Source organism: Bos taurus, chromosome 24, assembly GCF_002263795.3.
Source record: "Bos taurus isolate L1 Dominette 01449 registration number 42190680 breed Hereford chromosome 24, ARS-UCD2.0, whole genome shotgun sequence".
Lineage (NCBI taxonomy): Eukaryota > Metazoa > Chordata > Mammalia > Artiodactyla > Bovidae > Bos > Bos taurus.
In genome coordinates this window covers 15060637-15204815 of record NC_037351.1, presented here as the reverse complement: position 1 = coordinate 15204815, position 144179 = coordinate 15060637, and the positions used below count along the sequence as shown (strand labels likewise).

Genomic DNA, 144179 nt, shown 5'->3' with positions numbered 1-144179 from the left:
TTTGGGCTATACAAAAATAACAACAATGAATGATTTTGCCTATCAGCATTTATCTTGAAGTCAACAATAAAGTTTAATCATATTAACTCATGTAACCAATTCGTAATCTTATGAGGAAAAAGTCATCAGAATCTCAGAGGAATTTTTTTTTTCTTCTAAAAGTTAAGAGTCATTCTTAAATAGTGCAAGATATGAAAACAGAGGAGGGAGCTGAGAAGTGTTCTATCAAAGAGGTGTCCATGTGCAGAGTGTGTCCATGTGCAGATATTGATGGACAAATGGCCAAATGACAGTGCTTGTTTAATTAAAATTGAAAGGAATATAACAAGGAAAGTTATAGGATCAAAAAGTACATGGCTTCTGTAGAAACATGCAAGAGTCTACTTATGAGGAGGTGCAAAGGTTGCACTGAAGTGAATTAAAACAACACAATCTGAAAAATTATAACATCATCACATGTTTAATTTCATTTTGTAAATATCAGTTTTTTATTAGCTATTTTCAAAATGCAGTTAATAATTTTTATAAAACCCATGATACAAATTGCTAATGAAAGAATGAGAATCTAAGTGAATGACACAGAATATATTATATTTTTTTCTTTCTGAAGAGGTACCAGTTACACAGCACAAGAGGATTCTTGGGTGCTTTAATCTTGGGGTCAAGGGCAAGGAAGTGGATCTCAAGAACCTCTTGCCTCACAGTCCTACAAACCTGCAGACCTTCATTGCTCTGGTTGTACTTGTCTGAGCTTTTATTTACTCCCAAGTTTTCTCCATATCCTCACTAGCCCTGTTTTGGGTTTCCTTGGCTGGATCTTTTAATAAAATGTAAATGAAATTAGGAGGACTGTGTGTGTGTGTGTGTGTGTGTGTCTTCTAAGTGAGATACAGCCTCCAAGTCACAGATGGCACATTAGAAAAAAGAAATATAGTAAAATGAGTAAAATATATTCTCATTCACAATTTCCTAGAGGCCCTTTGGTTGTTAATTGAAACTTTTGTCTACTTTATTGAACAATAAAAGTGGCAGCAACTACTCCCAGGTGTCCTTCAGTATTAAAAAGAGGATAAAGGGTTCCTGGCAAAGGTGACAGAAATGAATGCGGTGAGCCCAGCTATCAAACATTCTGATATGTGAATTGCCTGATATTTCTATAATGCTGTCTTATGATTGGAAATGTTATCACTTCTATTGAATCAATAGAAAATGTTAAAGCTCCACAGAACCCCAATTACAAACTAATGCTGGAAGGTTAACATCTGGGAGCAGGAAAGATAGAAACAATCTCTATTGTCATACCTTCCTGACAAGTAAATGTCAGAAACATAACACCTTTGCCTGGTCTCAGCATGGAGCACGTGTAAAGGAGTGATTGTAAGGCTGCCTCAAGTCAAATCACCTGTCATCTCAGCTTTGACACGGAATTACTTTTGTTTTATGCATCTATTAACCTTGAACTATCAGCATTTGTTTTAATGTTCCAGGCTGAATGACATAAATGTTCTTCTCTCACTCAGAGGGGATATGTTAGAGGGGAAAGCAGGTGGCTGGACTTGGGGTTGATCTTTATGAGAAGGTAGAGTGAATGTGACTGGAAGGACCACCTTCCTCCCAAATGGTGATGCTTGGCTTTGATCGCAATCATTACAAGGATATTCTTGTGTGTTTTGAACAGTTGCACTTTCCCTCAGAGTCTCCTGTGAAATTGTGTATATTGCACATCACTGAGAGATCACATATGATCATTGATGGTACAATTATTACACAATTTAGAAGATGCCCTTGGCACAGCCAGTAGAGGAGGGGTAGAGGGAAAAGATGACCTTTGTTTCTTACAGTGGAAGATAAGACAAAGAGAGATTAAGTAACCTGACTTTGACTTGGATCCTGATGTCGTCACATCTCTTTTCACTCTTGTTAGACTTTGCATTTTAAGTGCTATGCATCTTCCACATTATCTTGGGTAGCATCTTTTAAAGAATATCGATTTCTGATTCCTTTCAACATTACACTAGATAAGGCAAGTTGGGCAGTTTTGTGACTGGATCCAGAACTTCGGTTCTGGTGCTTGTGTGTGTGTGTACGTGTTTGCTGAATTCAAAGGTAACTCTAGTTTCATCTAATTCATAGTCTCAAATTATGAAGTAATTTTAAAAAATCTTTATTCAGCACTAGCTGTCTGAATCTGGGAAATTTTATTTTGCCTTTGATTCACTATTTAATGTACCACAAGGGACATTTTGGCCATAATTTGTTCAAATCTTCTTGTCACAGATAAAGTTTTCTTTTTGAGATCTGATTTCTTCAGCTGGATTTCTAGGCTGGATGCAGCCCAGTTTTCCTAAAAAGGGGATAACTCAGTGGGAAGTTTCATCTAAACTGGACTCTATCTTCAGTGCAGACTCTGTACAACAATCAGAAAACTTGTGAGTTTACCTATGTGTATTCTCATGCACCTTTCCATAAATCCAATTTTCTACAAGTGTAAAGTCTTGAATGTGAACTGAGAATTTCCATATATACAAGCTGGATTTAGAAAAGGCAGAAGAACCAGAGATCAAATTGTCAAAATCTGTTGGATTACACAAAAAGCAAGGAAAATCCAAAAAACATCTACTTCTATTTCATTGACTATGTTAAAGCCTTTGACTGTGTGCATCACAACAAACTGTGGAAAATTCTTAAAGACATGGCAATCCCAGACTACTCTCCTGTCTCCTGAGAAACCTGTATGCAAGACAAGAAACAGCAGTTAGAACTGAACATGGAACAATGGTCTGGTTCAAAATTGGGAAAGGAATACATCAAGGCTGCATACTGTCAGCTTGTTTACTTAACTTATGTGCAGAATACATCACGTGAAATGCCAGTCTGGATGACTCACAAGCTGGAATCAAGATTGACAAGAGAAATATCAGCAACCTCAGATATGCAGATGATACCACTCTAATGGCAGAAAGTGAAGAGGAACTAAAGAGTCTCTTAATGAGAATGGAAGAGCAGAGTAAAAAAGCTGGCATAAAACTCAACATTCAAAAAACTAATATCATGGCATCTGATCCCATCATTTCAGGGCAAACAGATGGAGGGGATAAAGAGGAAATAGTGACAGGTTTTATTTTCCTGGGCTCCAAAATCACTGCAGATGGTGACTGCAGCCATAAAATTAAAAGATACTTGCTCCTTGGAAGAAAAGCTATGACAAACATAGACAGCATATTATAAAGCAGAGACATCACTTTGCTGACAGAAGTCCATATAGTCAAAGCTATGGTTTTTCCAGTAGTCATGTATGGATATGAAAGTTGGACCAGTGCTTTCGAATTGTGGTATTGAAGACTCCAGAGAGTTCAGTTCATTGGAGAGTAAGGAGATCAAACCAGTCGATCCTAAAGGAGCTCGACCCTGACTATTCATTGGGAGGGCTGATGCTGAAGCTGAAGCTCCAATACTTTGGCCACCTGACATGAAAAGCTTACTCACTGGAAAAAATCCTAATGCTGGGAAAGATTGAGGGCAGGAGCAGAAAAGGGTGACAGAGGATGAGATGGTTGAATGACATCACTGACAAGGGACATAAGTTTGAGCAATTCTGGGAGATAGTGAAGGACAGAGAAGCCTGGTTTGCTGCAGTCCATGTGGTCACAAAAAGACAAATACAACTTAGCAGCTAAGCAACAAGAAAAATCTTGATTTCTTAACTTATTTGCAAAAAGACATGACTACCATAACTTCCCATTCCTGGTCAGGATCCTTGTTCTATTCAGTTTCTGAAGTTACCTTCATGACTTATCTGTACATCTTACATGTTCATGGCCACTCTCCTTTTCCCATCAACCACAAACTCTGAGCATAGATACCGGGGCACAGAATCATTCTCTAAGTATTTCTTCCTCATGTACTATGTGTGAAATAACTACCATCAGAATCTAACACCTGTAACTTCATAGGTTTTCCACAAGAATCTTATAAGACAGGAAGTCTTATCTTCCCATTTTACAGATGAAAATCCTAAAGCTCAGCAATGTGAAACCTGAAATGTTAAAAGAGTTAATTGGTAGAAGCTGGGACTGAATCCAATTTGCTTTTAATCTCACAACCATCCTACAGCCACCTAAGGAGCTAAAGATTAAAACAAAGAAGAAGAGAAAGCATTCATTCGAATACCTACATAAGCTAGATACCACAAAGATTTAATATAATACTTTATTTCTTCCTCACAAAAACCCTATTTAATAAAGACTCAACAATGAGGTAAAATAACTTGTATCAGGGCACACAATTGCTAAAACTGTGATTTAAAAGTACAAGTATACATAATGCTTGATGGGGTGTGCACTATTGATGCCGTGGCATGCAAATTATGCAGCAAATGATTTAGAGTTTTCATTCTAAATACAGGAGGAATAACAAAAGCCATACATTCTTCCCCAGTGAGCCGTGTTCCAACACACAGATTCCTGCTGACTCTGCAGAAAATTTTCCTGTACACTATTCCTTTTCTAGAATATCATCTGCATCATCACTTCACTTTCATAAACCTCTTTTGACAGGAGTGACTAACTTTATAACAGGGATGAACATTGTACTATCTTATAAAGAAGTTTTATGAATGAAGTAATGAAGAAATGCCATTTGAAGCATTGCATAGATGGACCCAGAAATTATCATACTAAGTAAATTAAATCAGACAGAGAAAGACAAATACTGTATAACATCACTTATATGTAAAATATAAAAAAATAATAATAATTTAAATTGTTATTTACAAAACAGAAATAGACTCACAGACATTGAAAACAAATGGTTACCAAAAGAGAAAGATGGAGAGGGACACTGTTGGTGGGAATGCAAACTAGTACAGCCACTATGGAGGACAGTATGGAGATTCCTTAAAAAACTGGAAAAAAACTGCCATATGACCCAGCAATCCCGCTGCTGGGCATACACACTGAGGAAACCAGAATTGAAAGAGACATGTGTACCCTAATGTTCATCGCAGCACTGTTTATAATAGCCAGGACATGGAAGCAACCTAGATGTCCATCAGCAGATGAATGGATAAGAAAGCTGTGGTACCTATACACAATGGAGTATTATTCAACCATTAAAAAGAATACATTTGAATCAGTTCTAATGAGGTGGATGAAACTGGAGCCAATTATACAGAGTGAAGTAAGCTAGAAAGAAAAACACCAATACAGTATACTAACGCATATGTATGGAATTTAGAAAGATGGTAATGATAACCCTGTATGTGAGACAGCAAAAGAGACACAGATGTATAGAACAGTCTTTTGGACTCTGTGGGAGAGGGAGGTGGGGGGATGATTTGGGAGAATGGCATTGAAACATGTGTCTATTAAAAAAAATTAGGAATTTGGGGTTAACAGATGCACACTGCTATCTGTAAAATAGATAAAGAACAAAGACCTATCCTATAGCACAGGAAACTATATTCAGTATCTTATAATAACATATAATGAAAAAGAATCTGTAAAAGGATATACATATTTTGCTGTAGACCTGAAACTTACTACAGAGTCAATTTGCTGTACACTGAAATTTAACACAACATTGTAAATCAACTATACTTTGATAAAAAAGATAATAGCTTTGAAAAATATGGCATATTAAATTAGATATGTGTTTAATAAGCTCAATTTATAGAAACAGATTTCAGTATTCATGTTGCAGCCATATATTTTAGTCTTGATTGCCCTATAATCAGACCCCATATTTATATTATTTTTTTCCTTTGTGAGAACATCAGCTTTTGTGAGTTGTTTCAGATTAGCTCAATTCTGAAAGAAAGGTGGCTGACACCAACTTCTATCGAACCACAGCAACAGAAAAAATCAGATTGTAGCAAGCAATTTCATTTTTCTATAAGTAACTATAAAAATACTGCCCATCGGTTTAGAAAAGTACTGTCTTGGTGAAATAATGCCTGTGCCCAAGAAATTAATTATTATTGTAACACTCATTTGGCAAAATTCTCTTTGATGTAGCAAAAGTTTACATTGAAAGAAACTGGAGAACTAGATTTGATCATGACAATATTTCTCCATTTCAGGCTAGGGGATATTTAAAAAGATATGTACTGCAAGAATGAGTGGATGAGTGTGTCAACAGATTAGGCAATTTTAGCACAGGATGATGGGGACAAATGTAAAATGACACAGTGTTTCTTATATCACAAAGCTCTAATTCACATTTATGTCAGCAGTCCTGAGCACCAAATTGCTTATTTTCTCTGTTATATTCTGAAGCCTTAGGATCAAAGAACTCTAAGTCTTGCAGGCAAGTTTATGAAAACCCAGAATTCCAAACAGTTTGAGGGGAACGGTTTTCCTTGGAGGTTACACTGAAATAAGAGCATTACTCATTTGCTTTCTCTCTTCTGTTTTAAATCAAAAAGAGCACTGATGATTATAGGGTAAAGTGTCATCAAATGATTGAGTTCAAATTCATTGTTTGTGTTCAAGTTTTGTAAAACATATACAAGTACAGAAGTACATATATGTGTACTTGCAGATGGGTTAGACAGTAAAGAATCTGCCTGCAATACAGGAGACCTAGGTTCGATGCCTGGGTCGGGAAGATCACCTGGAAAAGGGAATGGCTTACCCACTCCCCTATTCAGGCCTGGAGAATTCCATGGACAAAGGAGCTTGGTGGGCAACAGCCCATGGGGTCGCAAAGAGTTGGACACAACTGAACGGCTAACATTTTCACTCATAAAGAGAAAGAGAGAGAAAGAAAGAGAAAGAGAAGGAGACAAACAAAGACAGACAGAGAGAAAGAATCAATCAATGGATACATTACCATATATTTAGTATTTCCTCATAACTCAGTCAGTAAAGAATCTGCCTGCAATGCAGGAATCCGCCTGTAATGCAGAAAACACTGGTTTGGTTTCTGTGTCAGGAAGGTCCCCTGGAGAAGAAAATGATAACCCACCCCAGTATTCTTGCCTGGGAAATTCCATGGCCAGAGGAGCCTGGCAGGCTACAGTCCATGGGGTCACTGAGGATCGTTCACAACTGAGCAACTTCACTTTCACTTTTCACGTTCATGCATTGGAGAAAGAGATGGCAACCCACTCCAATGTTCTTGCCTGGGGAATCCCAGGGACGGGGCATCCTGGTGGGCTGCCGTCTATGGGGTCGCACAGAGTCAGAAACGACTGAAGTGACTCAGCAAGAGCAGCATATTATATTTAGTAACATAGACTTTTTGTTTCAGGAAATCATAGAAAGTGGCTGATTTAAAGACTTGGAAAAGAGCAGAATAGTATGGAATAAAAGCCCAGCCAATTACATACAAGTAATTGGCTCATTTATGTATTAAGACGAGATTTATCAATACCTGTTTCAAAAGGACATGACTGAGAAACACGACTGAGCAAAAGGTGAAGGAGATTTAAAAATGAATACAGCACAATCTTCCTTAAAGAGCTTACAATGAGCTTACAATTTAGTGGAAGAAATGGAGAAGAAACATCCAGTTCCCAACACATTACATGGTTGTAAGCACAAATTGCTATATGTATTATTCAATTTACAAACAGATTTTGTGCCAGCTTTGTTTGCTCTACATGTGGACATTATGTTTGCACGAAAGAAGCAACAAAAACAATAAAATAGAAAAACATAGATTTTACAGTCTCACTTCTACTATTAAGACTTCTAGCCTTCATACAAAATCCTCACAGAAAAGTTTTAGGAAAGAGCTAACTTCTGTATTACAACCAACAGCAAAAGTAATTATTTAAGTAATTCCTTGCTCATCTTGGTATGACAATATAATATCTAAGAAATAAGTGATTTGTTAGATGAATAAATGATGGCTCTCTCCTTGAAAATATAGTCTCATAATAGTTACTAAGATTGATTTCTTAGTAAGTTCATTTCTTCATTTTCTTTTCAAATTCTCACACTATAATTTAAGCATTATATCTGTTTGTGCTTGCCTTCTCTGAGTAAGATTTTTGAGGATAAATTCTGCTTTATACCATTTGAAATCTTATTCATACCACAGAATAATACTATGTATGCAATAAAGATTGAGAGGAAAGATAGAGGGCAGAAGGAGAAAAGGGAATCAAAGGATGAGATGACTTGATGGCATTGCCGATGAAATGGACCTGAACTTGGGCAAACTCTGGGAGATGGTGAGGGACATTGAGGCCTGAAATGCTGCAGTCCATGGGGTCACAAAGTGTTGGATATAACTTGGCAACTGAACAACAACAAGTGTAATAATTGCAGCCCACATCCTGAGAAAACACACAGTAAATATCTTGATATATCAAGGATATAAGATGGACCTAGATATGAAACCAAAGTTCATCAAGCACAGAACTGTGATTGAGATTAAGAGATTACCTAAACCTCAACTTTTCTGTAACATAAAAAGGGATAACATATCTACCCAATAAGGATTTTGTGAAGATTACATAGAATGACATCTGTAGAAAGCTCATAAAAATTTGTTCAAGAAATGCCAGGCCTCTTTCTTTGGCATCCCACACACTCATACACACACACATGTAATGAAAGAGGTGTTGCAATCAGGGTTACTACCCACTGACACACACGGTGAGCAATACAGAGATATTGTTCACATAGAACAGAAAGTGAGTGATGCCCTTTGAAACTGGGAAAAGTAATTAAACAAATAGGGTCTAAATAATTCTAAATTATTGAAATCAGCAACAGTTATTATTCTATTCAAATGGTGCAATTGGGGCTTGGTCTAGTGATATGAATAAATATCAATCTGGTACATGAATGTATGCTATACATAATTTATATAACCTGCTGATGGTAAAATCATACATCACATGTAATATCAATGCTGTGTACTATAGTATTTATTAATAGAATAAAATATATACTTTGATGAGATGCTACTAAATGGAGGTCAATTTTTGTCATAGATTTCATTTCTATATCTTTATCTCTAGCAATTATACATAAACTACTTCTCTGTGCTTTATGTTTTACTACATTCTCATTATTTCTAAACAAGTTATATGCATGTGTGTGTATGTATATATACACATATATATTCTTTTCTCGGTATTTTTCCTTGCCATTCTCCTGACTGATATATCCTCCTACCTCTTATCTGCTATTTTGAACTGTTTCAGGTTTTCAAAGACCAACTTATTTTAAATTCCAGTCTAATTGGGGAATTTCTTCTTCATCTTTCTCTGGGCAGCATCAGAACCCAATATCCATATCTTATTCAGTTCTTGAATGACAATTAAAGGTAGCACATTTATTTTTCTATATCTGGTTATCCAACTTTATAACTGCTAGGATCTGTTTTACAACATGGAGCACAAATTCAGTTTGAGCACTTTAATATTTCTAATTGATATTTTATTTCTCTCAAGGGCTCCTAAAATGGATGTATTTTCTTTTTGAGTCTCAGCCATGCTGCATCCCCATAATTCAAGCCTGGAGCTGGAGTAGGGACTGAGTCCAATAAGATTGTTGGGAGCCGCATTAGGCATTACTGACAAAATGGAGGCATGGCCCCCAATCCCCTCTCCTTGTCCTGCAGGCATGGACCCAGGATGAAGGCATTAGCTCTTGTGATTCTGACTTGTTTCTTCCTTTCTTCGGTTGAGTTGGCTGGAAAGAATGTTAAGGTGCTTATTGTTCTTGAGAGGAGCATGAGAAAGCACAAAGCCTTTTGCAGTTGTGCCCAGAAAATAATCTATAATGTAACCATTGACATTTGTTCAAGGATCTTTACAAAGAATGTTCCAAGATGAGCACACAGGCCACAGCTTGAGGCCATGGGAAGGACTGTTATCTGAGACCTGTTTGTGAGGGGAATGTTTATGGCAAAAGAAGTTTGCTAAGCTTAGGGTTTAGGAATAATTAAGAATAGCTAGAAGTCTTTTTAGGAGATAGTGATCTTAAGATGCTAGGAACAAACAGGCTTTAGAAAGATAACAAATAAGCTGAGGAATGTAGCATGAGTTACAATGGAATCACAAGTTAAGTATAGGACACATAAGAGGAAGTAGATAATAGATAGCAAAGCTGATTCTGAGAGAATCACTGAAGCAGGAACTCTGTTTGTAGGGCAATAATGATTTCTGAAGACAATAAATTTGGGTGGGGGAAGCTAAAAATATCAAACCTCTGACCTAATGCTTTTGTCAAAGTGTAAAAGAGAACCTGAAGCTTGAAATAAACATGTAGTCCCGTACTTTGAGTCAGAGGCTACATCATTGTCCGCCGTCACCACTCACCCCTTCAGGCTGATTCCCTGGCTGCTGGAGCTGGACTCCGGCATAAGATTACTTTGCTTCTTACCGTCCCATGATGTGACCCTTAAGAGCTGAGTATTGCAGCAATGTCTCCCTGACTGGTTTAGTGTCCACGTGTAGGCAATGGGATTACCTAAGGAAAAAAGATCCTGTTCCTCCAGACAGTTTTCCATCAACAGTGCACCATTGTTGGACTCTTATGCATTAGGAGTTTAAAGACAATTGCAAAATAACAAATGAGTTTTAATTACCTTTCTTTGCTACATTTGGCCTGATTTGTCAAAGAGACTGGCTAGGAGATAACTTGCAGTCTCAGCCATTTCCCTGACTGGAACCAGCTTTCTTTCCAGTGCCTCCTACACCTTTACCTTAATTCAAGGTCCAAGATCTACTTCTTGATTTTCAAGGCAATTTACACGAGAGTTTCATTGTTCTTTCCTTCTACTAAGCTTTGCGGGAGTTCACCCTGCCCAGTGACTAGGTATACTCCAAATCTTGGGCATTAGATTTTATAAAACTTTTGAAAGTGAAAGTGTTGGTTACTGAGTCTTGTACAACTCTATGCCACCCCATGAATTGTACCTCCCCTGATTCTTCCCCAGGCAAGATGCTGGAGTGAATTGCCATCCCCTTCTCCAGGGGATCTTCCATGACCCACGGATCAAACCCAGGTCTCCTGTACTGCAGGCAGATTCTTTATCATCTGAGCCAACAGGAAAGCGACCACACTTTTAGAAATATGAAACACTTCAGGCAAAATGATTCACCTTCTTTGAAGAAACAGTTTCATATACCATAGTCTCAGAGTGGCAACTTACAGAGTCACAAAATTTTCTGCTAAAGTATTATCTTTAAACAGTAGAAACCTTCCCATTTTATAGTAAAAAGTCTGATTACTCACAAAACCCTTAAAAAAAAAAAAAAGGAAACAGGCAAATAGAAACAACAAAAGAAGAAAAACATATATCCTCTCTTACCAACTAAAGTCAAATATCTTAAGCATCTTTGTATCTACAAAAATGAAAACAGCGCTTGCACATTATACTCTATTGTTGGGATCTAAAAGCATATGAACATCAAAATTAGATATGGGAGGAAATCTAGATATAAAACTTAAAATCAGACTTGAGCTGTGACTAGCCCAAAGTCATCACATTAGTTTGTATCAATAGAGTACACCTATTTCACTGAGTATGATAATATCTAGTTTAAATATTGTTTTGATAAACTGTAAAGACCTCAAATAAGAGGACCTTGATATCAACTTCTCTTTACTTTCCTATAGTAGCTAATCAAAGTATAATATATATAAAGTGGACATACAGCATTTATTTCACCAGTTCATGTTGAAAGAATGAAGGAAAATACATGTGAACTTCTTATATGTTTTTCTATTCCTTCCCCTACAATTTCTACATGTCATCTTAAATATATAGACTGAGCTTAACATGAAACATTACAACTTGATTATACTGATCAGACTTTCTTAGATTATTTCTCTTTGAACATCTAGATAAAGTAAAATGCTAGTGGCAGGCAGAAAAATTATACATCTAAAATTCATTTTCTGTCTATTGTCATATTTATTGCCATTTTCAACGAATGTAATTATTTTGAAATAGCTTACACCATTTCCATGTGCATCATTGCTGAAATTCAAGAAAAACAGCTAGCATCATTCAAGAAGGGCCCCGGGTATAAATGAAAAAAAAAAAAAAAAGGAAAGTATATCATTAGCTATCTTTCAGTGTTTTCTTTTCATGCTCCTTTAACCCTTCCAGAAACATCCCTTTGTCCACACCTAACACCTGTTTAATGCTTATTGGCTACCTGAAAGCTGCTTTACTTGAACATAATCTTTCTACCACGAAGCAATGGAGATAAGTTTCCACAGCAGTCTCTGAGTTTATTTCAGGTCAAACAGAACCTCCTGCTCCAATGTCCTACCAAACCACCAGAATGTGGGCATTCAGAAGTTTCCTCCATCGAAAACTTATATGTATATACGCTTATTATATATATAGGCTTATTATATATATTATATAATATATATATATATATATATATATATATATATATATATCATCTGAGCCTTGGTGGCTCAGATGGTAAAGTATCTGCTCACAATGCAGGAGACGTGTGTTTGACCTGGGTCATAGAAGATCCCCTGGAGAAGGGAATGGTTACCCTCTCCAGTATTCTTGCCTGGAGAATTCCATGAACAGAGGGGCCTGGAGGGCTATAGCTTATGGGATCAAAAAGAGTTGGACATAACCAAGAGACTAATATGTATGGACGTGAGTTTGAGTGAACTCCGGGAGTTGGTGATGGACAGGGAGGCCTGGCGTGCTACAGTTCATGGGGTTGCAAAGAGTCAGACACAACTGAGTGACTGAACTGAACTGAACTGAATATATATCTATACATATAGATATAGATATCTAATATAAATATATAGATAGATATAGATATCTGAAGTGCTATATACATTTGTAGTCTTGCAGAAGATGACACAGTTCTAATTCTTAATTTGATCTATTGAGTCACCCCTTTCCTGCTCTTCACCGTATGTCTTTTCTGACTTTCTTCAGCCTGTTGCCTCCTTGCTTGCCTCCTTTACCTGCTGCATATCAGTAGAACTACTGGATGAGTCATTTATATTCTTTTTGGATGCTGTCCTAATTACCGAAGAACTAGAGCTCTGAGTCAATATCACAACTATTGTTTAGAGTGTGGACTCTAAAGTCTCATCCCTTGCTATATCAAGATGCATGTGAAGAATTACTAGTGGATAGAAGGCACCTGAAAATTCGACAGACTATAGCTACTTGAAAAAAGGATTTTTTTTATTACAAGGATAACTGAATCTATATACCAGTGATTTTAAACTTTAACAATTACCAAAACTGTGCTCACTCTGAAAACATGAATAATATTCTTATGATTGAAAGCAACCAAGGTTTATAGTAAGTTTAAGGGCTATTAAGCAAGTTCCTATATGAATCCAGGGAGTGAATTGTATAAGCATTTAGAATGTGCTGATGATAAAGGGATTCATAAAAGTTGTTATGCTGATTTTATGTTGATGGATGTTTGAATATAAGGTGAGTTATTAACCAGAGGCAAGTGAAACTAATGTTTAAGTGTTATGATATATATATGTAATTGAAAGTGAATTTTCTTGCAAAATTGGGAGCACAATGAAAGAGAAAGAATGAGTGAGTTCAAATCAAGATAATAATACAGATAAATCCGTTTGCTATGCCAATATAAGTAGCCAAGTTTTACACAAAGCCAAGAAGTTAACCCCTAAAGAAATGTAGTCCAAAGATATTTGAAGTGTTATATGTATTTGTAGTATTGCAGTAGATGACGTAGTTCTAATTCTTAATCTGATCTATTGTCACCCCTCTTCCTCCTCTTCACTGTATGTCTTTTCCAACTGTCTTCAGCCTGTTGCCTTCCTGCCTCCTTTATCTGCTGCATATCAATAGAACTACTGGATGAGTCATTTATATTCTTTCTGGATGTTGCCTTAATTACTGAAAAACTAGAGCTCTGAGTCAATATCACAACAGTGTGTTTAGAATGTGGACTCTAAGTCTTATCCCTTGGTCCCACAACATAAACTTGGACCTCTGTTCAGTTCAGTTCAGTCCCTCAGTCCTGTCTGACTCTGCAACCCCATGAATCTCAGCACGCCAGGCCTCCCTGTCTATCACCATCTCCCAGAGTTCACTCAAACTCACGTCCATCGAGTTGGTGATGCCGTCCAGCCATCTCATCCTTTGCCGTCCCCTTTTCCTCCTGCCCCCAATCCATCCCAGCATCAGAGTCTTTTCCAATGAGTCAACTCTTGCATGAGGTGGCCAAAGTACTGGAGTTTCAGCTTTAGCATCATTCCTTTCAAAGAACACCCAGGGCTGATCTCCTTTAGAATGGACTGGTTGGATCTCCTTGCAGTCCAAGGGGCTCTCAAGAGTCTTCTCCAACACCACAGTTCAAAAGCATCAATTCTTTGACGCTCAGCTTTCTTCACAGTCCAACTCTCACATCCATGCATGACCACTGGAAAAACCATAGCCTTGAAAAGACGGACCTTTGTTGGCAAAGTAATGTCTCTGCTTTTGAATATGCTATCTAGGTTGGTCATAACTTTTCTTCCAAGGAGTAAGCGTCTTTTAATTTCATAGTGGTTAAATAGTGGAGACACAGAGACCCATGGACACATTTCTGATTCTCTTTCTTCTGTTTGTTTCTTCCATGGCCCTTCTCCCTTTTCTATTAAAGTATATTTTTCTCCCTGTTTCATATTTCATGCTCAAGTAATCTGTTATGTGTATACATATGTGTGTGTGTATGTGTGCATGCATATGTATGTGTGTGTGTTAGTCCCTTTGTTGTGTCTGACTCCTGGTGACCCCATGGATGGTAGCCCATCAGGCTTTTCTGTCCATGGAATTCTCCAGGCAAGAATACTGGAGTGGGTAGCCATTTCCTTCTCCAGGGGATCTTCCTGACCCAGGGGTTGAACTCAGGTCTCCTGAATTGCAGGCAGATTATTAACCATCTAAGCCACCAGGGAAGCTTATATATATAAAGATTAAGGGATTATTTTTGACAATTTTGAACAAGCCTTAATAAGCATGGTAATGCTGAGGTGTTATTGTTTTCATGGTTTGTTGGTTGAGGCCAATAAGCCTATATTAGAGGGAAAAAGAAAATCTCTCCTAATACTTGAAGAGAAAAAAGTAACTTCAAAGCATGTTGGACCAAAAGAAGACTCATATGGATCTCTCCCACAAGACAGTTTTTATTTATATTTTACACTATAGGAAAATTTGAGACCAGGAAATGAAAAGTCATTCAGAATTCTAATCACATCAAACTCTCCAAATTAAAATAAATAAACAAAAATAACTGTTGGCAATACCATGTTATATAATTATTGACAACATTTTTTAAAATCTTTTAGATTTTAGTTTTTTTTTTCCTAAAAATGATTGTTAAATAAAGAACTGAAAATATAAAAAAATAAACAGAATTGCGTTACTTTCACTTTGCACAAATCTATTCCCTGACAAAACAAAATATAAGGAAATTTAAAAAGTGGATACTTGGATTAGAAAAACTATTTTGTTGTTTTATTATATTAAAATTCTATAGTATATCATTAATAAATAATGGATTAGTTCATTTGGCTCTGTCATGGCAGACTGACCTTGCAAACATTTTCCAAGGTATTTTGATTAAAAAAAGTGAATTCCTTAGATCTAGATTGTATTGCTTTTGTATTTGTATAACTTCTCCCAGTGCCTCACATAAAATCTTTGTTGCTAAGTGGGAAAATAAAAATTATATGATAGTACCAATATGTAGGTTCATAATTAGTGGAAAAAAATCACTCCAGCTGTTCTCTCAAAAATGCCATAGTAGGTTTTTATCAAACTAACAAAGTGGAGTTACCACAATTTGCCCTTGCCCTTGTGTAACAAAGATACGTCAAAAGTTTAAATAACAATATCAAGGTTTTATTTAGCAAAATTGTGGTTATAGAAAACCAAAAAATAAAGAATGCCATAGCTGATTCTAGGTTCAAAAATTTTAAACCATTGCAAGGAAGATATAACAGTTCTAGTTTTAACTCAAATCAGTTTTCAACAATTGAAGAGTTTGTCCTCCATATCATACAGCACAGAACTACTCAGAGAAATCTAAGATATATTATATACAAATATATGTATGTATGTATGTGCCACGTGTTGCTGTGCTAAGTCACTTCAGTCATGTCTGACTCTTTGTGACCCTATGGACTGTGGCCCACCAGGCTCCTCTGTCCTTTGGATTCTCCAGGCATGAATATTGGAGTGGGTTGCCATGCCTTTCTAGAGTATATATATCTGCATATATATGGTTTATGAGGGAATGTTGTGGTGAAAGGTTGTATGAGAAAGCATCTATTTTTTGAAAATTCAAAATATGATTCTACCTATGCATTGAACATAAATAGTGCATGCCTGTTGTGAATAAGTGCCAAATAAGTCCCTGATATCAGTAAAAATGGAAAATTGTCCTTCACTTTCAATGTTTTTGTCTCATCATTTATATACTTCCTAACACACTATGATAAACTGTGTTTAACATAAAAATAAACTTATTTATCATAAAAACAAATTTAAAGAAAATATCAAACTTCCTATTGCTATTGCTATTGCTAAGTCACTTCAGTCATGTCCGACTCTGTGTGACCCCTTAGACAGCAGTGTACCAGGCTTCCCCGTCCTTGGGATTCTCCAGGCAAGAACACTGGAGTGGGTTGCCATTTCCTTCTCCAATGCATGAAAGTGAAAAGTGTAAGTGAAGTCACTCAATCGTGTCCAACCCTCAGTGACCCCATGGACTGCAGCCTTCCAGGCTCCTCCATCCATGGGATTTTCCAGGCAAGAGTACTGGAGTGGGATGCCATTGCCTTCTCCCAAACTTCCTATGGTTAATACTAATTAATTTTAGGTAACTATCCACCAAATAAATCAATTTTACACTTATAGAAATTGTGTTGACAGAGTTAGTATTCTTTTCTTCTTTAAAAAGTGACCTCTATCTTCATTTATTACTTAAAAATGTTAAATTAATGTAATGGAACATTATCATTAGCATCACCTACGTAAAGAGTAATAACAGTACACACAAATGCACACACATCCCATATACACATAGTAGAAGAGAGACTGACTGTTAAAGATTTGTATTAAGGTCCATCCTTTCGATTGGTTTGTCACTGTAGAAATGATGATCAAATTGACAGCTCAGAATTGGTGCAGCCTTGTTTTTGCCTGGAAAACTTTCAAGCAAATGAAAAATTTCAGAAGAAACAGAAAAAGGAACATCATCAACCCACTATGATCTGGCACAACATGCATGCTGATAAATTTGAATTCTGTGGTGCACAACTTTGCATATTCAAATAAATGCAAGTGGCTTACTAGGTATTTGGAATTGTATACGCTCAACACTTTCTAGTTGTAAGGGACTGAAAAAGAACCACTACTGGCTTTTATAAATCATGAAAGAATGATTAAAATGCAGTTGGATTTGTGAGATGTTTGAAAGCAAACACCCTGTGTCTCATGGAGGCTGAGGGGCAGCATGAGCTATAGGACAGGCAGGAATTTTAACAGAAGGACCAATGAGATGTTCCAGCTGAATCACTTAATATTTATGAATTTTTGAAAGGGCCCTCTATGAATCTTGGTTTCCTCTCTCTAAAGTCTCAGAATAGCTTTTATCCCTTACCTATCTCCCAGAGTTGTTTTGAGGGTCAAAAAAACATTTTGGGGTAGCTTACTAAAAGACAGAACAGAGTAAGACATTATTATCCTCAATGTACATATGCTTTGTTTCATAACATCTTAGATTTATGTGTATGTCTTTTGGTCTCTTAAAAGTTCAGAATATAATTTCAAGTTTACAATGGCTCAGAAATTGCTCATTTTCCAGAATTAGAAAAGGCATAACCCTAAGAAGCCACAAGAAAGTAGTAAAGGATGTTCCCAAACTCTTCTGGCTCCTGGAGAAAAACTGCCTGTGTTTGTACTGTGTGAACGTGGTAAATCAGTAAATGTAAAGAGAAGCTGCTTCATGCTTAAGATACAGTTTGAGTTAATTAGTGAGATTAAAGCTTGGTCCAAATTGACATAAACTTTCAAAATCTCATCCGGAGTCTTTTCTAATCAACCCAACAACCTCTTTAAATAGCTTATTTCTAGAGTTTAATACTCACTTGCTGTGAAATTATCTGGTCAAGAATGGAACCTATGATGACTACATCTGGCCTAGAGTAAATAAAATCTAATAATATGTACTTTACAAAAACAACTAACAGAAAAGGTGAAAGGGATTCAATAACCCACAGCCTTTTCCTTTAAATAACATTAAGTGGTGACTTTAGCAGGTTTAATTTTTTTCTGAATTGGTATTTGTAAAGTAGGTGTCATGAAAAGTCTCAGACTTAAGAATGCCCTCTGAAAGCTGTACTATTGCTTTAACTTAACCTAGTTAACAACTATTTGTGAGTAAGAGCGCTGTGACATAATGAGTGGTAGACTGATGGAGTGATGAGGAAGGTATAGAATACTTTTCAATAGATGCTGACTGTAAAAAAACCTGATTGCTCTGGCACATTTCAGTTAAGAAGTCTTCGCAAATTTTCTTTATTTCCTGATCTATCATTATTTATTTTTATTCTTTGCAAGGCAGTATGACTTTAAATAGAGTATGAAAAATACCATATTTTGCTAATAAAACTGAGAGTAAAAGCCCTTTAATTGAAAGAACTGGCTATGCTGGTAATAAAGTTAGTTCAGACCAGTTATTGTTCTCCCTGGAGATCACTAGACTGTTTATAAGGTTGTATAGGCACATTTGCAGGCCTGAGAGTCACGCCAAAGCTGGTATCCATCAGAGACCTTGGTTTAAGAACTCTTCAGCATGAGACTGAGAAACAAATTTAAGGTCAATTGCTACTGTTAATAGTTACAACAAATTCCGATGTGTATCATACGGTTTTGTTTGGAAATAATAGAACAGAGCCAGTCATGGTTTGAAGCAAGTGAGCAGTTGACAGTAGAATTGAATTATTTTCACTGCAGATGTTTTATTGTTGCTATTGTTCAGTCACTAAGTCATGTTGAACTTTTTGCAACCTCATGGACTGCAGCATGCAAGGCTTCCCTGTCTTTCACTATCTAATTAGTTTCATCACCACCATTATCATCAAAATCATCAAGTTCTTGCTACATACTGGGCTAGTAGAAAAAAAAAAAAAAGAGTAAGTCACAATCTCTGCCTCTGAAGAGTCATTTTCAGGGTATAGCACAAATGCATAGAAGACTCAGTAATGATCCTGCATAGGATGGTATCAAGAAAAAATACACAGGGGTTTATGGAAGAAATATCACTGGGAGTTAAAGCAAGCAATGGACAAGCCTACAATCACTCATTTATTTATCTGCTTAATAATATGTTTGGATTATTTTACCAGTTTGAAATATATTTGACTGAAACTAATGGACAATTTTGGCTTCCCTGGTGGCATAGGTGGTAAAGACTACATCTGCAATGCAGGAGATGTGGGTTGTGAAAATCCCCTGGAGGAGGGCTTGGCAACCCACTACAGTATTCTTGCCTAGAAAATCCCTATGGACAGAGGAGCCTGGCAGGCTACAGTCCATAGGGTTGCAAAGAGTTGGAACGACTGAGTGACTAAGCATGATGGATAATTTAAGATTGACTAAAATAAATATTTTGTTGTTATTTTTCTCCCATAATAAGAACTATGCTGCCAAGATCATTTGTATCAGTCATCACATCCTTAGTGGGTTGTTTTCTGCTCTATGAGTACTACTTCTTGTTTACTATATATTGCTATAGCTCTGAGTGGTGTATTTGCAACTAAGGTAGAGTGAGGTAAAAGAGGCATGAAATTGTCAATCTCCAAAAGTGATGGAGGAGAATGGAATAAACAGGAAGATGGGAAAGAAAAGATAAAAAGAGAAGGCAAGGAAGCTATATGAAAAGTGAAAGTGAAACTCACTCAGTCCTGTCTGACTCTTTGCGACCCCATGGACTATACAGTCCATGAAATTCACCAGAATACTGGAGTGAATAGCCTTTCCCTTCTCTAGGGGATCTTCCCAACCCAAGAACCAAACCCAAGTCTCCCACATTGCAGTCAGATTCTTCACTAACTGAGCTATGAGGGAATCCCCCAAAGGAGTTATATAAAGGGAGTTAAAAGAGAATTATTTCAGGCAGGTGGAACAGTGTAAACAAAAGATTAGATGGAGAATGATAATGCTTTGTATTGAATAAAAGTTAGCAACACAACAGAAATGTCTATTATATGATATTGACTTAGGTAAAATTATTTATATATTCCACTTTTTAAAAGTGGCACATTTGTGATCTCAAATTACCAGCTGAAGATTGCCAGGCAAAGACGAAAAAAAAATGAAAGGACATATCATGAGAATAAACCACATCCAAGGAGTTCTCAGAATTTGTTTTAAAAACAGAATCAGAAGCTGCAGGCAGACAGACAGTAGTTACAAAACTTTCAAGATTCAAAATAAATAATCATGTCAGAATATATTCTTATTGATTAGAAATACTAAAGTCCCAGAGATCGAGCCAAGGCAAGTGGATAAATAGTGGTTAGGAAACTGACTGAAGTTTGCCACAAGATAAAGTGTTTATTTTTACTTACTCTCTCTCTCTCTCTCTCTCTCTATATATATATATATATATATATATTTAAACCCCCAATGCATAGGTAAAGGTAAGAGCAACATATTGACCTGACTGGAATTATACTATATGCAGTTGTGACATGGACAGACTCTAATGTCACTTATAGACTGGTATCAGCAAAACAGCACTCTCCAAACTTTTAGTTCTTTGTTTTTTTTTTTTTTTCTTTTTTTTTTTTTTGTAATTTGGAACCAGATGATATATGCTGGATCTAAATTCACTTTCAAAAGGATCCAGTTATTATCTACCCTGTACCATGTCTTATTTTGGACAGATCTTGGCTCACTTTATGAATTACATTTATAGAATATGCTAGAAATCCTGTGACATAGGAATACATATTAAGGGCTGTATAAAATCAGTTCTACTCAACCGTACCTAATAATTCACTAGGGCCTAGTATTGCTTTTCTCTATTCTTTAGAGATGCACTGACTTCTCATCCAGTCATTTCTTGCAATTTGTTAGAAATTAAGGATGATAAAAATATGTATTAATTTTGTTCAGTGTTTGCGTTAGTCATTCTACTTCTTTTCTGGCCCCAAAGACAAGACACACACACACACACACAAACAAACATATCTTTTTGCTACTCTTGCAGTGTAAGCAGGCCATTTTTCATTATCTATGCAGTCTGAGACAACTTAACTTGTAAAAGACTACTTCAGGTCATCTTCTGAACTTCAAAAGAAAAATACTTCATTGTCTATATAAAAGGACTTTCCTATACCTTGTAATTGGAGAAGGAAATGGCAACCCACTCCAGTATTCTTGCCTGGTAAATCCCATGGACGCAGGAGCCTGGTGGCCTATAGTCCACGGGGTCACAGAGAGTTGGACACAACTGAGCGACTTCACTTTCACTTTCACTTTCTATACCTTATAATATCCTTCAAGGTGGTTTGCCTGATCTGAGATTCAAATCTGTCAATAAGTACCATTTTATACTGACATATACAGTGGAGGTTACAATTTTTCAATACTCAATAGGAATGATCCTAAAGATAGGAAAAAAAAAAAAAAAACACTACTTTTTCTCTTTTATTAGAACTATGTTCATTTTACTACTGTAATTATATTTGTTAATTACTGTAGCCTATGTTTATGTGTTTATTATGAATCCAGACACCTCAAGAAAATCTGTAAGAAAAAAAAATTTAATAAAAGCATGAGGCTGTCAAGTGTGTCTATGTTTCCCTTTCTGTTGATTACCTACATATGGGTGACAAACATTAGCACTCTTGCTGGAAATTAGCTTGTCTTCACATGATAAATTAAACTAGAGAAAAAAAAAAAAGACATATAAGGGAACAAAGAGCTAGGTGAAAATTAAAGATAAGCACGCCCTCCACTCAGTTCTAGAAAACTGGGGATTCAGCACTGTCCATTCAACATTCAATTTAATATGTTTACTGAAGGCCAATTCAGTCTAAAATTTCTAGTTAGATTTTAATTTAAATTAGATTTTAATTTGGGTTACAGAGGGGAAAGTTTAGAAAGGTCCTTTTTTTTTTTCCCTTCTTAGAAAAATTTTGATTCTTGAAAAATACTGTCCTTGAAGCCAAAATAACATGCAGATAGAATATTTCTCTAAGTAACCGCTTCTGTAGTTTCACAGAACTCCTTTGGGGTTATCTGCCATTTCTGTCTTGGCCAAGGACATTGACAAATGCGTGAGGCTAAGATCTACCTTCTGCTTCTTCCTGCCCCTTTTTATATGCATGTAAAGTTAATCCAGATAGAGATAAGATTTGAGTATTCTGCTTTATTGTCATGTCATCTACCGGTTTGAACTTGCCAGCCAAAAAGTTTTCTTGTATGAGAATTGACCCACCAAAGTGGTATAAGTATTTTCCTCATAGCTTTTTTTTTTTTTTTTTTTTCACTTAATCCCTCTCTCTAAAAAAAAAGTGTTTTTGTCTTTCTGTTGTTTTATCTCAATGCTCCTAAAGAGACAACTCATTTGTAAAACTTGTTCTCCCTGATGATGTGACAGTAGTACATGGACAGCCGAAGATGGCAGCACGGGTTTTCTGAAAGTGCACATCATGTTAGGTAAATTGTTCAGAAATTTTTCAATACATTAATTAATTACCTCTCTATCTTGAGACATCTAAAAACAATCTACAACAGAAATAATTAGGTGAAATGAAAAATTCCTCAAGACTAATAGAAATTAGGTCCTGCTTTCAGCCAGCCCAACAAAAATTGTCTTAGTGAGTCATTTTTGACTTGAAATAGTTCCCTTTTCTAGGACTATAAAGCCATGCATGCAGATTTGTATTTCTTACGGTTGCCATGAACCTGGAAGCTGTCACTGCATCTGGGAGGACCAATTTGCCATTGCTTTCTCCAAACATCAGGCTACAATTTGGCTAATGTGCAATCCTATATATCACTTAAGCACTTTTCCTATGCACTATACAGTCCATCGGAGAAGGCGATGGTACCCCACTCCAGTACTCTTGCCTGGAGAATCCCATGGACGGAGGAGTCTGGTGGGCTGCAATCCATGGGGTCGCAAAGAGTCGGACACGACTGAGCCACTTCCCTTTCACTTTTCACTTTCGTGCATTAGAGAAGGAAATGGCAACACACTCCAGTGCTCTTGCCTGGAGAATCCCAGGGATGGGGGAACCTGGTGGGGTCACACAGAGTCGGACACGACTGAAGTGACTTAGCAGCAGCAGCATACGGTCCATAGAATTCTCCAGGCCAGAATATTGGAGTGGGTAGCCTTTCCCTTCTCCAGGGGATCTTCCCAACCGAGGGATCAAACCCAGGTCTCCCACATTGCTGGCAGATTCTTTACCAGCTCAGCCACCGGAGAAGCCCAAGAATACTGGAATGGGTAGCCTACCCCTTCTCCAGCAGATCTTCCTGACCCAGGGATCGAACCAGGATCTCCTGCATCGAAGGCAGATTCTTTACCAGCTGAACAGCAGGGAAGACCACTATATCACTTAAGCAGTTTTCTTACTCCGTAGTATCATATTTACTGTGTGCTTCAGCTCACACCAAGCCTCAATTGCAAAGTATCCTGTCACATGCCTCCATCAATATTTTAATGCATTGTCTCTACTCAATTTCCATTCTTTTAGTGCACAAATGATGGATTCTTTTTTTTTTTGCTAAAAAGTCAGTTGGTTTCCCAAAATAATTTGTTGAATAAAGTTGAATATACACTTAACAATGTATACAAACAGTAAACGAAATTATTTAAATACAAAACACAAAACATAGAAAGCTAGAAAGAAATGTATTTATCTATATGTGTGCAATCTTAGGGTGGAGGAGAGTTTATTTAAACAATGACACAAAAATAGATACTATAAAGACAGAATTGTATAGCATTTAAAAAATATTCCCAAAGTTTAAACCATTCTAATTCTGTTATTGACAAATTGTAACTTTGGGCTACCTAACCTCTCTAAACCATCCACCCCTTGCTGTGAGAAAGTGAAAGTGCTAGTCACTCAGTTGTATCTGACTCTTTGCAACCCCATGGACTGTAACAGGCCAGGCTCTTCTGTCCATGGGATTTTCCAGGCAAGAACACTGGAGTGGGTAGCCATTTCCTTCTACAGGGGATCTGACCTACCCTTTGCTACCCGGGAAAACTAGGACATCCAGCATCAAATTCTTAGGAAACAGTGAGTGTAAAGCACTCTGCAGAGTGTTTGGCTTACAGAAGACATTTGTAAATAATATCATTATTACATTTATAAGTGAAAAATTTGGTATATTTGACTATATGCCCATACAGAAAAAACTAACACACAATGAGTGAATTGCATGGTTGCCAGTGAGTTAGTATTCTTCAATATAGAAAACATGTGATGTTAAAAAATTGTAAAGAATAGACAAACATTAAAAGAAAAAGCTTGTAATATTCTTGAAAATTTACTCAATCTTCAGGATATTCATCAGTAATCAAAGAATGAAGTTTAAGATCAAATTAGTTTCAGCATTAAATTTGTCAAATATTTAAATTTTTCAAGTTGCAAAAGCAATTTTGGTGAGTGTTAAGGCAAATTCTACGTTTGAAAGATACAGATAGACATATAAATTAGTAGGAATTTTCTGGTGAATAATGATATATTTTCTTCCTTGCATATTTCCTTTTATTATTAGTTTAATATTTCTTTAATAGAATATTTATTTCATTTGAAAACTTAAAAAAGCTATATACCTATATCTATATGCAATATATATACATGGCATATATATATTTTTCAATATAATTTAATATTGCTTGAGAGAATATATTTTAATAGCTACAAAATAGTTTATGAGCAATTAAGAGTATGTGTAACCACAATTTTGTTGTCGTCCATTTTGGTTTGATTCCAAAATTTCATCATCATTATAGTGTTACCAAGGAAAAAGTAAAAGGTTCTTTTAAAGTTTAACTATTTTGAAGGATTATTTTATTTGTGGGAAGGAGTCAAAGAAGTGGTAGAGAAGGTAGAAAAGTGAAGCAAAGGGAAAGAAAATTGTTCTAAATAGTTATTTTTGCAAATGCTTATTATGTATGAGTTTATTTATTTACTGTGCTTCCCTGGTGGCTCAGACCATAAAGAATCTACCTGTAATGCAGGAGACCTCGGTTCAATCCCTGAGTTGGGAAGATCCCTTGAAGAAGGGAAGGGCAACCCACTCCAGTATTCTTGCTTAGAGAATTCCATGGACAGAGGAGCCTGGAGTGCTACACCCCCTGGGGTTGCAAATAGTTGGACACGACTGAGTGACTAACACACAAGTATATTTATTACTGTCACTTTTAAAATTTGACCTGTTCTCAAGATGCTCTGGGTGAGAGGAGTGATTATACTTTGGAAGTAAGATTAAGAAGGAACTCGAAGAAATTAAGAAAGAAAGCATTTGAAACCTGAGCAATATAGTATGAACAGCATCTCCACAGAAGAGGACCAAGGAAGAGGTCTCTGATATGGGTGGTTATGAGGATTTACAGAGAAATTTAGAGAGAGAATTCATGTTACATAGTGATATGTTATATTCTTTTCTCTGAGTGCTTGCTTTCAGAAGTATTTGGTTGAATATTACCAAGTATTTTGTGTCAGTGATATTTTTGGTTTATCTCAGAAAAGGGCAGACACAAAGAGAATGGAAGGTTAAGGGAAACGGTGACTTGAGTGAGAAGAGTTCATCAAAGACAGAGATGGGAATGAAAGAAGACCTTAGAACTACAATCCCCCAGGAGTTAAATAAATCATAGCAATTTACATAGTTCATGGAATAGGACTGAAATATTGCTGCATACACAGATAGCGATTACTTCAATTATTCAGGCAGGGCTCAGGCACCTTAAGAGGGCTGTCCGTGTTGCCAGGCAAGAAAATACCTAATCAACTAATAAAGTGCTAACTTTAAGGAAATGGCAACCCACTTCAGTACTCTTGCCTGGAAAATCCCATGGACAGATGGAGAAGCCTGGTAGGGTCGCACAAAGTGTTGGACGTGACGAAGAGATTCCACTTTCACTTTGAAACAAAGCAGAATGTAGTAAGTTCTCCATATGTACAGTGTGGTGAACAGAAGGAGGTCCAAATACTAACAAGAATACACCCCTATTTTCCTAGATCTACTTTGACAACAAAAATAAATTTTGATACAAAATAAAGCAGACCCGGAAACTGTACCAACTTGAAGATGCTGTCAGGCAGGTGGATGGGCTGATAATAGCAACTCAAGGAGAGGCTTATGCCTGCAGGAACAACCCTAGGTCCAAATAAATGTGGTTTCAAATGGCTTTGTTCTCTTAGGTCTGAAAGGTAACCAAGGGAGTATACAGCTGGACTGGAAAGGTAACCAAGGGAGTATGTAGCAACCACATCCTGGAGGATCTTTCAAAACAGGGATGATTTAGAAATTTTAAGATTAAAGTGTAGAGTCAGGTTTTGCATTTCATCATATTACAACAACAGGCAACATTCACAGAGGTAACCATATTCACTGAAATGTACACAAAACGGATCTTTCTTCCCTGTGAGAGAGCAGAGTGGAGTCGAGGAGGATAGGAATGACAGAACAAGAAAACACAGGCAATTTCAAGGGACCACAAAGATGGGCAACCCTGTGTGGTGTCAACATGACAAGTGGAACGTTTTCTGTCATTGAATCCAATCTCAGCTCTGCTGCAAATTGTAGTTTATTTATTTTGCCTCGAGTGAAAGTTGCTCAGTCGTATCCGACTCTTTGTGACCCCATGGACTATTCAGTCCATGGAATTCTCCAGGCCAGAATACTGGTGTGGGTAGCCTTTCCCTTCTCCAGAGGATCTTGCCAACCCAGGGATCAATCCCAGGTTTCCCACATGCAGGCAGATTCTTTACCAGATGAGCCACCAGGGAAGAACAAGAATACTGGAGTGGGTAGCCCTTCCCTTCTCCAGGGGATCTTCCCAACCCAGGAATTGAACTGGGATCTACTGCATCGCAGATGAATTCTTTACCAGCTGAGCTACTAGGTAAACCCAAAGTGAAAGTCAGTCATGTCTAACTCTTGGTGACCCCATGGACTATACAGTCCATGAAATTCTTCAGGCCAGAATACTGGAGAAGTGAAAGGCTACCCTTGGGGCCATAAAGAGTCAGACATGACTCAGCAACTTTCACTTTCATTTTGTCTTATTAACTCTCTAAAGTTAAATGAGCATGATATACCCATTGCAGTGCTATGGAGAGAATTAAGTGATATGTGATATGCAAAGTGTCTGGAGAAACCAGTTGCTTAGTTAATGAAGGCTTATACAAACAGCGGAGCAATGAATACTTAAACAGAAGGACAAACTGTAGGGCCTTCCATGTTGCTTCTTCAGGAGACAGAATAACTTTCTGAGGTTACTTTTAGCTCTGTGATGCTCCGTTTTTTCAGAAAGGCAGGCCAAAAAACGACTATTTTTTCCCTCTGCAAAAACAAAGTAATGCGTATACTTCAAAATAGGCTTTTTTAGAGCTTTCAAAACAGAGAACAAAAGAAAATATCTTCATCATTAAGACCTAACACTTTACCCACAAAAGTCAAGCCAGCATGCTTTTCTCCCCTGTATTAATCTTGGAAGATTCAGACTTAAAAAAAAAAAGAAAGAAAGAAAGAAAGAAAAGAAAAAAAGCATCAATATATCCCTTTGCTTTGGAGCGGTAATCATTCTGGCCTTTTCCTGAGCTCTCCTTAGCTGCTCCCAGCACTGCTACCTGTTGGTTCTTTCTTGCCTTTTGTTGCGATTCTTTCTTCTCCACATCCTGGCATTTGTCTGAGACCTCCTACAATCTTACTTATCTTCTTTCTCTTCAATACCTGATTTCTTTTATACTACAGACATTCTATTTTTATTTTACCTTAAATTCCCTTAGCTGATTTCATTTCTACAATGGCTTAAAGGTACAGGAGCAAACCCACTGCTCCAAGAACAGAAATCAAATATACGTATATGTATGTATGTAAAATATTGGAAGTTGATGGTCATATAAACTATGCACTATCCCTAGATTTGATGTAAATGAAAAATTTGGAAATGAAATATTCTTTGAGGTCTTTGGCAAAATAAATAAATATTTTAAAGTCTTAGTGACTGTTAAAAAAATATCACTAATGTTTTTACGTGTCAAATTCTCCCCTTTGCTTATGATTCAAAGCACCTGGCTGTCAAGACCCTCTGTAATCTTAGTTTGTCACAAGCAACTTCACTCTTTCCCTTATGTATTCCTTCTTTTTCATTCAGGCCAGTATCCTTAATGAATCCTCTAAAAGCAAGGCTAATTTTTGTTTTATGTCTATCCTTACCCTATTACTTTTTTTCTCAATTGTCCTTATGCTTTTCTATTTACCCACTCTTATGCATTTTAGACACTCCACTTCATGTTATGCAGCCTCCAGAAACCTTCTCCAGGACAGCCAGCCTACAGTTATTTGATCTTAACTGAGCTTACACTATACCGTATGTTCATGATGATTCCCTTATACTACACATTATCTGCTTTGGCATGAAGATTGGTTTTCTATCTGGTGAGAAGCTAGAAGTGAGTGAATCTAATCTACTCTCAGCAGCATAAGTATGACATTGGAATCATAAAAAAAAATTGAAATTGAGTCCATCTCAGCCACTGAGTATGCTTTCTTGGGTGAGTTATAATTTTCTGATTTTCCTCACTTATGAAATGGTGATAATACCATTAGACAGAGTTGATTTGAAATAAGAAATAATATAGGCTTCCCTGATGGCTCAGACAATAAAGAGTCTTCATGTAATACAGGAGACCCAGGTTCAATCTCTGTGTCAGGAATATCTCCTGGAGAAGGGAATGTCTACCCACTCCAGTATTCTTTCCTAGAGAACCTCATAAATAAAGGAGCCCGGCAGGCTACAGTCCATGGGGTCGCAAAGAGTTGTACATGACTGAGTGATTAAATACAAACACACACAAATAGAAATAATTAATATACATTTTATCCTCGAGTAGTTATCAAGAAATGCCAATGTTTTATATCAATCTACTTGCAGTTAGAGTCCCAGTGGTGTAGGCAACGTTACCCTAAGAAAGGTATCCATTGTACTCATGGGGTTGTGTGATTTAAGCTAGCCAAAAAAGAGTATATCTTTGGATAAAGTCAAATACCCCATTACTTCTACCCCTCTGTTTCTCATATTTTGCCCAGGTGTAATTCATGATCCTGACTCACCACTAAATTAGTTCAGGGCATCTTCTCAAAGGAACAAATTGTGGCAAACCTTATTTCTTTTCTCCTACTCTTGCATCAGAAATGTCTTATCACTGTTCCACAGGTTGTTTTATCAAGTCCTTCAGGTTAGAAGAGTGGTCCTCAACTGGGGATGTATAAAGAATTTCTGAGAGGTACAAGGATGTGGATAGATTTAAGAGAATTAATCCCTAGATTCTCAACTGTGTTATTCAGAACCTCAACTCTTTTCCTATTTCTCACAGTAATAATTGGTTTATTGACCAAAGGAAAGCCAGCAGAGCACCAAACAAAGGGCAATGGGGTCATTTTTTTATCATCAAGTGCTGTAACTACTCTTTCTTTTTGGTTGCCTAATGCCATATCACATCGACCACAGCCTGGTCTAACTCAGTGAAACTAAGCCATGGCCTGTGGAGCCACCCAAGAAGGGCGGGTCATGGTGGAGAGGTCTCACAGAATGTGGTCCACTGGAGAAGGGAATAGCAAACCACTGCAGTATTCTTGCCTTGAGAACCACATGAACAGTATGAATAAGCAAAATGATAGGATACTGAAAGAGGAACTACCCAGGTCAGTTCAGTTTAGTTCAGTCACTCAGTTGTGTCTGACTCTTTGTGACCCAATGAATTGCACCATGCCAGGCCTCCCTGTCCATCACCATCTCCTGGAGTTCACTCAAACTAAGGTCCATCGAGTCAGTGATGCCATCCAACCATCTCATCCTCTGTCATCCCCTTTTCCTCCTTCCCCCAATCCCACCCAGAATCAGAGTCTTTTCCAATGAATCAACCCTTCCCATGAGGTGGCCATAGTACTAGAGTTTCATCTTTAGAATCATTCCTTCCAAAGAACACCCAGGGCTGATCTCCTTTAGATTGGATCTCCTTGCAGTCCAAGGGACTCTCGAGAGTCTTCTCCAACACCACAGTTCAAAAGCATCAATTCTTCAGCACTCAGCCTTCTTCACAGTCCAACTCTCGCATCCATACATGACCACTGGAAAAACCATAGCCTAGACTAGACGGACCTTTGTTGGCAAAGTAATGTCTCTGCTTTTCAATATGCTATCTAGGTTGCTCATAACTTTCGTTCCAAGCAGTAAGAGTCTTTTAATTTCATGGCTGCAATCACCATCTGCAGTGATTTGGGAGCCCAAAAAGATAAAGTCTGACACTGTTTCCACTGTTTCCCCATCTATTTGCCATGAAGTGATGGGACCAGATGCCATGATCTTTGTTTTCTGAATGTTGAGATTTAAGCCAACGTTTTCACTCTCCTCTTTCACTTTCATCAAGAGGCTTTTTAGTTCCTCTTCACTTTCTGCCATTAGGGTGGTGTCATCTGCATATCTGAGGTTATTGATATTTCTCCTGGCAAACTTGATTCCAGCTTGTGCTTCTTCCAGCCCAGCGTTTCTCATGATGTACTCTGCACAGAAGTTAAATAAGCAGGGTGACAATATACAGCCTTGACGTACTCCTTTTCCTTTTTGGAACCAGTCTGCTCTTCCATGTCCAGTTCTAACTGTTGCTTCCTGACCTGCATATAGGTGTCTCAAGAGGCAGGTCAGGTGGTCTGGTATTCCCATCTCTTTCAGAATTTTCCACAGTTTATTGTGATCCACACAGTCAAAAGCTTTGGCATAGTCAACAAAACAGAAATAGATGTTTTTCTGGAAGTCTCTTGCTTTTTCAATGATCCAGCGGATGTTGGCAATTTGATCTCTGGTTCCTCTGCCTTTTCTAAAACCAGCTTGAACATCAGCAAATTCATGGTTCAAGTATTGCTGAAGCCTGGCTTGGAGAATTTTGAGCATTGCTTTACTAGCGTGTGAGATGAGTGCAATTGTGCGGTAGTTTGAGCATTCTTTGGCATTGCCTTTCTTTGGGATTGGAATGAAAACTGACCTTTTCTGGTCCTGTGGCCACTGCTGAGTTTTCCAAATTTGCTAGCATATTGGATGCAGCACTTTCACAGCATCATCTTTCAGGACTTGAAGTAGCTCAACTGGAATTCCATCACCTTCACTAGCTTTGTTCATAGTGATGCTTTCTAAGGCCCACTTGACTTCACATTCCAGGATGTCTGGCTCTAGGTGAGTGATCACACCATCGTGATTATCTTGGTCATGAAGATCTTTTTTGTACAGTTCTGTGTATTCTTGCCACCTCTTCTTAACATCTTCTGCTTCTGTTAGGTCCATACCATTTCTGTCCTTTATCGAGCCCATCTTTGCATGAAATGTTCCCTTGATATCTCTAGTTTTCTTGAAGAGATCTCTAGTCTTTCCCATTCTGTTGTTTTCCTCTATATCTTTGCATTGATCACTGAGAAAGGATTTCTTATCTCTTCTTGCTATTTTTCAGAACTTTGCATCAGATGCTTAAGTCTTCCCTTTTCTCCTTTGCTTTTCGCTTCTCTTCTTTTCACAGCTATTTGTAAGGCCTCCTCAGACAGTCATTTTGCTTTTTGCATTTCTTTCCCATGGGGATGGTCTTGATCCCTGTCTCCTGTACAATGTCATGAATGTCTGACCATAGTTCATCAGGTACTCTATCTATCAGATCTAGGCCCTTAAATCTATTTCTCATTTCCACTATACAATCATAAGGGAATTGATTTAGGTCATACCTGAATCGTCTAGTGGTTTTTCCCTAGTTTCTTCAATTTCAGTCTGAATTTGGCAATAAGGAGTTCATGATCTGAGCCACAGTCAGCTCCTGGTCTTGTTTTTGCTGACTGTATAGAGCCTCTCCATCTTTGGCTGCAAAGAATATAATCAATCTGATTTTGGTGTTGCCCATCTGGTGATGTCCATGTGTAGAGTCTTCTCTTGTGTTGTTGGAAGAGGGTGTTTGCTATGACCAGTGTGTTCTCTTGACAAAACTCTTAGCCTTTGCCCTGCTTCATTCCGTATTCCAAGGCCAAATTTGCCTGTTAGTCCAGGTGTTTCTTGACTTCCTACTTTTGCATTCCAGTCCCCTATAATTAAAAGGACATCATTTTTGGGTGTTAGTTCTAAAAGGTCTTGTAGGTCTTTTTAGAACCTTTCCACTTCAGCTTCTTCAGCATTACCAGTTGAGGCATAGACTTGGATTACTGTGATATTGAATGGTTTGCCTTGGAAATGAACAGAGATCATTCTGTTGTTTTTGAGATTGCATCCAAGTACTGCATTTTGGACTCTTTTGTTGACCATGATGGCTTCCCCATTTCCTCTAAGGGATTCCTGCCCGCAGTAATAGATATGATGGTCATTTGAGTTAAATTCACCCATTCCAGTCCATTTTAGTTCGCTGATTCCTAGAATGTCAATGTTTACTCTTTCCGTCTCCTGTTTGACCACTTCTCCTGTTTGCCTTGATTAATGGACCTAACATTCCAGGTTCCTATGCAATATTGCTCTTATAGCATCAGACCTTGCTTCTATTACCAGTTATATCCACAACATTTGCTTTGGCTCCATCCCTTCATCCTTTATGGAGTTATTTCTCCACTGATCAGCAGTAGTATATTGGGCACCTACTGACCTGAGCTGCAAATCCCAAAGAAAGGCAATGACAAAGAATGCTCAAATTACCGCACAATTGCACTTATCTCACACGCTAGTAAAGTAATGCTCAAAATTCTCCAAGCCAGGCTTCAGTAGTATGTGAATCGTGAACTTCCTGATGTTCAAGCAGGTTTTAGAAAAGGCAGAGGAACCAGAGATCAAATTGCCAACATCCGCTGGATCATTGAAAAAGCAAGAGACTTCCAGAAAAACATCTATTTCTGTTTTATTGACTATGCCAAAGTTTTTGACTATGTGGATCACAATAAACTGTGGAAAATTCTGAAAGAGGTGAATACCAGACCACCTGACCTGCCTCTTGAGACACCTGTATGCAGGTCAGGAAGCAACAGTTAGAACTAGACATGGAACAACAGACTGGTGCAAAATAGGAAATGGGGTATGTCAAGGCTGTATATTGTCACCCTGCTTATTTAACTTCTGTGCAGAGTACATCATGAGAAACGCTGGGCTGGAAGAAGCACAAGCTGGAATCAAGTTTGCCAGGAGAAATATCAATAACCTCAGATATGCAGATGACACCACCCTAATGGCAGAAAGTGAAGAGGAACTAAAAAGCCTCTTGATGAAAGTGAAAGAGGAGAGTGAAAACGTTGGCTTAAATCTCAACATTCAGAAAACAAAGATCATGGCATCTGGTCCCATCACTTCATGGCAAATAGATGGGGAAACAGTGGAAACAGTGTCAGACTTTATCTTTTTGGGCTCCCAAATCACTGCAGATGGTGATTGCAGCCATGAAATTAAAAGACTCTTACTGCTTGGAACGAAAGTTATGAGCAACCTAGATAGCATATTGAAAAGCAGAGACATTACTTTGCCAACAAAGGTCCGTCTAGTCTAGGCTATGGTTTTTCCAGTGGTCATGTATGGATGCGAGAGTTGGACTGTGAAGAAGGCTGAGTGCTGAAGAATTGATGCTTTTGAACTGTGGTGTTGGAGAAGACTCTCGAGAGTCCCTTGGACTGCAAGGAGATCCAACCAGTCCATTCTAAAGGAGATTAGCCCTGGGTGTTCTTTGGAAGGAGTGATGCTTAAAAAGCTGAAACTCCAGTACTTTGGCCACCTCATGTGAAGAGTTGACTCATTGGAAAAAATTCTGATGCTGGGAGGGTTTGGGGGCAGGAGGAGAATGGGACGACTGATGATGAGATGGCTGGATGACATCACCGACTCGGTGGATGTCAGTTTGAGTGAACTCTGGGAGTTGGTGATGGATAGGGAGGCCTGAGTGAGTGAGTGAAGGCTCTCAGTTGTGTCCGACCCATGTGACCCTTTGGACTATAGCCCCCCAGTCTCCTCTGTCCATAGGATTCTCCAGGCAAGAATTCTGGAGTGAGTTGCCGTTTCCTTCTCCAGGGGATCTTCCTGACCCAGGGATCGAACCCAGGTCTCCTGCATTGCAGGCAGACGATTTACCGTCTGAACTGAAGGGTTTAGAGGCCATCAAATGGACATGACCTATAAAGGCAATTTTGACGGTTTTACATAGAAATGACGTCTAATGAAAGAGAACACAAATGAGAACTATTTTAGATACATTTCTACATAAAATGTAGTTTACACATAATTCAGCATTTTAAATGAGCACTCTGCAACTGAGACCAAATATCAATCATCTCTTGAGGTTTTCTACTACGTACCAACATCACATCTACATAGTAACAAATGTTACTCCTGCTTTTCTCTTCTATATTAAATGTCCTGAAGCCTTCGTGTCTCTCTGGAGCGAGGCTGAGTTTCTGAAGGCACATTCCAATATAAACATCATCGATAGGGTAGAGAATGACCCGGTCAGTCACATTGTACAGTCTCAGGACCAGGTGGCTGGACTAGAGGAATCCGCCTCCTCCTGCATAAGGTGGGTAGACTCCAGTGTAAACAACTTCCGGGATGTAATATTTGAGTTTCTTATCCCTGTGAGGTCCAGCATTATGAATCACGTCACCAATAAACATATCTTTGGCTTTGTTCCCGGATAAGCTATTCAAGTAATTCAGGAGATGATGGGTGTTCACAAAAACATCATCATCGCCCTTGGACACAAACTCGGCATTTGGGCAGGAAGTGCTCACCCACCTGAGAAAGAGTACTTCTTTCAGAGACAAGTTGAAGAATGTATCTCTGTAGTTCCACAAAAGAATGTCTTGGTGCTTCTCATTCTCAAATTTCAGCATATCTGAAAGGCCAGGACGGTTGTCCTCTGCGGGGGTCTGGCCCAGTAAGGAGACTCGCACCACCGTTTGGTTCCCCACATTGGTTTCTTTACCCCAAGATTCCTGAATCGCCTGGAGTGCTGCAATTCGTGGGGTCGAAAAGAGTCGGACACCACTGAGCGACTGAACTGAACTGAACTGAATGCCATCTAGCAAACTATATACCCAAACCTACTGGTTTAAACCAGTAATAATTCATCACATTATCATTTGTATGTCGTCATTCTTCCTGTCTTGCCTGAGCTCATTCATGGTGCTATATTCAGCTTATGGGTTGGCTAGGTAGGGCTCAACATAGACACTAGGGAAGGTTGGGCTCACCCTCTTATCTAGTTTCAGGACCTTTGTTTCATAGTTTCCTAGTAATTCAGTAGTCTAATTGGGGCTTCCTAACTTGGTGATGGAATATTTGAAAACGGCAGTAATAGAAGTCTCAAACCCTTTCAATATTTAGCCCTGGAAGTTGCATATACTTCACTGCATTCGATGGTCAATGCAAATCACAGAGGCAGTCTATATGAATGGAGAGGAGATTAGACTCCTCCTCTTAATGGGATGAACTACAAAATCACACTGCAGAGGATTTGCAGGATGGGAGGGAAGATGTGATCATCATTTCAAACCATTCAGCCCATGCCTCCAACCATCTCATTAAATGATGAATTTCAAATAGTGCATTACTTTTTAACAAAAAATTATTTATCAAAAATTATATTATATTTATATAGCAAAGTGAACACTGGCAGTCACCAGAAGCTGGGACAACCTAGGAACAGGTTGTCCCCCAGGGCCTCTAGAGAGCATGCAGCCATGCTGATGACTTAATTTCAGCTCAGTAAAACTAATTCTGGACTTCTGACTTCCAGAACTACAAGAGAATAAATCTGTGTTTTAAACAAACTATTTTGTGTTAACTTGTTACAGCAACCATGGGAAATATACATCAGACACTTTGAATGACAGCAACAGAGATAATTACAGAAAAAAGAAAAATATATAAAAAGTGTGTATAACAGTATTTTTAGAAAGTTCTATTACTCCAGCATAATAATGTAAATAAAATACACATCTTAATATGAAAAAATATATATTACATTTTTGCCTTTTATCAGGGCCTAATAATTATCATTATAACATGTTCCATAAGTATTATTTTAACACTTAGAGCTCTTTGGTTAAATAAATACTTTTAAAATTCAATTTATGTACATAATTTGTTTCAATAATATTTTAAGTTGATCAATAAAATATCACTCAATAATATTACATGGGCTATTTATTAAAATACAATTCTGCAAGGGAAAAGGAACAGAAATATTATTTTAAAAAGTTAAAGAATGGATACAAAGTTTCCAACTATGAACTATTAGTAATTAGTTTCCAACTAATTTGTAAAGCATATTAAATAGACACTGCTGGATATTAAATTACCTTTGTAGCTACCGTAAATCTTTAATAGTTTTATTTAAAATATTATTATTTACAGGACACAGAAATTATATTCTCATATTTATAATTTAAAAAATTTAAAAGCCAACTTAAAGCATTTTTTAAGGAGTACATAACCAAATTAACCTGAATATCCCTTTGCCAGAGCACATTACCAATTATGCTATCTATTCCAGTAGTTTTAGGTTGCCTAACACTCACAGGGTACCATTTTTTTTTCCTCCTAAATTCAGGAAGACTTGTTTCTATCTGGAGCTACCCAGCATACACATTCATTTGCATAATATAATTCAATCATTAGACAATAATCATGTTCCTTTCCCCTCCAAATCATCTCTTTATTCTTGAGATTCTTAACCTTTCTCTGGCATGAATTTGGTTAGCAGCTGGATAAAGGCTGGGATTCATTTTCAGAATGATAATTTTAAGTGATAAAACAAGATATATAAGATTATATACAAGAAACCAATTACATTAAAATACAGTCACAATATATTATAAAATCTAAATTTGTGATGAGAACTGTGTATTGCATGATTGTCTCACACAGAACAAAACTAAACAACAATTCTAATAACTAGTATAATTTTGAGAGAAATCTCAAGGTATCTATGGCGAAAGTAATGTAATGTGAAAATGTCTGTGGTATCTACTGTGGACTGCCTGCGGAACTGTTAATAATACTGTGGTTTGTAGCCTACATTCACAATTGAAGGAAAAAATAAATTTCAGTTAGATGCTAATGAAGAGAAAGATGCAATTTTTCCCCATCCTAATTTGTGCCCCACTGAAATTTAAACATAAATCATTTGGGAGGTTTTGGACACCAAACACCCTCTTCCAACAACACAAGAGAAGACTCTACACATGGACATCACCAGATAGTCAAAACTGAAATCAGATTGATTATATTCTTTGCAGCCAAAGATGGAGAGCTCTATACAGTCAACAAAAACAAGACCAGGAGCTGACTGTGGCTCAGATCATGAACTTCTTATTGCCAAATTCAGACTGAAATTGAAGAAACTAGGGAAAACCACTAGACCATTCAGGTATGACCTAAATCAATCCCTTATGCTTATACAGTGGAAGTGAGAAATAGATTTATGGAACTAGATCTGATACATAGAGTGCCTGATGAACTATGGACAGAGGTTCATGACACTGTACAGGAGACAGGTTTCAGGATCATCCCCATGGGAAAGAAATGCAAAAAAGCAAAATGGCTGTCTGAGGAGGCCTTACAAATAGCTGTGTAAAGAAAAGAAGTGAAAAGCAAAGGAGAAAAGGAAAGATATAAGCATCTGAATGCAGAGTTCCAAAGAATAGCAAGAAGAGATAAGAAAGACTTCCTCAGTGATCAATGCAAAGAAATAGAGGCACACAACAGAATGGGAAAGACTAGAGATCTCTTCAGGAAAGTTAGAGATACCAAGGGAATATTTCATGCAAAAACGGGCTCGATAAGGACAGAAATGGACCTAACAGAAGCAGAAGATATTAAGAAGAGATGGCAAGAATACACAGAAGAACTGTACAAAAAGGAGCTTCACGACCAAGATAATCACGATGGTGTGCTTACTCACCTAGAGCCAGACATCCTGGAGTGTGAAGTCAAGTGGGCCTTAGAAAGCATCACTATGAACAAAGCTATTGGAGGTGATGGAATTCCAGTTGAGCTATTTCAAACCCTGAAAGATGATGCTGTGAAAGTGCTGCACTCAATATGCCAGCAAATTTGGAAAACTCAGCAGTGGCCACAGGACTGGGATAGGTCAGTTTTCATTCCAATCCCAAAGAAAGTAAATGCCAAAGAATGCTCAAACTACCACACAATTGCTCTCATCTCACATGCTAGTAAAGTAATGCTCAAAATTCTCCAAGCCAGGCTTCAGCAATACATGAACCGTGAACTTACAGATGTTCAACCTGGTTTTAGAAAAGGCAGGGGAACCAGACATCAAATTGCCAACATCTGCTGGATCATGGAAAAATCAAGAGAGTTCCAGAAAAACATCTATTTCTGCTTTATTGATTATGCCAAAGCCTTTGACTGTATGGATCACAATAAACTGTGGAAAATTCTGAAAGAGATGGGAATACCAGACCACCTGACCTGCCTCTTGAAAAACCCATATACAGGTCAGGAAGCAACAGTTAGAAATGGACATGGAACAGCAGACTGGTTCCAAATAAGAAAAGGAGTAAGTCAAGGCTATATATTGTCACCCTGCTTATTTAACTTACATGCAGAGTACATCATGAGAAACGCTGGGCTGGAAGAAGCACAAGCTGGAATCAAGATTGCCAGGAGAAATATCAATAACCTCAGATATGCAGATGACACCACCCTTATGGCAGAAAGTGAAGAGGAACTAAAAGCCTCTTGATGAAAGTGAAAGTGGAGAGTGAAAAAGTTGGCTTAAAGCTCAACATTCAGAAAATGAAGATCATGGCATCCGGTCCCACCGCTTCATGGCAAATAGATGGGGAAACAGTGTCAGACTTTATCTTTTGGGGCTCCAAAATCACTGCAGATGGTGACTGCAGACATGAAATTAAAAGACGCTTACTCCTTGGAAGGAAAGTTATGACCAACCTAGATAGCATATTGAAAAGCAGAGACATTACTTTGCCAACAAAGGTCCATCCAGTCAAGGCTATGGTTTTTCCAGTGGTCATGTTTGGATGTGAAAGTTGCACTGTGAAGAAGGCTGAGTGCTGAAGAATTGATGCTTTTGAACTGTGGTGTTGGAGAAGACTCTTGAGAGTTACTTGGACTGCAAGGAGATCTAACCAGTCCATTCTGAAGGAGATCAGCCCTGGGAATTCCTTGGAAGGAATGATGCTAAAGCTGAAACTCCAGTACTTTGACCACCTCATGCAAAGAGTTAACTCATTGGAAAAGACTCTGATGCTGGGAGGGATTGGGGACAGGAGGAGAAGGGGATGACAGAGGATGAGATGGCTGGATGGCATCACTGACTCGATGGACATGAGTCTGAGTGAACTCCAGGAGTTGGTGATGGACAGGGAGGCCTGGCGTCTGCGATTCATGGGGTCGCAAAGATTCGGACACGACTGAGCGACTGAACTAAACTGAACTGGAGACCATGTTGAATCTCACAAGTTTAATGTGTTTAGTTTCTATCTCCCCAACTAAACTGGGGCATTTCTTCAGAAACCCAGTAAGCATATGGGTAAGAAGTATGTTCATAGGAGATGCTGAATGTATATTTAGAGAAATAGTTAATGAACTACTAAAGGCCAAGATCACTTGTCCTAGGTTGCAGAGGCAGAAAGTCTCTAAGCTTAGACTCCAATTTTAGCTCTGACACTAAATTGTGTCCTAATGCATTGTGTCTATCAATGTATTTATCTAAATATCTACTCTTTTAAAAAAATATTATTTATACTCTTACTACAAGTCAAGTACATTTTAGGTGTCCAACATCAAAATCTGTCTAATTATTGATCCACTCTCATTTCTCTCTTATCACTTATAGATATCTTTATACTATTCTGTAAGTTGTTACATTGTTTGTTTTTCATGCATTCTACCTCTTGAAACCAACAGAACACATTTATCTAAAGCTCTCATCATGTTTCTGGGAAAGTTCAGAGAATGCCTGGTCACAGAACAGAGGCATAATTTTGTTAGTACTTTTAACTATGTAAGTACTTTAAAAAAAATTTGTATGTATTACAACATCTCAGTCTCTGTGGGGTCTCTGGGATCTGGTTCGCACAAGGTTTGTTTGAGTACTCTGAGTGTCTCTAGAAGTTATGGGGTTTGATTCTAAACACATTTTCACCATTCCTACCATTTTGCTGGGGCTTCTCCTTTGCCCTTGGACATGGGGTATGTCCTCAAAGTCTTTCTAGCACCCTACAGCCACCACTGTTGCTCCTACTGTCTTGCTGGGGACTCTTCTCAGTACTGTGCTTGAATGTCTCATGTGGAGGTATGGGTCAGCAGTGGCCTGCTGCAGGGGCAGGGGTTCTGGGTGCAGTAGACCTGGGTATGGCATAAGCCCTCTTGGAGGAGGTTGCCATTAACCCCATCATAAAGTGACCAGAACTTACACAGGACTGGGAAACAGACTCTTGGAGGGGACAAACAAAACCTTCTGCACACCAGGACCCAGGAGAAAGGAGCAGTCCAGGAGTCCGTGGCAGAGGTGTGGTTCGGTGTAGGCCTGTTGCAGGGTTGGGGGCACTGAGTACAGCGGTTCATTCATGGGACTGTATCTTTCTGAAGGAGCTCACCATTATCTTCACTACCTCCACAATAGTTTGGCTTCAGGTCAAATAACAGGGAGGGAAAACAACCCCCCCTGTCAACAGAAAAGTGGATTAAAGATTTACTATGCATGACCCCGCCCATCAGAACAAGACTCAATACCCCCTCAGTCAGTCTCTCCCAACAGGAACCTTCCATAAGCCTCTTATACTTCTCCAACAGAGGGAAGACAGAAAGAAAACCACAATCACAGAAAAGTAACCAATCTGATCACATGGACCACAGTTTTGTCTAACTCAATGAAACTATGACCCATGTCATGTAGGGCCACCCAAGACAGACAGGTCATGGTGGAGACTTCTGACAAAACGTGGTCCACTGGAGAAGGGAATGGCAAACCAATTCAGTATTCTTGCATTAAGAACCCCGTGAACAGTATGAAGAAGCAAAACGATAGGACACTGAAGGAGGAACTCCTCAGGTCAGTAGGTGCCCAATATGCTACTGGAGATCAGTCGAGAAATAACTCTAGAAAAAATGAAGAGATGGAGCCAAAGCAAAAACAACACCCAGTTGTAGATGTGACTGGTGATAGAAGCAAGGTCTGATGCTGTAAAGAGCAATATTGCATAGGAACCTAGAATGTTAGGTCCATGAATCAAGGTGAATCGGCAGTGGTCAAACAAGAGATGGCAACAGTGAACATTGACATTCTAGGAATCAGTGAACTAAAATGGACCGAAGTGGGTGAATTTAATTCAGATGACCATTATATTTGCTACTGTGGGCAAGAATCACTTAGAAGAAATGGGGTAGCCTTCATAGTCAACAGAAGAACCCAAAATGCAGTACTTGGGTGCAATCTCAAAACTGACAGAATGACCTCTGTTCATTTCCAAGGCAAACTATTCAATATCACAGTAAACCAAGTCTATGCCCCGACCAGTAATGCTGAAGAAGTTGATGTTGAACAATTCTATGAGGACCAAAACATCTTCCAGAATTAACACCCCAAAAAGATGTCCTCTTCATTATAGGGGACTGGAATGCAGAAGCAGAAGTCAAGAAATACCTGGACTAATAGGCAAGTTTGGCCTTGGAGTACTGAAAGAAGCAGGACAAAGGCTAATAGAGTTTTGCCAAGAGAACACACTGGTCATAGCAAACACCCTCTTCTAACAACACAGGAGAGGACTCTACACATGGACATCACCAGATAGTCAACACTGAAATCAGATTAATTATATTCTTTGCAGCCAAAGATGGCAAAACTCTATATTATCATCAAAAACAAGACTGGGAGCTGACTGTGGCTCAGATCATGAACTCCTTATTGCCAAATCAGACTCAAACTGAAGAAAGTAGGGAAAACCACTAGTCCATTAAAGTATGGCATAAGCCAAAGCCCTTATAATTATACAGTGGAAGTGACAAATAGATTCATGGGATTAGATCTGATTATGGACAGAGGTTCATGACAGTGTACAGGAGGCAGTGATCAAGACCATCCCCAAGAAAAAGAAATTCAAAAAGGCAAAATGGTTGTCTGAGGAGGCCTTACAAGTAGCTGTGAAAGGAAGAAAAGCGAAAGGCAAAGGAGTAAAGAAAAGACATACCCATCTGAATGCAGAGTTCCAAAGAATAGCAAAGAGAGATAAAAAAGCCTTCCTCAGTGATCAGTGCAAAAAAATAGAGGAAGACAATAGAATGGGAAAGACTAAAGATTTCTTTAAGAAAATTAGAGAAGAAAATTAAAGGTACAAATGGAATATTGCACGCAAAGATGGGCCCAATAAAGGACAGAAATATTATGGACCTAACAGAAAGAGAAGTTATTAAGAAGAGGTGGCAAGAATACACAGAAGAACTGTACAAAAAAATCTTCATGACCTAGATAATGATGATGGTATGATCACTCACCTAGAAGCAGATATCCTGGAATGCCAAGTCAAGTGGACCTTAGGAAGCATCACTACAAACAAAGCTAGTGGAGGTGATGGAATTCCAGTTGAGCTATTTCAAATCCTAAAACATGATGCTGTGAAAGTGCTGCACTTAATATACCAGCAAATTTGGAAAACTCAGCAGTGGCCATAGAGCTGGAAAAGGTCAGTTTTCATTCCAATATTGAAGAAAGGAAATGCCAAAGAATGCTCAAACTACCTCACAATTGTACTCATCTCACAAGCTAGCAAAGTAATCCTCAAAATTATCCAAGCCAGGCTTCAACAGCATGTGAACCATGAACCTCCAGATGTTCAAGCTGGATTTAGGAAAGGCAGCAGAACCAGAGATAAAATCACCAACATCCATTGGATCATTGAAGAAGCGTGAGAGTTCCAGAAAAACTTCTACTTCTGCTTTATTGACTATGCCAAAGTCTTTGACTGTGTGGACCACAGCAAATTGTGGAAAATTCTTAAAGAAATGGGAATACCAGACCACCTGACCTGCCTCCTGAGATATCTGTATGCAGGTCAAGAAGCAACAGTTAGGACTAGACATGGAAAAACAGACTGGTTCCAAATCCAGAAAGGAGTATGTTGTGGTTGTATATTGTCACCTTGTTTATTTAAGTTATATGAACAGTACATCATGAGAAATGATGGACCAGATGAAGCACAAACTGGAATCAAGATCGCTGGGAGAAATACCAATAATCTCAGATATGCAGATGACACCACACTTATGGCATAAAACAAAGAACTAAAGAACCCCTTGATGAAAGTGAAAGAAGAGAGTGAAAAAGTTGGCTTAAAACTCAATATTCAGAAAACCAAGATCATGGCATCTGGTCCCATCATTTTACGGCAAATAGATGGGGAAACAATGGAAACAGTGACAGACTTTATTTTTGAGGGCTCCAGAATCACTGCAGATGGTGACTCCAGCCTTGAAATTAAAAGACGCTTGTTCCTTGGAAGCAAAGTTATGACCAACCTAGAAAGCATTTTAAAAACAGAGACATTACTTTGCCAACAAAGGTCCATTAAGTCAAAGCTATGGCTTTTCCATTAGTCAGGTATGGATGTGAAAGTTGGACTCTAAAAAGAAACTTGAGCGCCAAAGATTTGATGCTTTTGAACTGTGGTGTTGGAGAAGACTCTTGAGAGTCCCTTGGACAGCAAGGAGCTCCAACCAGTCCATCCAAAAGGAAATAGGTCCTGAATATTCATTGTAAAAACTGATGCTGAGGCTGAAACCCCAATAACTTTGGCCACTTAATGTGAGGAACTAACTCATTTGAAAAGACCCTGATCCTGGGAAAGATTGAAGGTGGGAGGAGAAGGGGATGACAGAAGATGAGATGGTTGGATGGCGTCACCAACTCAATGGACATGAGTTTAAATAAGCACTGGGAGTTGGTTTTGGACAGGGAAGCTTGGCATGCTGCAGTCCATGAGGTCATGAAGAGTCTGACATGACTGAGTGACTGAACTGAAGTGAACTTATTATCACATGTTCAATAGATGATGAGTTAAATAGCCTCTCTAAGAAATAAAATAGGTAAGATCAAGAATGGAAGGTTAACTAAAGCTGAAAAATAATATATAATGCTTTCAACATAAAATAAGGCACCAAGTTCCTACATTCCCTAGAACATGCATTGTGCAATAATTCATTCAAACAAATATTGAATGCCTACTCCAGACTATTTTCTGTATCTGAATGTAACTATATTGTAACATACATGAATTTTCATTGCTGAAAGTGACATTCCATCATGTAAAAAATTTCCCTCTGTGTGAAAGCTAAACTTTGTCACATAAAAATGTAAACTAAATCCAGATCTGAGTGCAGTGGTCTGACTTGCTGAATTTGCCAGTTTAAGGGGAAAAAAAAGTGGGTTTTCAGATAGAATTTCCCTTTATTTTCAACTCTGAGTTTAAGATTATTCTCAGAATGTCAAAGACATTTATCTAGTACTCGGCTTTATAGCTAAATTAGCCTTACATCTAATCTACCCACATCTATTTTTTTTTTCCTGTACATTTCCTGTTTAAGCCTGTAGGTGGAGAGAAAAAAAATATGCTTAATAACTCTTCTTTAAATATAAATAACAAATACCACTTGCTGCTCTTCTTTGAAGAATTAAAATTGATTTTCTCCTTCTGGATGAGAGATGATCTGGCTTGGGTGAGCACACAGTGATTTCTATCACAAATGATGCTGCAGAGCTGTTTGCTCTGAGGAAAACAAAGTGTGGCTGAGACTGAGACAATTTGTCAAGCATTGAACAAAGGGTACAGTCTTCTGACAAACAAATCATGTTGGAAGCATTTGCTTTGTAGGTCCAAGAAAACTTTCTTCAAAACCCTTTTGCTTTCAGGCTGCAATAGACAAGAAAGCCCTAAAACACATCTTCAGCCAACACTGGGGCTTCCCAAGTGGCACTAGTGGTAAAGAACCCGCCTGCCAATGCAGGAGATGTAAGGGATGTGGTTCGATCCCTGGGTCAGGAAGATCCCGTGGATGAGGGCATGGCAACCCACTCCAGTAATCTAGCTCTGTCCCTTCCACAGAGAAGCCTGGCAGGCTAAGTCCATATGGTCGCAATGAGTCAGACACAACTGAAGCAACTTCACATTCATGCAAGCCAACATTGAATATAATGACTCAAGTATACAGTGAAGGAAACATAATTTACTGCTAACAGGATGACTCATGCATCAGAGGCACGGTTCTTTCTTCTGTTTTCACTAGCTGTAAGACATGGAGAGAAGCATTCTTGTGTCCCAGGAGTAAAGTTGACAAAGGAAATAAGATACATGGTCAAAGAACCATCTTGGCCCTTGGATTTTGCAAGACCTTGCTTTTACAAAAGCCATTTTGAAATGAACTAAAAGTTCCTATTCTGTAAAAAGAGAGTGATTGCCCATGTCGAAGATCAGAAACACTTCTCAAATTATCAGTCCTATGTACTTTCCTTTTATATCATATAGTTTCATAAATCTCTAACTCCATTTGGAGTAAAAAAAAAAAAATTGAAATATATTCAGCATTTGAACATTTGGAAACTTGATGAAATGTTCTTCTCAAACTTTTCCCTTTTTTTTGTAAATGTCAATAACTTTGTTCTATAATAAGCAACATGTACAGAGGAATTGCATTTACATTATTACCTGGAAAGTACAATCACACATTGTGTTTTGCTGCAGTGCCTAACATTTGGGGAAGGTTTTCATCACTCAGTACAAAAAAATTCTACAGTCCATGGAGTCACAAAGAGTCAGACAGGACTGAGCAACTAACACTTTCACGTTCACAAATGCATTTTAATTGTCTGCTGAACAAAGATATCCCAACCAAGCTCTTTGTCTGGGTGTGCACTGTTGTATTACTAAGTATTAATTCCTGGCAAACACTGCACCCACCTGGCACCAAAGAAAAATTACATAACAATGAGCATGCATTCAGCCTCAGAGCTATGAGCTGTGCTTGCTACCTTGCCACTACATTTAAGCGGTGCAGGGTCTGTGGATAACAAATGGTGTCTCTCTCTACCAGACCATGAAGCGAAGGTATTCAAGTATTTCTAAACGTCCTCTTTGTCCTTATTCTCTTTTTTTTTTTTTTTTTTTATTTTTCTCTTTTGATATTCAGAATGATTTTAGAGATGATTACACTCAACTATCTCATTTTTCAGATGAGAAAACTGAGGCTCAGAATGGCTAACAAGTAGCAGAAGAGAGACAGATTGGAAATCAAAACTTAAGGACAACTGTGGTCTCAAAGCTCTGAAGGAAGGTCAAGAGCAATCTCTGCAGTCTCTGTTAGAGTCAGTGATATTTTTATTAAAAAACAAAAAACAACTCATTCAGCTGATCCTATAACAGACACTATAGACATGTAGGAGATTTTCAAAAAGAAAGAGCACACCCTCAAAGATACGCCGAAAGGAAAAATTTTCCTTAATTTCCAAATTAGATATTATCATTGTCTTGGAAATTTATCCATAAAAGGTGATTATGTGTTATAGATATGAGGGATCCTTCATATCCTTAGTGACTCTAAATATAAGGCTAAAGACATTAAAATGAATTTCTCTTGAATTACATTTTCATTGACATATGAGTTTTCTATGCATGTCCTTATACTTTACATAAATTGACTTTACAACTTTTCATCAACCTTTACCTCTTATTTGAATTTTTATATTGGTTAGGTTTTTTTTTTTTTGACACATATGCACACACATAAGTATGTGTATGCATACACACAAACATACTTACATGGATACAGATATATACAGTGAACTCATTTTGTATCAGAAATGCAAAATGACATCAAATTTATTCCAGTTTTAAACATTTTTCTAAAATTTGCATTTTCTGTATAAAAGCCACCTTCCTAGTAGATCTCTTTGCTGGTTCTTTATTTTTGTCACTATCACTAAAAGCAGCTTTATTTCATATATTTCATTAAGAGCTTTCCTGATCAAGTTTTCTTTTTCAAACTAAGAAAAATGAAGGATCATCTTCCTAACAAAGTTCTTGTGGCCAGACGATAGTGGCTGACAAACATACCCTCCAGACTCCTTTCTTGGTACAGTTCCCCAGCCAGACAATCTGGCTGAAAGATAAAAATTTGTAAACAACTGATGATTATAGCTTCTATGGTGTCCTCCAACCTCAAAGAGAATGAAATTGAACCTTACTTTCAGCCCTAAATTAATTTAAATTGAAATAGGAACAATTCTCACACATCTCTGAATACACACACAGTCACAAGTAATCAACTGAGACTGAAAACTGTGTAAGGAGGTAAACAGTCAGGGCTATAAAAATGCTTCATATTATTTAAAGGACAGTTTGAAAGTTCCTTCATTTTGGTTATACTAGTAAGTAATGCGGTTACAACTGAAAGTCAGGTCATTTTGATTCCAAAAGCTTTCCAGTGCAAGATGAAATGTCAACAAGTTTTAATAAAACACACAAAAAGGAAAAGGGGGCAATGTTTTAGTATTTTATAAAATGAATAAATTATTATGAACTAGTCTGCTTTATTTGTCTACAATGCTTATTCTTTTTTAAAGTCTCGTCATTATTCTCACTGTTTCAATTTTCATTTAGACTCCTTTGTATACCCTCACAATACCCTTTAACCCAAAGCTCAAAGTTAATTTTGATTATTAACTCTACTCTTGTTTAATTAACATGTATAGGATGATGCATACTATAAGATGTTTACTAGTCAACATACCCAGTGAATTTCAATTTTACAGTAGGTTTTTATGATTACATGAGTGAGAATTGGATTCTTTTATCATATTTTGTTTTTCTTATCCCATACAGTTTTTAAAGTCTACATCTCATGCCAGCTAACATAGAGTTATACCCACTGTGAGCATCCAAGAAATCTATGGACACCAGTGAAGATTAGATGAATAGGCACAAAGCTATTGAAAAGGCCAATCCATATTCATCACACATTTCTGTTTGAGTTCTTGCTTTGGTTGATGTTCAAAAATAAAAGGATAAACAAAACAAACAAAAAAGCCAGGAAAATAAAAGCTTTCTTAATATTTTCAACTTTTTCAAGAATAACTTGTTTTCCTTCCCTATAGTTTGAAAATAAGTCATTTTGTGAGATTGATCCAAAGCTGGGATAAAGAATATGTTCTGAAAATCTCTTTTAGAAAGATTTATAATATTAACCTCAGGCTATTTTAGTTTCCGTCGATCTTTATGAAAACAGCCAAGAGATTCATTTGTTTTCCGAACAGTAGAAAGTTAACTTTTGTCAACCATGATTGAACAAATGACTCTGGATCAAAGTGATTCAGTTGTGAAATGCCTGGGGTCCTGCCAGCCCCCTGGAATAGAGACTCAAAAAGCAGTCACTTTGGACCTGAGGTGCCCATTGCAGCCAGGGGCTAAATAATCTTACTCAATTTTTCTCAGAACACCATTAAGAACCATCTCAAACCCAGGATTAATAGGAACAAGTTTGGTGCCTACTTGTTGACACATGGCCAGCATGACTGGTCAGAAACTGAAGGTTCTATCAAACCATTCGGTCTTCCCTTTTATTATTATTTTCCTTAAAGCAACTAATTAATTATGTGATAATTTCAGTAAAATACTCAATTTCTTTATTATCCTTTATTCTCTCAAAGGTGCCAGGGATTGATCTAAGGCTTTGAATTAGCATGACAGACACACTGTTTAGCTTAAGTAAAGGAGGCTAGGATCTAATACCTATTACCCCAGCTGTACAGTCTTTTTCAAACCCAAATTATTTATATGATATTACTGTTACCAAAGACCTTCTTCTGCCAAGACTAAACACCTATCTAAGCATTCTTCTTTCCTTAAAGAAGTTTGTCATTTTTGTCATTCAATTGCACAGTTGTGTCCAACTATTTGCAACCCCATGGACTGTAGCATGCCTGGTCTCCCCGTACTTCACCATCACTTGGAGCATGCTCAAACTCAGGTCTATCAAGTTGGTGATGCCAACCAACCATCTCCTTTTTTGTTGTCCCCTTCTCCTCCTACTGTCAATCTTAACGAGGGTCTTTTCTAATGAGTCAGATCTTCATATCTGGTGGCCAAAGTATTGGAGCTTCTGCTTCAGCATCAGTCCTTCCAATGAATATTCAGGATTGATTTCCTTTAGAATTGACTGGTTTGGTCTTGAAGTCCAAGGGACTCTCAAGAATCTTCTCCAACACCACAATTCAAAAACATAAATTCTTTGGGGATCAGTCTTCTTTACAGTCCAACTCTTTCATCTATTCATGACTACTGGAAAAATCATAACTTTGACTATATGGACCTTTGTTGGCAAAGTAATGTCTTTGCTTTCAAATATGCTATCTAGGTTGGTCAAAGCTTTTCTTCCAAGGAACAAGCATCTGTTGATTTCATGGCTGCAGTCACCATCTGCAGTGATTTTGAAGCCCAAGAAAATAAAGTATCTCACTGTTTCCATTGTTTCCTCATCCATTTGGACACGATGCCATTATCTTAGCTTTTTGAAAATTGAATTTTAAGCTAACTTTTTCACTCTCCTCTTTTACCTTCATCGAAGCTCCTTAGTTCTTCTTTGCTTTCTGCTACAAAGGTGATGTCGTCTACATATCTGAAATTATTGATATTTCGCCCAGAAATCTTGATTCTAGTTTGTGCTTCATCCAGCCCAGCATTTCACATAATATACTCTGCATATAAGGTAAATGAGCAGGGTGACAAAATACAGCCTTGACATACTCTATTCCCAAGTTTGGACCAGTTCATTGTTCCATGTCTAGTCCTAACTGTTGTTTCTTGACCTGCATACAGGTTTGTAAGGAGGCAGGTAAGGTGGTCTGGTATTGCCAGCTCTTGAAGAATTTTCCACAGTTTGTTGTGATCCACACAGGCAAAGGTTTTGGAGTAATCAATAAAACAGAAGTATATGTTTTTCTGGAACTCTCTTGCTTTTTCTATGATTCAACTGATATTTGCAATTTGATCTCTGGTTCCTCTTCCTTATCTAAATCCAGCTTGCACATTTGGAAGTTCACAGTTCATGGACTATTGAAGCCTCACTTGGGAAATTTTGAGCATTACTTTGCTAGTGTGTGAAATGAGTGCAATTCTCTGGTAGTCTGAAGATTCTTTGGCATTGCCTTCCCTAGGATTGGAATGAAAACTGACCTTTTCCAGTCCTGTAGACACTGCTGAGTTTTCCAAATTTGCTAGCATATTGTGTGCAGCACTTTGACAGTATCATCTTTCAGGTTTTGAAATAGCTCAGGTGGAATTCCATCACCTCCACCAGCTCTGTTCATAGTGAGGCTTCCTAAGGCCCACTTGACTTCACACACTAGGATGTCTGGCTCTAAGTGAGTGATCACAACATCATGGTTATCTGGGTCACTAAGTTCTCAGAGTAATCCAAGTCTATGCCCCAACCAGTAACACTGAATAAGCTGAAGTTAAACGGTTCTATGAAGACCTATAACACCTTTTAGAACAAACACCCAAAAAAGATGTCCTTTTCATTATAGGGGACTGAAATGCAAAAGTAGGAAGTCAAGAAACACCTGGAGTAACAGGCAAATTTGGCCTTGGAATACGGAATGAAGCAGGGCAAAGACTAATAGAGTTTTGCCAAGAAAACGCACTGGTCACAGTAAACACCATCTGCCAACAGCACAAGAGAAGACTCTATACATGGACATCACCAGATGGTCAACACCGAAATCAGATTGATTATATTCTTTGCAGCCAAACATGGAGAAGCTCTATACAGTCAACAAAAACAAGACCAGGAGCTGACTGTGGTTCAGATCATGAACACCTTATTACCAAATTCAGATTTAAATTGAAGAAACTAGGGAAAACCATTAGACCATTCAGGTATGACCTAAATAAAATCCCTTATGATTATACAGTGGAAGTGAGAAATAGATTTAAGGGCCTAGATCTGATACATAGAGTGCCTGATGAATTATGGAATGAGGTCCATGACATTGTACAGGAGACAGGGATCAAGACCATCCCCATGGAAAAGAAATACAAAAAAGCAAAATGGCTGTCTGGGTAGGCCTTACAAATAGCTGTGATAAGAAGAGAAGTGAAAAGCAAAGGAGAAAAGTAAAGATATAAGCATCTGAATGCAGAGTTCCAAAGAATAGCAAGAAGAGATAAGAAAGCCTTCCTCAGCGATCAATGCAAAGAAATAGAGGAAAATGACAGAATGGGAAAGACTAGAGATCTCTTTAGGAAAATTAGAGATACCATGGGAACATTTCATGCAAAAATGGGCTCGATAAAGGACAGAAATGGTATGGACCTAACAGAAGCAGAAGATATTAAGAAGAGGTGGTAAAAATACACAGAAGAACTGTATAAAAAAGATCTTCACGACCCAGATAATCACAATGGTATGATCACTGACCTAGAGCCAGACATCCTAGAATGTGAAGTCAAGTGGGCCTAAGAAAGCATCACTACGAACAACACTAGTGGAGGTGATGGAATTCCAGTTGAGCTATTTCAAATCCTGAAAGATGATGCTGTGAAACTGCTGCACTCAATATGACAGCAAATTTGGAAAACTCAGTAGTGGCCACAGGACTGGAAAAGGTCAGTTTTCATCCCAATCCCAAAGAAAGGCAATGCCAAAGAATGCTCAAACTACCACACAATTGCACTCATCTCACACGCTAGTAAAGTAATGCTCAAAATTCTCCAAGCCAGGCTTCAGCAATACGTGAACCATGAACTTGCTGATGTTCAAGCTGGTTTTAGAAAAGGCAGAGGAACCACAGATCAAGTTGTCAACATCCACTAGATCATTGAAAAAGCAAGAGACTTCCAGAAAAACATCTATTTCTGCTTTATTGATTATGCAAAATCCTTTAACTCTGTGGATCACAATAAACTGTGGGAAATTCTGAAAGAGATGGGAATACCAGACCACCTGACCTGCCTCTTGAGAAATTTGTATGCAGGTCAGGAAGCAACAGCTGGAACTGGACACGGAACAACAGACTGGTTCCAAATAGGAAAAGGAGTACGTCAAGGCTATATATTGTCATCATGCTTATTTAACTTATATTTAGAGTACATCATGAGAAACTCTGGACTGGAAGAAACACAAGCTGGAATCAAGATTGCCCGAAGAAATATCAATAGCCTCAGATATGCAGATGGCACCACCCTTATGGCTGAAAGTGAAGAGGAACTAAAAGCCTCTTGATGAAAGTGAAAGAGGAGAGTGAAAAAAGTTGGCCTAAAGCCCAACACTCAGAAAACGAAAATCATGGCATCTGGTCCCATCACTTCATGGCAAATAGATGGGGAAACGGTGGAAACAGTGTCAGACTTTTTTGGGGGGGCTGCAAAATCACTGCAGATGGTGGCTGTAGCCATGAAATTAAAAGATGCTTACTGCTTGGAAGGAAAGTTATGACCTACCTAGAAAGCATACTGAAAAGCAGAGCCATTACATTGCCAACAAAGGTCCGTCTAGTCAAGGCTATGGTTTTTCCAGTGGTCATGTATGGATGTGAGAGTTGGACTGTGAAGAAGGCTGAGCGCTGAAGAATTGATGCTTTTGAACTGTGGTGTTGGAGAAGACTCTTGAGAGTCCCTTGGACTACAAGAAGATCCAACCAGTCCATTCTGAAGGAGATCAGCCCTGGGATTTCTTTGGAAGGAATGATGCTAAAGCTGAAACTCCAGTACTTTGGCCTCCTCATGCGAAGAGTTGACTGATTGGAAAAGACTCTCATGCTGGGAGGGATTGCAGTCGGGAGGAGAAGGGGAAGACAGAGGATAAGATGGCTGGATGGCATCACTGACTCGATGGACATGAGTCTGAGTGATCTCCGGGAGTTGGTGATGGACAGGGAGGCCTGGCGTGCTGCAATTCATGGGGTCGCAAAGAGTCAGACACGACTGAACGACTGAACTGAACTGAAAGGTCTTTTTTGTATATTTTTGTGTTCTTCTACCTCTTCTTAATATCTTCTGCCTCTGTTAGGTTCATGTTGTATCTGTCCTTTGTTGTGACCATTTTTCCATGAGATATTCCCTTGGTATCTCTAATTTTCTTGAAGAAAACTATAGTCTTTCCCATTCTATTGTTTTCTTCTATTTCTTTGCACTGATCACTTAGGAAGTCTTTCCCATCTCTCCTTGCTATTTTTTGGATCTGTGCATTCAGATGGGTAAATCTTTCCTTTTCTCCCTGGCTTTTCACTTCTTTCCATTTCATAGTTATTTTTAAGACATCCTCAGGCAACCGTTTTGACTTTTTGCATTTCTTTTTCTTGGGGATGGTTTTGATCACTGCCTCCTGTACAATGTTATGAACTTCCATCCATAGTCTTCAGGTACTCTGTCTATTGGATCTAATCCCTTGGACCTATTTTTCACTTCTACTTTGTAATTTCCCTATTTTCTTCAATTTAATTCTGAATTTGCAAAAAGGGGCTCATGATCTGAGCCACAGTCAGTTCTCAGTCTTGTTTTTGCTGACTGTATGGAGTTTCTCCATCTTTGGCTGCAAGGAATATAATCAATCTGATTTTAGTATTGACCATCTGGTGATGTCCATGTGTAGTCTTCTCTTGTGTTGTTGGAAGAGGTTGTTTGGTATGACCAGTGTGTTCTCTTGGTAAAAATCTCTTAGCTTTTGCCCTGCTTCATTTTCTCCTCCAAAGCCAAACTTGCCTGTTACTTCAGGTATCTCTTGACTTGCTACTTTTGCATTCAAGTCCCCTATGATGAAAAAGACATCTTTTTTAAGGTTTATTTTGTGTGTTTAAAAGACCAATAATGGTCCACTATTATATACAGAATCTGCTTTCTCCCAAAATTGGTTCTAAATCTTTGCCCTCTTCATCAACACCCCAACCATCAGTGCACACATCCATATACACATGTATACACACAAACCCCATTCTGGTTCCACTCAAGCAGCCCATCCAAGACTGTTTATGAATCTGAAGTTTCTTTCCCTATCAAGATTCTAACTTCATTTGACTTTTTTTGTTATAATGTCTATAGAAATTGGCTCCAAGTCTATCTGATATGACAGTGATTAAATCATTATCTCAAGATATGATTTATTAATATTCTTAATGCATTGTGTATTAATACCTGGCTCCAGGAATTTCACAATCTTGTTTTGGCATTTGTTTCTGGGTGCCCTGAGTATATATTTCTTTGAATACATTATATCTGTATTTATTGTGCATTTTTGATTGTGGGCTTCCAGAGGACAAGTAGCTTGCCTACTTATCCTGTCTGCAAAAAGTCATTCACATATTAATACTTAGTAAGACTTTTCTCCTGATGGTGATTAATATATTCATCTCTTAACATTTTCCAAACCCATACAACATACATTCATTATTTCTGAATGGACCCAGAAAGGAAAGAAAATGCCATCATTGACATTTAAGAGATGAGGAAAGTGAGGTTCTGTGTATTTAGGTGAACAATCCAAAAATGTGTATACAATAAATAGACAAAATTAAAGAAAATGTACTTCTTCCAGTTCCTAAATTTTCCAACTCATTGCAACAATTTAATGAGCCTTTAGACATAGCATTTTGCTAGGTGCTATGGACAGAATGAGAAAATATGTTCCGATATCCTACCTCAAGGAAGAAAAAGTAAGAAGCTATGATACACAGATAAATAACAATTAGAGATAAATTTATTTTAATTTAAAGTAAACTTCCCTCATGGCTCAGATGGTAAAGAATCTGCCTGCAATGTAGGAGACCCAGGTTTGATGCCTGGGTTAAGGAAGATTCACTGGAGAAGGAAATGACTACCTACTGCATTATTTTTGCCTGGAGAATTCCACGGGGTTTCAAAGAGTCAGATACAACTGAGCAACTTATAATTTCAATTTCACTTTCTTGAAGCAATATTATTCTGTCAATCAATAGTGCTAAGATACGAGGCATGCAAATAGAAATGCTAATAGAAACACTTCTTTGCTTGGAAGTACTTAAAATGTGACAAAAATGGTAGGAAAACTGGATTTTTTTTTTTCAGTTTGTAATAAAACTTCTTAAATGCTAAAGAGGACACATAAAAGGACTCTATTTAATAAGATATAGACTTCTAAAAAAGCTTTGGAGAAAAGGTGACAGTTTTGGACTTTGTGACATTATTTTGGTGGCATACTACAGAACAGATTGGAAAAGGATAGAAATAGAGATAAGTCATTGGGGCAGAGGTGTCAAGTCTAGAGTTGGAAGACGACTTAAGAAGCTATTGTAAACTCAAGGTGAGAATGATGGTGGCTTAAATTGTAGGAGCAGTAATGGGATTTTAAAAAGTGAATGAATTGGACATATAATTTAGAGATAAATAAATGTGAAGAGAGAGGACAAAGAGAACAAAAAGTCACCAAAGATTTCTTGCATTCAATAATGAATAGCCAGATTAATTGTACTTCATAAGGTCAAGAAGAAGGTAGAGATGTGGGAAAGGTCTGGAATGAAGTCAGACTTAAGTTTGGCTTTGAATGATGACTAAGGGTAGATGTGTGGAACATTTTATGATCTTCCTCAGGAATTTCCTTGGCACCACGAGTAAAGTTTGCTCTTTCCTATTTTCACTGAACTTGTCTTATGATTACTTGAAGAGGCTTACTGATTACCTTCAAATCTGACTTGGTTTCTTAAATGTGTGTCTAAGAAAGAAATTTAATTTCTTGACGACTTGATATAGAACACCTTCCAAGATAATAATTAGAAGTTTTTTACCCTCTCCTATATTCAAATTTTTTCTAAAATTTGGTATTTTTGGTGAGGCTTCTCATAAGTAGCATAAGATAAAAATGTATTTCTGATATTTTTTAAATGTTTAATAGGTGTTAGCCAATATTCCAAGCTCTTTAGCAATGTTAACTTTTTTTTCATCCTCACAATATAGCTCATTGAAATAGGGAGCATTAATAATCCAAGTTTCAAAATGAGAAGGCTAATTAACTTTCCTAAGATTTCACAGGTAGTATGTTTCAGCAGGTGAAAGGTTTTTATGCTACTTTTCTAGAAACTCCACAGCCTAAATAAGAAAAATCCCTTATCAGCACAATCAGGTCTTGTTTCTGATAATTGTAAATCATTTCTCTCTAAACACGGACTTTAGTAAGAGATTATTGGTACGGGAGCACTTCCACAAAATATGTGGGAAGTTGAATGTCCATTCTTTGAAATGATTAAGAATCAGAAAATTCAGAAAGAACATCAGGTAAGAATTGGAACCAAAAGCCAACCAACCAATAACAACAACAACAAAAAAAACAGGGCAACTGTTTAATTGGAATAGGTTGGTAAGAAATCATCAACTAAGGATCCTTCAGACATGAATTTTCTCAAGTCATTCTCTAATCTTTTCATGATTTTTCCCAGGTTTCAAATTATCTGTGAAGGTGACTAAAACTTAGTCACTGACCTATTTTTTTTATTAAACTGCATATTAAGAAAAGTAAAGCTAATAAAATTATACACAATGAAGAATAGAGGTCAGAAGAAATTTTTAAAAATGCATGAAACAGAATTAAAATGAAAATATGGTGTGTAGAATACAGCTAAAACATTGCTAAGACATTTATAATGCATTGCTAAATTTATAAATCAGTGCTTAAATCTGTAATATAAGCTCTTACACTAATATTGAAAAAAAAAGAACAATGTGAACTCAGAGTAAGCAGAAGGAAACAAAATAATAAAGAACACAAATCAATGACATTAAAAACGGAAAAACAGTATAGAAAATAAATAAAATAAAAAGGCTCATTCTTTGAAATGATCAATAAAACTGAAAAAATTCTAGCAAGACTAGCAAGGGAGTCAACACAAATTATCTATATCATGAATTAAATAATGGTCATCTCTAAATTTAAAAATACATTTAAGAAGCCCCAGCTAGTGCAATAAGGCAAGAAAAGCAAATAAAAGCATATAGATTGCAAAGGAAGAAATAAACTACAGTATTTATAATTGGCATCATGGTTTGTATAGAATATCCCAAATTAGTTTTAAAAATCAATATCAACTCTAGAACTAGTAAATGAATGCTGAGAATTAGGTTAACATAAAAAAATCAACTGTATTTCTATAAACTAGTAATGAAAATGTGGAGATAAAAATAAAATTCAACTTTACTTAAAATAGAACACTTACAAATAAATTTAACAAAATTTAATCAGTTGCTGCTGTAATCAGTACTTATGTTTAAAACTAAAAAGACTCTGAAGAAAGAAGTCAAATAAATATAAATGTATTTTGATATCATTAGAAAATTAAAACATACATATGGAAATTCTTGACAAATTAATATATGTTTATTGTAGTTCTTATCAAAATATCAGCAAAAATGTGGCTTCCCTGGTAGCTCAGATGGTAAAGAATCCGCATATAATTCAGGAGATCTGGGTTCAATCCCTGGATTGGGAAGATCCGCTGGAGGAAGGTGTGGCAACCCAGAAAAAGTTGGAAAAAAAAAAAATGTGAAAGAATAACTACCAGATTTTCAATCCTTACAATATAACTACAATATTTAAGACAGACTGGTTCCAAATAGGAAAAGGAGTATGTCAAGGCTGTATATTGTCACCCTGTTTATTTAACTTATATGCAGAGTACATCATGAGAAACGCTGGACTGGAAGAAACACAAGCTGGAAACAAGATTGCCAGGAGAAATACCAATAACCTCAGATATGCAGATGACATCACCCTTACGGCAGAAAGTGAAGAGGAACTAAAGGGCCTCTTGATGAAAGTGAAAGAGGAGAGTGAAAAAGTTGGCTTAAAGCTCAACATTCAGAAAATGAAGATCATGGCATTTGGTCCCATCACTTCATGGGAAATAGATGGGGAAACAGTCGAAACAGTGTCAGACTTTATTTTTCTGGGCTCCAAAATCACTGCAGATGGTGACTGCAGCCATGAAATTAAAAGATGCTTACTCCTTGGAAGGAAAGTTATGACCAACCTAGACAGCATATTCAAAAGCAGAGACATTACTTTGCCAACAAAGGTTCATCTAGTCAAGGCTATGGTTTTTCCAGTGGTCATGTATGGATGTGAGAGTTGGACTGTGAAGAAGGCTGAGCACTGAAGAATTGATGCTTTTGAACTGTGGTGTCGGAGAAGACTCTTGAGAATCCCTTGGACTGCAAGGAGATCCAACCAGTCCATTCTGAAGATCAGTCCTGGGTATTCTTTGGAAGGAATGATGCTAAAGCTGATGCTAAAGGTGGCCAGTACTTTGGCCACCTCATGCGAAGAGTTGACTCATTGGAAAAGACTCTGATGCTGGGAGAGATTGGGGGCAAGAGGAGAAGGGGACGACAGAGGATGAGATGGCTGGATGGCATCACTGACTGGATAGACATGAGTCTGAGTGAACTCTGGGAGTTGGTGATGGACAGGGAGGCCTGGCATGCTGCGATTCATGGGGTCACAATGAGTTGGACACGACTAAGCGACTGATCTGATCTGATCTGATAAGACAGGGTGATATTAGTGGAGATACGACAGAAAGCTCTATGAAATAGAAAACAAAATATTTTCAATAAATGGAACCTAGAAAATCAGACATCCACAAGCAAAAACAGATTAAAAAAAAATAAAAATAAACTAAAATTGAACCTAAACCTCACACCTTATACAAAATTTAACTCAGAATGGATAATAAAGTTATATCAAAATGTAAAACAATAAACATAGAAAGAAAAAAAAAAGACTTGGGATCTAGGGCTAAAGAGTTCTGAGATACTACATAAAAATTATGAGCCATAAGATATATGTAATAAATTAGATTTCATCAAAATTAAAAACTTTGCAAAACTCTCATTAAGGAAATAAAAAGTCAAGCTTCAGAATGGGAGAAATGTTCTCAGACTTTATAACTGACAAATGACACATATCTAGATTATAAATAGTTTGGCATATTCATACCAAACATGTGTTCGCTAAATGACCTAGCAATTGCACTCCTGGACATTTAGCACAGAGAAATGAAAGCTTATATCCACATATAAACCTACACATGAATGTAACTGCTTCATCTGTAATAGCCAAAAATTGGAAATGACCCAAATGTCATTCAATTGAACTGTTAGATACATATCATGGAATAAGACTCAGCAATAAAAAAGGAACAGCTGATATATACAACAAATTGAATACACTTAAAAATAATGTTGATTACAATGAAACAAAAAGGACAATCTCAAAAGGTTACATAATGTATGATTCCACTTATATAAATTATCCAGATGATAAAATTATGGAAATGGATTAGTGGTTACAAAAGGTTAAAGATATTGGAACAGTGAAATGAGACTGTTGACTATAAAAGTATAACACAAGGGAGATCTTTGTGGTAAAGAAATAGTTGTGGTCTTAATAGTGTTCATGATTACTATATGTTAGTAAATATGATGAAATTTCATAGAAGTGCACACACTCAAATTAGTTCATGTACAAATGGTAAAATCTGAATGAGTTCTGTGTATTATAGAGCATCAATTTTCCTTTTTTTTTTTTTTTTTTTAGTATTGTACTCTAGACATGTAAGTCCTTGGAGAAGGAAATGGCAACCCACTCCACTGTTCGTGCTTGGAAAATCCCAAAGACAGAGGAGCCTGGCAGGCTACAGTCCATGGGGATGAAAACAACTTGGACACACTGAGAGATTAAATAAGAAATAGACATGTACGATGTTACTACTGAGTAACAAGTACCTTTGTGTTCTATTTTTGCAAAGTCCTGTGAATCTGTAATTATTTATTTGTTTTCTAACACAGGAAAAAACAGCCAGTGAAATATTAAGTGGATGTGGCAAGAGTAGATATTCTTATATTTTCTCTAATCTTAGATGAAATCAATGATTTTTTACCATTAATTATAAATTTATCTGTCTGGTTTTCACAAGTGTCTTTTAATTGTTGAGGATGTTCCTTTTTATTTCTAGTAATTTGAGAGCTTTAATCATGAATGGATGCTAGATTTTTCTCAAATGTCCTTCATGCATCTACTATGGTTGAGCTGTATTTATTAATATAGTATATCACATTGATATTCAGATATCAGATTGGTCTTACATTTCTGGTATAAATCACAGTTGCCCCATGGTATATAGTCTATTTTATATGTTTGCTAAATTTGTTGAACTCTTGTGTTTAAATTTATTAGGAACATTTATCAGTTGTTTCCTTTTAAACTCTTTATAAGCCTTTTGTTGGGGTAATACTGCCCTTTTAGAATGTATTGGAAAATCTATCTTTCTCTATCTTCTGGAAGAATTTGTGAGTAATTAATATCATCCCTTCTTTAATATTTGGTAGAATTTATTATGCATTTGAGTCTGGGCTTCTCTCTGTGGGAAAGTGTTTAATTTCCAATTATATTTTTATTGTTATTAGCTCTTTCAGTTTTCTATTTCTTTTTGAGTCAATTTTATAATGTGTCTCTAGGCAATTATCTTTTTACACAAACTGTCTTATTTGTTGACATAAAGTTGTTCATGTTCTTTCCTTATAACTCTTTCAATTTCTGTAAGATCCTTACTGATGCTCCCTTTTTCATTACTAAGTTTTGTAATTTGCTTCTTTTCCCCTTTTCTTGCTTATGTTAACAAAAAAATTGTTAGTTTTTTCTTTATAAAGAACCAATTTGTGACTTCAAAAAATTTCTCTTTTGCTATTCTGTTTTCTAGTTCATTAATTTCTTTTCTAAATTTTGTCTTTTCTGTCCTTCTTCCCCTAGGTTTATTTCATCCTTTTTCTGACTTAATAAGATGAAAACTTTTGCATTTATTTATTTTTTTTATTATCAACATGTATATTTTTAAACTTTCTTCTAATAACTTATTTGAAAGCATCTCAGAAATTATAACATAATTTGATCTCATATGCATTCACTTTCAGATATTTTCTTATTTATTTTGTGATTTTTATTTGACCCATTAGCTACATAGAAATACTTTATTTTCCAAATGTTCAGGAAATTTTCAATTTGTTTCCATTATTGATTTCTAATGTGATTACATTTTGGTAGTAGAACTTAGTTCAGTTCAGTTCAGTCACTCAGTCGTGTCCTACTCTTTGTGACCCCATGAATCGCAGCACGCCAGGCCTCCCTGTCCATCACCAACTCCCGGAGTTCACTCAAACTCACATCCATCGAGTCGGTGATGCCATCCAGCCATCTCATCCTCTGTTGTCCCCTTTTCCTCCTGCCCCAATTCCACTTTACATTATTTCAATTCAAATATTGGTTGAGACTGGTTATAGCCTAAGACATGGAGATTATAATGTGTGTTTTGCTCTTGATGGTGGAGTATTTTATAGATAAGAGATAGGTCTAATTGATAATATTATTCAAATATTTGTTTTTTTGCTAATGTTCTTTATTTTTGTTCTATCAATCATTAAAAAACATATTGAATTCTCCAAGTACTATTATTTAATGGTCTATTTTGCCTTTTAATTCTGTATGTTTTTCCTCTGTATAAAGACTTTTTAATTATGTCCATTTATAATGGTAATAGTTTCCTTATGAAAGAATACTTTCTTCCTTATGAATATCCTTCTTTGTCATAATAATGTTTAAATCTTTATCTCAAAAAAGTCCTTAACACTGCTCCTGGCATTTAGTAGATATTCTACAGTTAATAGATAAATGTATTTATGTATTTACTTAACAATTATTAATCACTTACTTCATGTCAAGAACTAGTCTAGACACTAAAGTATTTGCTAATATCCAATACCAGCCTTATTACTGATATGTTATGCCTTTTTGTACAGATGATGTTCTATACGAATTTATTTACCATGGTGCATAGCTCCATACCATTCTATAGTAAGTTATTTGTTTGGTTTTTCTCACTTGTTTCTATTAATGCATAATGATATGTCAGAAACTATGACTTGATTAACTAATATCTAATGTCCCAGGAACCCTTATTTTATTACATATGAGCTCTAGTAAAATAACACATTTTCTAGCTAAGTGTGGCCATATGACAAAATTTTGGCTAATGAGTTGTAATCAGAAGTTGTGGGGCTCAAGTCTAAGTTAGCATCTTAAAAGGATACTTTTTATTTTATGCCTGGAATATGAATGTGACTGTCATCTTGTGAATCTGCAAATGCAAAAATAATGGATGCCAAAGAATGTGAGGCATAAATGTACAAGGAACTTGGATTCTTGGTGGCTTTGTGTTAAGATCTAACTTCAGATTTTCTATTTAGGTCTTTGTATCATGTGCCACATACAATTTATGACTGAATCAAATGATGCCTATGATGTTGCTGATGCTGAACAAACTCCTGTCCAGGCCTACCAAACTGACACTCAGTACAAAATAAGTGAAATATATGATGTTCCAGATGTCTCAGTTTCTAGAGTCATCCCAACCAGTGGTCCATTTATTTCTCTCCCAAATACTCACTCTTTTCTTAATGGGCCCAGAACAGATTCTGACATAGCTGTGGAAAACCTGTATACTTTTTGTCATTTAAAGGCTGTGAACTTGGATATCCAGAAGAGAGTGATTAAGAATAGTGGCCTTATACAGGGTTGCCAGAGGAGGTCACCTTTTTCAAGGCATTATTCATGTAATGCAAATTTATAAAGAAACATAGTCACTTAAACAATTTCCTAGATATGCTGACCTTCAGTCTTTGTGATACCAATTTCCCCTGAATATTTGTTACTGCCAATGCACTGCATTTCAACAGTGATTCTTGTGACCTTAAAACAGCCCTTACTCTCCTGGAACTGCTGGCTACTCAGCAGATACTCAGCCTGCCCTCATCTCTAGATGCTCCAATAATGCCACATCTGCACATTCAGCTAGCTTCTGCTGGCTAAGAATACAACCAAGTTAATTTCCCAATAAAGGTCTCAAACAGAACTAATTCTTTAAATCTATTTGAACTCATCGTTAGCTGCTAATTGAACTCTGTGTGCATGGAGGCCAAAGGTATGCAGTGAGGTATAATCTCCTAACAGTAGCATACAAAATCAGCCCTTTACCACAGTCACTGCTAAGGTACAGAGCAAGTAACTATTTCAAGGCCTTGGAATCTGGTGCATTTGAGTGGTCTGGTCCTCAGTTATCTTCATAATTGCCCTCTAAACCGAATCCCCCCAAAACAGGAACATCCAAATAAAAGTTAACTGCTCAGCAGGATTACCTGCTACTACCTAACCCTAAAAGTTAACTATCTTGGCAGATAAAACATTGGATTAGTTCTAATGGAAGCTGAGGATTGCTGTTGATGTTTCTTACTTCCAGTTCTTGCATGGCAATAAGACATGAGGACTAATTTATCAAAGAGAGTACATCTATCAAGCTTGAGTGAGACAGAGAAAGAAAGTTCATGTTGCACAAAATGAGCTGCTAATTTCTTTCTCTTTTCACCGACAATGTGCTCTATAAGTTCAGAGCAGCTGAAATGAGAACAATGGATGTTCCCAACCTGTGCTCCATTTAACTTCTGCAACTTGACAAGGTCAAACAGCAAAAAAGAGAGAATACCTCTCTCTCTGAGAAGCTTCTACTGTAGCAAAAGTAGGAGACTGAGGGACTATCTAAAAGACACATTTAATTTCTTTAAAGAAACTCCTGTTTCTAACCAGAATTTTTTTCTTTTAACCAAAGTTTTTATTGTCAAAGATTTGGGTGCCATTTTCTTGTTATTTCAACTGTGAAATTCACAGGATTTATATATGGTTCATTGTTACTACCATGTGTGTTGGGGTGGGAGAAAGTGAGTATGAATACTTGAGTTTGAAAGGATATGTGCTGTATCTGTTGCCTAAATCCTCACTGATGAAAAATGAATCCCAAATGATTTTCTGTGCATTGGCTCTACTGCCTCTGACAGAGAATTTTAAAGCTCTCCCTTTTTTTTTTTTTTTTCTCTTTTTTGCAGTTAACAATGTGAACCAGAGAGCCCTACTATTCAGTATGCTTCCCCACAACCCATACCACCAGAATGGCAGGATCCTTTGGGATATAGGCTTCATTTCTTCTCTTTTGATGAATATACCAACTCCCCTCTGATCTGCTCATGTAACTTGGATCTCAATTAGCACGGATTTGTGACATTGTGGTTTTAGGAGATGGGAGGGGGAAGAGCTGGGAATGTGAGCTAATATTCACCAAGATCATCTTGCTAGGTTTGCAGCCCCAGAACCATCACCCATCTATAAATTAGAATTTATATTTCACCATAGTACATATGAGGCTTCCCTGATGGCTCAAATTGTAAAGAATCTGCCTGCAGTGCAGGAGATCTGGGTTTGATTTCTGGCTCAGGAAGATCCCCTGGGGAAGGGAATGGCAACCCACTCCAGTATTCTTTCCTGGGGAATTTTTTGGACAGGGGAGCCTGGCAAGCTACAGTCCATGGGGTTGCAAAGAATTGGACACGATTAATACTTTAAACAAGTTTTATAGTACATTCAAGGGGTTTCCCTGGTGGCTCAGTGGTAAAGAACCCCGCCCCTAACCCCGCCCCACCGCCGCCCAGCTCTGCCCCTGCCAGTGCAGGAGATGCAGGTTCAATCCCTGGGTGAGAAGACACCGCGGAGAAGTAAATGGCAATCCACTCCAGTATTCTTGCCTGGAAAATCCCATGGACACAGGAGCCTGGTGGGCTGCAGTCCAGAGTCAAAGAGTCAGATATGACTGAGTAAACGTAGTACATATGGCGTTAGACTCAGAACCCGAGACTAGTGATTTGCTTATAAACATGTAATCATTGCTTAAAGATTGGAAATCTATACTTTTTGCAAAACTTATTATTTTAGCTTTAAGATCAAAGGGCAAAATTAATCTGATGGCTTGACTTCATAACAATATTTTTAAAAAACATGGCTTTCTCTTCAATAAAGTAAATGCATTTCATGGGGATGCAGTGGTATCATCTTCAGGCCTGTATTCTGCTATATTTAGTGGAACATAAAAGTTAAGAGGGAAATGTGAATTACTTGATAAGATTAATTCTCTGTGATTTACTTTTCTGAAACTTTACTATCAAATAACTATTTGAAGATATAAACCGTATTTTGACCCTCACCTTTTTCTCTAAATGTAAAATGTAAGGAGAATACTGCTTTTCTTCCTTATCTACTTCTGTGTTTTAGGTAAGTGGTAAGGCCTACAGTTTTCCATCTTCCTTTTTCTTCATAGGTATGCTTTTCCATGTTGTAATCCCATTTGGCTGAGAGCACAGGCTAACCTCTCTGCTTCAAGTCCCAGAACAAACTTCTCTCTATTCACCTTTTTGGGTTCATTTGAAATGTGTGAATTTGCCTCTCCTTGAGTTCACTTTATCTGAGGACACATCTATCAGTCATAATCTGTACATGCTGAACAACACAAGTGTTTAGGTAATAACTTAAAGGGCAAGGAGCAGGGACTATATATGACCTATCATTGTATCTCCATGGCTAGAACATTCCTGATGGTTTCAAAAATGTTTGCCAAGTGACTGAGTATAGACCTTCTATTAATATCTATTTGCCTTTCCAAAACTAATCACTTGGTGGCAAAAATTGATTTCAGAAAATCATATTTTATTATTTAAAGAAAAATATTTGTCCTAATTTTAATCTTAAATTACATATAGTTCTATACCATAATATAAGCAAGAGATTACCCATTAATAAAATTATCTGACCAAACTCTCCAGTTTGGAGATTCTGTCCAACAGATTCTGTCCAAAGGATTCTCCAGGCAAGAATGCCAGACAGGGAGAGAGTTGCCATTTCCTCATCCAGGGGCTCTTCCCCACCCAGGGACTGAACCTAATTCTCTGTCTCTTATGTCTCCTGTACTGGCAGGCAGGTTCTTTACCACTAATGCCACCTGGGAAGCCCAATCAAGGTAAGAGATTACCCCCCATAAAATTCTGTTACCAAACTCTGATTAATATATTTGATAACTTTTCTGCCTGTGGTGGATATTGGTTATTGTTCAGTACTTTTGATATTGATAATATTTAATTTAAATCTAGAATATTGTGAAATATTGAACAAGTTATCCTAAATTTTATATCAAACTATAAATATATGTTTAGAAACAATTATCATCCATAATTAATAATTTGGGATTAAATGAAACTGGAATTATATTGAAAAGTTAAACTACCATTTTCAAAGAAATATATTCATTTTTCTTTCTCTTTTTTTCAAGAAATTGTTTTTGTCTCTATGTGAACTATTTAAAATGAAGATGAGATCTTCCACTGCAAAATCTTGTCTATCAACATGTGACACAGGGATTGCTTAATCTCTTAATACTTCTTGTTTAATGAAACTTCCTATCCTTGATTGTCATGTCCTAAATAATGATCTAAAAATTAAAACAAAGGTAAAATGATTAACAGAGGAGTGTGGCAGACCACAGTCCATAGGGGTGGCACATGACCAAGTGACTAACACTTTCATTTTTTAAATATATATATACATTAGATAAATATTCTACATTTATATTTATATATCGCTTATATAAATACAGACCTTGGCACAAAAATAAATATAGAGTGATAAAGGAATGAGTTGTTTCTGAGAAGATATTGAAGAAAGAATTGCTGTTCAAAATAGAAATTCAAATTCAAGGGCTAATAGATTCTAGAAATAACCTGAAATGTGTTTAGAAAAGCAAGAATGGTAGCAGAAATCTAAGCGAAGAAGAGAATTCTTTGGAGATACTAAACATGGAAGCTCTAAAGTTTAAATTATATTAATGGCCCAATTCTTCTTTATGTATATGTTCTCATTCTACTTTTGATAAATAATGACTTTAGTACTTCAGAAAATTTACCAAATTATTACATTTCACTGTATCTGTTAATTTGTTACATTATTATAGTCCATGAACTAATTAATACATCAGCCTTCATTAGCTTAATGTCTGTCACTTACTATGTAATTTTTTCTGAGATAATTTCCTCATCTAGTAATACGTATCTCTGTCAGTTAAGTTTCAGTCAGAGAAGAACTACTATAAGTGATATAGAATAAAGGATTTATTATAGGAATATAAACTTGCACAATTTGGGATCAAATTATACATTCGATATAACACTGTTATCTGTGCCTGTGTTCTGGGGCTTGATGTCAACAATTGGTAAAGGGAAAGTGAAAGTCACTCAGTAGAGTCCCACTCTTTGCAACCCCGTGGACTATATAGTCCATGGAATTCTCCAGGCCAAAATACTGAAGTGGATAGCCATTCCCTTCTCTAAAGGGTTTTCCCTACCCAAGGATCGAACTCAGGTCTCTCACACTGCAGAGGGATTCTTCACCAGCCGAGGCACCAGGGAAGCCCAAGAATACTGGAATGAGTAGTCTATCCTTTCTCCAGTGGATCTTCCTGACCTAGGAATATTGCAGTATTACAGAATAATGCAGAATCATTGCATGCTGATTCTTTACCAGCTGAGCCACTAGGGAAGCCCCAGCAATTGGGAAGGAAAGATACAAAATGAGAAAGGGCAGGACAGGCAGTTAGAACTGGACATGGAATAAAGGACTGGTTCAAAATTGGGAAAGGATTACATCAATGCTGTATATTTTCATCCTGCTTATTTAACTTACATGCAGAGTACATCACATGAAATGCCAGGCTGGATGAAGCACAAGCTGGAATCAAGATTACCAGGAGAAATATCAATTATTTCAAATCCTAAACTATTAAATATTTCAAATCCTAAACTATGATGCTGTTAAAGAGCTGCACTTAATATGCCAGCACATTTGGAAAACTGAGCAGTGATCACAGGACTGGAAAAGGTCAGTTTTCATTCCAGTTACAAAGTAGGGCAATGATAAAGAATGTTCAAACTACTGCACAATTGCACTCATTTCACTTGCTACCAAAATTATGTTCAAAATTCTCCAAGCCAGGCTTCAACAGTATGTGAACTGAGAACTTCCAGATGTTCAAGCTGAATTTAGAAAAGACAGAGGAAACAGAGTTCAAATTCTCAATATCTGGAATCATAGAAAAAGCAAGAGAATTCCAGGAAAACCTCTACCTCTGCTTCAATGACTGTGCTAAAGCCTTTGCCTGTGTGGATCAAAACAAACTGTGGAAAATCCTTCAAGAGTAGGCAATACCAGACCACCTTACCTGCCTCATGAGAAACCTGTATGTAGGTTAAGTGGCAACAGTCAAAACTGTACATGAAAAAATGGACTGGTTCAAAATTGGGAATAGAGTATATCAAGGCTATGTTGTCACTCTCCTTATTTAACTTATATGCAGAGTGCATCATGCAAAATGCTGGGCTGGATGAAGCACAAACTGGAATTATGATTGCTGGGAGAAATATCAATAACCTCAGATGATACCACCCTTATGGTAGAAAGTGAAGAATAACTGAAGAGCCTCTTGATGAAGGTGAAAGAGAAGATGAAGGTGAATAAGGAGAGTAAAAAAACTGGCTTACAACTCAACGTTCAAAAAATTGAGATCATGGCATCCAGGTCATTCAGTTCAGTTCATTTCAGTCGCTCAGTCGTGTCTGACTCTTTGTGACCCCATGAATAGCAGCACGCCAGGCCTGCCTGTCCATCACCAACTCCCGGAGTTCACTCAGACTCACGTCCATCGAGTCAGTGATGCCATCCAGCCATCTCATCCTCTATCGTCCCCTTCTCCTCCTGCCCCCAATCCCTCCCAGCATCAGAGTCTTTTCCAATGAGTCAACTCTTCGCATGAGGTGGCCAAAGTACTGGAGTTTCAGCTTTAGCATCATTCCTTCCAAAGAAATCCCAGGGCTGATCTCCTTCAGAATGGACTGGTTGGATCTCCTTGCAGTCCAAGGGTCTCTCAAGAGTCTTCTCCAACACCACAGTTCAAAAGCATCAATTCTTTGGCACTCAGCCTTCTTTACAATCCAACTCTCACATCCATACATGACCACTGGAAAAACCATAGCCTTGACTAGACGGACCTTTGTTGGCAAAGTAATGTCTCTGCTTTTGAATATGCTATCTAGGTTGGTCATAATTTTCCTTCCAAGGAGTAAGCGTCTCTTAATTTCATGTCTGCAGTCACCATCTGCAGTGATTTTTGGAGCCCCAAAAAATAAAGTCAGATACTGTTTCCACTGTTTCCCCTTCTATTTCCCATGAAGAGATGGGACCGGATGCATGATCTTCATTTTCTGAATGTTGGGCTTTAGGCCAACTTTTCACTCTCCTCTTTCACTTTCATCAAAAGGCTGTTTAGTTCCTCTTCACTTTCTGCCATAAGGGTGGTGTCATCTGCATATCTGAGGTTACTGATATTTCTCCCGGCAATCTTGATTCCAGCTTGTGTTTCTTCCAGTCCAGCGTTTCTCATGATGTACTCTACACATAAGTTAAATAATCAGGGTGACAATATACAGCCTTGATGTACTCCTTTTCCTATTTGGAACCAGTCTGTTGTTCCATGCCCGATTCTAACTGTTGCTTCCTGACCTGCATACAGATTTCTCAAGAGGCAGGTCAGGTGGGTCTGGTATTCCCATCTCTTTCAGAATTTTCCACACAGTGGAAAATTTTTGTGATCCACACAGTCAAAGGCTTTGGCATAGTCAATAAAGCAGAAATAGATGTTTTTCTGGAACTCTCTTACTGTTTCCATTCAGGCAAATAGATGGGGAAACAATGGAAACAGTGACAGACTTTCTTTTCTTGGACTCCAAAATCACTATAGATGGTGACTGCAGGTATGATATTAAAAGATGTTTGCTCCTTGGGAGAAAAGTTATTACAAACCTAGACAGCATATTAAAAAAAACAGAGACATTAGTTTACTGACAAAGTTCATATAGTGAAAGCTATGGTTTTTCCAGTAGCCAGGTGTGGATGTGAGTGTTGGACCGTAAAGAAAGCTGAGGGCTGAAATGTTGATGCTTTTGAACTGTGGTGTTGGAGAAGATTCTTGAGAGTCCCTTGGACTGCAAGGAGATCAAACCAATGAATCCTAAAAGAAATCAATCCTGAATATTCATTGGAAGGACTGATGCTGAAGCTGAAGCTCTAGTACTTTGGTCACTTGATGTGAAGAACCAGTTCATTGGAAAAGACCCTGATACTGTGAAAGACAGAATGTAGGAGGAGAAGGAATGAGATGGTTGAATGACATCATCAACTAATGGATGTGAGTTTGGGCAAACTCCATCATATGGTGAAGGACAGGGAAGCCTCGTGTGCTGCTGTCTGTGACGTGGCAAAGAGTCAGACATGACTGAGTGACTGAAAAACAACAAGGATAAACTGGTGACACAGAATATAATGTATCCCATGTTGATGTCTCACCACCACTTCCAAGCCTCCAACATTTATGATGCAGGGTATGTACAAGAGAAGCTGATACTCTTTTTCATGGACCTAAATATGCACCAGATTGAGGAATTAGAATGTTGAAGTAGAATCTGGCAGTAGTTAAAGGAGCTGCAGGGCTGGCTGATGCTCCATGACCATGAAATGAGCCAGCAGATAAGTATCATTTGTAAGTTGAAGCAGTACTAGAGCCATGCATAAACCATATGAATGTTAAAGGAGTAGGGCCAGTGCTTCTCTTCTAACTTAACTCTAATGCAAACACTCTTGGATCTCACATTAACCCAGAATTGCATAGAGAAGGAAAAGCCAAGGAAATAGACGACAATGACAATGCAAATCCATCACAACATCCTGAATTCTCAGAGTGCTATGTTGATGAAACAAAAATGCAAATAAAGTTATTTTCAGATAAAGTTATTTTCAAAGTTTAAACCACAAAAGTGGTAAAATGTAGTATTATTTCCACAAATTTTCTTTACAAAGATTGTTCACTTGTGTATTTATAACTGGCACTGCACTGTAGCTCAGACAGAAAAGAAGCTGCCTGCAATGCAGCAGACCCAGGTTCAATCCCTGGGTTGGGAAGATTCTCTGTAGAAAGGAATGCAACCCACTCCAGTATTCTTGCCTGGAGAATCTTGTGCATGGAGGAGCCAGTGGGTTACACTCTCTAGGGTCAGAAAGAATCAGACACGACTCAGTGACTAACACTACTACACTACTAGTAGTAGTTCTAATTAGCCACAAAAATAAATGTTAGATCCCTGTGTACTATGATTTAATAGGAATCTCTAGGCCTAAAGAATCTAAAATTTCCAAATAATTATCAGCTACAAAAGGACACAAGCAACCGCTTGGTCTATTCAGCATACCCTGATGATATTTAGTGCAGAGCCTGATCCCATATCAAGAAAGAAAGAAGGAAGGAAAGAAAGAAAGAAATGTGAGAGAGAAAGAAGAATCAAGATGATGGAGTAGGAGGCTCTGCGCAAATACTTCAAAACTGCAACTACATATACAACAACTCTCACTGAAACCAATGTGAAGATCAATTAGCAGAATGGCTTTTCTACAGTAGTTGTAAAGAAAGAACCACATGGTATCTGGTAGGAGGGGAGGAGAAGCAATCTAGTCATGACCCACATTCCTAGTGGCTGATGTAGAAAAGGAAGATGATATCACAGCCTCAGGGATCATCCTTACGGAGTGAGGGATGCAAGTTCTATATTAGGCACCCTAGCCCTGGGATCCATTATGAGGAAGATGAGCCTCCTTAACTGGTTTAAAAACCAGTGGGTTCTACTAAAGCCCTGTAAGGAACTGAGCATCCATTCTTAAAGAGCACATACATAGATTTTTATTCCCAAGCCCAGTTCAAAATCAGCAGATTGAAGAAACCATCATCACCAGTGTACATGCAAACATGGGGAAAGAAGAGCCAACTCAGAACTGTAGCTCCATGCCCTCAGGTCCTGGCTATGTCTCATCCAAAGCAGAGACTTCCATCACACTAAGGAAAATCCCAATTCCCTCAAGACTCCTATTTGAACTCCTCAGACTCTGGCCCCAGCCTCTAATAGAATAGCAGCTATCATTGAGCCTGGGAGAAGTCTCAGCTTGCACACAGCTCTGGTTCTAGTTGCTCTAATGTTAGTTCCATCTTCCTTCAAGGCAATGGCTGCCGGTATAATCCAGGAAAAGCAGCAGCCTGAACTCACTTCTCACTTCAGTTCTAGCTCTTCCATCAAAACCACTGGGAATACACAGATTACTTAGGGATGCTCCCTCCATGCAAAAACACTCCTCCATGACTGAGATAAGAAACAGTTTCACCAAATTTCATAGACAGAAAGTCAAAAATACAGAGGAATACATTTCACATGAAAGATGATGAAATCACAAAATAAAACCCTAATGAAACAGAGATAATTTACCTGATAAAATGTTCAAAACAGTAATAATAAAAATGGCCACTGAACAGAGAAGAAGAATAGAAGAACACAGTGAAAACTTTAGTAAAGAATGAGAATGTGTATAAAAAAGAATTAATCATAACTGAAGAACATGATAACTGAGATGAAAAATGCACTAGAATGAATTAACAGCTGATTCAGTGATACAGAAGAATGCATAAGTGACATAGAAGACTGACTACTGAGAATCACACAGTAGAAATGAAAAAAAAATAAAAACAAAATGTAAAATGAGGATACTTTAAGGTACTTCTGAAGCAATATCAGGTATACTAATATTCACATTATCAGGGTGCCAGAAAGAGAAGAGAAACAGGCAGAAAAATGTTTGATAAAATTATGGCTGATCCTTAACCTGAAGAAGGAACAGATATCCAGGTTCAGGATGAAAAGACAGTCCCAAACAAAATGTACCCTAAGAGAGTCACACAAGACTCATCATAACTAAAATAGAAAAAGTTAAAGATAGAGAATTTTAAAGACAGGGAGAGAACAAAGACTCACAAAGGGAATCACAAAAAATCACAAACGGAAGTACAATAAATCTATCGGCTTATTTTTCAGGAGAGATTATACAAGCCTAAAGGGAGTAGCATGATATATTTAAAGTGCTATAAGCTATCAAACTTCTCTGATAGCTCAGTTGGTAAAGAATCCACCTGCAATACTCCATTGTGTATATGTACCACAGCTTTCTTATCCATTCATCTGCTGATGGACATCTAGGTTGCTTCCATGTCTTGGCTATTATAAACAGTGCTGCGATGAACATTGGGGTACACGTGTCTCTTTCCCTTCTGGTTTCCTCAGTGTGTATGCCCAGCAGTGGGGTTGCTGGATCATAAGGCAGTTCTATTTCCAGTTTTTTAAGGAATCTCCACACTGTTCTCCATAGTGGCTGTACTAGTTTGCATTCCCACCAACAGTGTAAGAGGGTTCCCTTTTCTCCACACCCTCTCCAGCATTTATTATTTGTAGACTTTTGGATCGCAGCCATTCTGACTGGTGTGAAATGGTACCTCATAGTGGTTTTGATTTGCATTTCTCTGATAATGAGTGATGTTGAGCATCTTTTCATGTGTTTGTTAGCCATCTGTATGTCTTTTTTGGAGAAATGTCTATTTAGTTCTTTGGCCCATTTTTTGATTGGGTCGTTTATTTTTCTGGAGTTGAGCTGTAGGAGTTGCTTGTATATTTTTGAGATTAGTTGTTTGTCGGTTGCTTCATTTGCTATTATTTTCTCCCATTCTGAAGGCTGTCTTTTCACCTTGCTAATAGTTTCCTTTGATGTGCAGAAGCTTTTAAGGTTAATTAGGTCCCATTTGTTACATTTGAATCAGTTCTAATGAGGTGGATGAAACTGGAGCCTATTATACAGAGTGAAGTAAGCCAGAAGGAAAAACATAAATACAGTATTCTAACGCATATATATGGAATTTAGAAAGATGGTAACAATAACCCTGTGTACGAGACAGCAAAAGAGACACTGATGTATAGAACAGTCTTATGGACTCTGTGGGAGAGGGAGAGGGTGGGAAGATTTGGGAGAATGACATTGTAACATGTAAAATATCATGTAAGAAACGAGTTGCCAGTCCAGGTTCGATCCACGATACTGGATGCTTGGGGCTAGTGCACTGGGACGATCCAGAGGGATGGTATGGGGAGGGAGGAGGGAGGAGGGTTCAGGATGGGGAACACATGTATACCTGTGGTGGATTCATTTTGATATTTGTCAAAACTAATACAATTATGTAAAGTTTAAAAATAAAATAAAATTTAAAAAATTTAAAAAAAAAAAAAAAAAAAAGAATCCACCTGCAATGCAAAAGACACCAGTTCGATTCCTGGGTTGGAAAGATCTGTTGGAGAAGGGATAGGCTACCCACTCCAGTTTTCTTGGGCTTCCCTTGTGGCTCAGCTGGTAAAGAATCTGCCCACAATGTGGGAGACCTGGGCTCAGTCCCTGAATTGGGAATATCCCTGAAGAAGGAAAAGGCTACTCACTCCAGTATTCTGGTCTAGAGAATTCCATACAGTCCATGGGGTCACAAAGAGTCAGACATGACTGAGCAACTTTCACTTTCACTTTCAAGGGAAAATCTACAACCTAGGATATTCTACAATGCAAGTTTGTCATTCAAACCTGAAGAAGAGGTAAAGCGTTTGCTAGAGGGTAAAAACTAAAGAGTTCATCTCAATATCAGTAAATGAAGCTTACGAGAATTTTAAGTCATCTTCTTGAAAAAAAAGAAAAAAGAAGAGGGTATAACATGAAATAAGATAATATATGATATAAGAATTGATATTGTCAAAATGACTACACTAGCCAAGGCAGCCTACAGATTCCATGCAATCCCTATCAAATTACCAATGACATTTTTCACATAAATAGAACCAAAAAATAAATAAATAAATAAAATTTGTGTGGAAAGTCAAAAGATCCCAAAGCTGAAGAAATCCTGAGAAAGAAAAACGGAGCCAGAAGGATCCAACTTCTTGACTTAAGACTATACTACAAAGCTACAGAAATCAAAACACATGGTACTGGCACAAGGACAGAAACATAGCTCAATGGAACAGAATAGAAAGCCAAGAAATAAACCCACACATCTACAGTCAGTTAACCCATGATAAAGGAGGCAAGAATATACAATGGAAAAGACAGTGTCTTCAATAAGTGGTGCTAGAGAAAACTGGACAGCTACATGTAAAAAAATGAAATTAGAATATTATCTAATATCATATGCAAAAATAAACTTAAAATGAATTAAAGAGCTAAATGTAAGGCTGGATACTATAAAACTCAGAGAAAAACAAAGGCAGAACAGTGTCTGACACAAATCACTAAAATAAATTTTTTGATCCACCTCCTAGAGTGATGAAAATAAAAATAAACAAACAAAATGAATGGGACATGCATGCTAAGTCTCTTCAGTCATGTCTGATTCTGTGGAGAGAGGTGTCCACCAGGCTTCTCTATCCATGGGATTCTCCAGGCAAGAATACTAGAGTGGGTTTCCACGCCCTCCTCCAGGGGATCTTCCCAACCCATGGATAGAACCAAGATCTCTTATATCTCTTGCATTGGCAGGCAGGTTCTTTACCACTAGCACCACCCGGGAAGCCCATATAACTTAAAAGCTCCCACAAAACAAAGGAAACCATATACAAAGTGAAAAGACATTTCTTCCAGAATAGGGCAAAATACTTGCAAACACAGCAAACAACAAGGGACTAATTTCCAAGATATAAAACACCTCATGAAGCCTTATAAATAAGAAGACATACAAGTAGCCAGAAAACATGAAGATGGCCAGAACGTCCATGAAAAAATGTTCAACATCACTAATTATGAGAGAATTGCAAATCAAAACTAAAATGAGCTTTCACCTCACAACAATCATAATGGCCATCATCAAAAAGTTTACAGACAATAAATGCTGGAGAGGGTGTGGGAAGGAAGTCCTTCTATACTATTGGTGGGACTGTAAATTGGTATAGCCACGATGGAGAACAGTATAGAGTTTCCTTTAAAAAAAAATAAAAAATACAATGACCATATGATCCAACAATTTCACTTCTGGGCATCTATCTAGAGAAAATCATATTTTTAAAGGATGCATGCACCCCAGTGTTAAATGTAGCACTATTTGTAATAGCCAGGACACAAAGAAATTTCAATGTCTACCAAAAGAGGAATAGACTTTTTTAAAAAGTGGTACACATATTCAGTGGAATAAAGGTAGAGTCTGATCGGTTTGTTGATTGGTCAGGAGAGGAGAGAAAAGAAAAGTGTTAAGGGAAAAGTACTTAGATTGAGTTGAGATACAGACAGCCAAATGGAGATTTTAAGTCAGCATTAGATACGTGACTGATTCTCAAGGAGAGATCAAAGGGAGAGAAATAATTTTAGAGTACTGCCATACAGATGGAATCTAGATAATATAAATTTAGAAAGACATTATGTAGAAAAAGTAGAAATCTGATGAAAATAAAACTTAAGTATTTAGAGACTTAGGTATAGGTAGATAGAAAAAAGTATTTTATTCTATAAGAGGTCAATCACACTAAATGCTTCAGAGAGTTTGAGATGGAAGAAGCTGATGATGCTGTGTGAATCCTGAGTATCAGACACGAGGTTCCTGGTAGAGACGGTTCTCTACAGTCAGTGGGTTATAGCACTTTGGAACATGGAAAAATCTCACTTGGATCATAAAGTGGCATTAGACTTCTGGGAGGAGGGGTATCTAAAAATAATGATATATTGAAATAGACGATGTCTTACTGAGATTAAATTTCGACAAAGTACTTGCAAATACTCTTGATTAAGAGAAAAGAAAGATTATCTAAAAACATTCATGTGGATTAAGGAAAATTTGGTTTCCATTCAAGAAGGAAAACAGGAATTAGGTTTGCCCTCCTAATGAAACAACCAAAGGAGTAAACAAAATATATGAAACACTGGTTTTCAAGACACTCAGTGTCTTGAAATAAGGGACAATGATGCCTGAAAAAGAGTAACCAGATGAAGTGAGGTCTGTGATTGGCTTAGCTTACTACCTTGAGAGGATTTCCAAGCCATGGAACTTTTGTTCAAAAGGCACACTGTAAGAAAGAAAAGATAAGTAACAGTTATGGAGAAAATATTTGCAATTTGTGAGTGTCATATATGGACACTCACATGGTAAAGCATCTGCCCACAATGTGGGAGACCCAAGTTTGATCCCTGGGAGGGCAAGATCCCCCCGAGAAGGGTATGGCTACACACTCCAGTATCCTTGCCTGATGAATTTCATTAACAGAGGAGCCATGGGGTCACAAAGAGTCAGACATGACTGAATAACTAACACTTTCACTTTATATCTGATAATGAACTTGTATTCAAAATAAGTAAATCCAATTATCAAAACTTAATAAGAAAACAACATTTTTAAATGGCAAAACTTTTGAGCAATTACTCCCCTCTCTTACTTCACAGAAGACAGATGCAAAGGAACATAAAAATATAGTCAATAATCAAGAGGAAATTTTAAATTATAAGCACAAGACCCACTACACACATGTTACAAATGTTATAACTTTAGGCTAGAATGTGGAGATACTGGCACTGTTGTGCACTACTGGTAAGAATGTAAAGTGGTGCAACTCCTATGGAAAATATTTGATGAGTTCTTAAATATGCATGTAATATATGATCTAGCCATTTCACACTTAGATATTTAATTAAAATAAATGAAAACCTACATCAATACAAAGATTTGAACATTAGTGGTCATAGCAGGTTGATTTTCACTTGTCCAAAACTGCAAACAGGAGAACAAGATGGTGGAGGAGTAAGTAGATGTGGAGTACATCTCTCTCCACAGATACCTCAGGAATACACCTTCAGACACAAAAGTGCACATGGAACACCAGCTGAGAGCAGACAGGAGTACCTGACCAGTGGAAAAGAATATATAAAACCATACAAAACTCAGTAGGAGGAAGGAACTAGGGGAAAAAGAAGAGTGTTAGTAGGACTGGACCTACCTTCAGCAGGTGGGGGAACTGAAGCAGGGGTCCAATCACAACATCGGGGCAACTGTCTGAGTCAGAAGAGAAACATTTAAGGCTGAGAGTGAAACAGCTGATCTGTGACAGCCTAAACGGAATGAGAATCAGACCGTCCTTGCCACAGCCATACACACCCTGGACAGGAACGCTGGTCCTCTGAAAGGTGCAGCAGCTGGGAGCTGGAGTTTAGGGATTATGGAGCAATCTCAGGGCAAGGGCTGCCATTGACTGCAGAGAGACACATTGAGGGAATGTGAGGGAGAAGACTGGGGGAAAATGACTGTGGAAAAAGCCTTGCAGCCATGGAAACAAGGTGGTACTTCTGAGTCATACGTAGAGTGTGGAGCCATCACCATAGCCTCTCTCTCCCCACAGGCCAGCATCTGAATAATAGAGAGGCTGGCCCATCAAAGACCTGATGCACTGAACTACAGAGTAGGACCCCACCAAGGCTGCTCCTTTAAGTGACTGATGTGATGATCTACGGCACATCTATGAGTAGGACCCCAGCTAGGGGTCCCTTCTATGTGCCTGATGCAGCAAACAACAGAGAAGGATCCCAAGCTAGGGAGCCTTCTATGTGCCTGAATGAGTAGAGCTACATAGAAAGACTGGCTAAAGAGGCCTTCTGATGACCAGCTACAAGAGGTTCTAAAAAAGACTGATAGGGCCATAATTTCTGCAGTGGAGGCAGTCCATGTCCCTATACACCTGGCACTGCCAGAGTCCCCATAAGCCAAGCAGCTGTGCCACCTTCATGCTCAACTCTCATTGAGGCAGAGCTGCCACAGGCAAAAATGTCTTGCATCTATGTATGCAGGGTCGCTTATTTCATGACAGACTCTTTGGAACCCTGTAGACTGTGTCCTGCCAGGTTTCTATGTCAGGGAGGGGGGTTCTCCAGGCAAGAATACTGGAGTGTATTGGCCAATACTCGTTGCCATACCCTTCTAGAGCACCATATTTCCTGCTGCCCTAGCCATAAACTCTCATGAGTACCTAGTGCTGCCACAACCCCTGCGACCCAAGCAGCTGCACTACTTCCACACCTGGCCCTCATAAGGGCAAACCCAAGCCCTCCAGGACAGCCTCAGGACCAAACCCCAGTGGACAACCCACATGTGGAGGTGGAAATAAAACCACAATTGAAACCCATGGGCAATTTGGCCAAGGAAGAAGACACAAAACCTTCCCACCAGCTGTACAAGCTGCAGGTTAAATCCACATGATCAACTAGGCAGACTCTGTGTCTATGGAATATATAAAAGGCCACTGAGAGCTCCCACAAAAGAAAACACACTAGCTCTGAAAGCTGTGGACATTGGAGGCAAGAACACACAGGAGTAGAACCAGATTAGAATCTGAGCTGCACCCTCAGCAGGTCCAGAGATCAGCACATTGTTGGAGGGCATCCTAGGAAGGTAAGGTGGACTGTGACTCCCAGTGAGGAAAAGGACACCAACAGCAGTGACTCAAGAAAAACATTTATTATTCTTATTCTTTGACATGTTCTAGGTGAGGAGATACCCCTCATCTAAGGTAAGGAGCATTGGCTGCGCTTTGCTGGAGCAGCCATAAAGAGATACCCTGTGCCCAAGGTAAGAGAAACCCAAGTAAGATGGTAGGTGTTGCAAGAGGGCATCAGAGGGCAGACACAGTGAAACTATACTCACAGAAAACTAATCAATCTAATCACACTAGGACCACAGCCTTGTCTAACTCAATGAAACTAAGCCATGCCCGTGGGGCAACCCAAGATGGGCAGATCATGGTGGAGAGATCTGACAGAATGTGGTCCACTGGAGAAGGGAATGGCAAACCACTTCAATAGTCTTGCCTTGAGAACTCCATGAACACTATGAAAAGGCAAAATGATAGGACACTGAAAGAGGAACTCCCCAGGTCAGTAGGTGCCCAATATGCTACTGGAGATCAGTGGAGAAATAACTCCAGAAAGAATGAAAGGATGGAGCCAAAAGCAAAAAGAATACCCAGCTGTAGATGTGACTGGTGATAGAAGCAAGGTCCGATGCTGTACAGAGCAATATTGCATAGGAACCTGGAATGTCAGGTCCATGAATCAAGGAAAATTGGAAGTGGTCAAACAAGAGATGGCAAGAGTGAATGTCAACATTCCAGGAATCAGCAAACTGAAATGGACTGGAATGGGTGAATTTAACTCAGATGACCATTATATCTACTACTGTAGGCAGGAATCCCTCAGAAGAAATGGAGTGGCCATCATGGTCAACAAAAGAATCCAAAATGCAGTACTTGGATGCAATCTCAAAAATGACAGAATGATCTCTGTTCGTTATCACAGTAACCCAAGTCTATGCCCCAACCAGTAACGCTGAAGAAGCTAAAGTTGAACAGTTCTATGAAGACCTACAAAACCTTTTTAGAACTAACACCCAAAAAAGATGTCCTTTTCATTATAGTGGACTGAAATGCAAAAGTAGGAAGTCAAGAAACACCTGGAGTGACAGGCAAATTTGGCCTTGGAATACGGAATGAAGCAGGGCAAAGACTAATAGAGTTTTGCCAAGAAAATGCACTGGTCATAACAAACACCCTCTTCCAACAACACAAGAGAAGACTCTATACATGGACATTACCAGATGGTCAACACCGAAATCAGACTGATTATATTCTGTGCAGCCAAAGATGGAGAAGCTCTATACAGTAAGCAAAAACAAGACCAGGAGCTGACTGTGGCTCAGATCATGAACTCCTTATTGCCAAATTCAGACTTAAATTGAAGAAAGTAGGGAAAACCACTAGACCATTCAGGTATGACCTAAATCAAATCCCTTATGATTATAAAGTGGAAGTGAGAAATAGATTTAAGGGCCTAGATCTGATAGATAGAGTGCCTGATGAGCAATGGAATGAGGTTCGTGACACTGTACCGGAGACAGGGATCAAGACCATCCCCATGGAAAAGAAATACAAAAAAAGCAAAATGGCTGTCTGGAGAGGCCTTACAAAGAGCTGTGAAAAGAAGAGAAGCGAAAAGCAAAGGAGAAGAGGAAAGATATAAACATCTGAATGCAGAGTTCCAAAGAATAGCAAGAAGAGATAAGAAAGGCTTCCTCAATGCAAAGTGATCAATGCAAAGTGATCAATGCAAAGAAATAGAGGAAAACAACAGAATGGGAAAGACTAGAGATCTCTTCAAGAAAATCAGAGATACCAAAGGAACATTTCATGCAAAGATGGGCTCGAAAAAGGACAGAAATGGTATGGACCTAACAGAAGCAGAAGATATCAAGAAGAGATGACAAGAATACACAGAAGAACTGTACAAAAAATATCTTCACGACCCAGATAATCACAATGGTGTGATCACTGACCTAGAGCCAGACATCCTGGAATGTGAAGTCAAGTGGGCCTTAGAAAGCATCACTACGAACAAAGCTAGTGGAGGTGATAGAATTCCAGTTGAGCTATTCCAAATCCTGAAAGATGATGCTGTGAAAGTGCTGCACTCAATATGCCAGCAAATTTGGAAAACTCAGCAGTGGCCACAGGATTGGAAAAGGTCAGTTTTCATTCCAATCCCAAAGAAAGGCAATGCCAAAGAATGATCAAACTACTGCACAGTTGCACTCATCTCACATGCTGGTAAAGTAATGCTCAAAATTCTCCAAGCCAGGCTTCAGCAGTATATGAACCATGAACTTCCAGATGTTCAAGCTGGTTTTAGAAATGGCAGAGGAACCAGATATCAAATTGCCAACATCCGCTGGGTCATGGAAAAAGCAAGAGAGTTCCAGAAAAACATCTATTTCTGCTTTATTGACTATGCCAAAGCCTTTGAATGTGTGGATCACAATAAACTGTGGAAAATTTTGAAAGAGATGGGACTACCAGACCACCTGATCCGCCTCTTGAGAAATCTGTATGCAGGCCAGGAAGCAACAGTTAGAACTGGACATGGAACAACAGACTGGTTCCAAATAAGAAAAGGAGTACATCAAGGCTGTATATTGTCACCCTTTATATTTAACTTATATGCAGAGTACATCATGAGAAACGCTGGACTGGAAGAAGCACAAGCTGGAATCAAGATTGCTGGGAGAAATATCAATAGCCTCAGATATGCAGATGACACCACCCTATGGCAGAAAGTGAAGAGAAACTAAATAGCCTCTTGATGAAGGTGAAAGTGGAGAGTGAAAAAGTTGGCTTAAAGCTCAACATTCAGAAAACGAAGATCACGGCATCCGGTCCCACCACTTCATGGGAAATAGATGGGGAAACAGTGTCAGACTTTATTTTTCTGGGCTCCAAAATCAGTGCAGATGGTGACTGCAGCCATGAAATTAAAAGACGCTTACTCCTTGGAAGGAAAGTTATGACCAACCTAGATAGCATATTCAAAAGCAGAGCCATTACTTTGCCAACAAAGGTTCGTCTAGTCAAGGCTATGGTTTTTCCTGTGGTCATGTATGGATGTGAGAGTTGGACTGTGACAAAGGCTGAGTGCAGAAGAATTGATGCTTTTCAACTGTGGTATTGGAGAAGACGCTTGCGAGTCCCTTGGACTGCAAGGAGATCCAACCAGTCCATTCTAAAGGAGATCAGCCCTGGGATTTCTTAGGAAGGAATGATGCTAAAGCTGAAACTCCAGTACTTTGGAGTCCACTCATGAGAAGAGTGGACTCATTGGAAAAGACTCTGATGCTGGGAGTTATTGGGGGCAAGAGGAGAAGGGGACGACAGAGGATGAGATGGCTGGATGGCATCACTGACTCAATGGATGTGAGTCTGGGTGAACTCTGGGAGTTTGTGATGGACAGGGAGGCCTGGCGTGCTGTGATTCATGGGGTCACAAAGAGTCAGATACGACTGAGCGACTGATCTGATAGAATCTTTTGGATTTTTCTCCCCTTCTTTCCCCCACCTCCCCTGTTGTAGTTGTCAATTTTATTGGCTCTGTGAAGCCCAATTAAGCTTTTGAACTTTTTTTTCTCAGTCACATTTTTTATTGGTGTTATAAACCTCTGGTCTATCTTGGACTATGAAAAGCAGCAAGGTAGCATCAACAAGTAACATACAACGGAAACTCCATATGCTTAACAGCTAATCTTTCAGCAGAAACTCTTCAGATCAGAACAGAATGTCAGGATATATTTAAAGTACTGAAAGGGAAAAATCTACAACCAAAATTGCTATACCCAGCAAGGATCTCATTCATAATTAATGGTGATAAAAAGCTTTGCAGACAAGCAAAAGTTAAGATAATTCAGTGCCACCAAACCAGCTTTATAACAAATGTTAAAGGGACTTATATAGTCAAGAAATACGAGTAAAGAAAACAAATCTGAAAAATCAACCCCAAACAATTAAGAAAATGGCGATAGGAGTATGTGTGTGTGTGTGTGTGTGTGTGTATATATATATGTATATATATATATATATATATATATATACATACATACATATATATATATGTATATATATAACTTCTTTAAATGTAAATGCATTAAATGCTCCAACCAAAAGACACAGACTGGCTGAATGGATACAAAAACAAGACCCATATATATGCTGTCTACAAGAAACCCACTTCAGACCTAAAGACACATATGGACTGAAAGTGAGAAGATGGAAAAATATATTCCATGAAAATGGTAAGCAAAAGAAACTGGAATAACAATTCTCATATCAGATAAAATTGACCTTAAAATAAAGAATATTACAAGAGATAAGGAAAGATACTCCATAATGATCAATGGATCAATCCAAGAGGAAGACATAACAATTGTAAATATCTATGCACCCAATATAGGAGCATCTCAATACATAAGACAAACACAAACAGATATAAAAGGAGAAGTTGCCAGTAACACAATAATAGTAGGAGACTTTAACACCCACTCACACCAATGGACAAATCATCAAAGCAGAAAATTAATAAAGAAACACAAGTCTTAAATGATACATTAGATGAGATGGGTCTCATTGATATCTTCAGGATATCTCATCCAAATTCAGAAGAATGCACCTTCTTCTGAAGTGCACATGGAACATTCTCCATGATAGACCACATCTTGGGTCACAAATCAAACCTCAGTAAATTTAAGAAAATTCAAATCATATCAAGCATCTTCTCCAAACACAGTGCTATGTGACTAGATATCAATTATAAGAAAAAAGCTATAAGAAACACAAACACATGGAGATTAAACAAAATGTTTCTAAAGAGCCAACAGGTTATTAAAGAAATAAAAAGGAAAATCAAAAAAATTCTATAAACAAATAACAATGAAAACACAACAACTCAAAATCTATGGGATGCAGTAAAACAGTCCTAAGAGCAAATTTTATAGCAATACAATCCTACCTTAGGAAACAAGAAAAACAAGAATAAACAATCTAACTTTACAACTAAAAGAACTGGGAAAAGAAGAAGAAGAACAATAGCAACAAAAAAAATAGTAGAAGGAAAGAAATCATAAAGATCCAAGCAGAAATAAATGAAAAAGAAATGAATGAAACAATAGTAAAGATTAATAAAACTAAAAGCTGATTCTTTGCAATGATAAATAAAATTGCCAAACCTTTAGCCAGACTCATCAGGATAAAAAGAGAGAAAAATAAAATAAAAAAATTAGAAATGAATAAGGAGAGGTTACAACAGAAAATGCGGAAATGAAAAAGACTCTAAGAGACTATTATGAACAACTATATGGTAATAAAATAGACAACCTGGAAGAAATGGATGGATTCTTAGAAAAGTTCAGTCTTCCAAGACTGAACCAGGAAGAAATAGAAATGATGAACAATCCTATTACAAGTACTGAAATTGAAGCTGTAATCAGCGGATTCATGTTATTGTATGGCAAAACCAATACAATATTGTAAAGTAATTAACCTCCAACTAAAATAAATACATTTATATTAAAAGAAAAAACTCCCAAAAAACAAAAGCCCAGGACCAGATGGCTTCACAGGAGAATTCTAGCAAACATTTAGAGAAGAGCTAATGCTTATCCTTCTAAAACATTCCAAAAATTGCAGAGGAAGGAACACTTCCAAACTCATTCTGCAAGGCCACTATCACCCTGATACCAAAACCCGACAAAGACAACACAAAAAAAGAAAACTACACACCAATATCACTCATTAACATAGGTGCAAAAATCCTCAACAAAAGTTTAGCAAACAGAATTCAGCAACATATCAAAAAGGTCATTTACTATGATCAAGTTGAGTTTGTTCCAGGGATGGAAGGATTCTTCAATACATGCAAATCAAACAACGTGATACACCATATTAACAAACCGAAAGATAAAAACCATATGATTATCTCAGTAAATACAGAAAAAGCCTTTGACAAAATTCAGTACCAATTTGTGATGAAACTCTTCAAAAAATGGTCATAGAAGGAACCTACCTCAACATAATAAAGGCCATATATGATTAACCTACTGCAAGCATTATTCTCAATGCTGAAAAACTGAAAGCATTTCACCTAATATCAGGAACAAGACAAGGATGTCCACTTCATCACTATTATTCAACATAGTTCTGGGAGTCCTAGCTACAGCAATCAGAGAAGAAAAAGAAATAAAAGGAATCTAGATCAGAAAAGAAGTAAAGTTTTCACTGTCTGCCGATGACATGATACTACTGTACATAGAAAACCATAAAGATGTTATCAGAAAATTACTAGAGCTACTCAGTAAATTTAGCAAATTTGCAGGATACAAAATCAATACACAGAAATCACTTGCATGTTTATGTACCAACAATTAAAAATCAGAAAGAGAAATTAAGGAATTGATCCCATTCTCCATTGCAACAAAAAGAATTAAATACCTAGGAATAAACCTACCTAAGGAGACAAAAGAACTGTACATAGAAAATTATAAGACACTAATGAAATAAATCAAAGATGACATAAATAGATAGATATTCCATGTTCCTGGGTAGGAAAAATCAATATTGTGAAAATGACTATACTATCAAAGGCAATATTACAGATTCGATGTGATCCCTATCAAACTATTAATGGCAGTTTTCATAGAACTAGAACAAAAAATTTCACAATTCATATGGAAACACAAAAGACCCTGAATAGCCAAAGCAGTCTTGAGAAAGAAGAATGGAGCGGACAGAATCAACCTTCCTTACTTCAGATTATACTACAAAGCTACAGTCATCAAGACAGTATGGTACTGGCACAAAAACAGAAATATAGACCAATGAAACAAGATAGAAAGCAGAGAAATAAACTCATGCACCTATGAATACCATATTTTTGACAAAGGAGGCAAGAATATACAATGGGACAAAAACAGTCTCTTCAATAAGTGGTACTGGGAAAATTGGAGAGCTACATGTAAAAGAATGAAATTAGAATACCTCCTAACACTATGCACAAAGATAAACTCAAAATAGATTAAAGACCTAAGTGTAAGATCAGAAGCTATAAAACTCTTAGAGGAAAACATAGGCGGAACACTTGATGACATAAATCAAAACAAGATCCTCTACGACCCACCTCCTCGAGTAATGGAAATAAAAGCAAAAGTAAATAAGTGGGAACTGATTAAACTTAAAAGCTTTTGCACAGCAGAGGAAATTATAAGCAAGATGAAAAGACAACCCTCGGAATGGGAGAAAATTACAGCAAATGAAACAACTGACACAGGTTTAATTTCCAAAATATATAAGCAGCTCATACAATTCAATGCCAGAAAAACAAACAACCCAATCAAAAATTGGGAAAAAGACCTAAACCAACATTTCTCCAAAGAAGACATACAGATGGCTGACAAACACATGGAAAGATGCTCAACATCACTAGTTATCAAAGAAATGGAAATCAAAACTACAATGAGATATCACCTCACACTGGTCAGAATGGCCATCATCAAAAAGTCTACAAACAATAAATGCTGGAGACGGTGTGGAGAAAAGGGAACGCTCTTGCACTGTTGGTGGGAATGTAAATTGATACAACCACTATGGAAGATGATATGGAGATTCCTTTAAAAACTAGTAATAAAACTACCATATGACCCAGCAATCTAACTCCTAGGCATATAGGAAAACAAAAATGAAAAATACAAATGTATCCCAGTGTTCAATGCAACACTATTTACAATAGCTAGAACATGGAAGCAACCTAGATGTCCATTGACAGACGAATGGATAAAGAAGTTGTGGTACATATACAGAATGGGATATTACTCAGCCATAAAAAGGAACTCATCTAAGTCAGTTCTAATGAAGTGGATGAACCTAGAACCTATTATTCAGAGTGAAGTAAATCAAAAAGAGAAAGATAAGTATTGCATTCTAACACATATATATGGAATCTAGAAAAATGTTACTGAAATTAATTTACAGGAAAACAATGGAGAAACAGACATAGAGAATAGACTTATGGACATGGGGAGAGGGAAGGAGGGAGTGAGAAGTATAGAAAGAGTAACATGAAAACTTACATCACCATATGTAAAATAAATAGCCAACAGGAATTTGCTGTATGGCTCAAGAAACTCAAACAGGAGCTCTGTATCAACCTAGAAGGGTGGGATGGGAAGGGAGATGGGAGGGAGGTTCAAAAGGAAGGAGAGATATGTATACCTATGGCTGATTCATGTTGATGTTTGACAGAAAACAACAAAATTCTGTAAAGCCATTATCCTATAAAAATCAATCAATCAAAAAAAAAAAAAAACTGCAAACCACACAAATGTCTAATAATAGTTAGTGGACAAACAAATATTATATATTCAGTAGAATGAAATAATACTCAGCAGTAAAAGCAATACTGTTGATACATGCTATAACATGGATTAATCTCAAAGTAACAATGTTGAATAAAGAAACCAAAAATATATTTATAGGTTGTGCCTGGAAGGCCAAATAAACCATGATTTCAGAAAAACACTAATGAAAAGAAAAAAGTAAAATAAAAAAAGACACAAAAGAAATTTATATATATATATATATATATATATATATATATATATATATAAATCACATATATATACATGCATATATATTTTTTTTCCTGCCCCTATCACATATACAAGAAAATGATTGCTTCAGTTTTTGAGTCCAATTATGTTATATTAATAGGTAAGAAAAAGTAAAATTCCTGATGTTTCTGATCTCATATGTATAAAAGGAAAAAAAAAAAAAAAAGTTAAAGACCCTAGGGAGAGAGAAGTCAACTCCAGAGGTGAGAAGATAACTGCTTCAGTGTTAAGGGGTAGGTTTGGGTCAGTCCAACAGCCATGAGTGGGAATCCGAACTTCCATCATGAAGTGAAATCGCTCAGTCGTGTCTGACTCTTTGCAATCCCATGGACTGGAGCCTGGAGCCTGGTAGGCTACAGTCCATGGAATTTTCCAGGCAAGAATACTGGAGTGGGTTGCCATTTCCTTCTCCAGGGGATCTTCCCGACCCAGGGATCGAACCCAGGTCTCCTGCATTGCAGGCAGACATGTTACCGTCTGAGCTACTAGGGAAGCCGGGTCTGCAGTTTCTTTGCCTTGGAAATATAATAACACTGGATATTACAAAAGTAAAACAAGCAGTATAAAGTTTTTAGCAGGTGTTCGACACATAGCCTCTATTTAGAGATGCTAATTCTCTTCACTTTTCTGGCTTTCTTAAGGTGTTCAATTGCCCAAGTCAGAAAATTAGATCCCAGGATTCTGTGTCAAGTTTCTTAGGAATTCTTAAAACTGATAAGCACTAAGAAATCATAAATAATGGCAACTCTCTGGGAAAAATAGTAAAGGTAAAAATTTCTCAACAATAAAGCACAAAATTGAATTAGACTATTTTCTGAAAAAGGATATTAAAATGATGCTCTAAAGAAATATCTTTATAGATAAAATTAAGCTAGTTTGAGTTGAACAAATATCTAATAGATTGTCTTCCTAATGTCTTGAGTTATTATACCTCAAGAGCTGTGATTTATGATAATGCCTGGTAGTAGGAAGGCATGAATCATCATGTTGAAAAACTCTAGTCCAGATGTTGACATGAGCAGTGTATTGATTAACGATTTCATTGAGAGTATTGGGTGTGATATGATGTGGCAAGTGCTGAAATTAGGCCAAAGACCTGTAAGTTCCACTCTGATCCATAGAACTGAACTCACCTGTAAGGTATTTTGGAAACCAAATAATCTGAATTTATAGGCAGGGATACCAAATAAATTAATTATATTTATCTTTGTTATAAATATAAAATAGAAGATATAATATTCTCCTTGCTACTACATGGGGAAAAACTCAATGACTTTAAAGACAAAATAGATGTGAAGACATTTTTAAAGTTCAAATTCTCATCAAAGTATTGTCATATTAAGATCATTATGAAATTTGAAGGTAAACTGAATTGGCAAATAACAAGGGTGAAAGCATAAGCATCCAAAAACTCTAAACAGTAAAAATGCAACAATTTCTGCACCTGGTGTAAAAAGCTATAGAGCCCACTTATTGGGTGGAGAGATGGATTCCTATCTCATCAAATGTGGAAGAGAATGTCAAATATGTAAACACTCTCTCCTGTTGCCTTCTACCACCTTGCACCTTAGTCAGTCCTACTCCACACTTAACACCTAGAGGCAGCAGAGGGAACAAAGAGAAGAACTGGTCATAGTGGAAAGGAAATTGTTAAATGGGATAGAATAGAATTTTAGAATAGACAATGTTTTCTGAAGTCAAATCCAGCACAGTTAGCAAGTAATATACAATATCTCCTCCTTTCTGAAAACTACTTATTCTACTAACCTATCACAGTACCTGAAATTTCTCCAATTAGAATTTATGTTTGTATATAATTCATGGCTTGGTCATAGCAATAAATCTCTCACAGATCCCTATTAAAAGGCAAATCACTGTGAAGAGATAACTTGTTATACCTTGGATCTGTACATGGACATACAGATCCTGGAGTTGTACTATAAGAAATTTTTGAGGAAAGGGAATTTAAAGGAGAAGGGAACTTGGCTCAAGAGAACAGTTGGGTAAAAAACAGTACTGAGGGTCTAAAGAGAGGGAGCAGAAATCAGAACGCAGAAGTGAAGAAAAATGTTGTCTATATCACAGTATGACAATAGTACTTCCATTATTCTCACATGGATCTTTGACATTTATGATTTCTGAGTTACTTATGATGCTTTGCTGGTTAACTCAACAATAATTTATTGACCACATATTATTTTACAACTATCTTTAAACTGAAACCCCTCAAAAGTTGATTTTATGACAAGGAATTATGAACATATAATTTAACTAGGAAGTGACTCCAGCAACCACAAAAAAGAAAGAGGAAGATAATAGCAAGAATGGAAATATTGAAAATGTACATTAAAGTACAAGTTAACTGATGTTAAATACTTTAGGGACCTTCTGAAAAACTGTTGATTGTACCATTGAATCTTCCCTCTGAAGGCAGGGAAATTGGGTCATGTTTCTACTGATAACTTTTGCCCGTTTAGTTCCCTACACTTTCAGATTATATTTGCTAGTGGTGAAGTAAGTGTCTGTGGTACCAAAGACCTCAAACAAGGAAATGAAAGAATTGGCAAACTAAGTGTTCTGGGACTTGTGAGCTTTGATTTAGAGGATCTTAAAGATGGATGATTTGAGAGAATAGCATTGAAACAGGTACATTACCATATGTAAAATAAATGATCAGTACAAGTTCCATGAATGAAGCAGGGCACTCAAAGCCAGTACTCTGGGGCAACCCAAAGGAATGGGGTAGGGAGGGAAGTGGGAGGGGGTTTCAGGATGTGAGGACATGTGCACCTGTGACTGATTTATGTCAATGAATAGCAAAAAACACAATAAGATGGAGCGGGTATCAGCAGAAATCCTACGCTTATAGTCTGGAATAAAATATGGAAAACAGTCATAACAAAAGCTCAAAGAGGTAAAATATAGACCGAAAATTCAAGTCTAGCAAGGATAGAGAAGAATATGTTAATAATTATAAAATGGTCTCTCAATTGAAAAAAAAAATAAATAAAATGGTGATTAAACAAATTAGTTGATTCCTGAAAGAGGTAGAATTTTACCAACTCTGAAAAGTGTTAACGTAAACTACTAGAGCCTTGGTTGAGTAGTGGAGGTAGGGCAATGAGATCTAGGTAATAACCTAGTGTATTCACGCTGATTTGGAAATTGGAGGAGAATTTTGTGAATATTAGAACCTTTATAATTGCCCCATCCTAGAGTATGAAGTCCCCAAAATTCCAAATCCAAATGAACAAGATTACAAAGTTTCAGAAATGAAAAGAACCACACACACACACACACACACAAAATAGTCTAAATTTTAATCACTAAGTGTTTTCGGTATTTGCTGTAACTTTACAATGAACCGGGCTTTCCCAGTGGCTCAGAATGTAAAGAATCTACCTACAATGCAGGAGACTTAAGCTTCATCCCTGGGTCAGGAAGATCCACTGGAGAAGGGGATGGCAACTCAGTCCAGTATTCTTGCCAAAGGAATCCCATGGACAGAGGAGCCTGGCAGGCTACAATCCATGGGGTTGCAAGGAGTCAGACTCCACTGAGCGACTAACACTTTCATACTTTCACAATAGTTAAAACAAACCAGGTGATATCTCAAGCTTTTCTAATGTCAAACTCAGAAAACCTTGAGACCATCATTCTATATCTTCTAACAAGGTTCTAAATGACTCAGTATGGATTTTTCTTTGGAAAATTTCAATAAACTCATTTCATTGAAACGTGATTTGGAGCTCCGAAATTATTTTTCTTCTAGTAATGTGTATGCTACTATTTATAGAAGACAGTTTTCTGGTGAACTTTTTTTTCTGGCAACCTGTATGAAAATGAGAGTGACTGCTTACTAACCAGCACAGGATTTCTTTTGGAGGTGATGAAGTTTTCTAGAATTAGAAAATAATGATGGTTGCAGGACTTTGTGAATATAGTAAAAAACATAAGCTTTAGCACCTTAAGATAGTAAATTTTGTGATGTATGAATTATATTTCATTAATAAATCTAATATAAATCTTCTTAATTTGGGGAAGGGCATGATGAAAACCTTTACTAGGGTGATGGAAATTAAAAAGAAAGATGAGCCATGATATTTATCCAGCAAAATTTTGAAAAAAGAAATGAAACAACTGGTGATAAATTGGAAATAAAGCACGGGTAGGAAACCAGCTAAGATCATTGTCTTACTGGAATAAAGTAATTTGAAAAAGTAATCCAATTGCAAGAAGAAGATTAATTTACTTTTGAATATGGTGAGATTTGCACAAATATGAGTCTTTTTTTTTTTTTAAATGTGGAGATGCCTTTAGGCCATGGAACATATGGGACAAAAGTTCAAGCTGCTGGAGACACAAAATGAGAGTCATCAACTTAGAGAAGGCATTAGGAGGCATGGGGAAATGTGGAAAGAAGGACAGAAAACTAGAGTTAGAATTCTTGCAGAGTTGTTCTTTACTAAGGTCACAGTCTTGTAAAGGGATCTTTGAAAAGAGAAAGTGAAAAAGATGGCAGAAAAATGTCTTAGCACATAGGATAAGAAAGGAAAGTTGCAAGAAGGAATGCGGCACATTCTTAGGAGTTGTCAGAGAGCCTGGTTGAGGGAAAACAAAGTGAAGCAAAGTGTTCAACTATTTCACTAAACTATACACATTGAAAGGTAATTAAAGAGAAAGTGAAGTTGCTCAGTCATGTCTGACTCTTTGCATCCACATGGACTGTAGCCTACCAGGCTTCTGTGTCCATGGGATTTTTCAGGCAAGAGTCCTGGAGTGGGTTGCCATTTACTTCTCCAGTATAAAGGTAATTAACAGCATATCAAATTAAGATCCAGAAGAGGTGGGGGAGATTTGAAGCTGATCTGAGTTTGGCATTTTGAGGCAAATGAAGATAATTTAATTTTCTATATGAGCGGCACTGTATATAACCATCAAGAAAGTAAGAGGGGGAAGTCACTGAGTTTAGAACGTGAAGTGCGTAGGACAACCAGGCTCGAAAAGAATCAGAATGCACCTGGCAGACAAGAAAGAGGCAGGAAAGTGGCATAATCCAATCCATTCTGAAAACCTGAGTTTAAGAAAGATTTAGGGATTATATTTGAGACTGTCTAGAGACTAGAGCTTGGAAAGAATAACAGATGTGGAATAAGATGAAAGTACTGCCTCCAAGTAGCAAGACAGGCATAGGTGCATCATTCAGCAATGCGCACCATAAGAGCAAAGTCTCTTATGCAACAGACTCAATATGTACATGTTATAATTATCAGCCTTCATATACAAAGTTACACATATTGTTAGATACTTAGTTATAGCACTAACCTTACCGAAGACATTTTGTGTATTTCTGCCTCTCTAATGTTTATGCTTGTGAATGCTACTGACAGTCCATATTTTTCCTACTTTCCCTCTACCCAACTGTCCCACTTGAACAGAAAGTCTGTCAAAAAGTGAAAATGATTTTATATTTACAAAGGAAAGGAAACTTTAAATGACCTAGAAGTTTACATGAGGTATTCACAGCTCCAAGATGATTGGGAAGGTTGTTGTTGACAGATACCACTTGATGGACTAGAAATCAATTTGATCACATGTTTTTATGGATTATAGTGGCCTTGGCTAATTACAAAAGATTGTCTTCCTAGATTCCATAGTTTTCAGAGCTGACTTTGAGCAGACGTACACAGGATTAAGCTGCAAGCTTGACAGTTTTCCCTAATTATCTATCGCAAGGGCAACTCTTGGATTGTCTTGACACATATGTCAAAAAAAGGCTGAACTTTTAATTCTAGAGACACATGTTTGTTTGTTTGTTTTTTATCAGAGTCATTTATATTTAGGTGATAAAGCTGATCACATCATCACTGTTTACCTGGATGTAGAAGAGTGAAAGAGACTACAAATATAAAGAAATGGATATAAAGTTTTTAAAAATCTACCTAAAGCAATTGTGATCATTGACATGAAGGATCATAAAATATTTATGTGTAGATTCAATCATTTGAATATGACTAGGTAACATGGGTTCATTACATGATTTTATTTTTAAAAGAGGTTAAAAGAAGAGAGAAAACAAAAAAGCATTATATGCTATAATCAACAATACTATTTATCAGGCCTAATTATAGACAGGTCTTATGAAAATTTCACTTCATCATCAGAAGACTAAACTGTGTCATTATTCATCTTGATAATATTAAGTTACATTGACAAAAAGTTAAACAAATTATATTATTACTTGATTGACTAAAAAGTTTAATCTACACTTTATTTAAAAAAAATTCCCAGATCTGAAAAATTTACTCATAGAAGAAAGGAAACTTACATGGTCTTTCAACTTCTTATCTAATTTTAAAATTCTATAATTTATTGTCCAAGTAATTACCTCTGGAATTAGGAATAGAGTTAAAATTAAGATGAGCTTTAGTAGGAAAAAAACCTTAAATATTTTAAAAAAATTTGTGCTATAATATAGGCTTACTCAGAAGGGACAGCGGTTTCATTGAGCCTTTTTGGATTGTTCCTTCAGATGCTGGACCATAAAAACAGATGACGTGTAGAAGAAACTACAGCCAGTGGCCCATAGAATGGCTGTAATCCCATCAAGCACCAAGAGCAATTATAGTCCAGACTTATAACACTAGACCTATCAAGTTATAATTTGTATATATCTATTTTAGAAACTGCATCATTTAACCTCACTCACAAAGGTGTTAGGAAGATTAACTAACTAGATAATTTCACAAAGTGCTTAGATAATAAAAGGTAAAGGGATAAATGCCAAGGATTATTACTTTAGACCCTCTGCCAATGCTTAAAGACCAAAGTTAATGTTTTGTTTCATTTCCACTGTCTAGGTAGCTCAAGTTCATTAGTTCCAAGAATGGGAGTGGTGGGAGGTGGGAAGTTTTCCTACAGAACTAAGAGAACTTACACATCCCAAGGGGAGTCAAAGTCATGGAATTCTTCAGAGCATTTATCCACTTAAAAAGTGTTGGAAAACATTTATCATGGATGTCTGTGTTTTTCATTTCTTGTAAGTAGAGGCACTGATTACCTTTACTTTCAATTATCTTTATAAGAATGTTTAATAGACTCAGTTGCCTTGGAAAATAGAGATGGTGTCTCCCTCCAGAGCCAAGGGCAGGTTTGGTTGCAGCCTTGAGACATAAAAATAGAATGTACCTCTAGAAGGACGTGTAGGCATATTTATTGCCCATTTTAAAAGATTTGGATTCTCCATAATGTATTTGACTCTTCTGTAATGTAATTCAGCTGGATATCTTTGTGTCATCTGGCTCTCTGGGTCATGCAGTGGGAATTGAAGCTTAGGGAACTGGTGCAAGAAAATCTGACTACTGCTCTTCCCCTAAGTAACATACTCCTTTGTTTCTGACCCAGAAGTCTCATGTCTTCAGCTAACATCCATAACATTGTGGCAAGCTAAAGCGTGTGTGTGTGTATATATATATATATATATATATATATATATATATATATATATATATATATTAGTTTAAAAGAAGTAGCCTGTGTTGGAAAGTATCTGAAAGGATTTAAGATTTACTCTCAACATTGTCCTTAGACTCCTGTAGAGAAGTAATCATAAGTCAGGGAAAGTAATTTTAGAAGTTGAGCAAAACAACATGTAGCCATGAAGCATGATTCCATTTGATGTGGAGGATTAGCTCATCAAGGTCTGTCTCAGTCATGCTTTCCTCCTGCCATTCCATTCATTTTTCTTCTCAACCCTGCACAGTTACTCACTAAATGATTGCCACCATGACCCATTCCTCTTTCTCCCTCAGGCAGAGAGACCATACTTCCCAATGTTCACTGCCTTCTGATTGATGACCTTGACAGCACTTCACTGAGTGAGGGTTTGTGGCAATTTATGTCATTACACAAATTATACAGATTGTCATTAACCGATGTAATGTACTATAAAAAACTGGAAACATGAAGAAAACTATATTTGAATTTCCTATCTACATATCATAATATTTTATCACTTAAGTTTTCAATTCAACTAATTGAAATATATGCCCTAGAACAAATAGTATTTTTGCTTATCACATCCATCTTATTCGATCTTCTTTTTAATTATTTAGTTATTTTTCTTATTAAAGTACCTCTTTTAAAATAAGGATTTTTAAAACACCTAATTGGAAGAGAAGTTATGACCAACCTAGATAGCATATTGAAAAGCAGAGACATTACTTTGCCAACAAAGGTTCGTCTAGTCAAGGCTATGGTTTTTCCTGTGGTCATGTATGGATGTTAGAGTTGGACTGTGAAGAAGGCTGAGTGCCGAAGAATTGATGCTGTTGAACTGTGGTGTTGGAGAAGACTCTTGAGAGTCCTTGGACTACAAGGAGATCCCACCAGTCCATTCTGAAGGAGATCAGCCTTGGGTGTTCTTTGGAAGGGAATGATGCTAAAGCTGAAGCTCCAGCACTTTGGCCACCTCATGCGAAGAGTTGACTCATTGGAAAAGACTCTGATGCTGGGAGGGATTGGGGGCAGGAGGAGAAGGGGACAACAGAGGATGAGATGGCTGGATGGCATCACTGATTCGATAGACATGAGTTTGAGTGAACTCTGGGAGATGGTGATGGACAGGGAGGCCTGGCGTGCTGCAATTCACGGTGCTGCAGAGTCGGACACGACTGAACAACTGAACTGAACTGAACTGAACTGAATGACAATTTTTGAATTAAATCAGCCACTATATCTACAGTTGGAAGGATTAAATGTTGAATGCCCTATTTAAAAAAAAGAAAAAGAAAATTTTATCCAGGGTGATTGGAGATTAAATTACCAAAAAAAAAAAAAGAATCAAGTCATTAAGCAAGTCAGGCTTTAGAACCTTATCTGAGTGAATGTATGAGTAAATATAAAGTTCAAAGTCAAATTTTCTTCATTTCCATTTCCTCTGATTCTCCCTGGGATTAGCCCTGACTGCTGACTTCCAGGATAGACATGTGAATTTGGATTCTGGTCTACCTGCTTCTTGTTTACTGATGACAGCAAGACTTTGGAGACATAATCCAATTACAATGTCTGAAAGTTGTCCAGGATCACCTTATGTAGATGCAGATGTTCTTTCATTGCTAAGTAACCTAATGTTTAGATGGAGGTGAAAAAGGAAGAAGTAACCAGCCAATCAAACAAGCCTCATTGAGTGCTTACTTTATAGTTCTAGAAGTTGAGGATATTTAAGAGAAGAAAATTGGAAATGGAAGAAAAGGAGAGAAAGAGCTTTTAGAGAAAATACACAATATAGTAAGGGAAGAGAAATATGACTGTTCTGCCTGTGATTTCTTCCTCAACAAAGGAAATTTATTTCACAGTTCATCCAAATTCACAACATGCTGACCTACTTATACCTCTCCCACTTACCTTTAAATCTTAATTTCCTATGTCTAGAATCTCAGAACACTAATGCATCTAAAAGGAGTAGGGAGAAAAAATAAAAAGACAAAGAACAGAACTTGGGAGTGATGAGGCTCAACCTTAGCATGCTGCTTAAAATATAGAATTTTAATCCTTATCTTGAATTTTCACATATTGCTACAAATGTAAACACAGTTCCAGGACCTAGCAACACCAATATCATATAGAGGGGGAAAAAAAATAGATACATTTAATTTGGATCCCTGTATTTAACTGTCTGGGAATCATGATTTTGTTTTATGAACTGTCAGATATTAATCCTGCTAAGATCCCAGAGTTGTTACTTAGGGATAAATAGTATCCACAACAAACAAAACAATGAAATGCTATATATATCTACATATGGGTTCAGGAAACTGTACAGGTAGAAATGAAACCTGAGGAAGGCACTTTGATATTCCCACATAAGACTTTGATTTTATTGGTGTTTATAGTGTTTTATTTTAATAGAAAATTCCCTAATATTATGGGTTTCCAGAACTCAGTTGGTTTATAAGTCTATGGTTTCTAAGGGAAAACAGAGTTCCGGACAGAATTTGTGAGTTATTTGAACCTCTTTTAAGTAATAGAATATAGATATAGGTGTGAAGTTCAACTTTGTTCTTCCTGACTATAAATCCTATCCTTCCTTACCACCATTCCCAATTTAAAGACTGTGAGAATGAACTGTAGGACAAAAGAAGTTGACAGAATGAACCTGACCATAGGTACAGAATAAGAAAACAGAAATTAGTTTGAGAGAGTGTGAGAGAGATATCATATAAATCAAAAAGAATTTTTGTTTTGCTACTTTTTTTTTCAGTTGTAGAAATTTTAATCTCAGCACTGTTGATATAATTCTGGGCCATATATTTATTTATTGTGGGACTTGTCCTGTGTGTTGTAGGATGTTTATGAATATTTTTGTCTTTTATCCACTAGTTGCCAGTAAAATTGCTGCCCAAATTGTGAAAATGAAAACTGTCTCCAGACATTGCCAAATATCCCTTGGTAGTCAAAATCACCCCTAGTCTAAACAGTGCTCCAGAGGACCCAAATAAATCTCTTCAAATGCAATTACAGTCACGGTAATTTTGAATAATTGACTGTGTGCTCTCAGTCAAGTTATTTTCCATTTCTGGGCTACTCCTTTTTCTTCTCTAAAATTAAGTGCTCTAAAATCTTCTGTAGCTCTAAGACCAGAATAGTGTAAGGTTTCTATTCCTTAACAATGCTCTATACATTTTCTGACTGCAACCAGAAGATTCAGTAAGGATTTTGTTATGAACTACCTAGAACGGATGTAAAACTTGTATTGTGGATCGTTCTGTTTTTTGGTATAACTTTGATTTATTCAAGAAGGAAATAGACAGCAACAATTATATTTATGGCTATTTGGACAGACCATGAACTACAGTAATAATTATCTCTTAAATGTGGGACCATATAATTCATTCAGAATAAATATCAAGAACCACATAGATAGGAAGACACAAACTCACAGGAGTCGGTGAGCTAGGGAAGGAGTGCACTGCCAAATTCTAACCAAATACCCTCACCTACTACAAGCCATCTGTAAAAGAGGATATATTTAATTTGTGAAGTGAAATGAAAGTGTTAGTCACTTAGTCGTGTCCAGTTCTTGTACCCCTAGACTGCAGCCCACCAGGCTCCTCTGTCTATGAAATTCTATAGGCAAAAGTCCTAGAGTGGGTAGACATTTCCTTCTTCGGGGAATCTTCCCAATTCAGGGATTGAACCCACGTCCCCTGCCTTGCAGACAGATTCTTCATTGTCTGAGTCATCACAGAAGCCCACATTTCATTATAGGTCTTCCATTCTCTAAAGCATCAGTTAACTGTCTCTTGTGGATTATAAAAAGGTGTAAACAAGACTATGTTATTCAATTCAGAGATATAGGATCTCCTCAGGCCCCTACCACATCTTGAAGGTCTGACTTAGTTACTATGAAAGACACATAATAAGAACAATAAAATATAAGCTCATTTATTAAGAAGCTTAAAATCCAGTTAAAGAAACAGAGTTATCTTGAGTGATTCAACAACAAGTGATAGTATGATACTATATATTAAGTACTAAATTATGCTTAAACATCACAGGAGGGCTTCAGAAAGAAGGTGATATATTAGATGAGACACAAAATCATTCAGTCCATCAGAGATGCTTGAGTAGAGCCCTAAAGCCTATTTTTGGATAACATCTGAATTTTTTTAATTGTATTTGGTCATAAATGAAGATGAAATTTTATATATATATATATATAGTTGACAGGGAGCTGACATACTTTTAATGACTAAGGATATTACAGCTTCTTATTTTTCCTGAATATGTTTTATTGAGCTCCATTTTGTCAGGGTGTGAAGATATGGCCTGGGGTCCAGAAGGACAGAAAGAGGAAGAACTTACAAATGTATTAATAGAAGTCACTAGGAGAAAATGAGTTAAATGAGTTACACAAAATGTTTCTTCTTAGATTTCTGTATTTCACATAACAGCACCTACTAGTGACCAGAATTGTTAATTTTAGAAGGTTTATCTTATTTATTTCAACACACAGTATTAGCTTTTGCTAATCATAAAAATATAAAAATTGGCTTCCAATTAATCTTAATAGCTAGGATACCTATTTTGTAGAACTAATATTGTTACTTTTCACCCTGTTCCAAAGAGGTTTTGACTAACTAAAGTCACATAACACCAAACTTTGATATAAAAAACTGTGCCCCCCACAGTATAAAGCAATCATCAATTTAGAAGAATGTTTTGAAACTACTAATGGTGTCTTTGAACCTTTGAATCTATAGAATATCTCAACCAAAGTAGAAGACAGAAGTTAATATATCTCATTAGGTAGTTTTAAAGATGAGTCATTCTCCCTCCCTCATACAACACCCAAAGCATATTGCCTATTGCTTATTTAAATGACTTTAATGTTTGTGACAATGACATATACTAGGTTTAAAAGTAATTTTATTTGAACCAAAGGGATATATGTGTATACTAAAGAAATAAGCCCACTTGGAATATACACTCTTGCACTGCATGTAATTTAGTAACATTATATCTATAGACCCTGCTTCTGTACTTGCTTTGTTCAATTGCTCTGATACTTAACACTTAACTTGGACAAATAACATGATATATCTTAATCTCTGTCACTTCATTTTAAAATGGGAGGTTTAAACTAAATAATCACTATGATCTCCTCAACTCTAAGAATTTGTATGTATAATTTTAACCTCTATTTTCTTCAATCTTGTATGCATTAATACAAATAGTAATCTTACCATTTCAGATGCAGTGTTTGAAATGCTAATTAAATTTTTGAAGCATTCATTGTTTGTAATGATTACAATTACTATTTCTATAAACATCTTACTTTCTCAGCAAAATTTTAAGTATTTTAAGGATAGGTTTAGTATTATGTGCTCTTTTATTTCATTCAGCACAATGATTGTTGATTGACAGATACCTCAATAGAATCAGATTTTTTAAAACACTTGATTCCATGATAGGTGTTTTCCAGGTGCAGAGAATGGAAGATGGTGCAATCAACATTTATTTATCATTTACTGGGCCAAACACACAGGTAAGGTAGGCATCATGTCACCCATTTTATAGTGAAAGAAACTTAAGAGAGTAAAATTTAGTAGATCCAGAATTTACCCCTTAAATGTCTGATGCTAACAGCTGTAATTTTTTTTCTATTAAAAATTATTATTTTTAGAAGTAACACTTCTTCAGTTCATTTCAGTTTGGTCACTCAGTCGTGTTCGACCCTTTGTGACCCCATGAACCACAGCACGCCAGGCCTCCCTGTCCATCACCAACTCCCGGAGTCTACCCAAACCCATGTCCATTGAAGTTGGTGACCCCATCCAACCATCTCATCCTCTGTAATCCCCTTCTCCCCCTGCCCTCAATCTTTCCCAGCATTAGGGTCTTTTCAAATGAGTCAGCTCTTCGCATCAGGTGGTGAAAGTATTGGAGTTTCAGTGTCAGCATCAGTCTTTCCAATGAATATTCAGGAATGACTTCCTTTAGGATGGACTGGTTGGATCTCCTTGCAGTCCAAGGGACTCTCAAGAGTCTTCTCTAACACCACAGTTCAAAAGCATCTATTCTTCAGTGTTCAGCTTTCTTGATAGTCCAACTCTCACATCCATACATGACCACTGGAAAAACCATAGCCTTGACTAGACGGACCTTTGTTGGCAAAGTAATGTCTCTCTCTGCTTTTGAATATGCTATCTAGGTTGCTCATAACTTTTATTCCAAGGAGTGTCTTTTAATTTCATGGCTGCAGTCACCATCTACAGTGATTTTGGAGCCCAGAAAAATAAAGTCTGACACTGTTTCCACTGTTTCCCCATCTATTTCCCATGAAGTGATGGGACTGGATGCCATGATCTTAGTTTTCTGAATGTTGAGCTTTAAGCCAACTTTTTCACTCTCCTCTTTCACTTTCATCAACAGGCTCTTTAGTTCTTCTTCACTTTCTGCCATAAGGGTGGTGCCATCTGCATATCTGAGGTTATTGAGATTTCTCCCAGCAATCTTCATTCCAGCTTGTGCTTCCTCCAGCCAGTTTCTCATGATGCATATAAGTTAAATAAGCATATAAGTTAAATAAGCAGGATGATAATATACAGCCTTGATGTACTCCTTTTTCTATTTGGAACCAGTCTGTTGTTCCATGTCCAGTTCTAACTATTGACCTGCATACAAATTTCTCAAGAGTCAGGTCACGTGGTCTGGTATTCCCACTTTCAGAATTTTCCAGTTTATTGTGATCCACACAGTAAAAGGCTTTGGCATAGTCAATAAAGCAGAAGTAGATGTTTTTCTGGAATTCTCTTTAACTTTACAATTTTGTCTAGGTTGCTTTCTTTTGCCAGTTTGAGTCCAGCTTCACAGCTCACTATAAAACTCATATGCCACTGCCTTCTTCTTTAACATACACATGGATATATTCACAAGTGTGAACTCACATACACTCACCAGAACTCTCACTAGAAACAGATAGAATTCACCTATTAGGAAAAGAGAAAGGAGAGTCAGTCACTTCACTTGCTCTGGTTCTCAGTCTCTCTTCAGTTTATCTTTTCATTTTTCTGGTAGCAAAGGCAATTTGAATTATTACTAAACAAGAAAACTCAGAAAACAAAATAAAGTTAAACACGTTTATGATGATAGCTGGCTAGTCCTTTAAAGTATAGAATAGAGAGGACACTTAGAACCCTTAAGGTAAAGAGCACAGGGAAAGAAGTAAAGTTAATTTAAACATCTTTCCAACTGAAGAAAAAACTAAGGCCTAGACCTCGCTGTAATAATTGGGGATGGAATTGTGAATCTGAAAGATTACAACTTGCTATGATGCAGGTTCTCAGATACCAATCAACAAAATCACAAAGGCAACCAACATCATAGGGTGGAGGAAAATATGAATTTATGATAAATATGTCCATCTCTCTCTCTCTCTCTGCTGTTGTGGTCTTTCCACTGGTGAAATCCCCAGGTCTTGACACCATAAGCTCTTTTACACTGCTCTCATGTTTTATTGATATATCCAATTTCTTTCTCATTTCTACCAGCAAATACATTTAGCTAGGGATTTTCATATCCCATTGTGAAAATAACACTTTGATTCAATTCTCAGATTCCCTAGTCTACTGCTTAGAGCAATCACAGAATTATATGAGAGAGCTAATGCAAATTTTGTTTTGCAAATAAACAAGTGGGCGGGCAGAAATACAGAAATTGTGAATTTCCAAAAGCCTTGAACAAAGTTGTGCTTAGCTCTTCCTTTTCACATGAACTCTATCCCATCAATGATATTTAAATCATAATTCAAAGTCTATTCTTACCCATCTATCTACTTTTGATAATGCTGGAATTTAAGTACTATCCATGTATTTAAGAGTTTTCTCCTAGAAGATATAGTGGTGTTTTCTGGACCTAGCTTCATTTCATGGACTAATAAGCCATGTAATCCTAAGTAATATTTCTTATGGATGTCAGTTATTTTATCCACAAAATAAGTCATTGAAGTGCTTGCCCCTTCTCTTTTTATCTCAAAAATGCTAAGGATTGCCATCCACTCATTTGTTTGTTCATTCATTCTTGTTTATTATTAATTATTGAGGATGTTTTATTTGCTCTTTGCTTGTTTTGCATAAACTATTTTCCTTGGCCTTGGAAGATGATTTTGAAGAGGAAAGTGTTTACAGCATTGAGAACTTACCTCTTAGTAATGTTGACAAAAGAAAAGAAAAGAGAGTAAATTAAACATGCCACAAAAAACTTGATTTCAAACTACCTACTCATATAGTTTACCTTTAACTTCAGAGATGCCCCAAATCCACTCACCCAAGTAAAATTACAGATTCTCGGTTTGACCTCCTCACTTGCAATGAGCTTTCCATCTATTCCATATGAGCCACTCACTTCCATGACTACTATCTTGACCTTACCAACACCTGGACCTCTGAAATGTTGAATCCTATTATCTTACATTCTAATGATCACCTTTCTCTTCCCAGATTATTTACTCTAGACCTCCACATACAGTCAATTGACTTTGCAACTTTTCTACCCCTGTCATCCCAGCCATGTCTTTATCTCCATTCTTAACCTATATAAGTCTTGTGGTTCAGTAATATAAACACACACTTGTAAATACCTTTCACACTCCTGCCCTATAAATTCTTCTTGAAAAGTCCAATCCTTTTTAAATCTAACTGCTTACTTTATGTGTATACCTGAAAAAATGAATATGGTTATAGAAGATCACACAACTCTGTTGACTGATTTCACTTTGAATTTATCAACATGTCAAAATAGTCTTAGTATACCTTCCTAGTAAATTTCTTTATTTTAGAAAACTACTATTTTATACACTCTACATTCCTCTCAACTATCCAAAGTCCTCTCTTCAGCCCATCACTCACAATTCATGACATCATCTCATTTTTTATAAAGAAAATAAACAAAAAGAAAAAGTGACTTGACTATCCATCAAGTTGTCCATCACCTTACATACATCTCAGCCCAAATTGCTTTGCCTTCTCCTGCATTATAATGAAGCAAATGTTGATGCTTCTATCTAAAACTAACCTTTCCAGATGGGCATGAATCCTTATCACCTTCCTAGTACTCAGGCTGGACACTGATTATAGTTCTCCCCTCACCCACCTCTCTGACATCTTCAGGTCTTCCCTTAAAACATAATAATTTCCTTAATCAAAAAAAATACCCTTTAATATAATCTTCTATGGAATCCTCCTTTAATCTCATTATTTTTCTATCCTTCACCTCATTTCTTTGCTTCCTCTAAGAGTGGAACTAATAAGGTATTTCTTCTATCCACAGTCTCCATGTTTTAACTTCACATTCTCTCTCAAATCACTATTATTCAAGTTAAATCCCCACTTCTCTATAAATAGCTCTTAGCAATGTGCTCTTCCTCCTGACATTTCTGAATGGCAATCTTCTATTCGCATCAAGATGACTTTGTATCCATATTTGACACAACTGATCACTCCCTCTTTCTGGAATACATTTTTCCATAAGTTTGACCATTCTATTTTTTCTCTTATGTCTATTTTTTTCAACATTTCTTATCAATCTCCATTTCTGCATCATCTTTTGCTCAACATATTAGTTTTAGAATGTCCTAAGCTGAAGTTTTGGTTTTCTCCTCTAACAATAGTCTCTCCCTAGATGAAGTCCTCTAAATTTAAAAATATACATATTCTTAATGAATTAAATAAATGTAAATACTATTTATATAATGTTGAGTCATCAAAAATATATTTCAAGGTGTTTGAGTTTTAAACTCATGTATTCAGTGAATACATGACACCTAGTTTTGGGCCTGTATGGGCATCTCAAAATCAAGATGTCCAATTCAGAACTCTAATTTTCTACTCCAAACTTTCTTTATTTTCTGTCAGTTTTTATTAACAGTATGTGGCACTACCATTCAGCCTTCTTCTAGGACTCTTTGGATGTTTTTTTTATCATTCCTTCATCATCAGCAATTCTTATCAATCCTATTTGTAGAATATACGTATAATATGTTCACTTCTTACCACACTGTACCTCTCATCCCAACTACCACCACCTGTTATTGAGGCAACTAGGATGGCCTCCTATCTGACTCCTCCTGCTCTTCTTCATCATCTTTTCTCCCCTGGTTTTACACAAAAGCCAGAGTAATCTTTCGAGAGCATGCTACTGAATACATCAGCCTCTCTCTAACATATATGCACTTATGAACCAATGACTTACTATTTCAATTAGAATAAAACAAAAATGTTTTTCCATAGACCATTCAGCATACAAAATCTGACATGATCTGGGAAATCCTCTTCTACTTGATTTGATCACTTATTATCCTTGCTTTCTACTGACAAGTTAGGCTTTTTCTTTTTTCATAAGATAAATATAATACTTTGGGATAATTTCACATGCTTCTTCTTTACCCCCACCTGAAATGTTCTTCCCCTGACACTGCAGGTTTGTTTCCTCCTAACTCTAGTTTTACTTTAAATGCTCTACTCCTGACAAATGCCCTTTCTGACTAGATGTAATCAATGATAATCTCAAGCTAGCCGCTCTACATACTCATTATTTATTACTACTTAAATTTATCTCCTGTAGTTTTGTTTAACCATTAACTATCTCCTCTCACTAGAATGTAAACCCTCTTAGAGCATGGAATTTGTCTTTTCTACTACACTAAGTGTAAGCTTGAGTTCAACACATGCACTGGATAAATGAATATACAGTTTGCTATTAGAAAATGTATAAAATCAGGAAATATGTAATGTCATCTAACCTGGGAAAGGGGAAAACACAGCATAACACTATTTTTAAACAAAGGTGACCAGTCAGGGAGATATAAAAGTCTGACATTTTCTGTGAAAAAGAAAGTGTTCAGTGTGATCTGAAGAGAGGGTCCATGCAACAGAGTGAGGTAGATTAGGCTGGAACATGCAGACTCAGTTTGAGAAAGTCATCATGTGATACATTAAGTTTCCTTCATCTTACCCTCACACACTAAGAAGTAGGCACAGCTTTTTACACTGAATTGTGACATGATAAATTGTAAGCATAACAAAGGTAACAGGGGTAGTTAATCATCATAAGAAAAAATGATAATAGCCCGGGCAGCAGTCTAGAAGGAAGCAGAAAAGGGCCTGAAAGGAAGCAGGATGAAGAGGATAGAAGATCAGCCTCTACCACAGACTGAGTTGTCAAATGTTCCCATATGAATTTAATGTATTATTATCTCCAGATATCGATTCTTAATTTCTGATCCTGAGTACCTAACAGATGACTAATGGTGAGTTTACACATCTCAGCCTAAAACTCTGAACTTGATTGCACTTAAGTTTGAAATGTACCATCAAGAAATGAAACTGATCCAAAATTATATTCTAATTATTTTAAAAAGTGTGCAAATATACATACATGCAATCTATTCTATATACATACATGTATATGATACCTGAGAATGTGCATCACCTATATATATATATATATATATATATATCTCTATATGCTGCTGCTAAGTCGCTTCAGTCGTGTCCGACTCTGTGAGACCCCATAGAGGGCAGCCCGCCAGGGTCAGCCATCCCTGGGATTCTCCAGGCAAGAACACCGGAGTGGGTTGCCATTTCCTTCTCCAATGCATGAAAGTGAAAGGTGAAAGTGAAGTCGCTCAGTTGTGTCTGACTCTTAGTGACCCTGTGGACTGCAGCCTACCAGGCTCCTCCATCCATGGGATTTTCCAAGCAAGAGTACTGGAGTGGGGTGCCATTGCCTTCTCCTATATATCTATATAGTAACAGATATAAAAGTATTCAACTATATATATGATATTTATCCAAACAAACAGTAAGTTTATCTTGAATAAAACATACATATAGACAGGCCAAATAAAAGTAAGTAGAAAATATTATTTTCCATCAAATAATTTTTAAAAACTTGAATTTTGAGTAAAATGAAAAACTTGTTATTTTCAAATACATAGGGGAAAAGAAAGTTTAAATATTAAGTGAGATAGTCAGATGGGAGATTGAGAGTCTGAGTTTACAAGATGTGAGGAAGGTAGGGATCAGGAACCATGGATTGTTGAACAATTACAAGAACTAAAAACTTGGATTATTGAAAAATGTGGAACTCTGCCTTGTGAATGGGTGGGTATGACAGATCTCTCGTTTCCTGCTTTCTGTAGGCGTTCAAATTGCATTTGCAGTCTCAATATAGTTGTGTTTATTTGCTCACCTAACTACTCATTTAAGACTTGGGAAACCGAAGTCTAGAGTCTACTGAGGAGGCCACCAATGAGAATGTCTAGCTACATTTCAAGTAGAATTGCACAGCTATAATAATACTTTAATGATTCATACAATGTATTAAGAATAGTGATGCATCCTCCTTGAAGCTATTCTACAGGCCCAAAGAAGAGAGAGGCTGAAAACAAGCTGAAGATCAGAGCATATAATGAATGACACTTGCTGTATAAGTTCAGAGAATGACTTATTTTCCTGGTTATTTAAAATCGCTGTTCTGTCCAAACAGGAGAATAAATAGATGAAAAAGATTTCTAAAGTAAAGACATGCAAAATGTCTGCTTTCCAGCAGTTGGCAAATAATAATTACCCTCTCAGAAAAGCCTTCCACCGAGACCAACCTGCGTTTAGACAGACCCTCAGCGACCTGCCCCTCAGCTAAGAGTTGGTCGCAAAAAACCGTCGATGCCACTGAAGCTTGCCTCACATTTAAAACTTCCACTCTATTAATTCTCTTCTTTGGCAAACATAAAAATGAAAGGCGGAGAGAGGAAAACCTGAGAAGACAGTGAGGTATGAGAAACAAACAGCCCTGTCTCGCTTTATCCAGGGCTTTGCCACAGCCTCTCTCATTTTCTGACTATTGTTATCCAAGAAGCCAGGTGGAGTGCTGTGCAGGCAAATACAAGATTATCTAGACAATAAGTGGTAGTGCATCAGAGTTAATCTGTGTGCAGTAGATCAATTGCATGATCCTGAAGATAGAGAACTGACCAAATCTAATGGGCTTTCCATTCGTTATTTAGACTTTGAAGCTCTATTTTTAAAATTTCACTTTGTCTTGCTTCCTAAAGGTGTTCATTCACATAAAAGAACGTGCACTCTAGTTTGGGCTAAATACCCCTCAGCCTAATAAAGGCAATTTGTAGCTGGGCTTTTTTAGATACAAAAGCACAGTTTGAGATGAACTGAGTTGTCAGGCACTTCTTAAGTATCAGATAGGAGCTTACTTTTTTTCTATTCTTTGGAGATGTGCTTGAACTGGAAATATTTCTCTTATAACTTCTAGAATCCACCTTTCTTTTGGGTACTATCCTGAAAAGAAGAACCATGTATATACCATGCTCTCACTCTCCAACTAACAGATGTGTTTCAATGCATCTCTTATCTTAGAATTCTTATTCTTCTCAAGATTCTTTGCAGTTTCATCAAGGCAGATCACACCATTTGTGATCTGTAGTCATCTGTTTGCATTCCTAGGATCCAAGCCACTTAGAAGAAACCAAGAAATTTTTCATTTCTTTACACAGACTCCTCTAAATCTTTGAGGAATAGTAATTAGTTCATTTAAGGAGGTACAGAGAAGCAGAGTAAGTATTGAATGTACAAAAGAGGTTGCTACCCTTAAAAGTGGGAGGGCTTCAGAATGACACTTTGGGCCTGAAATACCAACAGAAGAGTCTCTTACATATGAAGTCACTGAGTCATTAGGCAACAAACTCCATTCTGGCTTCTGATCTGCCATCATCACTGTGTAATCACTAGCTTGATATTCAAGTGTCTTGAAGAAAAAGATTTAGCTATGATTCTTGGTGCTAGTGATAAAGAAACTGCCTGTCAATGCAGGAAACGTTAGAGACACAGGTTTGATTCCTGGGTGTGGAAGATCCCCTGGAGGACGGCATGGCAATCCACTCCAGTATTCTTGCCTGGAAAATCCCATGGACAGAGGAGCCTGAGTTCCGTAGAGTCGCAAAGAGTCAGACACGACTGAAGCGACTTGGCACACACATGACCACATTACTAACCTAATTAAAACCTCAAAGAAATTTTAGTTATTATAACAACAGAGAATGTCAAACATAAACTTAGTAATAGGGTTTTCCCTGACAACAATTAACTACATCATTGGTTTTCAGAATATGATCTCTTAAGTAGAATCAGCATTTCTTGGGAAACAGAAATTCAAGTTCTTAGTCCCAGTGAAGACCCACTGAATTGCAAACTCTGGAAGTTGAGCCCAGCAAACTGTGCTTTAGCAAATATTCCAGGTGAAACACTCAAGGTATGAGAACTATTTATCTGCAGCATAGGGATATTTTTAGCAACAGGACTTAATTTATATTTGCTTTCACTTTAAAATGTATATTTATTGTCCTATCTGGGGCATACACTTTCAATAAAATGAGATGTTGTCCCTAAGAAGAGAAAGTTGTTTTGAAGGGGAAAGGAGGATAGGAAAAACCTTAGATTTTGCAACGGATATTGCCCTCTAAGGGCCACAGTGCACAAAGAGACATAATATATTTGTGGCATTAAGTATTATGAGTGAAACAGACAAATAGAAAAAATATATAACAAAAGTTATCCTCAAGAGGTCAATAAGGAAAAAAATAACTGAGAACTTCTAATCTAAAAAAACCCACTAATTTAAATTAATTTCATCCCTAACCTGTCCTTTATTGTGCCCATTTTTGCATGAAATGTTCCCCTGGTATCTCTAGTTTTCTTGAGGAGATCTCTAGTCTTTGCCATTCTATTATTTTCTTTTATTTCTTTGCATTGATAAGAAAGGCTTTCTTATCTCTCCTTGCTATTGTTTGGAGCTCTGCATTCAGATAGTTATATCTTTCCTTTTCTTCTTTAGCTACTCTTCTTTTCTTAGCTATTTGACTGAAATGGTATAGGCCTAACAGAAGTAGAAGATATTAAAAAGAGGTGGCAAGAATGCACAGGAAAACTACACAAAAAAGATCTTAATAATCCAGATAACTATGAAGGATGACCACTTACCTAGAACCAGGCATCCTGGAGTACAAAGTCAGGTGGGCCTTAGGAAACATCACTATGAACAAAGCTAGTGAAGATGATGGAATTGCAGCTGAGCTATCAGTTCAGTTCAGTCGCTCAGTCATATCCTACTCTTTGTGACCCCACAAATCGCAGCACGCCAGGCCTCCTTGTCCATCACCAAATCCCAGAGTTCACTCAGACTCATGTCCATCGAGTTAGTGATGCCATCCAGCTATCTCATCCTCTGTCATTCCCTTCTCCTCCTGCCCCCAATCCCTCCCAGCATCAGAGTCTTTTCCAATGAGTCAAGTCTTCACATGAGGTGGCCAAAGTACTGGAGTTTCAGCTTTAGCATCATTCCTTCCAAAGAAATCCCAGGGCTGATCTCCTTCGGAATGGACTGGCTGGATCTCCTTGCAGTCCAAGGGACTCTCAAGAGTCTTCTCCAACACTGCAGTTCAAAAGCATCAATTTTTTGGTGCTCAGCCTTCTTCATAGGCCAACTCTCACATCCATACATGACCACAGGAAAAACCATAGCCTTGACTAGACGGAAAGCCAACTTTTTCACTCTCCACTTTCACTTTCATCAAGAGGCTTTTTAGTTCCTCTTCACTTTCTGCCATAAGGGTGGTGTCATCTGCATATCTGAGGTTATTGATATTTCTCCCGGCAATCTTGGAAGTATGTGATAACAACTATTTCAGGCTCTGGTGATAAGCAGTGAGCAAAAACTTCTCACCTTCCTTAAGCTCACATCCTATACTTCTTGTTTATGGAGAGAAACACCATAAACGTGATAAGTAATTGAAATGCATAGATTTTTAAATGGCGACTTGTTTAGTAAAATAAATACATAAATAAAAGAGAAGGCTCAGTGTTTGGTGGTGTGTGGAGGATGAACAAGAAAAACTTACTGGGAGGAAGACTATTAAGGTTATATAGGGTAGGATGGAAGGTGTCCATGGAAGAGGCAAGAGTTCAAAATAGTGATGTAGAAATAGTCAGCAAGAACTGTAGAGAACAAAGTGCAGGTGAGGATCTTTGAGGAATAGGAGTAAAAAAGCCTGACTTCAGATTTTATGCAAATAAAAAGAGAAAATAACATCATATATATATATGACCCATATATATATATGGGTCAAGCTAGATATATTAGAGTGCACGTGTGCTACGTCACCTCAGTCATGTTCAACTCTTTGTGGCCCTATGGACTGTAGCCCACCAAGTTTCTCTGTCCATGGAGTTTTCCAGGAAAGAATAGTGGACTGGACTGCCATGCTCTCCTCTAGGGGAGTCTTCCTGACCTAGAAATGGAACCTGCACGGGCAGGTGGGTTCTTTACCACTAGCGCCACCTGGGAAGCCCCAGATATATTGGAGAAGAAGACATCAAAACTTAAATGACAGTCCATGTCTCTGAAATAGGTAAATACTGAAGATGTTTAAAGCATACAAGGAACAAGATTCAAGTGGTGTATTAGTCAAATAAACAAGGAAGTAGTAGACAAAACATATTAGAAAGAAGGTAGGTGGAAAAAGGAGTCAAATGTCTAACAGAGTTTATTAGACTACAAGCTTCTTAGAGTGTAGGATCTGCAACTGTGTTAAAGTTAATATCATCTAGAATTATGGCATAGGTTTTCAGTTTTCAATAAACTTCTTAGACAAAATTTATCTAGATACAAAGATATAAGGGCTGAAACTAGTATTCTGGCATTGAAAAAAGTACATCTACAAGAGACCTTACGTAATGCATATATGTGGAATTTAGAAAGATGGTAATGATGACCCTATATAAAAGATAGCAAAAGAGACACAGATGTAAAGAACAGACTTTTGGACTATGGGGGAGAAGGTGAGGGTGGGGTGATATAAGAGGGTGGGGTGATATAAGAATATTCTCTTATATATATTTTTCAATGTATATTACCATATGTAAAATAGATGGCCAGGGCAAATTTGGTGCATGAAGCAGGGCATCCAAAGCTGGTGCTCTAGGACAGTTCAAAGGGATGGGGTAGGGAAGAAGGTGGGAGGTGGGGTTCAGGATGATGGGACACATGTACTCTCATGGCTGATTCATGTTGATGTATGGCAAAAACCACCACAATATTGTAAAATAATTAGCTTCTAATTAAAATAAATTCATAAAAGATAAAGTAAAATAAAAAGAGAGACCTTACAAATTAATTATTGCAAAGATTCAATGAGAATGTGGGAAACAAAGAAAGAAAGGAACATTTCAGTGGTTTGAGACAGATGGAGAATTATGAAGACAGCATGCTTACATTAACCAAAATTTTGAGACTGTTTCACCTAAGATGAAAGTTCCATGGATATTGTTGGAAAGGAAATCTGGAAAGATGAGACATTTTGGGGCTTACTGATTATAAACATAGTGGTTGAAATCATAAGGTTGAATGGTACATAACCAGCTGAAAATCACTTTTTTTTTTCACTTCCAAAAAGTCATTTCTCCTCCCTGACTTCAATTGCATTTACAAAATAATACATTCCTAACATAAAATTTTAGAATTAAGACTTTATGATTTCTCTTAAAAGTGGAAGATTCAGGACTCAAATTTTGTGAACAAAACCGTATACAGCAGACACAAAGAGAAGAGAAGAAGATAAAGGAAAGAAGGGGAATGTAAATATATCAGAGTACTTTGCTACAAGTAGAGCCAAGAAGCAAGTTTATAGAAATGAAAGATGACTGAGAGTATAAACGCCAGGGACCAAGGAGCGTGAAGAGCAAAATCAGGCCTCAGACACTTAGGTGGCTAAAAAAATCACAAGTAATCTTTGTGAAATCATTAGCAATCCAATGATGGGTACAAAATCAGACCCTGGGGTGCAATGGAACATACAGTAGGATGTGAGAATCCTCATTAATCATTTTGTTTGCTTTGGCCTGTATCTACCACTCTGTGGCTCAGACAGTAAAGAATCTACCTGCAGTGGGGAGACCCAAGTTGAATCCCTGGATTGGGAAGATCACTTGGAGAAGGAGATGGCAATCCACTCCAGTATTCTTGCCTAAAGAACTCCATAGACAGAGGACCCTGGTGGGCTACAGTCCATGGAGTCTCAGAGTCAGACGCAACTGAGTGACTTCAAAAGCCATGATGAGATATCTATCTATCTATCTATCTATCTATCTATAGATAGATAGATAACAGTGTCAACTACAAACTGGCACTTGCCAAGAGCACTGCCAGCAACTGAACAACAAGAGCATTTGCCATCTGCCTCTGTGGAGATTGAATTCTGTGCTGCTGTTGCTATTGACCTTCAACATGCCCTGAGGGAGTTCAGGGTGGAGTGAGGCAGTCTGTGATAAAGGGAATCTAGTGGGACAGGTCTTTAGATAGTTAGATATTTTCATGAACTGAATTCATGATCCCAATCCTTGCATCTCCTAATATTTAGGAAAGTACTAAATCCTTTCATGATGACATCAGATCCTCATGACTAGCAGAAAACCTCTTATGAAGTAAATGCTTGATTTTATTGAACTCTTTCATTAAAATCTTATATATTGATCTTCCCCCAATACCTCTTGGGAGCAGTCTCTCAGAAATAACTGAAGGCTGCAATCCTCATTTTGCCCCAAATAAAACTTAACTCACAACTCTTAAGTTATGCATCTTTTTTAGTCAACAACAGATAGCCTCATAAAAATTAAGAAAGAAATAGGATCTCACTTAAAATTCAGGATATCTAACCACTTAGGAATCATTAGAAACAGAGATTGGGGTTATTGAATTCTAAATACTATTAAACTTTTCTTCATTTTGTGTCACCACTTACCTATATTTTCTTATATATTCAATACTTAATACCCCCACAGTGATGAAAAAGTGTTTTTATTTGACTAACACAAGATGGTAAGTGCTTTGGAAGTCATTATCCTGATTATCCTAAAAAGATTTTGAATAATCCCTCAAAATATCAAGGCATGGATCATATAAGCAATTGTTAAATATTTTTTAAAACTCTTGTGACATTGAATAACACACAGAACAGTTGTGAAAAAATTCTAAAACACTCTGATACACCTATTAACCCATATTGTCCTTTCTGAGGTCAGAATGAGCCTGGTCAAAATACTATTGTTCTGAAGGTTCATTTTTTCTAGTCCTGTCTCCCAGTTTTCAGTATTTCCCTTCCAATCTTCTATGCCACTTTCCATATTTTTACCCTTAGGTATCTATGTGCTCCCACCTAACACTTAAGTAATTCTAGGGGATTTTGGGCTGATAAAAGTTTAAAGTATTAACTCATAGAGGATATTTGTATTTCAAAAAGGAACTCAGGGAGACCAAACTTTGAGATCCAAAGGGGAGATGTACAAACTTTAATTTCAAACATTGTTAACAATGGTTGGAAAAAGATTTGGAAATAGTAAAGACATTTGGCAATTCCATATCTCACCTTATAAGTCTTCTAAGTTTCCCCAACAGTCATTCATGCATGCTAAGTCACTTCAGTCGTGTCTGACTCTTTGCAACCCCATGGACTGTAACCAGACAGACTCTTCTGTCCATTGGATTCTCCAGGCAAAAATATTGGAGTGGGTTGTCATGTCCCTCTTCAGGGAATCTTCCTAACCCAGGGCTTGCTTGAACCTGTGTCTCTTATGTTTCCTGCATTGGCAGGTGGGTTCTTTACCACCAGTGCCACCTGGGAAGCCAGAAATTATTAATATTTGGAGAACTATATTTCACTTTCACTTGACCTTGAAAATGATTGAGGTTATCTTTCAATGACTAACTCCCAACAGCTTAGCTGAGTTTACATAAAAAGTCATTTCAATCTCTGGAGATGACTAGTAAAAAAAAAAATTTTTTTTCTTTCAAATAAAATAAAAATCCATAGCACTCCCTCATCAGTCAAAAATTTGGACTTGTTTCAGTACGTTAAACATTGGAATATATTGAACAAAATCAATGATATCTCTTGTTTACCTTCCAAAGAGTTCCTCATTTCTTAGATACCTATGGGATAAATTTCCATCATGAATTTTCTGCTTCCTCAGTAAGAACCAATCATGTACAAGATTGATGCAACATCAGCAGAAAGTTTTACAGCCTTAACATGAAACCCTCATGTTGTCTCCACATCTTTGGAAAAATAACAAAATCCCTTCCTTAGAGTTATTTTGGAGGTGATATAGCATAACTAGCATAAGAGGGTATTTGTTTGAAAAACTGTTGCTAATTTGATGTTACTTTATGCAGATCACTAAGTTTGTCTCAGAGAAGAAAACGGCCTCAAGTTCCTTGTTTATAAGTACACAATTGTATGCAATGTAAAAACAAATGAAGAGTTGGCTAATGATTTCAAAAATTCTCTTCTGTCCACATGGATATGGATATGTCACGTTTCTGGACTCTAGCAGTTCTAATAATTCTCCCTCTTAAAAAAGAAAGCAAGCAAGCAAGAAATAATTTTTCTTTTTTTGTTTTTGTTTTTCATCCTGGTAATTACATGCCATTATCCTATTTGTCTATTAATCTTTTGCTCAAGCAGTGCCTGTAAATCTAGATCCAGAAAAAGGAAATGAGTTCTTAATCACCCAAACCAGCTTAGATCTTAGGGATACTGTTCCTAATTTACTCCTTTTTTGAAGTGGCCTTCTTCTGACACAGACCTTGATGTCTACAAGAAAGGAAAATGGAATGTGCTTGTACTGGGGTAAAGCTTTATGTCTTACTTTTTCCAATGACCTTTATCTCCTTATTACCACCCCTCTGCCAAGTATCTAGTGCATTGGAGGCTTCTCCTTCTGTGATCCCAAATTCTCACTACCAGTCCTGTGTCTTCCACATATAAGGCTTCATCTAGGTCTGCCAGGACATGAATGATTCCTTAAGTGAACTGTCTCCGTGTTCCATTCACTCAAGAACCCTTATTAGTTATCCTAGGGAAATGAAAACAAATTTCTAATAATATATAAATGGAATTTATAAGATGGAATAAATTGAAATAAGTCTTATTTTCTCTCCCTCAAATGCTAAAATGGCACCTGTGTATCATCTTAGCTCAAATGATTCAGCTGTTAAAAGACCTAACAGGTTGGTTGATATATTATTTTGAGTCAAGTGTTGCTTTCTCTTGTGGTAGCATATATGATATATGGCCCTCCAATTCCAAGTTTATCTCTTAAACCTCTGTATACTGTCTGTACCCTCCACTCAAACTACACTCGTCCCTGCTCCCAAGAATAGCTATTGGTTCTCCCACATATTTAGATTTTAAACACAGTTTAAATTTAACTTTTTTGAGTCCTCACTTTCACAGAATTTTATTTAATCTACTTCATAGGATTATGATAATTCAATTTAAAGCAGTTAGCACAGTGAAGTGGTAACCATTATTTCATTGCTTGCTATATTTTCTCTTTTCATTCTTTTAGCACTGAGAGAAATATTTTATGTAAGTATGGGTAAAATTAATAATGAATTGAATTAACCTAAATTAATACTTGTTAATTGGTTAGCTTAAAAATATTGAAAAATAACACCCAAGAAGGGGATGGAGAAAGTAACACTAATAGTCTAAATAAACACAAACTGAGTCAAGATAAATGAAGGAATTCAGCAGATCTCTGGCAGATTTCATGGAAAAAGCACCCAAAGAGATATTCTTACCTGGATCAATTTTATTTTCCAAACCTTTAATAATTTTTAAAAAGTGTTGCAGACAGAGCTGCTTTATTTTTGCAATAGTTTTTGCCTTTAATTTTTATAGAACTCAATCAACGTTTCAGCTTTTCTTTCAAAACCCTTCCCTTTTCCCATTAGTCTGTTAATAATCATTGCAGTCCTGACAAAAAAAAAAATAATCATTTTGTCAGGTTATTATGCATTCCTCAGCACTGTGAAAAATGAAAAGTGGAAAAATCACATATTTTTCAGCTGACTTAACACTGCATAAAGTGCTAAAATTATTAATTGAACATCTTGATTATAAATTAGGTGGAAATAATGTTGAAGAAGCAGCCCCTAGTCATATAGGATTATTATTAGGGCTACATACTGAATGATTGGAATTTCATTCTGGTAGTAGTAAATATAGTTAATGCCAGTAAATATGAGCTCATAGATTTTGGCTGAATATCAACCAAATCAAGCAAGCAATTGCCTCTGCAATTTTAAAGTTTATATCCTAAAGCCACATGACTACTGCATCTTTGCCCCTTTAGCTATTTGAGGACTACATCAAGAGTTTAGAGCCAAGCTAGTAGCTATCTCTCTTCTGGAAACATTTAACCCAAAATCACAACATTTTTAAAACCACAGTAAAATTCACTCCACAAATTTCAAAGAGGCGATAATCTAAAATGAAGGTTGGTGTATATTCACCTTTAAATAGTACCATGAAAAATGTGTTCATCTTGGGCAAATTAAAGTATCATCCATCTATTAACAAATGTTTAGCTTGCTAAAGATAATAAACCTACTGCAAACCTCAGAGACAAATTTACTAGCATATCAACATTTAATACTTAATTAAGGTAACTTTCATCTATTCTTTGAAGTAGGACTAGAAAGATCTCTATCTAGGATACTTCTTATATTATTTGGAGTAGGTTTAGTTGAGGAAAACAAATCTCAAAATTTCAATGGCTTAAAACAATAAAACCTTTCAGTTCTTACTTACGTAACATTTCTGTGTGCATGACCAGATTATCAAGGAAGCCCACTTCCGTGTAATCATGTAGAAACTCAGGAATAATTTTATGTATCAGCTTGGCTATGATGTAGTGTTCAGTTATCCAATCCAACACTAATTTGTGTGCTGATATGAAGGCATTTTGTAAATGTCAATAACATGTACAATCAGTTAATTTTAAGTAAAGGAGATTATCTTCTGTAATGTATTGAGTTTCATCTAATCAGTGGAAAGGCCTTAAGGACAACATGAGTATCCCCAGAAGGAGCAGATATTCTGCTTCAAGACTGTAGCATCTGTTCCCAAATTTCTAGCCTGCCCTACTAATTCTGCACTTGTCAGTTCCCACAATGGCTTAGGCCAACTTCTTGAAATAAATCACTTAATATATGTTTATATTTTATGTGAATGATATATATATATATATATTTCTCCTATTTCTTTGGAGAACTTTAATATAGACTCTCCAATTCCTTCCACCTGCTAGCTCTGCCATTTTCATCTTTCTCTTCTCACTGGAAGAGGAGAAAAAACACAGAAAGAATGTGCAAAGATCTGGAAGTAACAAATATTATCTGTTTGTACTCCTTTGTCAAATATTTAGTCACCTGGTTATGCCTAAATGCTTGAGAAGCAGAGAAATGTCACTTATATAGAAAGTAGGTTTTGGTAAACAGCTAGTAGCTTCTACCAAAATTTTTAGCAATGTGATCTGTAAGACAATATTTGTAAAATTGTGTTTATATTAAGTCACTTTTATTTTATATTTCTTATTTTATCTTTCAGTGAGGCATTTGAAGTGAGCCTCACATTTGAATGTGGAGAAAAGGATGGAAGGTCATTGGCTGCAGAAAAAGAGGAAGTTTTAAGAAAGAAATAAGGGTAGGGGGAAAGGGAAAGAGGGATCTGTTCCATGTGAAGAAGCGACACACGACACACCTAGAAATCGGATCTTCTTTGCCCATTTCCTCTATGATAGTGAATTGTTACCTTGGTGTGGAATCATTACAGATAGCATGCTTGGCAACACCACCCAAAAGTTGGATATGCTGATTTGGATCCTAGAGTGAATGGAGCAATGGTGATAAGTGAAGATAGAATGCATAGTCAAGAATTCAAATTCAGTCTATAGACAACAAGGAGTTAAGTAAAGCTTTTGCACAGAGATTTATGTGATCAATGTCAAAGTCAGGCATTAGACTTGCTTTATTGTAAATGGGTAAGATAGGGGAGAGACATGAGTTAGGCTATTTAAAAAGAAGATTTCAAAAATGGTATAGGACAGAGGTAAATGCCTGCACTATGGCAAGTGCAGTGGTAATTAAAAGAAAAGTAAAATGAGTAATGCCATCATAGTATTATGGACAGAACTTAATGCCTCATTGCATATGGGCATTAAGTTGGAGAAGATATATTAAAATATTGCTTAGACTTCGAATTCTGGTGATGGGAGGCTGGCATACACTAGTTTAAATTAGGGATAATTTACCTGTTCTCCTGGATGCATAAACTTCCCTGAAAAGATGACTAAGGTATTAGGTCCTGCTCGTAGCACACAGAGTGCTGTGTGAGCCCAGAAGAGGGCATGAACCTTTCAGGAATGCCCACTTTCCTTTACAATCTTTGTACCTCTTGTTTTACTATCACCTGCTTCATCACTCCAGAAAGACATTTAATGTTCATTAAGGAGATATAAATAAGTTGCTCCCTTACCAACCCAGCAACTGGGTCAATTTCACACTGAGTCATTAAATGTCTTAAGAACTGGTAATCAGTCACATTTTAATGACAACTTTAAAATGGTATTTTAGAACCAAAAGATTTATATCCTATTAAGAGATGATTATAATATACTAATATAAGAGGGCTCACCTATTGAGAGCTGTGTTTTATGGAGGAAGGAGAGGAGGATAACTACTTTGTAATTTTGAAAACAGCTGACTATTTTGGATATTCCATTTAGCTATCTTTTAATTTGTGTTTTGGCAGATACATAGGTAGCCAATATATGGTAACTTTATTCATATTTGAATGGGAAATTTTAAGTAGTAAATGTGAACCCAAGGAGCTGAATCAAAAAGAAGCCAAAACTGGTGATTTGTTTCATATATGATATTATACATATTTCAATGCCATTCTCCCATATACCTGTGGCAGATTCATGTTGATGTATGGCAAAACCAATACAATATTGTAAAGTAATTAACCTCCAATTAGAATAAATAAATTTATATTAAAAAAAAGAAGCCAAAAAACAAACAAACATACAAAACAAGCAATATGCCAGTGGTTAAAAGTTAAATTAAACCCATATATAAATGATGGCAATATAGTTATATAACCAGTTGATGGGAAAATGTGTATCACAGTGGCACTTGCCATGGGATCCTTTCTCCTCACTGAGGGACTACAATGGAGGAAGAGAGACACCCTCATTGCTAGCTGTCCCCCTTCTCCTTGTCTCTATTCAGTCTTGCTGATAGCTCATTTTCAGGGATGGATGTTTCTGTATATGTTTTGGTGGTAAGCATTCACTAGAATCTCACAATATTTACATAGATTATTTTTGTAATAAATAAGTCTTCTTCTGCCTGAACTGTTCTTGCCACTGTTGTATCTGTATTTGTCATTTTATTTTCTTCTATCAAATCTCTACAATAGCACATCAGTGTACTATATTACATGGGTGAAGAGAACATACCCTTTATCACTGAGGAATAGTGCTTCAGGTACGTTTTAGAATTACAACTGATGTGCTCGGCTAAATTCGGCAATGCAAAAACTTACAAAATTTACAAAAATGAATATTCTTGCTCTTTCTTGTATCTCATATTTATTTTCCTCCAGATTAGAAAATAATGCCAAATACATAGAATATTTAAAATTTATGAAAACAAAAGACAACGCAACAGTAAAATGGCAAAAGATTTGAAAAAGCAATTAGCAAGAGAGGTAAACATAAGGATTTAACTTTACTAAAGATCAGAAAAAAAGAAAAAGAAAAACCATAGTGTGATACCAGGAAAAATTTACCAGAATGCTGAGAATGTAAAATAAGTGTACAAAACATGAGCAAAGATGTAAATAAAATTGCATTCTCATACATGGATGGTAGAAGTTTAAGTTGATATAACTTATTCAGAAGACTCTTTGGCAATATATAGTAAACCTGAACTTATGCATATTTGACAATCCACAAATCTCACTTCTGAGTGTCTGTGTGTATACATATATATATATATATATATATATATATATATATATATAAAAGAAATCTATACATTTTTTCACCAAATGATACATAAAAAATGTTTGCTACAGTACTATTTGTAATTAGAAAAAAAAATAGACACAACACAATTCACAATTATCCACCAATGGTAGAATGCATAAATTTTCTATAATTACACAACAGAATATTGTATACATAGCAATGCTACACAGCTACATGTAACACTGTAGATTATTTCCACAATCAAAATGTTGAGTAGACACAAAAAGCATATAACATTGCTTTTGGATTATATAACATTCCAAAACAAGTAAAACGATGTAGGTATTAGAAGTGCAAATAGTGTTCATCCTTGAAAGGAGAATGGTGATTAGCAGGGGACAAGAGGAGTCACCTAGGAAGATATTGATATTGTGGTTTTCCTTTCTTTTTTTTACTTAAGTGCTGGTTATATGACATCTTCAAATTCAGAAAAAATTCATCAAGCTCTGATATAATTTGTGTAATTTTGTTCATGTATATTTTAATTAAAAGCATACATTAATTTATACATGTGCATGTACGTGTGTGTATTTTTCCAGGTATTCCAAAGTATACATTATTGCACATTGGACATCATTTATCTCCATTATTTACCTGTTTTCCTTTGGGATATAATTAAAGTGTAAACTGAACTATGGTTAGATCAATGAGTATGGTCTATGCAGATACTTTCAATGCTGACCTCAGAGTTACTAGTACCATCTATATTCGCATAATTATTTTTCAAGGGTTAGAATATGAAATATCAGTTTCTTCAAGGTATATGTTCCAATATAGTATACTAACGCATATATATGGAATTTAGAAAGATGGTAACAATAACTCTGTATGCAAGACACCAAAAAAGACACAGATGTTTGGAACAGTCTTATGGACTCTGTCGGAGAAGGCAAGGGTGGGATGATTTTGGAGAATGGCATTGAAACATGTATAATATCATATGTGAAACGAATCGCCAGTCCAGGTTCGAAGCATGATACAGGATGCTTGGGGCTGGTGCACTGGGATGACCCAGAGGGATGGTATGGGGAGGGAGGTGGGAGGGGGGTTCAGGATGGGGAACACATATACACCTGTGGCGGATTCATGTTGATGTATCCCAAAGCCAATACAATATTGTAAAGTTATTAGCCTCCAATTAAAATAAATAATTTACATTAAAAAAAAGATATGTGTTCCATTTCCTGCCTTATCAGTTCTGCCTGTCCATTCACTATCATTTACATCTCTTTGATTGTTGCCAGAGAGGTTTAGCAGTATAATTCATGTGTAAAATAAGCTGTTATGTATTGTAATAAGAAATTTTAACAAATTGATGTAATTTAAATAATGTAAATTGTAGACAAATTCAATAATTGTAACAAAAACATAGTTTCAAAGAGAAACACAAGTATTTGTATACTTCCTCATGGAAATACACGATACCACCTAAACAAAAAATTTTTTCAAAAAGATCAAATCTAAATATGATTAAAACTTGATCAATTTTTAGAAAATGAAGGAGACACAGAAAATATGAAACAATGTTATGAAAAAGGTATGAAAAATATGATTACCAAAACTGAGACTGTGGAAAATGCTATAGGCCAAAGATTCAGTTTTGTAATGTTCAAGGGAAAAAAAAAAATAATGAAGATACAATTTATAAATTGGAAGAGAACTAAAGACATATCACAGTGAATGGACCTTGAATTTGTATTAAACAAATACACCTTTAGACATTTATTGAGATAATTGGCATATATGATCATAAGAAGCACTTATTAATCCTTTAAGGAGCCTAGATGTATGACAATTTGTTTTTTTAAGATTTGTCATCTTTTTAATATCCCCTATTAAAATATCTACAGAAGAAAAGATATACTATTTGAGTTTTGCTTTAAAATATTATGGAATGAGGGAAAAGACAGAGTAGTATAGATATGAAAGGACTGGATAAGAGTGGATGAAAGTTGAACATAGATGAAATATTTATGGTTATTAATTATACTATTCTCTGAAATTTTGATTAGGTTTGAAACTTTCCATGATAAATTAAGTTAAAGGTAAGGCAGGGAGGTGGATACTTGAGTGCAATTGAAATTATTGCATCTTCTAGAAAGATAATTATAACAGCAAAACTATGAAGACAAATATTAGCCCATAGAACAAATGCATAGATGTGGATCTCGGATGCAGAAACATCCCATTAAAAAAAGATTGTTCACAACAACTAAGAGGTGAGACAAGGGCAGGTGAACATCCACTTGATTGCAAAACCCAAGAACTAAACACCACCACCCTCACTTTATACCTTTGTGAATTAGTCACAGTATCAAGTTATTAGAGAGGCACTTTTGATACCTTTTGTGCTTTGGGGATACTTTTTACTGGGTTAAAATTGCTGCTGTTAGAAAATCAGTGTCAACCATGAAGTTTTGTTGACCCTCTGGGTAAAGGTGAGATAAGGGGGTCAGGCTTAGAAATGAAGACAAGAGGGGAAATGTGCGAGGAGGAGGGCAATATGTCAGAGAAAACTTTCTTTCTTTAATGAGCTGGATTTTCTTCCTTGTGCCCAGGAAAGCCTGTTATGCTTTGTCTCAGGAGAGGTGTAGAGGACTGCCTCTTGCTGCCCTCTGCTAGTGTCCTGATCATCAGTGTCAACAGAGTAGCCCTGTAGCTGCAAGACAAAGATTGAGAGCAGTTCCAGATCTGCCCAATTACAGTTTATGGAGCCTGGCCCCTGAGAAAGCAAAAGGTCAGCACTTTCTCTGAGCATCATCTGCAAAGGTTCACTCTGCCTTCTCCGAAGTATCCCTTGCAAAAGTGTTCTGTGGAGAAGCAAAAAATTTCTGTTCTGCTTTCAGATCTGTCACTTTTATCCTGAGTCTCTCTCATTTTGAAAATGATCTTGGAGATTTTGTTGAACTTTATCAGTCTTTAAATTTATATTCTTTACCTCTGGATAAACTTCTTCATAGCTATTCTTTTTGACATTGAGTGAGAACAGAGGGAAGTAGAGGGATAAACTCTAGGATGATTTTCATACTTAAGTCATGTAAGATGTGTTTTGGTTTTGTTCTTTCTTTTTACTTGTTTATTCTTTTTGTTTGTTCAATTTTTATCACTTCCTTATATATTAGATATTACAGAGAGAAGAGGTGATTTTCTTAATAGGGTAGTAGATGACACAAACCATCTTACTTTGTCACTATAGAGATAAACCTCCCATATTTATGCTGGGTGTTCCCATGATTCATTCTTTGCAATTCCATCCTAAATGCACAGAATTATGTACCTTACATACAAGTCTAATCACAACAATCCCTTGCTCAAGCAAATCTCTGGCTCCTCACTTTCTAGACAAAAATTGATATTCAGCTCCAGTACTTTTGCCTGGAAAATCCCATGGACGGAGAAGCCTGGTAGGCTGCAGTCCATGGGGTCGCTAGAGTCGGACACGACTGAGTGACTTCACTTTCACTTTTCACTTTCATGCACTGGAGAAGGAAATGGTGACCCACTCCAGTGTTCTTGCCTGGAGAATCCCAGGGACGGGGAAGTCTGGTGGGCTGCTGTCTGTGGGGTCGCACAGAGTCGGACATGACTGAAGCGACTTAGCAGCAGCAGCAGCAGCAGCAGTGGCTGTTTGTAACTTTATTTTTATATAAATTTTCATAATTCATGCTGCAATTGGTATAAAATATTTCACTAATTTGAAATACAAAAAAACATTATATCACAATTATTTTCTCACATGTTTTGTTTAGTAGGGAGCTTCCTATGTTTCTCTTGAAACCTCTCTTTCAAAATAACCAAGTCCCTCAAGGATTCGTCAGTCCAAAGGAGTGATTCCAAAGGTTGAGCTTGAAAGGTGATACAAGTGTAATGTACAAACAACTGTCTTGCAGCATGAATTTGGTTGTGTTACTTGGTATCCCTGTTAAATATGGGTCATGCACAGAGCGTTGTGTCCCTTAAGTTCTGGTTTCTTTTAGTCCATAATCGAGATAGTTTTCCATTCATATTCTGCAAAGCTCAACTTTTAATGACTCTAGAGCTGGAAACAGAGAGACTTCACATTTTCAGTCTATATACTTGCAGAATTAGTTGATTTTTATGGATTCTGAGCACTTCTGTAGTGACCAGGTTAACAGCTTGGACTCTCTTCCCTCCCTGTGAATTCTTTTTGAAGATCTTCCTCTGGGAATGAACCTGAGACAGGATCACCCAAAGAACTCTGTAAAGTTTCTTGAATTTTCATCCCCAAAGAGAGGAGGGTGATAATGTTTCATTTTTTATCACCAATGTCCCAGTTCTACAGAAAAAAAAGTTGTTTCAACACATCCACTGAGCTCTAAATACCAAGATCAGGAATCTTTTATAGGGACACACATACACAGAATCCATTTATATCCTTTCTTCATGTAAGGGGTGCCAACTGACACTGGGTTTATTATATACTTATGGGAATCTAGGTAAGTATGTGTTTTTGCTTTTTATTCTATCAAGGATCATCTGCTCCAAGATTAGTAGATAAAAGAATTTTAATTAGTAGATTAAAAGTAATGTTTAACATATATTTGATCCAGTAGTTGTTATAAATAGCTATACAATTATTGATTGTTAAACACCTTTTCAGTAAATAATAAGTGTTTGTATGCAGGAACAGTGGTATTTTTACCCTTGTACAACAAAACAATGCCCAGGCATGTGATATAAGCTCAATGTATATTTGCTGATAAATTAATGAGCAATGTATAGATGTCAAAGTGTTCTATAACATCAACTATGCATCAAAATATGAAGAAGAGTTAGTAGGTAAAAGAAATTGAATGCGCAAAATATTGAAAGTCTCTGCAGGATACTGTTGAATGAGATGGGAAAAAGAGAGGAAGTGTAGAGAGGTAAGAGGATAATGAAGATACTTATAAACATTTTCATGAAGCTGGACTTTATTCTAAGGTCAATGGAAAAATGGTTTAGAATAAAAAGCAGAGAAGTTTATTTTATAAACATCACTGTGGCTTCAACATGGAGGATGAATTGGAAATAACAAACTTCGATCTGCTTTAGTAATCTAGGCAAGCAATCATAGAACCTTGTGAAGGACAGAGCGGCCTGGCATGCTGCAGTTCATGAGGGAGCAGAGTCAGATACTATTCAGTCACTGAACAATAACAAAAAAAAAACAAAATCATACAACCCTGAATTTAAGGTAGTAGTAGAGAGTAGGGGAAAGACTAAGTATATATTTAGATAATGTAACTAACACAATTCTACAATTGATTATAGGCAGGGAATAAGGGAAAGATGAGACAAAGTTAAAGTTGAAATTTTTCATTGAACAACAGGAAAGAACATGGTACCATTTAGTGGTGACAAGAGAAAGAATGTTGGAGGAGTGTTGCAGTGAGAGGGAGAAGATTGAATTCAGTTTCAGGCATTAATTCTGGGTGCACAAAGAGTTGGCTCTGTTTCTCTCAAGCTAAGGAAGGAGATCTAATGGACATGAAAATTTGGTGACTTTTAATATATGGCACAGGAATGGAAAAACACTGCATACTGAATTTCTACCCTGAAATAGTGTTGCATTTTTCTAGAGTACTGATTTGAAAGGACTTTGGGGTGAAATTCTTTCATAGTGATAAAAATGTGTTTCCTGATTAGTGAGGACTGGTATGCATACAGACAGGAGTGGGAATTGAAAAATATTTGCAGCATTCATTTATCCTAATTGGATAGTATTTGATGCAGTGGGATATATGGAATTATGTATATATAAAATGAAAGTTAAAAAGAATTAAGGCAGAATTCCAAAGTCCCCTAACATTTTAGAAGCTTAAAAATATTGCTTTCTGATGGGCTAGAAATGGATTAGGAAGGAGTCTTTTGCTATCAATTCAACTATCATTGCTATAAGCAGAGTAGAATTACAGCAGGCAAATACCAAACTGCTATGAAAATGTTTTGGTCTTTCTTATCTTCAGTGCTCTCTTTTCATGCCAACCGAATTACAACATATTAACCCTTGGAGGTCTTAAAGAATCCTTAACTAAAGCTGCATCACTTCTGTATAACCTTCTACTCTGATTGTCATCAATGTCCTGCTGCAGTGGTTCTGTAACCAAGTGTCCTTTCAGATGTCATTTCCCAGGCCTGAGTCTCAGCCTTTCTACTTTGCCTAAGGGCTGACTTGTTAGCCCGCTTGATATTCAGGTTCTCCCTCCCAGGCCCTTGTTTTCTTTGCTGGAACTGTCTTGCCAGCCTTGTGAGTAAGCCACATTATTGACTACCACATTTTCCCGTTATAGGACCATTGGCTTACCTACCTTCTCGGTGATGGTGGTAGTTTGGTGGTGGTTTAGTTGCTAAGTGGTGTCTGACTATTTTGTGATCCCCTGGACTGTAGCCCACCAGGTTCCTCTGTCTATGGGATTTCCCAGGCAAGAATACTGGGAAATGAGTTGCCATTTTCTTCTCCAGGAGATCTTCCCAGCCTTTGGATGGAACCCATGTCTCCTGCATTGCAGGGAGATTCTTTTACTGATGAGCCACCAGAGAAGTCCTTCTTGGACCTTTCCAATAATAAACTAGAGTATATTTATTATCTCCTGTATTGCAGGATCTCTGTCACTTTTTTCAGTTCTCTGGGTATACCAGTCCTCTACAGTAAATGAGTGAGAGAGAGACAGGTAATCAGTAATCATAATATTTCTATAAATGTTGTCACAAATGTAATATAAGAAAACAGAGAAAGAGTAATGCTACTTGTTTTCTGAGATCAATGAATGTTTCCCAGAGCAGGATTCACTTGGGTTGAGTTTTATACATTGGGATTATTTCTAGCATATTCTCTGATTCTATTGATAAAGCAATTAGAATACAATTTGGCTATATTCAACTGGAAACTCAACAGTACTTTAAACAAAGAAATGCTATATTTCTCACAAATAAAAGGAATTTTAAAGGGTGAGTCTACAACTGATATGGTGGCTTCATAGTCAATAATGACCAGGAATCCTTTTCTGTTATTCTCAATGCTTGACTTTCATAATTAAAGTTCACTTTGGAGTACAGTATGGCTGCTGAAGAACCTACTGTCATGCTTGTAGTTAAAGCAACAGAAAATGAAAAGGATAAATGGGAAAAATGGGTATAATATAGAATATAGAAGAGGGGTCAGTAAATGGGGAGAGGAGAATATAGAAGATGCAAGAAAAAAGACAGAAGAAAGTGAGTGAAGGAGTGAGGTAATAGCCATAACAGTAATGACAGGATTTTATAAGGAGCTATATATGTATGAAGCAAACTATTCCCTTTGGCCTAAAAAAAAAAAAAAAGTACACAATGTACTATATAAAACTGAAGTACGAGTTTTTCATTGATTGGAAGGGCAATGATTATATCAGCAATGCTATTTTCAAAAGCTGTGTTCTTCCAAATTTATTTCCCCCAATTGGAAACATCCCAGGAAACCTTCTTTCACTTAAAAGGAATTGGACTGTATTTTGTTTCTGGATGAAGAAACTGTTTGAAAACTTGGACTGTGTATTTATGGGTTGCTTTGCCAACATGTAGTGGCAATATCTTTTGAGACACTCAGCAGGGTTGACTTTGTCAAGTGTAACAAAGAATATTTCAAACATTCGGGCTTGGCAAAGTCTGCAGTATGGTTTGCCAGGTGCTGTTCTATCAATTTTTACCACCCATTTTTTTAGGAGACATTTAATCCATACTTATTTCTTACTGCTTTACTTTTTAACTCATCAAAATGTTATATTTCAAAAGCTCTTTGATATGTATGATACCTTTGGGCTTTTTCCTGCTTTTCAAAACAGGAAGTTATGTTAGCCAAGGGGAGAGGGGAGGAGAAAACCCTTGAATTTTGAAAAAGGTGTAGATTCTGGTTGCAAAAGCCTTGAAGTTTGAATCAGTGTTGAGCATGATTGGAACTATTATCATGGAAATAATGAAACTGGTAGTGAGTGGATTTTTTCATATAATTATGGATGCAGTGTCTGAAGATATCATGGACTATCTAATTCCATCCTCCACTGAGGGGTTGAATCCCTCCAGCATGTCATTTCATAGCTTGAATACCTCTGATAACAAGAAACTCTGCCTGCCAAGATCAGCATATCTTTTCTCTCAAAAAATTAAGAAGGATAAACTTGAATTCTTTACCACTGTAACATTTTTTTCATCTCTGTAACTGATGAATGTTCCCAGCATCCCCCTCTCACTTTGTGTTCCCAGAATTCCTCTCTCTGATGACCTAGTTCCATAATCCTCTCTCTTTACAGTAATTTCTACCCTTTTGTTTTAATAAACTTTCTTGCATCCTTTGTAGCTTCAGTTGTGTCTGACTTTGCAATCTGTAGCCTTCTAGTCCTTGCTGGGCCCCGGGAAATTCCATGTTTTCCTTCTGCTACATGAAACCCTTTCAAAGTTTGAAGACTGCTATGCTGTGTCCCTAATTCTTATGTTCTCAAAGTATAAAGTACAAAATTTGTTAAACCACTCATATAGCAAGGTTTTATGTCTATCCAAAACAAAGGAAATCCTCCCTACGTACCAATGTCTGTCAATATGACCCATGAACTTTATCATCCAGAATTAAATAAGATAATCTAAATGTGCCAACCACATTTGTGCCAACCAACTCGTAGAGCTGAGCAAATGCAAACTTTATCCTGGACATTGTATTTCTGTTAATGCAATATAATTTTTTCCAAATACCTCTATTATCAACACACACACAGCACATATATAAGGAAAGGGACATGAACATTTTATACAGCATATGGCATTAGAGACCACTTCTAGGATATTATGTAGACCTAAAGTGGATATTCAGTAATTAGAAATTGATAGTGAATGATGAAGCATATGTGTGTGTGTGTGTATATATATATATATATAGTATACATATGTATACATATATATACATACATAGATACACATACATATATATATCTTGTATACATATACATATATATGTGTATATAAATATATATATATATATATATATCTTGAGTCTGCAGGCTCAGATTCACAGTAAGTACTGTCTTGAATTTACTACAGTGTTATAATGGTTCACTACTTAGTCTAACAATATTTGAAACAAATCAGCCTAGATGTTTTAGAAATTTACAGTTACTAAGTGAAATTACAGAGATCTATGGTGATTATCAGGGCTTCCCAAATGGTGCTAGTGTAAAGAATCCACCTGCCAATGCAGGAGATATAGCATATCTGGGTTCAATTCCTGGATCAGGAAGATCCCCTGGAGGAGGGCATGGCAATCCACTCCAGTATTCTTGCCTGGAGAATCCCATGGAGAGAAGAGCCTGGAGGGCTACAATCCATAGGATCACACAGAGTTGGACATGACTGAAGTGACTTAGCAGGCACGCACGCATGAATGATGATTATCAGGCTGGATCTACTTATCAGATTTTATAGATGCTGCATGGACTTCTCAAACACTTAGATGAACTTTCTCTATCTAAATGTATATTCATGAAATTCTAACACTACAAAGATTTAAAAAGAAGACTATCCTTGATTATGATCCAATTATATCCATTGTTGAAGTCATTTTTGACATCGCAGATTGTACATAGGAAGTCTTCTTGAACATCCTCAGTTAAAATATTTCTCTTTCTCCCATATATCTCCATAGTGCTATTTGCTATTTCATTATTGTGTAAGGCAAACCTGGTGCAGTGGCAAGAACATCATCTTACAGTGAAAATAACAGAATTTTGCATCCAAATATCAGCATTAATAGTTAAGTAACTATGTACAAGCTACTTTATTGCCTTATTGCCTCAGTTTCCTATAAAAAGGTAACAGTAATTACCTCTCAGGAACATGTATGTGTGTGTGTGTGTGTATGTGTAAGTGTACATAAGGGGAGGAAATAATAAAGAAAAATGTCAACACTAACTTTTCAAATGTCTGATGACAGATATATTTTTTATTATGATATCTGTCCCATAGTTAATTTTTCATAAATAGTTATATTTTATCTTTTTATTCCCAATGAATAGTTTATGCAGCTTTATTTAGTAAGCCTCACTCTTTTTGTAGCAAACTGTAGAGATAGTTAAGCAAAGCAAATATATCTTTGTGGCTATTTGTTAAAAGTTCTGAAAAGAAAGAAGCACAATTCTGATTAGGGGTCTCCTCTTTAAAACAAAGCAAACAAAAATAGGCTATGAATACATTCTCATGTCCAGCACTTACTTCCCATAAACCCCCAGTAACTCCCAAGACTTTGGGGAAATTAAATTAGGATACCTCTAGTAATTGGGTGATGTGATTAAGAATCACCACTCAGATTTACCACCAACATTATCTGTAATTGTAAATCTCTAGATCTATTTACCGGAGAAGGCAATGGTGACCGACCCACTCCAGTACTCTTGCCTGGAAAATCCCATGGGTGGAGGAGCCTGGTAGGCTGCAGTCCATGGGGTCACTAAGAGTCGGACACAACTGAGCGACTTCACTTTCACTCTTCACTTTCATGCATTGGAGAAGGACATGGAAACCCACTCTAGTGTTCTTGCCTGGAGAATCCCAGTGACGGAGGAGCCTGGTGGGCTGCCGTCTATGGGGTCGCACAGAGTCGGACAGGACTGAAGCAACTTAGCAGCAGCAGCAGCAGATCCATTTACATTAAAACATTTATGATCAAAATATTTAATCTACTAGCATTTTGGGAAATTTTTGGAAGCTCTAGTATATATGATAAGAAAAATATTGGCATATAACAGGAAAAATTGTTACCTTTTAGATGGTAAAATTATCTTTCAAAAAGCTGAAGTAAACTATTGAAAAACCATAATATGGTGGACCAATGCAGAAAATATATAAAAATAATTGCATTTATAGTAATTAAGAATAACTGATTCAGAAATATAATAAAATTACATTTGCAAGTGTATACACACACATGCACACGCACAGAAAAAAGTTAACAAAAAATCAATTTGAAGTTATATAAGAAAATACTAAACTTGCCTGAAGGATAAAAAATTGTCCTAAATAAATTTACAATAAAAGTTGTAAAGATTTCAGTCTCACAAATGAAGTTATAAGCCAATGAAATTTCAAAACAAATTAAAAAGGATCATTTTGGAAGATGATTATAAAATTCACATGGTAGGATTAGTGAGTAAATATAGTTTGGAAAAAAGAAATTTTTAGTACTGTACCTTAAACAGTATTATAAAGTTACAAGATTCACACATATATATGACATGGAAAAACCCTCCAATTTGGCATAAGTATAGCTGGGACAAGAAATGTATGGATTGGGATACTTATTTCCACAGAACTTGATGGGGATTCAGCCTAACATCACCCTCAAAAGTAGAACAAAGAGAAAACATTTAAGATTTGGGGACAAATTTAGGCTGGGGGAGAGTAGATAAAACCTGAAAGCATATTTAAACTAAAGTAACTGAATTTTAAACATGTCAATGATTAGGATATTTAAGTTTTGCTAGAAAAAATTAGCATTTCTGTACAAAATAGATACTCTGAAATGAAACAGAACATGTTGCCTACCCAAAGACATGAGTAGAAAATTTATAGAAAAACAAACAAAAAAACTTTGTCCACTGTCATTTATATAAGTCCAGTTTATGCCTCTTACATATATACATGAAATTCTTTATAGAAAGCATACAATGTTCACAAAACATGCAACAAATGTTATATGAAAGATAATTCTAGGAATTCAAATTTAAAAAACAAAGCAAATTAGAAATTTTAGACTTTCATATATAGATAGGTGAGGAAATACCTGCTATATTCTCAAAATAGTATCAAAGGGAGACATAGACACTTGTCAAGCTTTTGCAAAACTGTTCACAGAGTTTTCATGTTTGGATAAATGAATTAGAGGAGTGGATAAAGGAAGTGTTTCTCTGATGCATGTGCTTATTTATTAAGCTATCAGGGAGAGCTGATCTCAAAGGATTCACTTAATAGTTGAAATTATTGCAGAATAGAAAGCTTACATAATCCATTATGAGGCAGAATTTATATTGAACAACCTAATTGAAAGTCTTTTTTTATTTTTTAAACAGCTTAATGAAGAGTTGCATCATGAATCATGGACTGGTCAGGGGTTTTCAAGGATTTAAGGATGAAGTAAGCAAATAACTAGCAGAATATATCCTTACAGTTCCATGAGAGTGTAAACAACTCCCACATTATTATGTACAGGGTTACTAAGCCCAAAATCACACTCCTTGCAGCATGACAGGCCAATAAATCCTATTGTTGGGGCAAGGAATAGAGACTCTATTCAGAAAGCTAGCCAACTGAGAAGATGGTGGACTTGTGTCAAAGAACCATTGTGCTTGGGTTTGGCTGCTAGTTTCTTTTATAGAACAGAGAAAGGTAAAGACATAAAGTTTTTAAAAAAAAAAAAGTGATAAGCTTTTGTTAATATATCCTGATTTCAGTTAGACTCCAGAGGAGATGTGTTGATATCTTCTTTACTACAGTGAATTCCATAGACTGTATAGTCCACGGGGTTGCAAAGAGTCGGACAGGACTGAGCGACTTTCACTTTCACTTTTCCCTACAGCCATTCACAGGTGAATGGAAAAGCAAAGGAGAAAAGGAAAGATATAAACATCTGAATGCAGAGTTCCAAAATAGCAAGAAGAGATAAGAAAGCAATGATCAATGCAAAAGAATGATCAAGAAAGCAGTGATCAATGCAAAGAAATAGAGGAAAACAACAGAATGGGAAAGACTAGGGATCTCTTTAACAAAATTAGAGATATTAAAGGAACATTTCATGCAAAGATGAGCTCGATAAAGGACAGAAATGGTATGGACCTAACAGAAGCAGAAGATATTAAGAAGAGATGGCAAGAATACACAGAAGAACTGTACAAAAAAGATCTTCACGACCCAGATAATCATAATGTAGTGATCACTGACCTAGAGCCAGACATCCTGGAATGTGAAGTCAAGTGGGCCTTAGAAAGCATCACTATGAACAAAGCTAGTGGAGGTGATGGAATTCCAGTTGAACTATTCCAAATCCTGAAAGATGATGCTGTGAAACTGCTGCACTCAATATGCCAGCAAATTTGGAAAACTCAGCAGTGGCCACAGGACTGGAAAAGGTCAGTTTTCATTCCAATCCCAAAGAAAGGCAATGCCAAAGAATGCTCAAACTACCGCACAATTGCACTCATCTCACACGCTAGTAAAGTAATGCTCAAAATTCTCCAAGCCAGGCTTCAGCAATATGTGAACCGTGAACTTCCAGATGTTCAAGCTGGTTTTAGGAAAGGCAGAGGAACCAGAAATCAAATTGCCAACATCTGCTGGATCATAGAAAAAGCAAGAGAGTTCCAGAAAAACATCTATTTCTGCTTTATTGACTATGCCAAAGCCTTTGTGTGGATCACAATAAACTGTGGGAAATTCTGAAAGAGATGGGAGTACCAGATCACCTGATCTGCCTCTTGATAAATTTGTATGCAGGTCAGGAAGCAACAGTTAGAACTGGACATGGGACAACAGACTGGTTCCAAATAGAAAAAGGAGTTCGTCAAGGCTATATATTGTCACCCTGTTTATTTAACTTATATGCAGAGTACATCATGAGAAATGCTGGACTGGACAAAACACAAACTGGAATCAAGATTGCTGGGAGAAATATCAATAACCTCAGATATGCAGATGACACCACCCTTATGGCAGAAAGTGAAGAGGAACTCAAAAGCCTCTTGATGAAGGTGAAAGTGGAGAATGAAAAAGTTGACTTAAAGCTCAACATTCAGAAAACGAAGATCATGGCATCCGGTCCCACCACTTCATGGGAAATAGATGGGGAAACAGTGGAAACAGTATCTGACTTTATTTTTCTGGGCTCCAAAATCCCTGCAGATGGTGATAGCAGCCATGAAATTAGAAGATGCTTACTCTTTGGAAGGAAAGTTATGACCAACCTAGATAGCATATTCAAAAGCAGAGACATTACTTTGCCAACAGAGGTTCGTCTAGTCTAGGCTATGGTTTTTCCTGTGGTCATGTATGGATGTGAGAGTTGGACTGTGAAGAAGGCTGAGTGCCAAAGAATTGATGCTTCTGAACTGTGGTGTTGGAGAAGACTCTTGAGAGTCCCTTGGACTGCAAGGAGATCCAACCAGTCCATTCTGAAGGAGATCAGCCCTGGGATTTCTTTGGAAGGAATGATGCTAAAGCTGAAACTCCAGTACTTTGGCCACCTCATGTGAAGAGTTGACTCATTGGAAAAGACTCTGATGCTGGGAGGGATTGGGGGCAGGAGGAGAAGGGGACGACAGAGGATGAGATGGCTGGATGGCATCGCTGACTCGATGGACGTGAGTCTCAGTGAACTCTGGGAGTTGGTGATGGACAGGGAGGCCTGGCGTGCTTCGATTCATGGGGTTGCAAAGAGTCGGACATGACTGAGTGACTGATCTGATCTGATTCATAGGTGAACCCTGTCAGGATGCTTCCTGTGAGCTTAAACAAAGGTATTTTAACTTCACACTCAGAAATGGAAGGTAAGGTTTCTGGAGGTGGGCCATTATGCATGGCTATGAGAAACATCCTTTTAGTGATTAACTTGTAGCAAAAATACAAGAATACAAAGATTAAAGTAAAAAAAGGTAGATTCAATATGGAGTCAGATTTGTTCTTTTCTATTATACACGCACACCTTGGAGATATTGTGGGTTCTGCTTCAGACTACCTCAATAAAGTGGATATCACAATAAAGTAAGACACATGAGTTTATTTGATTTCCCAACTGCATATAAAAGTTATATTTGTACTATATTATAGTATATTGAGTATGCAATATCATATGTCTTTTTAAAAAACAATGCATATACCTCAACATTGGAACTTACATCACCATATGTAAAACAGATAGCCAATGCGAATCTGTTATATGACTCAGGGAACTCAAACAGGGGCTCTGCAAAAACCTAGAAGGGTGGGATGGGGAGGGAGATAGGAGGGAGGTTAAAGAGGGAGGGGACATATGTATAGCTATGACTGATTCGTGTTGATATTTGGCAGAAACCAACACAACACTGTAAAGCAATTATCCTTCAGTGAAAAAAATAAGTAAATTTAAAATTAAAAGAAAACACATTATTGAGACTTCCCTGCTGGCCCAGTGGCTGAGACTCTGCACTCCCAATGCAGGAGACCTGGGGTCAAGGAACTAGATCCCTAGTCAGGGAGCTAGATTCCACATTCCACAACTAAAAGATCCTCCATGCCTCAACTAAAGATTCTGCATGATACAAGGAAGATCTAAGATCCCCTGTGTGCAACTAAGATCAGGCATAAAGAAAGAAAGACATTTCACACACTCTTTAATGCTAAAAAATGCTAGCCATCATTTGACAATGCAGGACTGCTACAGACCTTCAATTTGTAAAAAAAAAAAAAAAAAGGCAGTATCTTTGAAGCACAATATTTTAAAAAGTGAAGTATGAGATATGCTTATATTACAATGAAATATAGAAACATTGACAAATACCATCACTGCTCTCTTAGAGAGAATTGCTCTTCTTATTAACCTTTTCTTTCTTCAGATATCTTTTTTTTTTTCCCCATAGTGCCCTTTGTCCATAGTTTTGCTTTCTGTAATCAACATTGGTCTGAAAAGATTAAATAAAAAATTCCAGAAATAAACATTTCATAAATTTTAATTTGCCCTCTCTTCTGAGTAGGGAGATAAACTCTCATGCCATCCTATTCCCTGAAGATCCAGATGTGTCATCAATCTGCCCAACCCATAGGCACTACCCTCCTGTAGCCATACAGCCCTTGTGTTCCAATAACCCTTATTTTACCTAAAAATGAACACAAAGTGCAAGAATGGTAATGCTCACAACTCGAATATACCAAAGAGAAGACTCAAAATGTTTTCTTTTAGTGAAAAAAGGATAAAGAAAAAAAAATTGTATATTGAAGTTGCTAAAATGTAGAGTAAGAATGAATAACCGATCAAACATTGTGAAGAAGGAAGGACTTCTCTGGCAGTCCAATGGTTAAAACTTTGTCTTCCACTGCAGTGGGTACAGGTTCAGTCTCTGGTAATGAAACTCGGATTTTACATGCCTCACAGCCAAGCAAAACAAAACAAAACAAAACATAAAACAGAGGCAATATTTTAACAAACTCAACAAAGACTTTAAAAATGGTCCACATCAAAAAAATATTTTAAAAAATTGTGAAAGAGAAATAAATACGAGTAGTTTTGCCGTCACACCTCAGGTTGCAAAAATTATGGCCCCAGTTGCCCCAGTTCATGACGCATATTTAGTAAAGATGAAAAAGTCTTTAAGTTTTGTACAATAAGCTATTTTGAGGTGGGGAGAGAGACGGTAACTTTTATTACTCTGTATTGTTATAATTGCTCTAATTATTCTTTTTGTTCATTTTCCTGTGCCTCATTTATAAATTAAACTTTATCATAGTGATGTAGGTATGGGAAAAAAATATAGTAAATACAGAGTTTGTACTACATATGGTTTCAGCCATCCACCAAGGGTCTTGGAACTTATTTCCGATAGCTAAGGGGGAGGACTTCTGTAATTTAATTTTCCCTGTTATTACCATTACCTTCTCCCACATTTTTTCCTCATGGACAATCTTCTATTAACTAAACTATATATATTTTGTTGGTAAATTCTTTTATGAAATGTTTATTATTGCTCCATAAGCATGAGTGCATTTTATATTCTATTATAGATCTCAGTCTGTTACTTATATCGCTAAGCACTCATGTTGCTTTGTGAATATCTAGTCTGCTACATCGGAGAAGGCAATGGCACCCCACTCCAGTACTCTTGCCTAGAAAATCCCATGGATGGAGGAGCCTGGTGGGCTGCAGTCCATGGGGTCGCTAAGAGTCAGACACGACTGAGCAACTTCACTTTCACTTTTCACTTTGATGCATTGGAGAAGGAAATGGCAACCCACTCCAGTGTTCTTGCCTGGAGAATCCCAGGGATGGGGGAGCCTGGTGGGCTGCAGTCCATGGGGTCGCACAGAGTCAGACACGACTGAAGCGACTTAGCAGCAGCAGCAGTCTGCTACATCTAACTGCATGGTCTTCCATCACATTCTACCTAGTCACTCCCCAGGCTATGGATACTCTCTGACCTTCTATTACCTTGTATAATGATGTTGTGGTGAACAACTACTTTCGTATTCTCTTTAGCAATGTGTGAAAATTACATTGAAATGTATATCTTGGAAGAAAACTACTAGAGCTCATAAAGTGTCCAACTAATTGACAAATTTCTGCCAGAATGCTGTTTGGAACAATTGCATTTGTGCACATGTCTACTCTAATATTACCTCATCCTTTCTTCACTTGTTTTCAAAATGGCTAGAAGTGGGTTCTTCACCACTGGGGGAATCTGGGATCCCAGCTCCCTGCCCATCAGTGGTTGGGGGTGTCCCTGACATAATCCCATCCCCATTCAGGAATTGACTTTAGTAGAGCAGTATTGGAAAAGACTCTGATGCTGGCAGGGATTGGGGGCAGGAGGAAAAGGGGACGACAGAGGATGAGATGGCTGGATGGCATCACCGACTCGATGGACGTGAGTCGGAGTGAGCTCTGGGAGTTGGTGATGGACAGGGAGGCCTGGCGTGCTGTGATTCATGGGGTCGCAAAGAGTTGGATACGACTGAGTGACTGAACTGAACTGATAGGTAGAGACACCCAAGACTCCCAGACCCAAGGCCGAGGGTGACCTGTTCCAAAAAGAAGGCCAAGTCACTCCCTGTGTTACCCCACAGGTCCAAGACTAGGGCAGGAGGGCCTTAAGTTGTTATTGGCTATGCCGTGGTCTTCTATTCAATTGGGAGGAGAAAGAAAATCTGTTCAGCTTGGAGCCTAGGCTGCCTTGGGTTTCTCTTTGAGCAGCAATGCAGTACCTCTTCTATCTCAATTAAACTCGAAATCACTGAGGAAAAACTAAACAAACAAAAAGAAAAGAAAAAAAAAAACAAAAACAAAAACCCAGTACCTATATACATGTGCAAAGTGTGATGAGTTTGAGCATTTCTTTATATGTTTAAAGTTTCCTCTTCCCATACTATATGTTGCATCCTATGGTCACTTTTCTTTTGTGGTTATCGTGTCTTTCTTGTTTATTCTCAGGGAATTCTTTAGGTTCTAAATATTAGTCCCTTGCTAATTTTAGAAATAGAAAAATTATTCTCCCATTTTATTTTTAAACTTTGTTTACAGGATTTTCCACTAAAAAAGGTTGTATATATATATGTATATGTATTCAGTAGTTTGGGAATTTTTAATACTTTTCCCTACAACAATATCACAAAGATATTTTTGCATATTTGCTCTAATTAATTTAAAACTTTTACTTTCCATATATGTCTTTAATTCACTTGGAGTTCATTTGTAAATGGTCATTGCTGCTAAGTCACTTCAGTTGTGTCCGACTCTTTGAGATCCCATGGACTGCAGCCTACCAGGCTCCTCCGTCCATGGGATTTTCCAGGCAAGAGTACTGGAGTGGGTGCCATTGCCTTCTCTGAAATGGTCATTATTAGTTATCGAAATTCATTTATCTCAATATGGTGAGGCACAGAAACAACCTTTATTTTTCCTATTACTTAAGTATCAGTTTTACTATGTATTAAGTTCCCAATATCCCTACTTAAGTGGTCCATCTAAAACCTTTCTACACTGTCCCTTTGTGTACCTATTTTTGTACTATTATCAGATTAACTTTTGTTGCTATGTAATTGTAGTATATCATTATTTCTGATAGACAATCTCCCTATCACAATTTACATTTTTTCAAAATTGGGGGGAAAAAAAAAGTCTTCCATATATAATTTTGGGCTTAGTTACTCAATCATGTCTGACTCCTTGTGACCCCATGCACTGTAATCCCAGCAGGCTTCTCTGACTATGAGTAGTATCCAGGCAAGAATACTGGAGTGGGTTGTCATGCCCTCCTGCAAGACATCTTCCCAACCCAAGGATTGAAACCAGGTCTCCCAAATTGCAGGCAGATTCTTTACCATCTGAACCATTATTTCTGATAGGCAATCTCTCTATCCCAATTTATACTCTTTCAAAATTGAAAAGAATTTGCCTGTCTTCCACATATAATTTTAGTATTTGTTAAATATTGCTTTTAAATAATAAATAGATTTTGAATATTTAAATTAAACATTTAATTGAAATGTACATTTACAAAATAGGCAAATCACAAGAGTAGAGCTCAAGCATTTTGTTTTATTTTTAAATTTAACTTGATTTTTATTGAATGAAACATTCTTTAAATCCCATAGTTCTTTACAACTTTCAAAAGTTTCACACATATGATTGTGTGTAATCCTATATTAATGCTTTTCCTCTTCTACACCTACATTGCCCCTCCCCCTTCCCTCATCCCATTGGTAACACTAATCTGGTCTCCATAACTGTGAGTCTGTTTCTCTTTTGTTACATTTTCTAGTTTGCTTTAGTTTTTGGATTTCACATATAAGTGATATCATACAATATTTATCTTTCTCCACCTGACTTATTTCATTTAGCATTTTTTTGTTGTTAATTTAGCTGTTTGTTTAGTCACTAAGTTATGTCTGACTCTTTTGCAACCCCTTGGACTGTAGGACACCAGGTTCCTCTGTCCCTGAGATTTTCCAGCCAAGAATACTGGAGTGGGTTGCCATTTTCTTCTCCAGGGGATTTTCCAGACCCAGAGATCAAACTGGGATCATGTGCCTTACAAGTGATTTCTTTTTAGCTGAATCACCTGGAAAATCTCTTCACTTAACATAATACCCTGCACTTAGCATCTGTACATGCATGCTGAGTCACTTCAGTCATGTCTGACTCTTTGCCACCCTTTGGACTATAACCCTCCTGGCTCCTATGTTGATGGAATTCTCCAGGCAAGAATACTGGAGTGGATTGCCATGCCTTCCTGTAAGGGGTCTTCCTAACCCAGGGATCCTGCCCACGTCTCATGTCTCCTATATTAGTAGGATGGTACTTTAGCAGTAGTGCCACCTGGGAAGCACTCCACTCAGCATAATCCTCTCCAAATACATCCATGTTGCTACAAATGGCAACATTTCATTCTTTTTATGGCTGAGTAGTATCATATTGTATTGTTGTTGTTCAGTCACCAAGTCATGTCCAACACTTTAGGACCTCATGGACTGCAGCAGGCAGTCTCTCACCTTCAATTAAACCTGGAACCACTGAGGTGGTTCCCTGTACCTCACCATCTCATCATATTATATTTATATATATATATATATATATATATATATAGACACACACGCATTCTATTGGCTTCCCTGGTGGCTCAACAGGTAAAGAATTCTGGCAATGTAGGAGAATTAGGCACAACTTAGTGACAAACAACAAGTATTGTAAGAAAGAAAAAGTGAAAGTGTTAGTTGCTTAGTTATATGAAACTCTTTGTGATGCCGTGAATGTAGCCCGCCAAGCTCCTCTGTCCATACAACATTCTCAGCAAAATACCATTCCCTTCACCAGGAGATCTTCCAAACCCAGGGATTGAACCTGGGTCTCCAATATTGCAGGCAAATTCTCTACCATCTGAGCCATCAGGAAAGCCAACCATATTGTATAAACACACTTTATTGTATACATACAACATACATATATATGTACAAGTTGCTTCCATATCATGCTAATTGAAAATAACGTTGCTGTGAATATTGTGGGCTTCTCACCTGGCTCTGTGGTAAAGAATCCACTTACCAATGTAAGAGACATGGTTCTATCCCTGTTTTCGGAAGATCCCCAGGAGAAGAAAATGGCACCCACTCCAGTTTTCTTGCCTGGGAAATCCCATAGACAGAGGAGACTGGTAGGCTATAGCCCATGGAGTCACAAAAGAGTCAGACTTGACTTAGTGAGTAAACAACAATGGATATCATAGTGTATGTATCTTTTCAAATTAGTGCTATTGCTTCTTTCAGATATATACCCAGGAGAGAAATTGGTGATTCATATGGGAGTTCAAATTTTAGGTTTTTGAGAAACTTCCACGGTGTTTTCCATAATGATTACACCAATTTACATCTCCAAATCCTAGCCAACATCTGTTGTGTTCTCTTAGAAGACAGTCATTCTGACAAGTGTAAGGTGCTATCTCATAAAGGTGTTGTTTGGCATTTCATTGATGATTAATGATACTGAGCATTTTTCCATGTACTTATTGGCCATCTGCATTTCCTCTTTGGAATAAATGTCTATCCAGTTTTTATTCCCATTTTTAATTATTAGTTTTTTTTTGCTGTTGAGTTGTATGAACTATGTATATATGCTGAGTATTAACCCCTTAGTGATCATATTATCTGCAAATATCTTCTCCCATTCAGTAGACTGTCTTTTCATTTTGTTGATGGCATCCTTTTCTATGCAGAAGCTTTTAAGTTTAATTTGATCTTACTTGTTTATTTTTGTTCTTATTTTCATTCCTCTAGGATGTATATCCAAAAAGACATTGCTGAGACTTATATCAAAAAGTGTTCTGCCTATGTTTTTCTCTAGGACTTTAAGAGTATCTAGTTTTACATTTATGTCTTTAGACTATTTTGAGTTTAATTTTTGTGTGTGGTGTTAGAATATTCTAAGCTAATTATTTTACATGTAACTGTCCAGTTTGTTCAGCACCACTTATTCAAGAGCTTATCCTTTCTTGATTAAATATTTTTATTTTGTAAAAATAAAAAACAAACCCATACTGTATGGATTTATCTCTGGTCTCTCTGTCCTGTTCCAGTGATCTGTGTGTCTATTTTTATGCCAGTACCATATATTTTTATTATTATTATTCTGGCTTTGTAGTATAGTCTGAAGTCAAGGAGCGTGATTCCTCCATCTCTGTTCTTTCTTAAGGATGTCTTGGCTAATCAGGATCTTTGTTTTCTCAATTAAAAAAAATATTTATTCTAGCTCTGTTCAAAATGAAATGCCATTAGTAATTTGATAGGGATTGCATTGAATCTGTAGATAACCTTGGGTTGGATTTTCATTTTTACAATATTAATTAATTTAATCCAAGAACACAGTATATCTTTCCACCTGTTTGTGTCATCTTCAATTTATTTCATCAGTGTCTTATAGTTTTCTGAGTACAAGTCTTTTGACTACTTAGGTTTGCTGCTGCTGCTGCTGCTGCTGCTAAGTCGCTTCAGTCGTTTCTGACTCTGTGCGACCCCATAGATGGCAGCCCACCAGGCCCCGCTGTCCCTGGAGATTCTCCAGGCAAGAACACTGGAGTGGGTTGCCATTGCCTTCTCCAATGCATGAAAGTGAAAAGAGAAAGTGAAATTGCTCAGTCGTGTCTGACTCTTAGCGACCCCATGGACTGCAGCCTACCAGGCTCCTCCGTCCATGTGATTTTCCAGGCAAGAGTACTGGAGTGGGGTGCCATTATGAGATTATTTCCTT

At 37.0% G+C, this 144179-nt stretch overlaps 1 pseudogene; it reads right to left on the bottom strand.

Moving 5' to 3' along the window:
* Positions 1–34473: 34473 nt before the first annotated feature.
* On the bottom strand, positions 34474–138007 carry LOC783699 (N-acetyllactosaminide beta-1,3-N-acetylglucosaminyltransferase 2-like; annotated as a pseudogene).
* Between the last annotated feature and the right edge of the window lie 6172 nt (positions 138008–144179).